A 126,297-nucleotide genomic window follows, 5' to 3' on the forward strand; every position below is an offset into this window, starting at 1 on the left:
ATGATTTTCAAAACATCTGTCTCTAGTTTATACAACTTTAAACAAATGCATACACAAGAAAGACCCAATAGTTATGGAGAAGCACATACAGAGTTCCTTGGGAGACCGAGAATTTCTCCTAGCTCTCATCATGCTGACCAAAAAATATATCTTTCTAGGCATTCCCAGGAATATCTTATATATGCTCATAAATCCACTTAAATTTTGTATAGTTTTTCTACTCCAGATGCTTTGAGAATTTCACAGGCCTAAAGCCAGCATTTCTCTCTACAAAATGGAGAACGTGAACCACTCATCACTCTGTGTCACCCTTTGTCTCATGGGTTTGGGAGATGTGAATGGGTCATATAAGTGGAAATTCTGATGTGGATTTATACAGAATAATGGCAATGTCCCTAATCCTCTGGAAATCCCTGTTCCCTGGCATGACAGGAAGGTGAAGTCTCAGAGATTATAATCTTCCATTCTCCTTTTTTCCTTCATACCTTTTCTGCCTTGTTTGTTTACTCATTTTGCCATACTGCACTGCTCAGCTTGTGCTTTACCACATGGGCCATACCTTTAGTCCTGCTTTTTGGTGGTTATGTTGGAGACAGAATCTTTTTTTGCCAGTTCTAGGCTTGAGTTCAGGGCCTGAGCACTGTCCTTGGACTTTCTCAAGGCTAGATCTCTGCCACTTGAGCCTCAGCACCATTTCTGGCTTTTTTTCTATGTGTGGTACCAAAGAATCGAACCTGGGGCTTCATGCATGCTAGCAAGCACTCTACCACTAGGCCAAACTCCCGGCCCTGGAGACAAAATCTTATGGACTATTCTGCTCAGGCTGTCCTAAACTGAAATACTGTAGATCTCTGCCTCCTGAGTAGCCAAAATTACAGGAATGAGCTACTCCACCTTATCTTTAATTCACAGCCTTGATATTAGAAGTTAAGCTAGCAGCATCCATTCACCTAGGAGCTTGTGAGAAACCTAGACTCTCAATCTCTGCCAATTTTGTCAGAATCTGAACTTTAATAACAGGATCCTCATATTAATCCTAAATATGTTAAATTCAGGAAAGTACTAATTTGTAGAACAGAAATTGCAGGTGTCCCATTTACATCATTTCACAACCATGTTCACTTTGGGCTGGGTAGCTCCAGGAAGTAAAGCTCCGGTCTTGCTCCTTTCCTCTCTTTGTCCTCATTCTCCACCTTGTTTAATGCAGTTCTTAACAGCCTTTGACTACTTTGCCAATCCTTTCCCATTTTCTGTAACCCTTTCATGTGACCCTTGCTGCCCTACCCCACCCCTAGCCCCACTGGTGAAAACTGCACAGGCTTCTGGGCTCTGTTTACTCTCCACACGAACTTGAAATACACTCCATGGATTGGCAGTGGCTGCCTGATGAGCTCTGTCCACCCTACCTCTTCTCATGCCAGATGTAATCATTCCCAGTGCAGAGGTTTATGACTTGTTTCTTGTAATTCCAAGGTTGCGGTCAAGATGCCCTGGTGTTGAGTTGGCAGGACTAATAGAGTATTTAAATATTTTCTCATTTGCTCTTTTAGGCCACTTCTTCCATGTTGATTTATATCACTTGTATGAGAATATGAGTGGTGAAATCATGAAGATCACAGCTATGGAGTTATTCATTAAATTTTTATACCAAGTCACTGCACCAAGCAGTTTATATAAATTTGAAATCTACTTGGAGAGAGGCAGACCCCTGGAGTTAGACCTCCAACTCTTCTTGTAGATAGTTGGTTATGCATTGGGAATAAGCTTTTGCTTCCTAGATATGGCAAGAAATGGCACTGGAAATCTAAAATGGGCAAAGATGACTTTTGTTGAAAATATGGAAAAACTGGAACTCTTGTGCATTGCTACCAGGAGTGTGCAATGAGCACTAACACTTTACAAAAGAGTTTAGTAGCTCTTGTTCATCTTTATGAATTCATTAACAGAAGCTAGTACACTGGTGATTGTTACAATTCATGATGTATTACTACTCTGACAAAGACAAATACAGAAAAGCTTCGAGTGGCAACTTTCAGGTGCTTCTAGACTCCTAGAACTAGAAAAATAAAAGTTCATTGCCTGTAGTTGTGTGTTACAGGTCTGTATTAAACTTATTTGGAGGCTCAGACAGTATAAGCTTACAGACAGTTGGCTATAGATTTTGAGAGTCCAAACTCAGCACTTTAAACTAAGCACTATACGTTTTAAATATGTGTTATTTATACACAATAGAATTCTATGCTGCCATCAGAAAGAACAACATCACCCAATTTGTAAGGAAATGGAAAGACTTGGAAAAAATCATATTAAATGAAATAAGCCCGACTCAAAGGAACTTAGGCTCAATGGTTTCCCTCATTTGTTATAATTGGTATAAACCTTGGACTCTCCTAGCAGAGGTTTACAATAGAGCAAAACCTAGATACATAAGGCCATATAGGATGAGGTAAACAAGAGCCATATAACGTGTGATTGTTGTTCTTAATGTACTATGTTATTTCTCATCTTTTTTGCTGTCCTTTGGTTATCTCATATTATTACAGTATCTTACCTTGTTATCTGGTATATTATATATATATATGTTTATTTGAAATAGGATAAAGGAAGGGGGAAAACAATATGAGGGGAGAGGTGGAGGGAGAGAAATGGGGACAAAAACATGAGAAGGGGTATCAATGTTTGTGAAGTAATGCACCTTCTATCTGGCGAATATAATGTAACCCTTCTATTGATTACAATTTTTAAAAAAAAACTTAGCCCATGAGTTCAATTCCCAAAACCAATAAAACAAATGAAGCTTATCCAGCCCACAGTGAGGAAAAATGAAACACTGATTAGAAAATAGTTGAAGAAACAAAGAAATCCCTTCCTTGGGAACATTTAAGTCAATAGTCTTGGGGGAAACAGATTTTGTACCTAGCACTTAGAAAGATTTTGTTGCCATAACTGAAGAAAGGGATCTTCTAGAATCTAGTGGGCCAAGGCCAGGAATGCTCTAGACATCCTATAATGCATGGAATGGCCCCAAAAGGAAGAGTTATCTGACCCCAAATGTCAATACTACTGAGAATATGAAGCCTTGTTATAAGGTACTTATTTAAGGCAATAAAATGGTGTCCTTTGAAAATTAACGACCTTGAAGGGAATAGTCTATTTTAAACAGTATAATTTATTTCCATAATTAAGCTTTCATATGTTTTGTCATTTCTATCTACACTCCTATTTCATAAGGAAATTGTTCCTGTGTTCATTTTCCTGGCCTGAAATCTTGGGTGAGGCTGTTTTGTCCGTCTGTTTTCTCTGGCACAGTCCTGTCTACCAACTCTCTTTATGAGCTTGACTATAGCTTTCCAGGGAGACAAAGGCCATTATTACCTCACATTTGTCCCTGTTCCAAAATCCAACCCCTGGCCAAGGCTCCCAGGTCAGGCAGGGCAGGCAGGTCTCTGATTCCATCCACTTGTTCATCCCAAGCCCTGCCAGGAATTCACTAAGGCCAAGGAGGATTTTCTGTTCCTTTCCTTCTGTCTTTCCAGCAGTGAACCTTGTAGTATCTCCAGTTTTCCTCCGACTCCTTTAGACAACTGGTAGAACCCTTACTGCTGACTGCCAATCAAGCTTGCCCCATACAGGATCTGAATTTCACTCTTCCTTTTAAACTTCATCACTCTAGAAAGACTCAGAAAGCACTAGCTTTTTGACAACATATAGCTCCTTCCAGGCATAGCTGCTTTCAACACAGGAGTATGTCTTGGCTCCAAGAAGTGAAGTATCCAAAGTGGGATATGGGACATGATAGCTCAAGAAGCTCACCTCCCTTCTTCCCCTTTGGCTTTTGTAAGATTTCTTTCTTAGATGGAGTACAGGGAGTTTCCAGTGCCCATTAGAGCAGGAATATTTTCAGAGCTCTGGGTTACAAGCTGCTTGCTGCTGGAGCATTCATGAAACCCACGACTTCAGCCTCAATAAAGAGAATCCTTTCCATATACTCCAGCTCTTCAGTTGTCCGAAAAGACAGAAGGTCCCCAGCCTTTGGAGATGTGGAGCCTGATAGAGTTCTTTGAGCAGCAGAATCTTGGGGAATCCTGGCTTGCAGTCATCTAGTCCACATCTTCCTTACTCAAAGTTCTCCAGCAGATATTTTCCACTGTCAGGATTCTTTTGAATGGTATCTATAGTATCTTTCATTCTTTCTAGCATGGGAGCACTCCAGTTGTAACAGCTCACATCTTTCCTCCAAGTTCTTATTCTGTTCTTTCATCATTAAGATGATTATTTCTTAAAGGCAAAACAAAACTTTAAATTCTGTTGTTGGGCAATGCAAAAATATTTTCATATGTGTGTATAAATATATGCTCATATTTGAAGGATATATATATGAAGGATGTAAGTCAGTATACAATAGATATACCTGCACACCTAATTTTATCACAGCACTATTACACAACAGCCAAGCTGTGGGATCAACTTAGGTGCTCTTCAACTAATGAATGGATAAAGAAAATGTGGCATGTATGCATAATAAAATCCTATTCATCCATAAAGAAGAATAAAATGATGTTATTTTCAAGAAAACGGAACTAGACATCATCTCATTAAGTGAAATAAGCCAAACTTGGAAAGATCAATATCATATGTTTCTTCTCACATTCAGAATTTAGATATATATATGATATATAGAGAGACATACATGTCTCTCTCTCTCTCTCTCTACATATATATATATATATATATATCATGGAATGTAGAACAGGAGAGATGATCTAGGGAGAAGCAATGAGAAGGAAAGAAGAATGAGTGAATATGAAAATTCAAAGCCCTTTTTCAACCCCCAAAAGAAAGATGAAGAAAGAAGATGGAGGTGGAAAAATAGAAAAGAAGAGGAAGAGGAGGAGGAGCAGGAAAAGAAGGAGGGAGGGGGAGGAGTAGGAAGTAGGGAAGGAGAAGGAGAGAGGAGGAAGAAGACAGAAAGAGGGAGGGGGAAGAGGAAGGAAAATAACATACTGAAGCCTATTGAAAATTGTTTATTAAAGGAGGATAAAAATAAAAGGAGGGGCCAGGAGTTTGGCCTAGTGGTTAAAGTGCTTGCCTAGCATGCACGCAGACCCGGGTTCAATTCCTTGGTACCACATACATAGCAAAAAGCCGGAAGTAGTGCTGAGGCTCAAGTGGTAGAACTCTAGCCTTGAGAAAGTCCAAGGACAGTGCTCAGGCCCTGAGCTCAAGCCCAGGACTGGCAAAAAATAAATAAAAAAATAAAAGGAGAGGGTGAATTTGATCAAAGTACATTATAGTTTTGTATGGAAATGTAATAAAAAATCTCTAGTACATTAATATGTACAAATAAACAGTTTGAGAAATGTCTTGAAGATCCATAGAGAACACAATCTAGGTAAGAAACAAAATATAATTAAACCTAGGGGCCAAAAGTAATGGCTCATGTCAGCAATCCTAGCTACTTAGGAGTTAAATATTAAGAAAATCACAGTTCAACTTCAGTCCACTCATCTGAATCAACACCTGGACACAGTGGCGCACATCTGTCATTGCATCTGCACTGGAAATATAAATAGGAGTATCACAGTCCAGGTTGACCCAGACCAAAAAAAATGTAAAATCTAATTTTTTAAGTAAATTAAATTAAAGGGGCTGATGGCTCAAGTAAGCGGTAAAGCCCTTATTTGGCAAGCATCAGACTCTGAGTTCAAATGTCACTACACCTCCAGTAATAATAATAACAATAACAATAAATGGCTAAAAAGCACTATCATTGATAATTATCATTCAATGCTATAAAATCTCATAGGAGTCTACCTGTGCAAATGGGAGTAAATGCTATATTGAGTACCTGTCATCTAACCTCAGAAATAAAATTATTTGGAGTGGAGGGGGATTAAACTCAGGTCTCATGCTTACTACACAGGTTCTCAACCACTTTCAGCCATGATCCAGTTCTTTGCCCTTAGATTGTTTTACACTTCTGCCAGAGTCAGTTTCAAGCACCAGTTCTCCTCTTTCCACTTCCAGAATAGCTAGCATGCACCACTGCATCTACATCTATATAATATTTCCAGGTGAAAATACTTGCTTGTCTCACTGATACCACTAGTGCAAAGGGTGGTTTTATTTCTACTTGTATGAATGACTTCAAAGGTCAGTGTTGCTTTAGTGTACATTGATTAAATAGGAAATCAACATTTTGAAGTAATTTTTTATTTTATAAAAAGATAAAATTGGGCCTGGAATGTGGCATAATAGTAGATGCTTGCACAAAGCCCTGGGTTCTATTTCTTGGTAGCAAATACACAGGAGAAAAAACAACAGAAGTGGTGCTATAGCTTACATGGTAGAACACTAACCTTGAGAAAGCTCAAGAACAGTGCCCAGGCCCTGAGTTCAAGCCCCCGGACTGGCCAAAAAATAAAAGAAAAAGATAAAAGATAAAATTAAATTGAGAAAATGTAAATTTTTCACTGCTGATTTGACCAGAATTATTAAACGTCAAGTGAGTTTCAGTGGAGTTTTCCAAGACTACCTATAGTTTTCTAACACTATGCCTGCCTTCAGGTCATCCTGGCTTTGTACATAATAATTTGTTTTTATTCAAAACAGTTGCAAAAGATTGACATGATAATCTAATATGCTCCAGCAGATGTCATGAAGAATATTTAGGGTCTTGATTTGCTATTATCTCTGCTTATCCTCATTCCATTATATTGCTTTCAATAGATTAATTTCAATAAATCCAGTTTACCACTCTGTCCATTCTCTCACACTCACAAATGATTCTATCACATAGAGCACAAGGTTTGCTTTGCAGAATGCATGTATGCATGCATATGTGAATGTCAGATTATAATATGATCTGTAAGTAGGTTCTGCATTCTCTGGACATATGAGAGAGGAAGCATAGCTATGTCTTACAACAGCAGGCAAGAGTAGAAGATCTTCACAGAAAAAAAGATATTAATATTAAAACAGAGCCATGAAATCAAAGTAGGTTTGTTTTCCTGCTTATTAGCTTGCTTTTACTTGACTCCCCAAGCAGAAGGCGCCACATAAGCCAAAATGTAGAACAACATGAAGGTCTGAGTGTGCGTTATTTGTAAGGTGGGATGTGAAGCTGGAGCAACATCCCAGAAGGGTTTTAAATATGTGTGACCTGAATGGATTTGTGTTTTGGGAAGACTGTTCTGGCCAGATAGTGTGGACATTGGAACAGAGCCTGGAAAGACTCCTGAACGTGCAGTTTAAGCCAAGGTGCCTCATTTCCATTTTCTTTTCTACCTCACAAAGGCTTCAGGACAGCTGGCTCTTGAATACTTACATTTGTAAATGTACTGAACCATTAGAGGAAGCTGTAGAGAATACATGAATGTCTTTGTAACCTGGAGAAGAAAAACAAGAAAAGGGCAAATCTGAGAGGGGAACCAAAAGGAGGCTGCTGTAGTTCAGAGATTGGATTTAATTTGTACTCACAGGTGTTGATTTATCACAAACAAAATTCTCTCAACTATGACTAGGTTTACACCTAACTTTCTCAAGCCTGTTCCATGTTCTAAGAAATATGCTATCTCTCAACCTTGACCCTGGCTCCAGCTCCACTCCCAGGGAAGATGCAAAGTTTTCCTAACTTTCAGGAACCAAAAGGAAAACTGTCTCGACTTGGCATAGCTTCTCTAACCAGGCTTTGTGCCTAATAACTTACATTCTAACAATTCTATCATGCATGAAATTCAGATGGGACTTGCAAAGAAATCTTACGACCTGATGCAGTCCCTAAATTATATCTTGGAATATGAATTAAAATACCTCATCAAGACTCAAAAGTCTTAGCTATTTAAAAACAGCTTTTTTAAGTTATTGATTTAATGATTGTTTTCCACTAAGTTTTCACAAATGTACTTTAACTAACTGGAGACTATGTGATAGATTTCTAGACCAATTCCTTAAGAAGTAAGACTGGGAGATTTTATTCTATACCTCAAGATGTCTGGCAGAAGAATAGCTTGTCAAAGGCTATCACTTGCAGTCCTGGAAAATTCTATTTGCCTTTCTCTCAGGCGCAAAGAAAAAAATTGCAATGGAAAGTCTGAGCCTTAGCCCTCTGATATGCAGGAATTAAATAAAAAATATGCTGGGATATGATAAAATATATAGGATTCTAAATATTTATATACAGTGAGAACAAAAGAGGATACTGAGGAGAAAAATACAAAGGAGTAATGTCTAAGTGCCTCTCCATATTTGTATAAAATAATATATATTTTGAAATGAACTCCAAGATAAGGAAACAAGAGACCTCTCATGTTTTTTTTTAGTTTTTAGCTTTTGATGAGTCTGTTTTCTTTACCTTATATATGGTATATTCAAGTGCATAGCTCCAGAAGCATTCAGGGAGGATGCAGAACTGGAGAGAAAAAGGGTGAAAAAGTACAGTAGTGGAGCTCACTGGACACTGAAGAAAGTGGATGGAGATAGAAAGTAGGGACCAGGAGAGAGTGAGGAAACAGAAGACACTGTAAAAAGGAAATGTACTCATTACCTGATGTAATGAGTACCTAATATACTCATATAATTGTAATCCCTCTGTATATCACCTCTATTATAATAAAGTAAATTAATAATTTTAACAAAAAGAAAAATCTAAGCATTAGAAAGTGACATATCACAGTGAATGATGTTGTTAAACAAGATTCTGCACCAAGAAAATTTCAAGTGCTGATGATAGCCAAGTATGTGTTTCCAGAATCAACTCTTGGCCGCCCTTCATTCTTTTTTTTTAATGTTATTTTATTACCAGGGCGATGTCTAGAGAGGTTACAGTTACATTCATAAGGTAGTGAGTACATTACTTCTTGAACATTGTTGCCCCTTCCCATGTTTTACACCCACTTTCCCTCCCCCAGACCCCTTCCAAGTTGTAGAGTTCATTTCCACCATTTTCTCGTGTGAATATTGCTGCTACTCTGATTCAGCCTTTGTCCTTTGTCTCATCATCTTGTCTTTCACTTTACCTTCCCTAATTCACATAAACAAATAAATGTATATGCAGTACACCAGGTACCAAAGTCAGATACAACAACAGCAGAGGATAAACCATAAGGGACAGAAGAAAGAAAGAGAGAAAAAAACAAATGAGAAAAGAAATAACTTCACATAAAACATTGAAAACATTAACTACAAGGATAAATCTCTTGTTTCCCTATCTTGGAGTTCATTTTGCTTAGCCTTGTCCTATATGGCCATATGCACATAGCTTTTTAGCTATTGTGCTCCTCTGCTAGGAAAATCCTAGATACACACTAGTTATTGCAAATGAAGGAAACCATGGAGCCTACATTCCTTTGGGTCTGGCTTACTTCACTTTATATGATTTTTTTCCAAATCTTTCCATTTTCTTACAAATGGGACAATGTCATCCTTTCTGGTGGCATATAGAATTCCATTGTGTATGTACACCACATCTTCTTGATCCATTCATCTACTGAGGAGCAGCTGGGTTGGTTCAGTATCTTAGCTATGGTAAATAGCTACCGTGAACATGATTATGCTGGTAGATTTAGTATGGCTGTGTTTGTGAACATTTGTCTCCCTTTGTTCTTATCATTTCCTTTCCCAAGGCTTAGGAAAAGATGTCTGAAATTTCTCAGTAAATAGAGATCTATTTTAACTATCTTGGCTACCACTAATCCACTTTAAAAAACAGTGTAGTGATTTTATTGTATATGAGAGCACACGATATGGATCTCTCTACAAAGAGATGAAAACCCACTTATTAACCAGCAGATTGTTTATATGTAACAGTTACTCTTACTAAGTGCTTTGTTGTCTCACAATGCTCACTTTTACATTATATGCAAACTTTAAAAAACACATTTTAGCTTAGGAATTTCATTCTAATGTTCCAATTTCATTACATTTTAAAAATTTTATTAAGATAAATCTGCCATTTTTAACAACCAGTTTATAAATTTTTCCATCTTTTCTTATAATTTCAAGATATAATTATTTAATATTTATATAATTATTCATGTAATATTTAATGAGAATTAGTGCTTAGTCAAATGCCCAGTGTGCTGAGTTTCAGTCTTAACCCTGATAATAATGCCAGAAAAACCTTAGAAGGTCAATTAACCCTTCTCATGTTCATATTCCTTGGTGTGCCTCAAAGGGGCAAGATTTTTCTGAGCCATCTGCTCTGTAAGACTGCTGTGAGTTTAAAACAGGAACCACATCCATGAATGCAAACTAAAACCCACCATGAGAAAGGAGTCTCAAAGTTTCCATAAGATATCTCATATCAAACATCAAGGGTTTGATATGCTTAGTTTCCTTTTATTATGATCCATAAATTTGACCTTCACATATTTCACATTCCTAGAGTTAATTTCAAAATAATCTACCACTGCTTCCTTTGCTTTCTACAATATTCCTAGCCAATTATAAAGATGGTAATGCTCTCACCAGGCAACCAAAGACTTAAGTGCCACTGCTCCATATTAAAATCTATTTAAATAATAAATTTTATGGTAACTGATCATCATGTAAACCATTTCAGATCAAAGAGATTTGTCAACATGTCTTCAAACACTGTTTACTGCTGTCTGATGATTCTGCCACAAATATGTATAAAACAACCACTGTGGAGGGTGCTAGCTACAAAGATTCACCCAGCCTCCAAAAGGCAGCAGAAAGTGTGGTAAAAAAGAAAACTGAAGAACATACTTAAAGTCAATGAATTTAAGGAAGATCGTATTTTAAAGTTGTATTTTATGCAGTCCACATTTAATCATTAAAACTAGCAATAATTTTCAAAATTCATTTTCTGTGTAGAGACTAAGTTGATTGGACAAAAGACCCATCAGAGTTCTCTTTTAATCAAGATCTTTTGCAATATCCAGAATACAAGAAAAAATTTGAAGAGAAATCAGACAAGTAGTAAGACCCCAATCAGCTGACAGAATCTAAACTTTTCTTGAATGGAGCCTGTATAACAATTATGCACTGATGTATGGACTGTCCCAAAGAAATGTCTATGGAGTTGGCTTCACATCTCCAAGTGCCAAAAACATCAACTGCACTAGGTCTTAAGTATTGGGGAGTAGAAAGATTTTTTTTCTAAAAATCTGAGGTTCGTTTTCATCTATTGTATTGCTTATAAATGAAAATTCTGCCATGCAAAATGAAAGAGACAGTATAGAGAATATGAGCTTACCTGAGGTAAGAATGTAGATTTGGAAAGTGGGTAGACAAAGAATACATCTTCTTCAAGTGCTGCTGAGAAGAGATTAGCCTGTCTTCATTTCCAACAGCAAGGAGGAATAATATTCCCTATAAAAACCACTCGATAATATTCCCTATAAAAATCACTAAAATCACTGGAAATAATAATTTGTTATTTTGTCTACTTATTTCTACTTTATTTTAAGCTTATTTTATATTAAATATTTTAGTTTAAATATCCATTTGACAAAAGCTGACTATGCTCAAGGTGCACATGATGATTTTGTATGCATGATCATCTGCATATACATGAATATATATATACTCATGTATTTCAATGTTGCAAAACAAATACTATAATCAGTCAGGCACTGGTAACTCACACCTGTAATCCTAGCTATTTAGGAGGCTGAGATCAGAGGATCATGGTTCAAAGCCAGCCTGGGTACAGAAGTCCTTGAGACTCTTATCTCCAATTAACCACCAGAAAACTGGAAGTGGCACTGAGGTTCAAGTGGTAGAGCATAGCCTTGAGTTGAAGAGCTCAGGGACAGCACCCAGGCCCAGAGTTCAAGCCCCATGACAAATAAACAAATAAACAAAATACTACAATCAAATTTATTAATGAAATTCACCTATTTTTTTTCTTTTTCCAGTCGTGGGGTTGAACTCAGGGTCTGAGTACTGCCCTTAGGCTTTCTCAAAGCCAAAGCTCTACCACTTAAGCCACAGAACCACTTTCAGATTTTTCTATGTATGTGATATGGAGAAATCGAACCGGGGTTTTCATGAATGCTAAGCAAGCACTCTACAACTAGTCCAAGCTCCTATATTGTTTTCTTTTTTTAAGAAGAACACAGCTAAGTGACATCAATATAAAGAATCTTTAAGGAAAAGAGATAACTTGAGAATCAGCTAAGTGAAACCATAGAAGGACTTGAAGAAAGCATGAATCAACTCCACCTTAATTATAGAAGTTTTGTTAGAAGTTATAGAAGTTTTATTAAATAAAAATTCAGAAGTAAAAGGTTGAGACAAAATATGGGTAACAAGTATCACAAATAAGTGACTAACATTTCTTTTTTTGCTATTCCCTTTTTTAGTCACAAATCAATCTCTTATTATTATTATCTGGTTTACAATGAATAAAATATGGACTGTGTTTTGATGCAGTGAACACACAAAATTTTAAAACTGATTATAAAAGATACCAGAAAAACAACTGTATTACTTTTGGAAGATTGCCTAATTTGTAATAACTATGAATCCTGCTGTTTTCCTATCCATTTAGCAATCACAGAAAAATGGTAAATTTCACACCAAATACTAGCTGTTTTTCTATTATTGGAAGGACCATTTCCTGTCTGCAAGTTGAGGTTGTTGGTTATCATAGCTTTCTGGGAACGGATATGTTGTTCAGAGGTCCAGCTTATATATCAGGAGGCATTGTATTATTCTACCTTCATTCTTTTTTTTTAATTTGAGGGGAAAAGGCTGGGATGTAGATCAGTGGCAAAGCACTTGCCTAGTAAGTGCAACATTCTGGGTTCAATCCTGAGTACCAAAACAGAAGACAAAAAATGAGAGAAAAATAGATATAAACCAGATATATGGCTTAAAATAAATGGAAAGATATTTAGCCTCACTCTAAATAAGAGAAAAGCAAACAACTTTGCTGCAATTTACTTCTTACCCAAAATATTGGTAAACATGCAAAAGTGTGACAACACACTGTTAGTGGGGCTATGGGGAAGAAACAGGCAATTTCAGATGTTGCTGGTAGAACTGAAAAGTGGAGAAAATCTCATACAAACAGGAATCTAACACAATCTGAGAAAACTACACAGGTGCTTATACTTCAGCCTAGAAATTCTTCTTTTAGAAATTTATCAACAATACAAAAAATTAGCAAGGAAAAAAGTTATTAAAGGCAGCATCATTTGTAATTGAAAACTGTTAGAAACCACCTATATGGCCAAGCATCTACAGGAAACTGGGTTACTCACATCTGACACATACACAAAATGGAGTATTATATAGCTTACAAAAAGAAAAGAATAAAGGGGGTAACCTATGAACTGTTATGAGAGATTACTAGGATATATTAGGTGAAAACAGCAAAGAAGTAAAAATTCTTTAAAATATTTCTAAAATATGCATGGTACACGCATATGCATGTTTCTGTTTGTATGTGTATGTGTACTGGCATACATCGTCCATTGAAACAACTAAGAAACAAAGACACCCCAGTAGCAATAGCATATTCCAGCACTCAGTATTTGGTAACTGAAAGCATTCTCCACTATAAGAAACCAGAGTTTTATCAGAAATGTTAAGTTCCATGGCAGGTATAATATAAACCTAGAGCAATTGGTAAGCCAGAAAGTCAGAAAGTGCTGAAAAATATTATAATAAAAATCATGTCACAGCTGGAACACTGGTGGTTCATACCTGTAATCCTAGCTACTTAGGAAGCTGAGATCTGGGGACTACCATCCAAAGACAGCCTGGGCAGAAAAGTCCCTAAGACTCTTCTCTCCAATTACCCACAGAAAAACACAAGTGGAGTTGTGGCTCAATGTGGTAGTGCTAGCCTCAAGCAAAAATGCTCAAAGACAGCCCCTAGGCCCTGAGTTCAAGCCCCACTACTGATCAGAAAACAAAATCAAGTCACAAAAACATAGAAACAAGTTTGAAAGATTCACATTAGCCAAATGAAGGACAAATTGATAAACTACAGTCATTCTAAACCATTTAAAAAATTAATGGTTTTACAGGTTTGTACATGAAGGGTCCTCCAAAAGGTTCATATGTTGCAAGCTTGATGGATCCAATCATTTAGATTGGATCATAAGGGTACTAACTTCATCAATGGGCTAATTCATTATGAATGCATACTAATGGATTTATTAGGAGTGGAGCCTAGTTGGAGAAAGTAGGCCACCATGTATGTGTCATTGATGGGCATATTTTACCCTGACCTATCCCCACACACATACCTACCCTACTTCCCTCTGACTGGATAAAACACATCTACTTTGAGGGAAATCTGCTTTATTCAAGGTCTACTTATCAGAAACCATGTTCATTAAAGATTCAGAATAACATTTGACCAAATGTATGAGCACTTCTGTCCCAGACAACATGACAAAATAAATGAACCAACACATACATCAAAGTACAACCATGTTTATTGAAGCATGTTCACCATAGCCAAGGAATGGAATCAGTCCAGATGCTCTTCAATGTACAAACTGATCAAGAAAATGTGGACTATATAAACAATGGAATTTTACTCATCCATTAGAAAGGATAATGCTACATCGTGTACAAAGAAATAGAAGGACTTGGAGAAAATCATGTTAAGTGAAGTCAGGCAGAGAGAGACAAAGGACACATGTTTTTATAAATATATAAGTAAATACTTATAAATATACAAGTAAACTTTGGGGTGGTATACAGATATATACAACTGTATTAACTGAAATATGGTAAATTCAGGGTATAATTCCTTTTGAAAATTTAACTTACAGTCCAACAAAATAAAAATCAGAAAAGGGGACTTGAAAGGAGGGGTCAAGGGGAGAGGGATAGACTAATGAGAAAGAAAGTGGGGAGAATGCAATCCTAAAATTTAATGCACATCCTACAAAATTAAGAAAATGAGAAAAAGGGTATGGTTGGGAGGGACGAGGGAGAATGATGAAATGGGTGCCATTGATCAAGATGTATTGCATTCCTAAAATGCTTTATTGAATGACAACTTTTTTGTACAACTACTTAAGATAATAAAAGAAACATTTTATTTTGAAAAGGAAATAAAACAATGTATGATATTTAAACATAATTCTAGCACTTTGGAGGCACAGGCAGTGAATTAAAATTCCAGGCCAGAGTGGGATATAAAGTAAGACCTCTCTCTCTCTCTCTCTCTCTCTCTCTCTCTCTCTCTCTCTCTCTCTCTCTCTCTCTCTCTCTCTCTCTCTCTCCTCCTCCTCCTCCTTCTCCTCCTCCTCCTCTCCTCCTCTCTCTCCCTCCCCACCGTGTGTGTGTGTCTGTGTGTGTATGTGTTTAATGACCTGCCTTACACTAACAAGGCCCCCAGAACAAATTTTGTCTGTTGCTTCTTTTGATGACATCACGCATCCACTGTTCCAAGCTAGTAAGTCATCCTTGTTTCCACACTCATTTTCATTTTCTATTCTATGGGTCAATAAACCTATTGAAAGTTTCCATTTTCTTCTTCCTGTTTCCATCTAGTTCTCAAGAACTTCTCTCTCCCATCCAGTCATTCCTAATCTAATCCATCTGCCACATAGCTGTCATGTTCGTCTTCCTAAGCCATTTCTTTATGTGGTATTATGAATATGGCCTTGCTTTCCTGAGGAACAAAGGTCAACGAACTTCATGTAACTCACCCAGCCTTATTTTCCATTGTACCTTCTCAAAATCTCTGCCTAAAGAGTAAAAGTAACTTCTAATGCTTTCCTTACATTACTTTTCTACCCTCATTGGCCCTTGCTTCTTATCCCTTTCAAATAAAAACTCTACGTGGTTTACAGTGCTCAGAGCAAGGAAAATCATCAAAAGAAAGTAAAGGTTTTGTCTGTTCCCATAATAATGCTAGCTCCATCAACATTTGCCAATGGCTAGCCTTTCTGCACACATGAATCTGAACAAATGGCTAGGCTCAATTTATAAGTACACCTTGTCCTACAATATCAAGCCAAAAAGGGTAATAGTATTTTATCAAACAAAAATGTCCTATGACCTAAAAAGTTAAAAAAAAAGAATAAATAAAAACTAGTATTTACAGCCATCATCCAAATTCCTCCTCATTTTAACTAATGTTACTACCACTTAGAACAATGGAAAATTTCTTATAAAAATTTATATACATGGGGCTGGGAGTTTGGCCTAGTGGTAGAGTGCTTGCCTAGCATGCACGAAGACCCAGGTTCGATTCCTTGGTACCACATACATAGAAAAAAGCCAGAAGTGGTGCTAAGGCTCAAGTGGTAGAGCTCTAGCCTTGAGAAAGTCCAAGGACAGTGCTCAGGCCCTGAGCTCAAGCCCAGGACTGGCAAAAAAAATTATATACATACATATATATGTGTATATTTCTATATTTATGTGCATATACAGAAATTTTTATACCTGAAATATCTTTGGAGTCCTGAAATCAAACTTCTAAGACATATTAAACTGGTTGCATTTATAGAATATAGTATATATAGTATATTTATTATATGGTATTTATAATTGGATATAAACATATTAAACATCAATATAAGTATATAAAATAGATACATGAATACAATCCATGAGCAATGGCTTAACTCCCTTACAATTGCAGATAGTAAATATCTCATCTGCTTACTCAAATAGAGTACTGAATGGTGGTCCATACCATCTCTCTCCTTTCCCATGGTCTATCCAAATTCCACCAAGCTCCCCACTGGTTAGAGATATTCTCCCCTCCTCTCTGCCACCATTCCCAGACTAAGGAACACTCACAAGTTTTCTCTTACTATTTAATCTCCCAATTTATCCAGTATTCACTTGATTTCTTCTCCTTTTGTATGATTTAGTCATCAAGCACAAACCAAGGATGACCTTCTTTTCTTCTGTCTTCCTTCCATGTTACAGAAAATATGGAAGCTCCACTTGAGTGGGCAAAGAAGGGCCAAACAAACAGACCAGGAATGAAACTGAATGAAATTTCGAAAGCATCTAATTCTGAAAATTATTTCAAAATTGCAATGCAGATTTGAGATACTAATGACTTGGTCAAGATGGGTGGCAATCTAACAATCACTCCACTTACAGCAAAGATTTTATCTTTCCTTAATTTCATTGAAGAAATTGTGATATATAAAATATCAAATTAAAAAATAACCTACCAGCACAAGCATGTTCACTGCATCATTATTTACCATAGCTAAGATATGGAACCAACCCAGATGCCCCTCAGTAAATGAATGGATAAAGAAGACATGCTATATATACACATTGCATTCTATGCTGCCATTTGAAAGAATGACATTGCCCTATTTGTAGGAAAATGGAAAGATTTGGAACAAATCATATTAAGTGAAGTAAGCCAGACACAAAGGAACACAGGCTCCATGGTTTCCCTCATTTGTAACAATTAGTATACATCTAGGATTTTCTTAGCAAAGGAGTACAATAGCTCAAAACTTATGAGGCTGGGAGTTTGGCCTAGTGGTAGAGTGCTTGCCTAGCATGCACAAAGTCCCAGGTTCGATTCCTTGGTACCACATACATAGAAAAAGCCAGAAGTGGTGCTGAGGCTTAAGTGGTAGAGCTCTAGCCTTGAGAAAGTCCAAGGACAGTGCTTAGACCCTGAGTTCAAGCCCAGGATGGACAATAAAAAGTTATGTGCATATGGTCATATAGGAAGAATTAGCTAAGCAAAAGAAACCCCAGGATAGGGAAATAAGAGATGTACCCTGTGGTTGATGTCTTTAATGTACTCTGAGACATTATTTCTTTACTCCTTTTTTCTTTTTTTCCCTCTCTCTTTCTTTCTTCTATCCCTGTATTTGACCTATATCTATCCCTGTACCTGCTGTATTGCATATACATTTATTTGTCTATTTGATTCGGGGAAGGGAAGGAGGAAAACAAGATGATGAGACAAAGGACAAAGAGTGAACTAGAGTAACAACAATATTCACAAAACAAAATGTTGGAAATGAACTCTACAACTTGGGAGAGGGTCAGGGGAAGGAAGTGGGTGTAAAACATGGGAAGCGGTAACAATGTTCAAGAAGTAATGTACTGATGGTTGGCTCATACGATATGTAGGACAGGCTATGGTGCTCAATTGTCTGACTTTTTAAAAAAGTGTATTTTAGATGTGAAACATATCTACAATTAGTTGACTTTAAATAAAGCTGAATATTTCCCCCTGAAAAAAGAAGTAATGTACTCACTACCTTATGAATATAACTGTAACCCCTTTTTATGTTACCCTTATAATAAAATAAATTAAATTAAAATTTAACAAAGAAAAATAAGTATAAAATCACTTTAGAGATGAACATAATATTCAGTGCCAACATATGTCAGAAATTATAGATGATAAATTGGCCAGGTTCCAAGTTCAAATCACCACTTGGAAAGAGCAAAGAAAATATCATAATCTTATACCTAGAATATGCAAATTCTAAAAGACAAAGTAGAATAGACCTGCCACAGGCTGAGGAAAAGGGTATATTTCTAATGGGTGAAAAGTATCAGTTAGCAAAGATGGGAAGAACCTGCAAGTGTTGAGTGGGGATGACGTCAATAGAGTATATTGTATGCATTCATGTAATGTGCATGCACATTTTATAATTAATGTAAGCTAATAGAAAATCTTAATAAAACAAAGTATCAGAACTGAGTAAAGAGCTTTCAATGCAATCAAACCTCAATCTCTTTGCAGGGAGGGCCAGACATTAGAAAACTAAATTCCACTGAATTGACAGCTCTAAGTAAATACACTTTCCCTTCAGATCCTTAAGTACTCCACTTCAAAGGAAGAAGACTTTATTGAAAATAAAAACTTATTTTCCTACAGAAAACTTGCTGGTAGATGGAGCTGGGAACCAAGAGAAACTTGCCTGTCAGAATTCATTCCAAGGGCTTGGAAAACAGGCAAGCTGTGGACAAACTACCCTTTTCCTATATCTACTATTTGTGACTGTGGCTCATATATACCCTTGCAAATCAAATATTTTTAAGAAACTGAGGCTGTGTTCTCTGTAAAACTGTGCAAACCCATAGTTTAATTTTTTATTTCATAGAAAATTGACTTTGGTAGCCAGGTGCAGAGGCTCACGCCTATAATCCTAGCTACTCAGGAGGCTGAGATCTGAGGATCAAGGTTCAAAGCCAACCCGAGCACTAAAAACCCTGAGACTCTTATTTCCAATTAACTTAGAAAACTGGAAGTGGTGCTGTGGTTCAAGGAGTAGGATAGTAGCCTTGAGCTGAAGAGTTCAGGGACAGCACCGAGGCCCAGAGTCCAAGCCCCATGACTGAAAAAAAAAAAAAAAAAGACTTTCCTCTGCTGCTGATCTCAGTTCCTGGTGTGTAAAATGAGGGACTTAAAACAAATGACCTCTATGTACCCTTCCAGAATCAATATCATTCTTGCTCACAATGAGAGTATCCAGCTATTGAAAAGGAAGCATGCTACACTGGAAGTCTGTATTTCTGGAACAAGGGCTGACTGGGACCTTAGTCAGTCCAAAATTCTCCCTTACCCAATGGTCCCTGGGTCAGTCTTGTTCCTGTGAGTAGCTTGCTGCCTTAGTAGTACACAACCGTAATTCCAGTACTCAGTAGGAATGAGGCAGGAGAATTTGAATTTGAAGCCAGCCTAGACGATATAGCAAATTCAAGGACAGTCTGGGCTGCATAATGAGATGCTATCTAAATACAAACAAAACAATAATGCAAGAAACTTAGAAGTAGATAGCCTGAATTTGATATAGTGACCTCAGGCCTCACAATGTCAATCTCAAGAGATTTCATTTTTCTGTTCTATTATCTTTAATGAATAGTGTTTATATTCATGGTAAATTAATGGTCCAAATTGGTTGCTAGAGCTCCAGCCAATATATCCACATTGAGAAAGTATAATGAGAAGAGGCAGTAGAGTATCTGTCCCCCTATGAGAAGTACTTTTGTTATTGGTTTTGTTTCATTTTGCTTTGCTTTTTGGAAGCTCTACTGAGCAGTTATTTGTATTTCATTGGTCAGAGCTTGGTGACTTTTTCACAAGAAGTTGTTATTTATTTGTTGTTTATTGTTTGCACCATATTAGGGCTTGAACTGAAGTCCTGGGTGTTGTGCCTGAGCTTTTTTGCTCAAGGATATGCCACTAGATCTACAGGTCTACTCCCAGCCTTTCATTTATTTATTTATTTTTTTTTTCCGGTCCCTGGGGCTTGAACTCAGAGCCTAGGCACTGTCCTTGGACACTTAGTTGCTCAAAGCTAGCACTCTGCCATTTAAACCACAGTACTACTTCTGGCTTTTTCTGTGTATGTGGTACCGCACAATCCAATCCAGGGCTTCATGCATTTTAGGCAAGCAAGCACTCTACCACTAGGCTACCCTCCTGGCCCTATTTTCTTTTTTAAATTTATTACCTTTAAATGGTTGAGGAGTTGCCATTTAACCAATGTCACTTCTTTTAGCATTCTCACTCATCCATCCCAACCCATCCTTTCTGCTTTACTTAATCTTTTTGGTAGCTAATTGGAGATTAGAGTCTCACAGACTTTCTAGCCTATTCTGGCTAGTTAATTGGAGTTAGGAGTCTCACAGACTTTCCCCTCTGTGCTGGCTTTGAACCAGGATCCTCAGATCTCAACCTCCTTAGTAGCTAGGATTACAGACATGAGCCATAGGAATCGAGCTAAAAATACTAATTTTTTGAAAAGTAACAGATTTAACTCTGATCTATTCTTTTGTTCTCTTTTATAGAGTAGTCTTCTTCTCCCACATACAAGTCCTGTATCACCCTTAACATAATAGACAGCCAATTTTTCAATCAGAAACCATTATTAGGATCAAAGAGAAACATATTTCTAGTTGGATGGTATGTTACTTATATCATAAAACAACATATAGTGATGAGTATTCAACTAAAATTAAACAATATTCTCCTAAGTTCTCAAAACCTCAAATGCCTCCAAATCCAAGGAGTTGGAGTGGGGAGAGGGGATTTGAATTTTTTTCTCCCAGGCTATTTTTCTCAAGTACTAGCGGAAGTGCTAATGAGACACAGGCCTCCTTGCCATCCAGTGACAAATGTAATAGGTCACATGAAACCACAGAAAATGAATCTATTTAAAAATGTCAGATACAACACTAAAGAAAAACTCAGCCTTGTACTTTTTCCTCTTGATCATGGTCTAATAGAGACAATTCAGAAATGATTTCTTCTGAACTGGGTGATATTCATGATTGAAATAGTGTTGCTAATGATAACAATGTGTAGAATTATTACATGGAAAGCACTAATAATGTAAATCAGATGGTCCTTAGTTGCAGCTCCTCTGTGGATGGCTTTTTCCCTAGGCATGTCTGATTCCTTGGAGATTAGCCTACTAAAACTCAGATTTGTAAGACCATAAAGAAAATTTGGCTTTCTAAGAACAAAATCAAAAAATTAACTTAAGACTGTTCTTCCATATAAAATAGCAACTATGTAACATAGAGAGTATTTTAAAAACACTATTTTAAAACATTTTTGACATCTGATATATTTTTCCTAGAACTATGAGTTCTATTGTTAAAACAATTATAAAGTTATGAGTATTCACTAAATAAAATGCACAGTAAGTACATTGTTAAAGCTCATTATGTAATGTCAAAACATGATACTCACTTTTAAGATGTTTTTTTGCAGTGCTAGGGATCAAACTCAATGTTTTGTACACACTAAGGAAACAGTCTACTACTGCGCTACATCCCCACCCCCAGCCCAGTGGTCTTTACGTCTTACTTGATTTCTTGATTGTACTTTCAATAAAAAGTTTCCTTGCATGAATAATATTTTTAATTAATTTCAATCTTGTCACCACAATTATAGGTTATTTCTACTGGTTTTAAGGAGTAATAAAAATCAGATTCTTAAAGTCTCAAACAAGACTGAGTCTTTTTTTCATATGACTGCATTTCTAAACCATGTCCTAAAATTGATAGAACAGGATTGGAACAGGAGAACTTTTCTGACTAAACAGTTGGCATCAAACAAGTCATGACTATATACACAACTGAGCTATAAGATCAAAGATACAACTATAATTTTTATAATTTAATAGCAAAAACTACATTTGAGTCCCATTCAAGAACTTATACATTATTGTTCAAAAGATTTCACTATATCATACTTAGGTGCACACTGTATTTAATACTTAACAGTATATGTAATGCATATTTGGGTATATTTTACTATATGTTCAATGTGTGCTGTACCAACTAGTTCTGCTAGCATTTGGTGCCAAAACCATCCTAAAATCTTATCAGTAAAATAAGCAAGGTTTACTTCTGCTTTATTCTGAGCCCTTCACTGCCTGTCTACACCCCTAACTCTGTCTTCTTCATTAGGGGACCCTGGACAATGCAACAGCTACAATCTAGAACATGCTCATCTTACTTGGTACAGAAGGAGGAATAGCATCATCCCACAAGGGACTCTGTAAACATTCCACTGGTGAGCATGGTATCAGTGATGCACAAAACACAATCTCTCATTGATAAGGGCAGAGATGTCCTAAAATATATTTACACCAAAATTAGCTACAATTACAAGGTGATTGGGAGGGGGTGGGGGAGGGAAATGGGGACAAAAACATGAGAAGGGGTAACATTGTGTGAGAAGTAATGTTCCTATTACCTGGCAAATGTAACTATAACCCCTCTATAAAATATCCTGACAAAAAATAAATAATTTTAAAATAGCTAAAATTATTGTCCCACAAAATTAACACAATTGGAAAATGCCATTTCTTTCTTTCTAATTTTTATTGTGAACATGATGTGCAGAGGAGTTACAGTCACATAAATCAGGTAATCAGTACATTTCTTTTTTTGCCAGAATTGGGCTTGAGCTCAGGGCCTGAACACTGTCCTTGGACTTAATCAAGGCTAGAGCTCTACCACTTGAGCCTCAGCATCACTCTGGCTTTTTTTCTATGTATGTGGTACTGAGGAATCGAACCTGGGTCTTCATGTGTGCTAGGCAAGCACTCTACCACCAGGCCAAACTCCCAGCCCAGTACATTTCTTTTTTTTAATATATATATATTTTTTATTGTAATTAATAAAAGGGTTACATGATATTTGCCATATAGAAGGTGCATTAATTCACATATATTGATACCCTTTCACATGTCTTGGTTCCCATTACCCTCCCCTCCACCCTCCCCACCCCCATCTTGGTTTTCCCCCCTTCCCTATCCAATTTCAAATAACCAAATACAAATAAATCCAATATATCAGATAACAAAGTGAGATACTGTAACAATATGAGCTAACCAAGGGACAGCAAAAGAAATGAGAGATAACATAGTACATTAAGGACATCAATCATTCATTATATGGCTTTTGTTTCAATGAGGCCATATAGTAGGAAGCTAATTGAAAATACATTTCTTTTTTAACAGTGCCACCCTCTCCCTCCTTTTCTTCCAGCTTTTTTCCCTCCTTACCTCCCTCCCATCCAAGCTATATAGTTCATTTTCAACACAGTGTCTAGTGAATGTTACTGTTGTATTAGTTCACCCTTGGAAAGCCCCATTTCTTGCACAATTATTTACTCATCATCACACCAGAAATACAGGATATAAACCACAAAAAAGAAGGAAAATTCATTGTTAGAAAATGTATATTTGTAAGTAAGAGTCAAGTTAGAAAAAAAAGAATCCCAACAATAACAAAAGAAAAGACTCACAAATAAAAAGTAAACTATAAAGATGCTTGTAGAACTACTATTTAAACACCATTCACTTTTAAAAAAAACCTGAAAATATATAAACATAAATGATTAGGACATCTGACCAAGTAGATAAGTGGTACAAAACTATGGGCAAATATACAAAAAATGGAAATGAAAGTAGAATACAAATACAAAGGAAAATTAAAGATTCCTAAGTGAACACTTTGCTAAACTCTAAACAAACATACGAACGTTAGTTTAAAGATGATCATTAAAGAAATATATACTGCTGATAATTCCAATACTATTTAAGTTTTTTCAGAACATAAAAAATGTTAAATGACATCTATATTTTTAGGAACCAAGTATAATTTTAGTAATTAAAATCCCCCAAAGTAAACCACACTCTTGAAATCCAACTGCACAATGTCAGTACCAAGAAAATCCTATAGAAAATAGTGCCAAATAAAACATCACAACATATTAAAATAACACTATGAGTTTTATGTCTTTGAGAGGACCCTAAGAATAATATCTTTCATACTCAGCTGAGTTCTAGAAAAAATTAGAAGTCAAGTACATATTTATCCTCATTTTTGATAAAGGTTATATTAGGACCTATAGCTAGTATAAAGTCAATAGCACCAGAAGTGAACCCAGCATGAGCCAGACTTACCCATGTAGTTACACACATTCACACGCAGAGTTCTGCAAGGATGAGACTTGTCCAGGTTGTTTTTGTGTCTTGAAGTTCATCCCTCACACTCCCCACAGGAAGCAAGCTCTAAAAGGAAGAAAGCAGATGACTTAAGTAGTAATAGTTTAATGTTCTAAACTTTACCTATCTGGCAAGTCTGTTTTCCCTGGGGCAGAGTGTAGAAGGGAGTAAGAGTGGCCAAGAATGTTACACTAATTAAGGTCTTTCACCATGGAAAGAAACATTGAAAGTGGAAAATATATTCCAGCTTGTTGGGTTTTTCTTGTTTTCTTTCAAATTCATTCCGTTAATCATTCACCTATGGTTTAAATCCCTCAAGAGGCAGAACCATTGGGAGACCCTTCCTTCTACCCTGTAGGATGCTATTCTACTACACAAATAGATTTTATTTGGATATCCTTTGAGCATAGCTCATGAGAAAGATGAATGTTGCCCCCAGAAGATTATGAACTGACTCAGAAACCCCAAGGCAAAAAATCCAACTCCAAGGTGAATTTTTATTCTCCATTGCTATGGTTTCCCTCTGGTTTATCTTCCAATGCTTCACCCACTGGAGGCTTAGTCATCAATGTGGTGATGCTGAGAGATGCTGAATCGTTAAGAGGTGGAACCAAATGCAAGGTGATTAAATAATAGGAGTGCCATACCCTGGAAACAATTAACATAGTTCTTGCAGGACTCTGGTTGATTCTCAAAAACAATGCAGTAGGGCATTGGCTCTCATACAAGTAGCCATTTCTCTTCCTATTTTTCAGTTATGTTGTAATTGCCAGGTGGGTTCTCACCAGAGCCCAATGAACAGGGCCTCTCAATCTTGTAGTGTCGGTGTCCAAAACTGTGAGCTAAATAAACCTCTTTTCGTCATCAGATACTCATCCTCAGGCATTTATTACAGAAACAAAGTTGATTTATAAATACATTGAATTTTGTGTTAAATTTTGTTCCTATTGTGCAGCTTAAAATAGCCCAAACAGGAAAATCTACAATGATATTAAGTGATGTTAAGATACTCCAACAGTAAAATGCAAAGTAATCCTAACAGACCCAGGAGGATGTAGTCAGTAAAATCTATTTTGGAGAAATTAGAGAGTGTAAATGAAAGGATAATAAAGAATTGTTAATAATTTTGTGATAATGGCATTATTTTAAAGTCCTCTGTTAGAGTTATGTGGAAGTATTTTAGGTTAAAATAATATGTCTTTACCAAATCCACTAGCACAATGGTATTCATTGCAGCACTATTTACCATAGCAAAGATATGGAACCAACCTAGATGCTCCTCAGTTGATGAGTGGATCAACAAAATGTAGTATTTATACACAATGGAATTCTATGCTGCTGTCAGAAAGAATGGAATTGCCACATTTGTAAGGAAATGGAAAGACTTAGAAAAAATAATATTAAGTGAAGTAAGCCAGACTCAAAGGAACCTAGGCTCAATGGCTTCCCTCATTTATCATAATCAGGAGAAACCTTGAGCTCTCCTAGCAGAGATTTACAATAGAACAAAACCTAAATACATAAGGCCATATAGTATGACACTAAATGAAAGGACCTCCAGGATATAGAAACAAAAGCCATATGATGAATGATTGTTATCCTTAATGTACTATGTTATCTCTCATCTCTTTCACTGTCACTGGGTTATCTCATGTTGTTGCAGTATTTCACCTTTTTATCTGATATATTGTATATATGCTTATTTGGTTATTTGAAATCAGATAGGAAAGGGGGGAAAACAAGTTGATGGGTGGGGGTGGGAAGAGGGAAATGGGGACCAAGACATGAGAAAGGGTATCAATGTTTGTGAAGTAATGCATCTTCTATCTGGTGAATATAATGTAACATTTCTATTAAATACAATAAAAATTATAGGAAAATAATAATAATAATATGTCTTGCCAGTTGCTGGTGGTTCATACCTGGAATCTTAGTTACTCAGGAGACTGAGATCTGAGGATCAAAGTTGGAAAGTCAGCCAGCAGGAAGTCATGATACTCTTTTCTCCAATTAACCACCAAAAATCTATGAGTAGAATTGCTCAAGAGCTAGTCTTAAGCAAAAAAGTTCAGGGATAGTACCTGGACCCTGAGGTCAAGCCCAAGCACACACACACACACACACACACACACACACACACACACACACACACACAAATCTGAAATATGCTTTTAAATATTCCTGTAAACAAAACCTATCATAGAAGCCTAGTGAAAACATAGTAAATGCTAGATCACAGATACATACATTTGAAGTATCTTGAGAGCTCAAGACTCTTAATCAAGGGAAGAACTTACAAAAAAATGTTATTTGGCAACGCCCAGGACCAGAGTTCAAGTCCCACAACAGACAAAATAATGCTATTTGGGCTAAGTGAGGTATGGTTATTAAGAAAGGGACTACTGTTTTATGTAGAAAGCATAGGACTGCCAAGGCAGAGATGTTTCAGAAAAGTATTTTGAAATAGCTATTAAAAGAACATCTTGAGACTTCAGTAATAGCATTTAAGATAAAGGTGACATTAGTCTTTTTTTATTATTTTTTGTCTGTTATGGCACTTGAACTCTAGGCCTGGCTGTTATCCCTGTGCTCTTCAACTCAAGGCTACTTCCCTACCCCTTGAGCCACAATACCACTTCTGGTTTCCTAGTGATTCATTGAAGAGTCTCATGGAGTTTTTAGTACCTGGGCTGGCTTTGACCCACAATTCTCAGATCTCAGCCTTCTGAGTAGCTAGGATTATGAACATGAGCCACCACGCCCGGCTGACACTAGTCTTAATTGTAAGAGTTGAGAACAGTCCGTTTTTGTTCACTTGATAATGCTATTTCTAATCATTTTATATATATTATAAAATTAGCCTATTTATAATGTATCTCTCATTTATAATGTACCTCTCTTTTCTATGTGAATATTATCTTCCAGTGCAGGACTCAAGAATTTTCTTTGGTCAAGCCTTCCTCCCTCTTCTTTTTTTTTTCTTTTCTTTTTTTTTTATTGTAATTAGTAAAAGGGTTACATGATATTTGCCAGATAGAAGGTGCATTAATTCACACACATTGATACCCTTTCACATGTCTTGGTACCCGTTTCCCTCTCCCCCCACACCCCCCACCCGTCTTGGTTTTCCCCCCTTCCCTATCAAATTTCAAATATCCAAATACAAATAAATTCAATATATCAGATAACAAGAGAGATACTATACCAATATGAGATAACCAAGGGACAGCAAAGGAGATGAGAGACAACATACTACATTAAGGACAACAATCATTCATTATATGGCTTTTGTTTCACTATCCTGGAGGTCCTTTCAATTAGCTTCACTCTTCTTAAGCACATTCAGATTTCTGTTTTAGTTTGGTGGTACTGGGGTTTAAATTATGGCTCTTTCATTTGCTAGGCCAAGTGCTCTCCTACAACCATATCACCTAGCCCTTTAAATTTTATTTTTCAGGGCTAGGAGTTTAGCCTAGTGATAGAGTGCTTGCCTAGTGTGCACGAAGACCAGGGTTCAATCCCTCAGTACAACATACATAGAAAAAAGCCGGAAGTGGTGCTGTGGCTCAAGTGGTAGAGTTCTAGCCTTGAGGAAGCACAAAAACAATACTCAGGCCCTGAGCTCAAGCCCCAGGACTGGCAAAAACAATTTTATTCTTTGAACAGTGTCTCATAATTATGCCTGGGCTGGCCTGGACTCCAAGCCTCCTAATTAGGCTTACCATGTAGGTGGGGTAACAGACACATGCCACCATACCTGCGTTTTAATGGTGAGGATGGGGTCTCTCAGACTTTATCCTCCTAACATTTGTGTCCCTGGTAACTAGTATTATCACTGTGAACCACTGTACCCAGCTTGATTATGCTATTTAATGTGGTAACTGGTGAGATTGTTGAGAGTATCAATACAATCTTACAAGGGATAACCTTCTCTCCTGGGCTATATGTGTTCGTAAGCCTAGCACAATATTTCTGATTTTATATTACAGGAGCATGCTCCAAGCACTGGGAGAGGACTATCTGTGGACTAAGTCAAAGAATCCACTCAATCCTACATTCTTTGGAACTGGCACTCTAGTTTCACCATCTGAATGAATAAATAAGAGTGGAAAAGTACTTGACCATAATTCCCCGCTCTTCCTAAAATGTTATATAAAACAAAAATTCATGGCTCAGTAAGTTGGAATGCTTTAAAAATACTGAAATTCAACATTTCTTAAAATTTGGCATCAGCAGATCAATTTCAGTTAAGAACTCCTATAGATAATTATGACTAGAATGAAATCTGAGTAGATTTGAACTCTGTGCTGATGTGACTACAGTTCATTGAGAAGGAACAAGACTGAAAAGGCAGGCAAATGTGAGATTTTTTGGTCAGTTGTGGGACTTGAATTCTGGGCCTGGTTGCTGTCCCTGAGCTCTTCAGCTCAAGGCTAGTGCTCTATTCCTTGAGCCACAACACCACTTCTGGTTTTCTGGTGGTTAATTGGAGATGAGTCTCAAGGACTTTCAAGCCCAGGATGGCTTTGAACTATGATCCTCAGATCTCAGCCTCCTGAGTAGCTAGAATTACAGGCATGAGCCAGCTAATGTGAGATATTTTTAAGGCACTTCAAACTAAGAAAGCAAAAATGGAGAAGACATAGGTATGGTGATGTATGAATAGAATCCTAGCACTTGAGAAGCTGAAGCAAGAGCTAGTTTGAGGCCAGTCCAGTGCTACACAAGACCCTGTTTCAAAAGAAAAGAAAATACAAGAGAATACCATTCATGTTCAAAATGCAACTGGTCTGAGAATTTATTTAGCTACTATATTAGTCTCTTGCGGCTACTGCAACTAATTGCCATAAATTTGGTGTACTATGTCAGAATTTGAAAACTTTAGTTTCCAGATGAAACAAAAACCAAGACATTCACAGAGTAGTATCCTTCTGGGGATTCATTTTTCTTTTTTCCAGCAATTAATTAACTGTGCCTACTGTTCATGGCTCCACCCCCTACCTTCAAACGGGCAGTATATTATCTCCTAGTTGTACTCTCTGGTCATGTCCATCATGCTTCCTTCTCTCCATCAGCTACTAGTATCAGAATATTATATGTGATTCTGGCCCTTTTCCTTGATCTTATACTTTGAATAATCCAGGGTACTCTCCCCTACTCTAGATTATACATTCTTAACACATTAATCACATCTGTAATATTTTTGTGCCATGTAAATGTAGCACAGAACCAGCTCCAGAAGTTTTGAATAAGGACCTGAGAACACTTATCATTCAGTCAACCACATTTGGATATTTGGATGACATGGAAAAGCATAGTGGTCTCTAAAAAAAATTCACTTCTTATTTTACTGGGGAATATAAAGTCTCCATTAAAAAATAAAAAGGAATGGTTTGTTACAAGTCCTGTTGCAATATTATTAGCCCACAAAACCTCTATTGAATGTAGCAATTTGTTTCTGAGGAAGCCAATAAAATGAGAACATACTGTACATCAAATGGGTATTCATTTGTACCTAGGCCCAATTCCTACTTTGTTTTTAATTTATAGAGATAAGTGAACTACATCCCCCATATCCTTCTTAGCCTCACTCTACCCGACCCTGCCACTAAAAGCTTCTTTATGGTGTGGTCTGACTGAAAGGGAGTAATAGGGTAGAGCACTTATTAAAACATTTACAGGAAGAGCAATACTACATAAATTACCTTGAGTTTTACAGTAAAATTATTTCTCTAATGTATAAGTACACATATATGTGCAGGGACACTATATGTGTACTAATATTTTGTATAATTTTGAGTGGAAGGAACATCTAAATTCTGGTGGCAAATGCCTCCATGAAGACATTCAATCCACAAACAGACCATTAGCAAAAATCTCCACGTTTTATAGATGAAATTGTGGCTTTTAGGACCATCTCTCTGTTTGGTTTCTGCATTGTTAAATGACAGAATAAACAGTTTGGCTATAATATGGAAATTGAAAATGGCTTTGTCAATTCCTAGCTACTACCTGAAGTTTCCATAGATTTTTGGGTTTTTTGTTTTTTGTTGGTTTTTTTTTTTTTTTGCCAGTCCTGAAGCTTAAACTCAGGGCCTAGACACTATCCTTGGACACTTTTTGTTCAAGTGCTCTGCCACCGAGCCACAGTGCCACATTCGGCTTTTTCTGTGTATGCGGTTCTGGGGAATCGAACCCAGGGCTTCATACATGCTAGGTGAACTCACTAGGCCACTCTCCCAGCCTTCTCCTGCCCATAGGTTTTTAAAGATTAAAACAATATACTTTTATAAACTGAAAAGTATATCTTGATTTTAAATTTAGGCTTAAGATGAGACATTCTGCTTTCTTGATTTCTGATGTTTGTATGAAGAGCTAATGTGGATTCCAGAGATTCCACTGCCATTTTGTTGTAGCTCTGTCAAACAGTCGTGTTTAAAAGTATTTACATTCTAAGTTATACACCTTCTATCTAGTGAATATAATGTAACCCTTCTATTAATAATAAAAATATTCTTTAAAAAGTATATGCAAAAAAGTATTTACATTCTATTATAAATGAACAAATAAAATTCAAAACGAAAATTCAGTTAGGGTTAATAGAAAATCACAACTCAAACTTCACTAATATTTGTTAACTAGTGGTCTTATCTCTAACACATACATTGAAATTTTAGTTGCATTCTGTAGGCAAAGAGCATACTTTAATTTTTTCCTTTTTATTTCTTTGGTTTTTCTCTTTCTCTTATTATGTCTACATATCCTAATTTAAGAGCTTTCTTTTTTTTTGTGGGCTTTCTAAACCACAAATTTCTTTGCATAATTGGTCAGCAAAGAACCTTCCAGTGTTCTCAAACCACTTTAGTTCTGCTGTCACTGTAAATGTTACTATGGGCCCTTCAGCCCTTTTGCAAAGTATCCCCAACTATTCCTTCACATCTGCTAAAGCATCTCCATTAATTGTGGCAGTTTCTAGGAGTTGTCTTCAAGAGTCTCTGTGTAATTCATCTTGATCATAACACAAATGCAGTATTTCTCCTCCTTTTCTCTTCAATGATTCAAGGTTCTACCATAATTTCCACCCTGTAAGTGCTGCGTGCTTGACAACCCCCTAAAATTATACTATGTGCTGTGTTTCTCTCCTCTATAAGGCAGTATTCCCTTCTGATATATTCCATGACAACTTAATCTGTCAGTGATTCTCCAGGAAGGCTGTTTTGTAATTCTAAGTACAAGTGCCTATAAATCAGGATTATTATCTTCCAAGCGATTTTTCTCTTATACAAGAGTAGAGCCAGTCCAAGTATGTCCTAAGGACTACTACTACCAATAATAATATATGAGTGCTTGCTTAAAATGCATAGTTTAAGTTCTTCCCAAGACCTAGCAAATCATAACTCTGTTTGAACAAATCTTCCATGTGATTTTTTTTTTTTGGTCAGTTGTGGGGCTTGAAGTCAGGGCCTAGGCACTGTTCCTGAGTTTTCTGTTGTTGTTGTTGTTGTCGAAGGCTAGCACTCTACCACTTTTAGCCATAAGACCACTTCACATTTTCTGGCAGTTAATTGACGGTATGAGTGTCACAGACTGTTCTGAACAAGCTGGTTTTCAACCAGGATCCTCAGATATCAGCCTCCTAAGTAGCTTGGATTAGAGGTCTGAACCACCAGTGCCCAGCTTCCTCCCAGTGATTCTTACACACACTAAAATTTAAGAAGCTCTGAGAGATAATGCTAAAAAGCTGGCTTAATTGAAAAATTCCCCAAGCTTTCAAGTGAATGAACACATACACAAAGATTTTAACAGATTGTCTTTATTTACAGAGTGTAAAAGTACAATATACCATCCCCATCTTAATGGAAACAGAAAATGAGTACAGAAATAAACTAACACATGTTGTATTGCTCAATTTTCACTCTGTGACAAAAATACCTCAACAAAACAACCTACCAGAGAAAACACTCAATTTTTTCTCACTGTTTCAAAAGTTTAATTCAGGGTCCACCTGGCTTACAGGCTGTTGAGGCAGAACATCAGGGTGGGAAGGGAGTAAATGGTAGATGGAAGCTATTCGTGTCATGATGACTGAGGAGAGTGACACAGAAAGTGAGAAGCCAGAGATAAAATATATTTTTCAAAGGCACATATCAGTAACCTACTTCCTCCAACCCTGGCCTGCCTCCATTCAGATATGAACTCATCAATGGATTTGTCCAGTAATGTTAGGACTTTCCCAGTTCAATCATCTTCCTACCTCTAAACACTGATGCATAAAAGACCAAGCCTTTAATATATCAGCTTCTAGGACACATTTCATATCTACATAATATACATGAAAACTTCCTCACACATTTTATCTGGATTATGTGCCAGATAAATTCAGGTCTCTCAGCACACTCCTCTCAACCACTTGCATAAAAGCCTCCTGTAGCCTATGGATCAAAGAACTGATGCAACAGATAAATGGAGGGTCTCAGTTCCCAGATGTTTTTCAAATCTCATTTTCACTGTGTATAGAGGACAGAGTGCACTCCTACCCTTGGATTGGGAGATGAACATTTCTGAGTGAAGTCCTTTAAAATAGTTTCAGATCATCTTTGACATCTTCAGAACCAATTCTATATGTACAGAACACAAAAACAATGCTTATTTTCTAGGACTTTATAGTGTAGTCCTAGAGACAGAAAGTATGCTAATGGTGACACAGGAATATAAGAGAGGAGACCTGTGGATATCAAGAAAAGCCACTTGGAAGTGAGTCTTGTATCATGTGTTGAGAGTCCACTAATGGGAGAGAAGGTAGAATGGAAAGGCAAAGAATAACAGTAATCTAGGCAGAGAGAATAGTATATACAAAGGGATAACAACTTTATAAGGGAGAGCATGTGCACTCCAAAAATAGTAAGCAAAAGCTGGGGGTGGTGGCTCATGCCAGTCATCCTACCTACTCAGGAGGCAGAGATCTGCAGATCACCGTTCAAAGCCAGCCTGGGCACTAAAAAGTCCAAGACTCTTAATCACCCAAAACCAGAAGTGGCTGTGTGGATCAGAGGATAGGGCAGTGGCCTTGAGCTGAAGAACTCAGGGATAAGACCCAGGCCCACAGTTCAAGTCCCACAACTGACAAAAAAAAAATAGTAAGCAAAGGTAGACATGAAGAACAATTCAGAAGTAATGTCAAGTAGTTCATAGACATATAGATATACATATATACACATAATTGTGTTCATATACATGAACATACACAGTATACATTTACACACACACACACACACACACACACACACATCCAAACATGTAATAGGAGAACTTAGTTCTGCCAACTGACCTGGAGCAAGGTACTTAATTTATCTGTGCCTCATTTTATGGTATGGATACAGATAATACTGAGTGACTTACCAGTCTAAAAATATTCATTTTAGAATATAAAACTTTTTTAGTTGTTTCTAGCGCAAACAGACATAAACCATGTGAAACAATACATCACAGATGTGTAGGCAAGAACTGAAGTCAGTGAAAGCGATGTTTGTGGGAATTTTGCACACATATTGAATTATGTATCAGTGTGAAGGACAATAACTTGAACCTATCATGTAATGTCATAATGTAACCATGTGACACTTCAGTCACTTGTTAATCCCAACCTTCTTGAATTACTATAATAAAGAGGAGTCATTTCAGGAAAAACTCTTAACCCCATGAATGACTAAACTCATCAAGTGTTACCTGCTTCATTTAAGAAGTCGAAATGAGCAAAGAAAAGAAGTGACAGAGGTTTATTCATCTAATTCCCAGGCCTGGTTGGGTGTTGGTGTTTGGGGGATCCTGAAATACAAAAGGGGCAAAACTTGTTTTCCACGTATGAGTAGAAGCACTGAGGATTCGCCCATCTGACCAAAAAAGCAGCCACGTTTCACTAAGGCACGGCTTTGAACAGGGATGTGCTGATCATAGACGATCTGCCGGATGCTGAGGATACGAGAGTCACAACGTGCAGGGAACCAGATAACCTCTGTCTACAGGGGGCTTAAATGCGCTACGTTAAAACTCCCTCTGAAATTGTCACATTTAGCCAAGGCCACATAATAAAGCCAAGGTCAACCGAGAACCAACGGCGAGTGGGGGGGCGGGGGGTAGAAGGGGGCTGCACCAAAGATAAAACCCAGCGGACAACGAGTAAGAGACAGGGAAGGTTGTGTAGATGAAGGACCACAGCCGATAGGAGACAGGTACAATTCCAACAAGAGAAGAAGGAGGAGTAAAAACAAGCTCTACACACTCCGGGCGGGCGGTGTCCCGCTACACCGAGTACCTGATCCTGAGGTAAGAAGGTCCCCTTCCCCGACCTTCCGCCCTCCGGCCGCGCGTCCGAAAGGCGTCAACTTCCGCGAAGCGTGCGCGGCGCGCGGCGCGGGGCTATGACGTCGTAGGGGGGCGGGAGTTCCGGGGCCGAGTGAAGAAGCCTCGGGACGCGCTGGGAGAGGTAGCTGGCTGCCCAGTGGGCAGGCAGGTGAGGTACCGCTCCGCGCGTCGTGGGTGGCTGCCCAGGGAAGCGCGGTGTGTGGACTGGCACGCGGGGTCTCCTTTTTGTTTGCCTCCCCGCGGAGAGACTCGTGCCCTCGGGCTGCGGCGGGAATGCCCGCGCCGCCTCGCCTGAGGGTGTTCGGAGCCCCCCGGGCCGGCGCGGCCACCTCTGGAACACGACATGTCGGTGCGCTTCAGGTGCGGCCCGCCGGCGTCCTTTTCCACGATGCCCTCCCTGGGAGAGTCGGCCCAGCCCGCCAGACACTGGACGGAGCTGGGAGGGACCAGAATGTAGCCAGAGAAGCTCTGAGCCTCGGGCACCTCGCACACCCCCTATTTTATTTTATTTTATTCATTTACCGGTAAGACCCTGGTTGTTAACGCGCGTCCCTGGGAACTTTTTCCCCTTGCAAGGCAGGATTCAAGTTAAAACACCTCCTTCCATGGTTCCTTCATTTGTTTCGTCCCTCGGAAGGACACCTGTTCTGTGTCCTGAGTGCCAAAGGCCACCAGTTGATAGTCCACTGATACTATCAGTACTAAGCACACACCTTTATTTGGGGGGACGGGGAGGAGGGGAGAGAAAGTAGCCAAATAAACCTCCAAAACAGTTTTTCTTTTAAAGAAAAATCATGGGTTTTGTTCACGAAGATTTGTTTCCAGACTTCTTTCTGTCACTATATGTAGGAGTGCCTGATGGCTCTGTTGTGTCTTCCATTTCTCACATAAAGGTAATTGAATTTCTGCAGCCTCTTCCTGTAAGCTGTAAGGAATTCCACGTTTTGTATTTTGATAACAGAACCTTCAGACTGACTTTCTTTGTGAAAAAGATTGATTTCCCTTTCAGCATATTCTCTCTTGTAGTGTTACTATTGACATTTAGGATTAAGTGTATTCCAAGAAAAGAGAAATTTGCTATCTTTAAGTGTTTAATATGCCTTATTGTTTTTTTCCTACTAATAATATATATAGTTAAGCAAAGTAAGTGTTACTTGAACCACAAGCACTATGATATCAATTGATCTGATCACTGAGGTGATTGTTAAGGGTCTCAGGGGCAGATAGTGTGTTCAGTGAGGATATGCTTGACGGAGGGCCGACCCCCTGGAGGGAATCAAGTGAGATAGCTGCAGATAAATTTATAGATTATTTCTGAAATTTATATTCAAACCACAGTTGGCATGGTAAAATACCACTGAAAGCAAAACTCTGGGTAAGAGGCACTACTATACATTACAGATACATACAGATATTGTTTAAAAAACAAACAACTGGCTTCAGTTGTCAAATAGAATGTAAGAAATTTATAAGAGCAACTCACTATTTCTACTGATACCTTAACCCACTCCAATGTTATTCCATTATTATAGATAAACGTACTCAATCATAATTTTCCTTCTGCTGGGAGAATTTAGGGAAATTTTAGTTTCCCTTTTATGAGAATGTTTTCCTCCTTTTTTTTTTTTTTGCCAGTCCTGGGCCTTGAACTCAGGGCCTGGGCACTGTCCTTGGCCTTTCTCAAGGCTACCACTTGAGCCATAGCACCATTTCTGGCTTTTTTCTGTATATGTGGTACCAAGGACTAGAACCTTGGTCTCCATGCATGCTAAGCAAGCACTCTATCACTAGGCTAAACTCCCAGTCCCCCTTCATTTTTTAAAAGATGGTTTTTATCATACATGGTTTGTGCTTGGCAATTCTTTTCCATCAACATTTTTTTCTAGTCCGTGCCACTTTTTTCTAACCTGTGAAGTTTTTGGTTTTGGGGGTTTTTTTTTGCCAGTCCTAGGCTTAAGCTCACGGCCTGAGCACTGTCCTTGGGTTTTCTCAAGGCTAGAACTCTACCACTTTAGCCTCAGCACCACTTCAGGCTTTTTTTTAATGTATGTGGTATGGAGGAATCAAATCCAGGTCTTGGTGCATACTAGGCAAGCACTCTACCACTAGGCCAAACTCCTGGCCCTTAATCTATGAAGTTTCTAATGAGAAATCTGAGGATAACCAAATTATTTATTTCTCTCTGGCTGCTTTTAAAATTTTATTTTCTTTGATTTTGGTTTTCCAGAAGTTGACTACACTGTAACTTATGTTTCTTTGGATTTGGTTTACTCAACTTCTTGGATCTGTACTCAGCTTCTTGGATTTATCAAATTTAAGAAGATTACAGGCTTATTTCTTTAATTATATGATTTGATTATATGAATTTAGATTATTTGTATTGTTGTGTATGTCCCTCATGACTGCTTATTTTTAGTCTGCTTTCACCTTAATCAGATTGAGTAAATTACATGGATCTGTCCAGGTTTACTGATCCTATTCTCTCTCAATTCATTCATCTGCCCATACAATATTTTATTTCAGTTATTGTATCTTTAATTCCTGCTCTTGCCCTCAATTCTTGTTTAGGTCCTTTGGTAGCTTTTAAACTCCGATAATTTTAATATTTTTTATAATCTTCTTTAAAAAAATGATTTTAATTCCTTCCAAAACTATCACATTTCATATGCCTTAAACATTTTCTCAAACAATTCTGAGTTAGTGAGATATTAATGGAGAGTTTAGTAGAATCACCACTAATAAAATATGGTCAAATTTTGTTTTTGTTTTTTTTTATTTGTTTGGGGTTTTTTGTTGGTTGGTTAGGGTTTTTGTTGTTGTTGTTGTTGTTGTTGTTGTTTTGTCAGTTGTGGGGCTTAAACTGAGGACCTGGGCTCTGGCCTTGAGCCTCTTTGTGTTCAAAGCTAGCACTCTACCACTTGAGCCAGTTTTTGAGTAGTTAATTGGAGGTAAGAGTCTCAAGGAAACTTTACTACCCAATCTGGCTTTAAACTGAGATCCTCAGATCTCAGCCTCCTAAGTAGTTAGGATTACAAGCATGAACCACCAGTGCCCAGCCAAATTAGTTTCTTATAGGCTGTTTATTATGTCTGTGTTTATTGTGTGTGTGTGTATGTGTGTGTAATTGCAAAGTCAGCCAAGTTTGTATTTGATAATATCAATATATAAAATTTCCAACATTTGAGGAGCTCTTAGAAACTTTAGTCATCTTCTGTGTATGGTAAATAATACAAGTTATTATTAGTGTTAGTACTTTAACTTTGAAAAATTATCTTATCCCTTTTTCCAGTTTAATGTATAATTGAAGATTCTGGACATTCTTGCACAAGCTTTAAAACTTTATTCATCTCTATTTCTTACATGGTTGAAGCAGAATTCTGAGTAGCTACAATAAAGTACAGACAATTTGGATGCTGAAGCTGAATAGATATCTTTATAATTCTACTTCAGATACTTTTGTTCATTTGTTCAGCCTTATTGTTTGCATCAACTGATTATATTACAAAGACTATAATATGTACATACTTACATTATAAATTTTATAATAAAAGACAAAATAAGTATTGTAGAATTGACCCCAATTGGAGAAAAGACTACATAGAGTTACAAAAGCTCCAGTACTTTACAGGCATAAGTGAATGGGCAGGCTTATGTAAATAAGCCTGAGGCTGAAGGTGGGGCCATCACACCTTCACAATATATAACTGAAATGCATTGTTCTTTGTTAATCTGATGGTAAGGGACAATTCAATTACCTTGGAACTTTAGGTAAGGAAGAGTTTGGTTTCTTATGCTTCCATTTTTTTCTTTGCTGCTTTTATAACTATGGGGAAGTCAGAAACATGAGTGAAGCAAAATATGCTTTATAAATACATAGCTTAAATGAATGGTTCCAGTTCTGTTTTATTTGATGTGTTTTAGAATAATAATTCCTATTTTTATTTTCTAGTTTTTATAGACTGTGCTCAAATTCTCCTAAGGGTTGAGGCTTCTCAAAGTTATAAGATATTAGAAATAAGCATGAATGTGTTATGTGGTCATTGTCTTTGCACTTGGTGTTCTAATTTATCAATTTAACATTATGTATAAGAGCTCCATCTAAATTTCTTTCTAATGGTAAAAAGTGTCAGAAGACTGTACAAAATACTGTTCTTGATGATAATTTTGGAGACTAGGCTACAGTAACATTTTATTAATGTTTATTATTATCACCTTGAAATCCACATAAGAATGTGATATACTTTTCACTCATTTAGTTTACATATTTAAATTGAGTTATCTCCATTTTTTGAGTGAGGATTTTTCATATGTCTCAGCATTTTGTGTGTGTATGTGTGTATGCATGTGTGCACACGTGTGCGTGCATGTGTGCATACATGTGAGTGTACCAGTCATGGAGCTTGAACTCAGGGCTTAGGGCTCAAAGCTAGCACTCCTCCACTTGAGCCATAGCTCCACGTTTATTGGAGGTAAGAGTCTCAGAGACTTTTCTGCCCAGGCTAGCTTCAAACCACAGTTCAGCCTCCTAAGTAGCTAAAATAACAGGATTGAGCTACTGGCGCCCCACATTTTCTAAGCATTCCTAGTTAAGAAAAATTAAATAGGGACAGTTGTTGAACATAGAAGTTAGAATATTTATGCTTATTTCTTCTTCCTCCCTAAATTTACTAAAAATGAAGTAAAACTAAAAGGAATAAAAGAGAATGGAAAATTAACAGAGCATGAGACTAAAGAATGAAATCTCAGAAACATTGGAAAACAAATAGATAAATGGTAACCAAGTCAGCAGAGCGGCCTTGGTAAAACATGTTTGATCATTATACTGGCCACCAGTTTATTTAATTATTCCCCAATATTGAATCATTATATGAGTATAATGTTTTTAGATGATTTATCATGATATACTCAGCCATCCCTCCATTTAGGTTTACTTAATGTTTTTCAGCTCCTCTTTTGTAAAAAGCATTCCATGTATCAGTCTTAAAAGTTGTAGCCTTTGTATAATCAATTTCTCAACATTGGTAGTAGCCCACACTGTTAGGTTGCTTTCTAAAAGCTATTTTCATGAATAATGTGTGGAAGTTCTCACTTCAATGAATCTTAAACAACATTGTGTTTACCTTAAATATGAAGAGAGACAGTTGGTGCTTCCCATAAGCATCTTGGCTTTGGTACTGGGGCAAATATGGCATGAGATAAGCAACAAATTTTACCAAGTAAAGCTCAGCTGCACAGTATTTAACTATTGCCCACTTAGATAAAGACAAGTGCTAAAAGATTACAGAAAGAATAATTTTTTAACTTGGTTGCTCATAAAAGCTTTCATCCAGGAAGCAGAATTCAAGCTAAAACAAGGTGGGGAAGATATATAAAGAACACTTGGCATAGACAATTAAGTGGTATGTCATCTGGTTTGAAAATCAGGAGACAGAAGCCACACAGAAACAAATAGTTTCACACAAAGACATTCTTAAACTATGATAAAGAGAAAAGCTACATTACTGTGTAAAAAGAACTGTAAAAAGTATGCTAAGGCTAAAGGAAACTGCGTAAGTAATGATAAAATTGAAAGCAGGCAATCATGTAGATATGACAAGACAGATAAATGTTCTGGATTGCCTGTGCCAAAGTTGTAACCTCCAGTGAGTTAAGATTAATGGAAAGGTGTATAGAGACAAATCAGGTTACTAACATACATTTGAGACCTGGAGTTCATGCTCTCTGTTTGGAAGGCCTTAGGATTCAGATGAATTGAGACTTGAAAGGTAAGTTCAAGACTGAAATATGAGCCAAGTTAGGAGTAGAAGAGTATGAAGGGACTTTAAATGGAAGGACAAGGCAAACTAGAAAGGTCCATGGCATTGTGTAGTATTAAGAGGGTAAAAAGCTTGACAGGTATGTAAAGTGTTGACAAGAGTTTTTGTATGGAAGAAGATTCACTGTTGAAGGCTTCAGACACAAAGAGCGCAAAGGTATAGGTGAAGGAATTCTTTGAGTAATTTGGAGCTACATTTTTCATGATGTTAAATCCTGGAGAGGAGGGTGTTTTGCTTACTTATGCCATAATTTAATAGTGCAATGTTTTACTAATACACAAAAATATAATTCATAAGTAGTACATAATTCAATAATACATGAAAATATGTTTACAGTCTGGGACAGAAGAGAATTAATATAGAAATCAGTATAATGTGTTCATTGTTCTTTTGTCTCTTCTGGAGAAAATACAAGGTCAAGCCACAATCCTGGACTTTTCCCCCAAGCTTTCACTAGAGAAAGAAGTACTTATCCGTGGTCTTTGTCAATTTAGAATGGAGCAGGAGCTAATCTGATGAGGCTAGTCTGAGCCCCCATCTGGTCTCTTATTCCACTGAAGATGTGGATCACAACTTTTAAGTTGTATGTTTTAATTTCGTCTTTTTATTGTTACTGTAGAGTTGATATACAGAGGAGTTATAATTATATGAATGTGGTAATGAGTAATGAATACAATTCATTTTGAATCATGTCTCCCCTTCTGCCCTATCTCCTAGTTTTTCCCTCCTGTCCCCACCCATAAGATATCCAGATTTGCTCATCATTGTTCTACCTTTTATGTGCCCTCTCTTACCCTCCCATATACAGACTAACAAACAAGGCAAAGGGAAAAGAAAAAAAAACACAGCAACAATGGCAACTAAAAATGTCTCTTGTTTCCCTTTCTGGAAGTTCATTTCATAGAACATTATTTTATATGCTTCATCTGCACATAGCTATTGAGCCTTTGTCAGTCACTCCTATGCATATTCTCCTTTGGCCTCAGTATGTAAATGTCTAGAGTCCTATATAATCTCTCACGTCCCAGTGCGTGTATATATATTTTAAGCACTCAGTGTGTTTACATGTAGGTTTATAGGCACTTTCTAGTTACCACTAGTGAGGGAAGCAGTGCAGCATACAGTCTGTTTCTTCCACTCTGGCTTATTTCACTTAATGTAATTTTTTCCATGTCTTTCATTTCCTTACAAATGTTGCAATATTATTCTTTCTGATAAGAATTCCATTGTGTGTGTGTGTGTATATATATATATATATATTACATTTTCTCTTTTTTTTTTTTTTTTTGCTAGTCCTAGGGCTTAAACTCAGGGACTGAGCACTGTCCTTGGGCTTTCTCAAGCCTACAGCTTCACCACTTGAGCCACAGCACCACTTCTGGCTTTTTCCTGTGTATGTGGTACAGAGGAATTGAACCCTGGCCTTTGTGCATGCTAGGCAAGCACTCTACCACTAGGCCAAACTCCCAGCCCTATGCCACGTTTTCTTGACCCATTCACCCACTGAAGAACATCTGGGTTGATTCTATATCTTAGCTATGGTAAATAATGTTGTGATGAACCTGATTGTGGTGGTTAATTCATCTTTTGATCCTATAGTCTTGAATATCTGAATATTCTTTTTATCTTATGTATGCCCTGTAGTATTTCCTTTTAGATGTTATGAAAATTGCCTTTATTCAGTATTGTCTTTGACTCAAGATTTTATATTTTACTTACCTTTATATTGCTTTTTAAAAATTCTTTATTTAGAAATGGACTCAGAAACCAAGGAAGAAATCCCTTTGTTTGAGGAATTTGTTCTCTGTGGTGGAGTTGAAACCCAGGTTCTGAAATGTGGACCCTGGACTGACCTTTGTAATGAGCAAAGTATCGATAGACCTAAACTGCTTATTGTCATTATTCCTGGTAAGTATAAAAATCTGAATTACATAAATTCTCCTAAATGGTCCTAATTTTAAAGTTATTATTAAGAGTTAACTATAAAAAATTAGAAAGGAAATAAAATTACTCAACCCATTGGTAAAACCATGTTTAATATTTTTGTGGCTTGACCATTTTTGTTATTCTATACATTTTTGTCTTCTATATAATTCTATCGGGTATATTGTTGTCTTTTATATGTAAGTATATAATTTTACAAGGCAGGTGACGATAGTACACTATCTTCAGTTTTGTAATTTCTTTTTTTCTATTTCTTTTGTATTTACAACTTTCAATCATTTTTCTAAAACTTCTTCCTTATATGTTTATTCTTGAATTTTTATTTTTTTACCAATTAACTATTAAAGATGGATAGTTGATTGGTTGCAATCATTTAAAATGCTTTTTACATTTTGAATTTGATTATGTTTACTTATAATCCAGTCCACTGGGAGATCTTATTCCATGAACTCCTAAATTGAAACCTTAGTTATTTTCATTTGTGTTTTCAATCTTTTTCTTATTGATTTGGCATAAGCCTTTATTTTAATAGAGTAAAACTGTGTTATCTCTGTCATACATAGCAAGAATCTTGGTTTGTCTTCCATTTCATTTACAGTCCTTACTTGGTTGTACAGAAGTTTTCATTCTTATGAAGCTCATCAGAATTATTAGTCTCCTCCTTCAAGACATCTGGGTTTAATGACTTTCTTGGAAAATCCCTCCCTTACCCTAAGATTATAAAACAATTTTACCCTGTATTTTTGTGTTTTTACACTTTTATTTATAATCTTAAAGTCTGGCACTTCCAAAATATAAGAGCAGAAACTGAAGAAGCCTTCTTAATAAATGGCTTACTAATTGGCCCTTAAGAATTTACTACATAATCTTTTCCCCTACTGGTCTGCAATGCTAGTATTATCATAAAACAGATGTTTCCTTAGCTGGGAGTCTGTTGCTGTATCCTCTGTTCCCTCATGCATTCTTCATGTTTTCAGTAGCTTCAGCTTTATGATACCTTTACTCATTACTTAATTCTTGACCTTGTTAACTTTCATTCTTTTCCAGAATACTTTTTTCTTCCCTTCTTGAAGCCTCATAATATGTTTCAGGTTAATTAGGGAGAAAAAAATAGGCTAATATAAGGTGAAATACTAAAGAAGCAGACAATCTACTCCTCCCCAGGTCTGTTACAAATGAATAAATAAATAAACAACCACCTTCTCTGCTTTGATTTGATGTTTGGAGAGCTCTGCCTGCCCTCCTCCCTCTCTCTCAATAAGAGTAGAGAGAAATGTTAGGAGGGTGTTGGAGAAAACCTAATGTGAGGAGACTGGGAGTTTGGCCTAGTGGTAGAGTGCTTGCCTAGCATGCACAAAGATCCATGTTCAATCCCTCAGTACCACATACATAGAAAAAAGCCAGAAGTGGTGCTGTGGCTCAAGTGGTAGAGCCAGCCTTGAAAAGACCCAAGGACAGTGCTCAGGCCCTGAGCCCAGGCCCAGGACTGACAAAAAAAAAGAAAAAGAAAAGAAAAGAAAACCTAATATGAGGTGATAAACACTGATGCTGACAGAAGTATACAAGTTTGAGATTCATTTAGAGGCTAACCTCACAGAACTTGTTTGTGAGTTGGATGTGAAAAGCTAGGAGAAACCAAGAATGATTTCTAATATTATGGCTTAAGCACTTTATGATAGACAGTTACATTTCGTGGACTGAGAAGTAAGGAAAGCCTATTTGAAAGAATTGGAATACAAAGCCAAAACATATTTTTCCTAGGTTGTTATTACCAGATTTTTTGAAGCTTTCTACGACGATTTTTCAAATGAAAAATGCAATACCACTGTCAAATTATCATAAAACTTAATAGGAATAGTTTTTTTAAAAAAAAATAAGCATCTATTATGTGCCAGAAATTTTGTGAAGAGTTTTATAGGTTACAAGATGATTAGTTCATTTCACAGATCCTGTGAAGTAGTCATAAATATAATCCTTAATTTGCCCAGCAAGAAACCGCAACCCAGAGAGACTGAGTAACTTGCCTATGGCTGGTTGTCACAGAGATTAAGTATATACTAGCAGGATAAATCTAGAGTCAATGTTCTGCACATAAAGTCCTTAATTCACTTCCTACACAGAGTAAAGCCTCTAATAATTGGGGAGGAAAAATTAGAAAATCTATTCAAAACTATCTGAAATAATATAGACCAAATAGCATGAACCAAAGCAACTTCTCACGTATCATAATGCAATATATTCAACAATTCATATCTGAGTTGAAAACCAAGGAAGAAACAAGGAGTAAATCATTTGGATATTGTTGTGTTTATTATCTACAGTGACATTATTATTTTGAAATAATGCTTTTATTTGGAATATTTCTTTGTACTTTATATTAGTAAGTAAATTCAATCCTAAGGTGGCACAAACCAGAATGCTACACATGAATATCTGTATCTAAGAAATGAGTAACACAGACTTAACTTGGGAAGTGAGGAGAGTAAGAAAAAAATATAGCTATACTCAAGGTCAACAGAGGCATTGCTATTTCCTTATTTTTATCCTTATTGCTATTGAAAATTTGTACATAGGCTATTCTTGCCTAGGTCATGCAACTCTTTCCTGATAAGTAAAAAATTATGTCATTGTGTCCAGTCAATCATGATTATGGTCCATTCTCATAAGTTAGAGTAGTGTTAAAGTAAGGTCTGTCAAAGGTCGTATGGAGTTTATTTGCTCAATGAAGAAAATATTTCTCAGCAGTTTTCTGAAAGGAAGAATAGTCTGGTATTGCTTCTTGTTGTATGGGAAAATAGCTATCATACATTCAGAAAGTGGTACTACATGTAAAACCTGAATTTCCACCTAGGGAGTGTGAACACACTGTGGAAGAAAAAGAGGGCATTAGAGCTCTGTAACACAGCAGAACTGTCCTCAGGGCGGCCGCGGCTGCTGTTGCTGCTGCTGCTGCTGCTGCTGCTGCTGCTGCTGCTGCTGCTGCTGCTGCTGCTCCTGCTCCTCCTCCTCCTCCTCCTCCTCCTCCTCCTCCTCCTCCTTCTTCTTCTTCTACTCCTCCTTCTACTCTTCCTTCTTCTTCTCCTCCTCCTTCTACTCTTCCTCCTCCTCCTCCTTCTTCTTCTTCTTCTTCTTCTTCTTCTTCTTCTTCTTCTTCTTCTCCTCCTCCTCCTCCTCCTCCTCCTCCTCCTCCTCCTCCTTCTTCTTCTTCTTTTAAAGTAAATTCCACACTGGAAATTGTATTCCCAGACTTTGAGGTAGAGGACAGTGAGGAGAGATAAAAATATGTATTCTAGTCTATACTTCACCTTCTGTGACTTCATTGTATTTGTTAATCTAAGAACTTTGTTTCTTTTCTTAGGTAACCCAGGTTTTGCTTTCTTTTATGTACCATTTGCAAAAGCATTGCATACCTTGACTAATAGATGCTTTCCAGTTTGGATTATTTCTCATGCTGGACATGTCTTGCCCCACTCAAACAAAACGATACTTTCATCACCAGAAGGTATGTTACGTCTATTTCCTTTATTGTGAATAGGCATTCATATTTCTAGAAATACTACTAGTAACAGTAAGAGTTTTGCCAATGAAAATCCCTGCTTGAAGAGCTGATGATGCAACATTTTAGCATGCCAGTCTAAAGAGTAACCAGTTAAACCCACCATAAAGTTGAGAAGAAACTGGAATAACAGATGTTGTAAGTCACTGTAGGCTGATAAGGAAGAATTTCTTGGCTAAATAGCTTACAAAATGATAGGCTAGAATTGAGTAAATACAAGATTAAGGTGCAAATGATATTCATTGCAGCACTATTTACCATAGTGAAAATATGGAACCAACCCAGATGCCCCTCAGTAGATGATTGGATCAAGAAGATGTGGTATTTATACACAATGGAATTCTATACTGCCGCTTATACTGACATCACCCCATTTGTAAGGAAATGGAAAGGCTTGGAAAAAATCATATTAAGTGAAGTAAGCCAGACCCAAACGATCATAGGCTCAATGATTTACCTCATTTGTAATAATTAGTACACATCTAAGACTCGCCTAGCTCAATATCACAATAGCGCAAAACCTAGGTACATAAGATCATATAGGATGAGACTAAATGAAAGGAACTCTAAGATATGGAAACAAGAGCTTTATCTTGAGTGATTGTTGTTCTTAATGTACTATGTTATTTCTCTTCTCTTTTGTTGCCCTTCAGTTAATCTCATATTGTTACTGTATCTGACTTTGTTACCTGGTATATTGTATATACATTTATTGTTTATTTGAAATAGGAAAGGGGAGGGGGGAAAATAAGATGATTGGGAGGGGTGGGGGGAGGAAAATGGGGACAAAAACCTGAGAGGGGATATCAGTGTGTGAGAAGTAATGCACCTACTACCTGGCAAATGTAACTGTAACCCCTCTATACATTACCCTGACAATTAAAAAAATATATATATCAAGATGCAGGCCAGTTCACTATGTTGTGCCTACTTGCTGATTCCTAGATTCATTTTTCTGGCTATGTCCTCTTATAGTATTCCTCTTCTAGTGCCAGTCATGAGGACTTCCTTTTGTAATTTTCTCACCATAATTACTTTGTGAAAATTACATTTTCTTGCTGGTGGCTGGTTGCTCACTCCTGTAATCCTAGCTATCAGGAGGCTGAGATCTGAGGATCACAGTTCAAAGCCAGTCTGGACACTAAAATCTGTGAGACTTATCTCCAATTAACCACCAGAAAATCAGAAGTGGTACTGTGGCTCAAGTGGTAGAGCAATAGCCTTGAGCCAAAGAGCTCAGCACACAGGCCCAGAGTTCAAGCCCCATGACTGACCAAAAAAAAATAAAAAAAAATTCCATTAACCTTATTATAGTTGGGCTTTAGTTGGTTTGGGGTTGTGTAGGTTTTGATTTTGGGGGTGGACATAGATGCAGAGATTTAACATGCAGAAAGAGTAGCACAGAAAGAGTGAGAGTGAAGAAGTATGTGTTACTGCTGTGCATGGCTACTTTTAAGGGGAACCATGAAAGCTGAAGAAAAAGCTAGGATTCTATGGTAGACTGCTAGAAGGCTCTTAAACAGAAGAAATACTAATGTTAGCATGCAAATTATCTGCTTTTTACCTAGAATTATAACATGTTCACTCACCTGATAATTTTTAAAAAGACAGAAAATATATGAAAATTAAAATATAGGCAGAAATTCTTTATAGGCATCACATTCAATGTCCTTGTTTTCCTTGTTTTCTGAGGTGAGACAGGTGGTTTTACTTCCCTCTTGGATCCTGTTTCTTTTTCTTTTTTTTTTTTTTTTTGCCCATCCTGAACTTTGAACTCAGGGCCTGGGCAATGTCCTTGGACACTTTTGCTCAAGGCAGTATTCTGCCACTTGAGCTACAACACTACTTCTGGCTTTTTCTGAGTATGTGATACCCGGGAATTGAACCTAGAGCGTTGTGCATGCTAGGTGAGTACTCTGTCACTAGGCTATACTTCTGGCCCTAGATCCTGTTTCTTTTTTTTATTATTTCAATATATAGAGGGGTTATAGTTATATTCGCCAGATAGAGGGTGCATTGCTTCTCACACATTGACATCCCTTCTTATGTTTTTGTCCTCATTTCCTTCCCCCCCATTTCAAATAAACAAGTAAACATCTATATAATATATCAGATAACAAAGTGGGATACTGTAACAATATATGAGATTATTCTTAAAGGACTATTTTCGGTAAACATATTTGAATGTACAAAATCTGTATTCTGTGGATGAGCAATGCAATATACAAGACTGGTTTGGGTTATATTTTAGTTTAGCTATGTACTCTATCAAATGTAATTTTTTGTTTCAATTTTAGAATTTGAATTTGGTGACAATATGATTACATATGTGAAGTCTTCTAGGTGCCCTTTAAAGATTACTTTATTAATCTAATATTAACTTGGATTGGATAACTAATATCACTTTATCTAGTTCTAGATAGTTTTAAACTTATTTTTAAGTCCAGTGAATAACATTGTAAATTTTATTTTCAGACTGGGTTAGCTTTACTATATATTAAAAGGTTATTTTCTTATTACAAAATTTTAGCCAAGGGCCTGGAGTGTGACATAGAGACATTGTGCTTGACTAGCATGCAAGAAGCCCTGGATTTGATTCCTTGGTACCCCATATACAGAAAAGGCCAGATGTTATATAGATTAATATGTATCTATGACATACAACCCTCAGCTTAATTTTAATTATGTTCTAAAACCTATGTGCCAGTGATTGTATATAGAGAATCCCTTCTTTAAATACTTGTTTGTTAAACATGATATTTGAAATATAATGTAAAAATCAATGTAAATAAAAGCTTTAAAAAAAAACAGAAAAGAAAAGAAGTTGTGCTGTGGCTCAAGTGGCAGAGTTCTCTAGCTTTGATCAGAAGTACCCTAAGTTCAAGCCCTAGGACTAGCAAATAAAAAAAAAAGTACTCTTTGGGCCTGGAAATGTGGCTTAATGGTAGAGTACTTGCCTAGATGCATGAAATTCTGGCTTTGATTCCTTAGTATCACATAAACAGAAAAAGGAGGAAGTGGTGCTGTGGCTTACGAGGTAGAATGCTAGCCTTGAGCACGGACAGGCTCAGAGGTAGAGCCCAGACCCTGAGTTCAAGCCCCATGACTGGCAAAAAATAAAACAAAACAAAAAACAACTTTAGCCAACACAGAAAAGTATAGATAAGAAAAAATTTAAAATTAATGTGTTGTATAATTTAAAGATTGAAAAGAGATCATAATTTTATATTTTTAAGTTATGTTTAATTTTTTTTCAGCATTAAACAAATGTCAGTGTCTTGGCCCAGAGAGATGAGATTTCTCAATAATTTCTCAATGTCTTTCACACGTTGCATAATAGCTCACAGGTTTTGTTCAGGCTGAAATAATTATCTAAGAACTGTCCAGTATTTTTAGTGCTATTTTTCCCCTGTGGCACTGGCATGATGAAGTGCATATCTTAAGCCTTAGCAAAATAACTGCCTTTTGTGGGTTATAGGAACCATTTAGGACAGTGCTTGGCACATAATTTGTGCAACTTTAGTGTTAGCTCTTACTCTGATAGTGGTATAAACCAAATATTGACCTACTTTCCATACAACATTTCTTGTTGTAGAATGTCTTTTTCTTCAGTTAGCTGCTTTAAAATAGAGGTAAACTATTAGACCTATTAGTGATCATGAAAAATTCATTAGTTCCCTTCAAAAGAAACAAAAATCCAGAAATAATTCTAAGAAGGAATTTTCAAGGGATGACATTGTCCAAAAAGAAATGTACTTATTACCTGACTTATGTAACTGTATATTACCTTTATAATAACAATAAAAAATTAAAATTAAAAAATAACTGCCTTTTTATTCTAAGTGTATTCTTTCACATCTGTTTGTTTTTTACTACCTTCTCTGACATAGAGATTAAGCAGGTAATAAAATGAGATTAGTGAGCAGAATAAATAATACATGAGATTAATTTCTGTACTGCAAAGATATTTGAAAGTATGCAAATTATTAAATTTGTACCATAAATAATATGAAAGGAAAATTCTCATTCTCCCAAAGGATACAAAAAAGCATCTGACACAATTCAACACCCTTTTATATATGACAAGCCTACTGTTAACATAACCAGTGGTAAAAAATCGAAAGTTCTTCCTCTGTCAGGAATAAGACTATTGTGTCCATTCTCACTGCCTCTGTTTGATATAGTACTCAGAGTCCTAGTCAGAACAATTAGGAGAAGTAAAAGACATCTATGATAACTTAATCAATTATGTTTTCAGATAACAAAGCCTTGTTATGTATAGAAATCCTTACAGACTTCCAAAAACTAGAACAATGAAATAAAGTCAGTAATGTTGCAAGGTACAAAATCAATATGGAAAAAAAATCACTTGTATGTCTGTGCATTTACTATGACTCCTGTAAAGAAAAGAAAAAACAAAAACAATTCTCCAGGCACAGTGGCTCACACCTATAATCCTAACTGCTCTGGAGGCTGAGATCTGTGGATTGAGGTTCATAGCCAGCCCAGACAGTTAATCACTAGAAAAGGGGAAGTGTGGCTGTGATTCAAGGAATAGGGTAGTAGCCTTGAGCTGAAGAGCTCAGGGACAGCACCTAGGCCCAGAGTTCAAGCCCCATGACTCACAAAAAAAGGAAGAGAGAGAGAGAGAGAGAGAGAGAGAGAGAGAGAGAGAGAGAGAGAGAGAGAGAGAGAGAGAGAGAGAGAGAGAGAGAGAAGCAATTCAATTCACAATAGTACCAAAAAAAAAAAGCCCATATCATCTCACTTACTGTATATGGAATCCTAAAAGGTCTCCCTCAAAGAAATAGAGTTGTGTCGTGGTTTCTGAGGACCGAGGAGTAGAAGAAATGGAAATGTACTGAGTAATTGAAAAAAAAAAAAGCAGTTATCAGATAAGTGCTTGAGATCTGATTTTAGTATGATTTTAATTTGATTACAAATCAAGAAAACAAGAAATTGAGCCAGTAATTAATAACTTTCTAAATATGAAAGTACCAAGATCAGATGGTTTCATTGTTGAATTCTACCAACCATTTGATGAAAACATCCAGTGATTCCCACTAGATGCTTTATTGGAAAGGAACTATACAGCTTGGATGGGAGGGAGGTAAGAGGGGAAAATATTGGAAGAGTTTTGGGAATGTGGTTTAGTGGTAGAATGCTTGCCTAGAATTCATGAAGCTCTGGGTTCAATTCTTCAGTACCACATAAACAGAAGAAACTGGAAGTGGTACTGTGGCTCAAGTAGTAGAGCACTAGTCCTGAGCACAGAGCGACTCAGAGACAGAGCCCAGGCTGAGGTCAATCCCCAGGACTGGCAAAAAAAAAAAAAAAGGAAGAAAATGAGGGAGTGTGGGGTGTGACACTATTCTAAAAAGGAAATATACTCATTACCTGTCTTTGTAGCTGAAACACCTCTATATATCATCTTTACAATAAAAAATAACTAAATAAAAATGAATAATAATGAAAACATCTTACCAATTCTCTATAATCTCTTCCAGAAAAATAGAAGCAGAAGGAACAATTCCTAACCCAGGCCTTGAAACCAACATTTATCCTATTACCAAAATCAGATAAATATTTATAGCTAAAAAGAAAGGAAAACTATAGACTAATACCTCTTTTTAACATTGTATAGAACAAATTATATATCACAGTCAAATGAAATTTATTACAGGTGTGTAAAACTGGTTCATCATTTGAACATAATGTAATCAACCATCACATAAATATGTCAAAGAGGGAAAAAAATCATATGATAGCCTCAATTGCTATAGAAAATGCATTTAACAAAATCTAACACAGTTATGACCAAATGAAAAACCTCAGAAATCAAAGAGGAACTTACTCAATTTGACAAAGTCTCTAAAAAATCCACAGCTAACTTCATACCTAACAGTGAGAAAATAGATGCATACCTCCTAACTTTCACATTAGTCCCATTCAACATTGTACTGGAATGCCTGCCTAGGTTATAAGACCTATAGGTAAAAGATTATCAGGGAAAAAATAAAATTATCTTAGTTCACCAACAACATAGGAAATTGTCTGTATAGGAAATTCCAAATCACCATCACCAAAATTGGAATTAATAAGTGATTAAAAATGTACCACAGAATGTAAGATTAATGTACAAAAGTTAATTGCTCTCCTGTTTTGCAGCAGTGAAAAATTCTCATTTAATAAAATGCTTTCTATTTAAATAAGGGTATATTTTGAAAAAAATGAGTGAATATTGATTACCTACCTGTAAAATATTTTAAAAGGGGTAGTAAAGGGCTAGCAATGTGGCTTAGAGTACTTGCCTAGCATGCGTGAAGCCCCAGGTTTGATTCCTCAGTACCACATAAACAGAAAAAGCCAAAAGTGGTACTGTGCTTCAAGTGGTAAAGTACTCGCCTTGAGCAAAAGCAGCTCAGGGACAGTACCTAGTCCCTGAGTTCAAGCCTCAGGACTGGCAAAAAAAATAATAATAATAATAACAATAATAATAATAAATTTAAAAAATAAAAGGGATAGTGAAGTAAAACTGAATACACATGTTGTGTGTTGCCTTGATTAAAAATACCTATTTCACCAGGCACCATGTCTCACACCTGTAATCCTAGCTCCTCAGAATGCTGAGATCTGAGGATCAAGATTCAAAGCCAGCCTGGGCACTAAAATCTCATCTCCATTTAACCACCAGAAAACCGGAAGTGGCGCTGTGGCTCAAATGGTAGGGTGGTGGCCTACCCTCCCAGTGTCCCTAAAAAGCTCAGGGACAATGCCCTGGCCCAGAATTTAAGCCCCACAACTGGGGGGAAAAAAAAGAATAAAACCTATTTCAACAGTCACATTAAAATATTATGAACACGAATAAAATACATCAGATACACTGCTGTGAAATATTCTTTTTTTCTTGCTTCATGAAATATTTTATTTGTGCCATTACCATTGAAAGCCATTGACCAGTATTTTTATATATATTTTTATTGTAATTAATAGAAGGGTTACATGATATTTGCCAGATAGGAGGTACATTAATTCACATACATTGATCCCTTTCACATGTCTTGATCCCCAATTCCCTCCCCCCCACCCACACCCCTCATCTTGTTTTACCCCCTTCCCTATCCAATTTCAAATAACCAAATACAAATATATCCGATATATCAGGTAACAAAGTGAGATACTGTAACAATATGAGATAACCAAGGGACAGCAAAAAAGATGAGAGATAACATAGTACATTAAGGACAACAATCATTGATTATATGGCTTTTGTTTCAATATCCTAGAGGTCCTTTCATTTAGCGGCATACTATATGGCCTTACGTATCAAGGTTTTGCTCTATTGCAAATCTCTGCTAGGAGAGCCCAAGGTTTCTACTGATTATGACAAATGAGGGAAACCATTGAGCCTAACTTCCTTTGAGTCTGGCTTACTTCACTTAATAGGATTTGTTCTAAGTCTTTCCATTTCCTTACAAATGGGGCAATGTCGTTCTTTCTGACAGCAGCATAGAATTCCATTGTGTACAAATACCACATCTTGTTGATCCACTCATCAACTGAGGGACATCTAGGTTGGTTCCATATCTTTGCTATGGTAAATAGTGCTGCAATGAACATTGTTGTGCTAGTGGATTTAGTATGACCTTGTTTCTAGATGATTGGATAAATGCCAAGTAGTGGGATTGCTGGGTCATAGGGGAGCTCTATGTTTAATCTTTTGAGGCACTGCCATACTGCTTTCCATAGTGGTTGAATGAGTTTGCACTCCTACCAACAGTGTAGTAGTGATCCCTCCTGGCCACATCCCCTCCAGCATCTGTTATTAGTTTACCTGATCCTGGCCATTCTAACTGGAGTGAGGTGGAATCTTAGAGTTTTTTTGAGTTGCATTTCTTTTATGACCAGATATGTTGAACATTTCTTCATGTGTCTATAGGCCATTTTTGTTTCTTCTTCAGAGAAGACTCTCTTTAAGTCTTTGGCCCATCTTTTAATGGGATGATTGTTACTTTGGAGATTAGTTTTGGAGTGATTCAATTTTTTGAGCTGTTGATATATTTTAGATATGAGGCCTTTGTCCGTTGTTTGGTTGGTGAAGATTTTCTCCCACTCTGTAGGCTTCCTAATTAATTTACTAGCTATGTCCTTTGCCATACAAAAGCTCTGCAGTTTAATGCAGTCCCACTTATCCAGCCTTTCTCTGATTTGTTGTGTTTCTTGCATTGACAAGTATTTTAACAGAAAAATTCCTTTATTGATGTGATTAACCTTAATCTTCCTTCCATTGATTTATTCAGAAAATATGTTGAGCAACAATTAAGCACCGAGATTTACAATACATACTTCTGAGCTGTGAATGTGATCCTTTATTTGAGAATGAGATAACATTCTTTTCTTTTTTAATTTAATTTTATTGTCAAGTGATGTACAGAAAGATTATATTTACATGCATGAGGTAGTGAGTACATTTCTTGTTGGACATTGTTACTCCCACTTTTTCTCCCACTTTCCCTCCCCCCACCCCTACCCCAAGTTGTAGAGTTCATTTCCAACATATTGTCTTGTGCATATCACTGTTCCATTGGTTGAAATATTCTTAAGGGTACCATAGTGTTTCTTTTCTCAACAAATTTATATCTGTTTAAAATATGGTTGTGCAGTCCTTTTTTTCTTCATATTTGTTATTGTAATTAATAGAAGGCGCATATTATAGTTACCAGATAGAAGGTGCATTACTTCACATACATTGATACCTTTCTCATGTCTTGGTCCCCATTTCCCTCCCCCACCCCCACCCCTCATCTTGTTTTCCCCCTTCCCTATCCAATTTCAAATAACCAAATACACATATATACAATATATCAGATAACCAGGTGAAATACTGTAACAATATGCGATATCCAAGGTTCAGCAAAAGAGATGAGAGATAATGGTTGTGCAGTCTTGTTGTGTTTGCAAAATTGGGGCTAAAAGAATTGTTCTTAACTGGGGATAGATATCTCAGTGATAGAACTCTTGCAGAGTTCCAAAACCTGCCAGCTATACTGGCCTGTTGTCTGAACTCTGACAAAACAAGAGATAATTCAAGGACAAGAGAACAGAAAAGTAATGAGTGATGCAAGATACCCAGTGAAGTTAAATCCCTCTTCTTGTTGTGTGCTTAAGCTTCTTTTTTTAATTTTTTTTTTTTTTTGCCAGTCTTGGGGCTTGAACTCAAGGCCTGGAAACTGACCTTAGGCTTTCTCAAAGTAGTGCTCTACCACCTGAGCCACAGCACCACTGCTACCCTTTTCTGTTTATGTGGTACCAAGGAATTGAACCCAGGGATTCATGCATGCTAGGCATGTACTCTACCCCTTGTCCACACTTATGGCCCACTTAAGATTCTTAATGGTGAGTAACTAACAGATCTTATTCCTACATTATTACATCTCATCCTTGATGAGAAAGGATATCCATTGAAGAGACAGCTTCTCAATTATTACAATTTCAGCTATCATAGTAACTATTTGCACATGCAAAGAACAGAATGAGCAGAATATAAATAGCAACTTAAACAGACTAAAGAAGTCACCCTAGATCAGAGGTTCTCAGACCTCAGTATGCCTCAAGATTCACTACATGATTTATTAAAATATAAAAGGTCACCCTCTGAGTTATTGATTCAATAGATCTGTGGTGGGTACAGAATTGTCCAACAAGTTCCCAGATAATGTTCACATTGCCAGTCCTGGGATCACATTTTCAGAGCCATTGCCCTAGGTCTTCCCAACTTAGCACAAGTGAATAAAACAAGTTTTTTAAAAAAAATCTGTTGTATTTCTGGATTCCTGTGAATTGTTTTAAGTTCTTCTAACTACTTAAGTATGTTTATTGCCTTTTGGAGTGATCTTGAATATGCTCTTGAGTTAATGGCAGTAATTAGAGCCTGAATTCTTTGCTCTCTATGAAAACAGTGCCACCTAGAGGTATCATCCCTAAGGGCCCCTACAGTGCCAGCAGCAGCTGTAGTTTCTAGAAGGTCTAAAAGGATGTATCAAGGATTAAGGACAACCAGCTAGGTTATATGTGGTTCTAGTAATAGAAAGGAAGAGAATGAAACTGATAGAGGCTTTTTCTTGCCAAGAATGGGACTGACAGGAGAAATAGATGGAATGACAGATGAGCCCAAGACAAGAAGAAACAAACAGGAAAATCTCAGGACCCATAGTCACTAGAATTGGAAACAAGTTTCTAGGCGGGGAAAAAAAAACAAAAGGCAGAGCTAGAGAAGAAACCAGGAATCCAGCACATTCTTAGAACCCCAGAGAAGAGAATAGGAAGAACTAAGGAGCTGTTCAGATTCCAGATTTCTACATGATTTTTCTCAGTTGGTAAAGTCTGTGCAAAAATTCCAATCCACAGGAGGAGAAAATCAGAACTCTTGAAAGCTTCTGTTTCCCAGCATTTTAGATACTGAGTATTCAGCCTACATATTACTCTTTTTACTAGTTCTTAAAGTGAGAGCTTAGATTGTTGGTGGCAGAGTTTTCCTCTTTTAATTTATTTATTTAAATGTTTCTTCTATAAATGTTTCTTCTTTAGTACTTGAGCTGTGTCCCACAGATGTTGATACATATGTTATGTTGCTTCTAGACAGTATCTTTTATGTCTCTTGAGATCTTGCCTTTGCACTATGAGTTATTTAAAAGAATAGTATTCATATCTGATTTTTTGCAAGTTTTCCTCTTGCCTCTCTGTGATTGCTTTCTCGTTTGTTTTCTTTATTGGTGGAAAAACATACACTTAATGATTTCAACTCTTTTAAAGTTTGTTGCCTTTTCATTTGTGGTCCAGGATATGTCCTGTCTTGTTGAATGTTAATGAGTACTTTTACAAAGCTCAGTATCTTCTAAATAAATTCCTTTTCTAGCTGAAGTAGCCAGTGTCTATGAATTACATTTTATTTCTTATTTATTTATTTATTTATTTATTTATTTATTTATTTATTTATGCATGCCAGTCCCAGGGCTTGAGCTCAGGGCCTGAGCACTGTCCTTCGACTTTCTCAAGGTTAGAGCTCTGCCACTTCAGCCTCAGCACCACTTCTGGCTTCTTTCTATGTCTCTGGTACTGAGGAATCGAATCTGGGTCTTCGTGCATGCTAAGCAAGCATTCTACCAGTAGGCCAAACTCCCAGCCAGATGAATTACATTTTAAAACCCAAATTCCCCTTTTTAGTTGCATGTACTAGGAAGTGTCATAATAGCAGTTCCTCCCTATACCACAGAGCAGACCATGGCTGGGCCTTAGAGGCCTTCTCACATCCCACAGTCTAGACTCCTCAGTCAGTAGGATGGCATACATCCCCATTGATTAATGACAATCTTAATTTCTGTATTCATAACCAAAGATACCCACGTCTTCAAAATAGTATGTCCTACGGGTGATGTCTTGTTTTTCTTGTTTGCTAAGTAGTTTGCTATTCTTGCTGAATCTCTTCCATGTCCCTCATTTCTTCTCTTGGAGCCCTCAGCAGATCATTTGTGTTACTCACGTAGAAAGCCTGGTTTGATTATCCTTTGTATTACCATCTGATTGGAAAATGTTAATTAAATATTACTTTATGATATATGTAATTGGGGTTAGCAGGTTTCCTTTTCTGTTTTTAAGATAGCAGTTTTAAATAGAATGCCTATCATACTTTCAGAGATAGCAGAGGTATGCCAATGTTCAGATTCAGGGAACAAATTAAGCATTTAAGAATCTGGATCCAGATGAGTCAAGACTATGAGAATATACTTTCATGTCAGCTTAATAAACTCTAGGGAAAGTTATATAAGAGCTTTTGGACCAGTAAATTAAGCATGAGGAATTAAAGACCACAGTTATCATCTGCCTGTTATACTGAACCTTATTTAGCATGAACCCAAAAAGTCCCTGGTTGCTTCTGCATTCCAGTTGAGTAATAATGAAGTGAATAGTGATTTTACCTATAAAATAGGGGTAAAATGTGGGGCACTGGTGGCTCACACCTGTAATCCTAGCTACTCAGGAGGCGGAGATCTGAGGATCAAGGTTCAAAGCCAGCCTGAGTTACAAAAGTCTGTGAGACTCATATCTCTAATTAGCCACCAGAAAACCAGAAGTGGTGATGTGGCTCAAAGTAGTAGAGCACTGGCCTTGAGCTAAATAGCTCAGGGTTAGCGTCCAGGCCCAGAGTTCAAGCCCCATGACTCTAGCCCTTCCCCCACAATGGCTAAAATATCTTGGGAAAGAATATCAAAGCATTTCTTTTTTTTATCATTTTATAGCATATACAATTATATAACAATCCAAATTCAGTTATATACAATTGACTTAACAGTGCCATAATTAAACATTTTTGTTAACATAATATGAGATATTATAGTGAAATTCCATCTTTTTTATTCTATCTCCAGTTCCATCATAAATTTGGAGTAAATACTTCTACTCATTTTTGTATTTTAGTTATATATGTATGTTGAATAATACAATGTTATTATAGGGTTTTTATCTAAAGCATAAGGTGCCAGTAGCTCATCATACCTGTAATCCTAGCTACTCAGGAGCCTGAGATCTGAGAATCACAGTTCAAAGTCAGCTCAGTAGGAAAGCCCGTGAAACTTTTATCCACCACCAGAAAGCTATGATTCTGGTGGTAGAGCACTAGACTTGAACAAAAAAGCTCAGAGTCAGCACCTAAGCCTGATTTCTGAGTTCAAACAGGACTAGTGCCAAAAGAAAGAAAGAGTGAGTGAGTGACAGGGGGAGAGAGCTGTGGGGGGGGAGATAGATAAAGAGTAAACAATTTACTTGTTCTGCTCAGTGCATTCTTATAAATATGGTGTTCTGTTTTCAGCTTCTTTATTATGTAAATTACTTAATTAAAATCATTAGGAAGTTATAGCTTTGGAACAATAATAGGAGCAGGATGGAAGAGCTCAGTAACTAAGAAAATTCTACTATGAGATGTGAAGAGTTGCCATCTGCTAGTCTCATCAGATCTGTGGTGATAAAGGAATTATAAACACAGTATATGTGGAAATATGTAGGCAAACTTACATATTTGTATTGTTTGTATATAAACATTACATATATGTATGTGTCTACAGTAAGTTTAGTAAATAAAATATATATAGTACATTATTTAGGCATAGTACTTGTGCTTACATTCAGGTATTTCATTAAATTTATATGCACAGTAATGTGTGTGGTTACTTTCCTTGGGTAACTTAGAGAAAGGTACATCAGTTTTTATGAATACAGAAGAGTATTGCCTTTGAAAAAAAACTATGATCCAATAAAACTTTGATGTTTGTCTAAGCAAATTCTTGAGATACTTACTTCGGGATCTCATAAGAAAGACTATCACAGGTCAAGACTGTGCTAGTTAAAAAGAACAGTTTACATTTTAACTGAAGTCTTTATGTCTGAGGTCTCTAAAGAAATGAGCAACTTATTTAAACTAATGAAGCAATGTAATTTTTCTTAATTGTCTATTAACAACATGAATTAGTTCAAGCCAACAGTTCTTTTTTTATATTTTTATTGTAATTAATAAAAGGGTTACATGATATTTGCCAGATAGAAAGTGCATTAATTCACATATATTGATACCCTTTCACATGTCTTGGTCCCCATTACCCTCCCCTCCATCCCCCCATCTTGGTTTTCCCCCCTTCCCTATCCAATTTCAAATAACCAAATACAAATAAATCCAATATATCATATAACAAAGTGAGATACTGTAACAATATGAGATAACCAAGGGACAGCAAAAGAGATGAGAGATAGAAATGGGTACCAAGACATGTGAAAGGGTATCAATGTATGTGAATTAATGCACCTTCTATCTGGCAAATATCATGTAACCCTTTTACTAATTACAATAAAAAATTTTTTTAAAAAAGAGATGAGAGATAACATAGTACATTAAGGACAACAATCATTCATTATATGGCTTTTGTTTCAATATCCTGGAGGTCTTTTCAATTAGCTTCCTACTATATGGCCTTATGTATCAAGGTTTTTCTCTACTGCAGATCTCTGCTAGTAGAGCCCAAGGTTTCTACTGATTATGACAAATGAGGGGAACCATTGAGCCTAAGTTCCTTTGAGTTTGGCTTACTTCACTTAATATGATTTTTTTTCTAAGACTTTCCATTTCCTAACAAATGGGGCAATGTCATTCTTTCTGACAGCAGCATAGAATTCCATTGTGTACAAATACCACAACTTGTTGATCCACTCATCAACTGAGGGACATCTAGATTGGTTCCATATTTTTGCTATGGTGAATAATGCAGCAATGAACATTGTTGTGCTAGTGGATTTAGTATGCCCTAGTTTCTGGATGGTTGGGTAAATGCCAAGTAGTGGAATTGCTGGGTCATAGGGGAGCTCTATGTTTAATCTTTTGAGGCACTGCCATACTGCTTTACATAGTGGTTGAACGAATTTGCACTCCCACCAACAGTATAGTAGTGATCCCTCCTAAGCCAACAGTTCTTAATGTGTGGTCCTGAGACTTGACCTGTCAACGTCTCTTGAAATTTTGGTGACAAAAATTCTTAGGCCCGAACCCAAATCTACTTAGTCAGAAACTCGTGGTAGAGCTTAGAAATCTCTTAACAAGCCTTCTGGGGAATTGATTCCCTTTGCTAGTTTGAGAACCCAGCCTGAGCTAACAGTTGTTTGGAACAGTTCAAAGTTCCTGGGCATTGAGAACAAAGAGATCTATTTGTATTTGAATCGCATATCTCCCAGGTAATAGGTATGTGACTGTCAGTCTGTTATGAGTCTATGAATGTTGACATTTTCTACTATGATATTAAAATGATGATGAGGATTGGTTGACATAATTTGAGTGTCTAATACTTTAAGTATACTATAGACTGTTAATAGTAGTTACCCTTGATTGTGCCTTTTTAAAAATCTTTTACAGCTTAGTGGTTACTTCTAGTTTTTAAATGAAAGTATACTTATGTGTTTGCTTTCAGATCCAAATGCTCAAGAAATTAAGGACATCTATGGGTTGGACGGCCAAGTAGAACACAAACTGGCTTTTCTGAAAACTCACGTGCCAAAGGAAATGAAACTTGTGCTCATTGGCCATTCAATAGGCAGCTATTTTGCTCTTGAGATCTTGAAGCGAGCCCCTGAGCTCCCAGTAAGTATGCTTGATAGGTGACTGTGGGTCCCTGGCTATATTGTGCACAAATTCTCCTCCGCTTTCCTTATTCTTTTGTCTCTTGGCTAAGGATAGATTTTTTTAATGTAAGGATACTTGGCTGCCTGTATTCTTATCCCCTTATTGCTATGGATCCATGTGACTATATGTTTATGAAATTTCTATAATGTTTCAAAGAATAATGCTAAAGGTAGGGAGGGAGGAGAGCAATATTACACATGAATGTCTTTGATCTAGGGTTTTCTGATTCTGGTATTACATTTAACTTGTTATCATTTATGAAGGAATATTTAAGAACAGTCAAGACAAAAAAGGAATCTGCATTTATTAGGAAAGTATTTTAAGATATTCATGAAGAAAATAAAAAGTATCGCCATTCTTGTTAATAGCAGGCAAACAACTGTCCTTATAGAATAGTAAGTTTTTGTTAGTCATAAATGATCAATAGCTTAGCAGTCTTTGTAAAATATAAACTCATTCTTTCATTCACATTTTTTTTCTTTTTTGTAGTACTGAGAATTCACCTAAGGCCTTGTTCATGCTAGGCAAACACTCCACCACTGGGCTATGTCTATAGCTCCCACACAAATACTTACTGGTTAATTAAGTACCAGATATTAAGTGAGGTACTGAAGTCACAAAGATTGGTTTAAAGTGCTCAGAAAATGAAAGAAACTATCAAGAAACTTAAAGAAAAAGCCCATACTTTCACTAGCACATACCATTAAGTGGTCCACTGGATAGATACAGTTCACAAAATAATTCGTTTCTCTACTCAGACATATTAAGCACTGCCATATGTAGGTACTGCACTTTGTTTTGAGGGCATTCTAGAATAAAAAAATCTTGTAGCTAAAATACCTTGGAGTCTCCTGGAGGAGTCAGACTAACCATTGATTGTGATATCTGCTACCTTGTAAAAGTACTAGATGGGAGCATAGAGGAATGAAGTGTATTCTAGTTACCGGAAGGCAGGAGAGAAAGAGATCTTTTCACTTGACTCCATATGATAGAGTATCTCCACTAGTCTTGAAATCCTCTAAAAATTTGTTCCATTTCCAGCCAGGTTAACACATCCACTTATTCATAATAGCCCTTGGAAAAAATATATACCTGTAATCTTCTTGGCTGTGTTTTTTAATATTAGTGAAGATACTTTAATCAGAAAACCAGATTCATGTTTGCTTTTATCTTTTAGCTAACCTTTTTAACCTTTAGTTAATTCATAATTTTGTCCATGTCTTTAAAATCTCCTCTAGTCCTATATTACATGGTTACCATCTCTACAGTGTTCAACCCTACCTGTTTGCAGTTCTACTTGCATGGTTTCTATGACTGTTGGCTTTAGCCAGTGACATATGTTCAATTACTTGCTGCCAATTTTTATCTGTATAACTGGACAGTTTTTGAGCCTCTACCTTAGTTACCTCATCTGCAAATTGAGGATAACTATGCATTCTTCAGAAGATTTTTGTGAGGAATTATATAAAGCATTAAGAATGGTGACTAGACAAGGTTATGGACATGGTCTTAGAGATATAAACCTAACTACATAGACATAAAAACCTATGATGGGGGGCCCAGAGTTTGGCCTAGTGGTTAAAGTGCTTGCCTAGCATGCACGAAGGCCCAGTTCAATTCCTTGGTACCACATACATAGAAAAAAGCCGGAAGTGGTGCTGAGGCTCAAGTGGTAGAGCACTGTCCAAAGACAGTGCTCAGGCCCTGAGCTCAAGCCCAGGACTGGCAAAAAAAAAAAAATCTAAGATGGGCTATATACTCTATAGACAATGTTTTATTACATATGTAGCTATGACATACAATCCCTCAGTTTATGTTTTATTACATATATTAATATGTAGCTATGACATACAAACCCTCCGTTTAATTTTAATTATGTTCAAAAATCTATGTGCCAGTGATTGTATATAGAGATTCCCTTCTTGAATACTTGTTTGTTAAACATGACATTTGAAATATGATGTAAAAATCAATGTTAATAATTTTTTAATATAAAAAAGAATGGCACTTAGAACTGAAAAGTTACAAATAAGTTGTAATGAAAATGACACTAAAATCATTGACCCAGGTATTATGCTAACTACTGATAAACAGCTGTGTTGGTTATCTACTGTTGTGTGTCTGTTTATCCTAACTTTAGTAATATAGAATAAAACACTCTTAATTTCTCAGTTACTGATCAAAAATCTCATGCAGATTATCTGGGTCCCCTACTATAGGGTCTTTCACAGCATACTAATCAAGGTTTTATCCACTCTTGCAGTTTCATCAAAAACTTAACGTGAGGTGGCTCTGTTTCCAAAATCTGCACATGGTTTGCAGGAGTACTTAGACTCAGGCCTTGGTTCATCCCTGGCAGTTGAATTGTGTCCATCCTCGGTAACAGGTTAGCCTCTGGCTGCTGTATCCAAGCAAGCTTGGTAGAACTGCCAAAGAGAAGACTGTGGCAAGATGAAAGTCACAAGCTGTAACTTAATTACTAAAGTAACATTACATCACTTTTTTGTATCATTTTTGTTAGAACTAGAACACTTTATGAAGCCTACCCTTAAGGAGAGAGTATTACATAAAAGCATGATTTCTAGGAGGTGAAGAGCATTCTCAAAGCTGCCTACCCACTGCCGTGTAGCTCAGATTTCACTTAGGTGGTATGTAGTCATTCATGTGACATAATAATAACAATGGCAATACTAATATATTTATGTAAATTAAAATAATGGATTTATTCCCTAATGTAGGCAGTGACTTAGTTCAGTAACTATTATTACTTGTTTAGGTATTTTCAAAACCTTTTTTAAAAAGTTACTTGCACATTTGAAATCATAATAGTATCACTTTTCAGTAAGCATAAAGAAAAATGCTTTTGAGGTTATCACAGTTATTAACTTAATCATAGAAGTATCCTTTTTGTTTGTTTGTTTGTTTGTTTGCTCCAAATCTATTCTGTAAATGTGTAGTTTCTTTCCTGTGTATTTTAAAATAATGTTCAATATATTTGGCTTTTATTTTATTTTTTAAATTAGTTTTAGTTATAAAAAGGTTTTCAAGTCAATATATTTATAAATATATGTTTAAAATATATTTGAGGGCACCAGGTGCAGTGGCTCACGTCTGTAATCCTAGTTACTCAGGAGGCTGAGATCTGAGGATCGCAGTTCGAAGCCAGCCCCGGATGCTAAAGACCATGAGAGCCTTATCACCAATTAACCACTAGAAAACAGGAAGTGATGCTGTGGCTCAAGAGGTAGGGCTGTAGCCTTGAGCTGAAGAGCTCAGGGACAGCGCCCAGACCCAGAGTTCAAGCCCCATGACCAACAACAATATATAATATATGCATAAACATAAACATATACATGTTTATATGTGTTATATATATATATATATATGCACACATTTCTGAGGGGTCCAGAGCATGGCCTAGTGGTAGCACACTTGCCTAGCATGCACAAAGCCCTGGCTTCAATTCCCCAGAACCACATACACAGAAAAAACCTTAAGTGGCAGATAGCTAGCCTTGAACAAAAAGTATCCAAGGACAGTGCCCAGGCCCTGAGTTCAAGCCCCAGGACTGAAAGAAGTATATATATATCTTAATCTGTGCTGCCCCCTTCATTGTTGTTTTGAACCCTTCTCTCTCTTTGGGAGTATATTCACAATTTTAGGAAATAAATGTGATGTATCTTTTTTTAATTTTTGCCAGTGTTGGTACTTGAACTCAGGATCTGAGCACTCAGGGTATAACTAAGAGAGCACATGCTTAGCATGTGTGTTCAGTCCTCACTGTGAAAAAAGGAAAAAGAAAAATATTAACAGTAGTGAACGGGAAAGGGGAGATGAAATATGAGCTTAAACTAGTCTATTTGTGGAGATAGAATTCTTACTGTGATTATAGAGTTTTCAAAGAGACTTCTGAAACTATGTTTTATCTTCTTAAAAAGACAATGCTAGGAAAATATATGAGATAAATTGTTGATAAAGAATACATTTTTCAGGAAGAGAGAAATTCGTACAATTTTTCCCCATTATTCAAAAGCTTTATCTGCTTTCAATTAACTACACTGTTGAAATCTCCCCCCTTACTCCCCTCCCATTAAACACCTGTGCCAGTTAATATTGGTGGTGTGATCCCTGCTGAAGTGTTGAAATTTCAGTGACTCCGGGCTACTCTAAGACAAACCAAGGCCTGTATGCCTTAATTTAGGCTGACATGCTCCATTTAAGATGTGTTTGACAATCAACAGTTTGTATAAGCCAGAATGTTGCAATCCTTAATCATTTTGCCAAAAATAAGTTAGCTGTTATGTTTTATAACATATGAAGTGTGATAATAAGAAACTTGTGTTTCCATCTTGTCTTTTATTTTTACTGGAATTTTTGACTCCCATAAGATTTTGAAGACATATTTGTAGTTTGTTGGGCTTTCTTTTGGTTCACTTCTTTGCAGTATTTTTGTAACTAATTATAAGCAACTTTGACCTTAACTTGTTTTAAATGACACTGGATATGTCAGATGTATTGTCTATGTCAGATGTATTGTCTAACCTATATTTCAGTACACTGAAAAATAATTGCCTCTTCTAAAACTGTAATATGTATATACATATATAATTCTTTTTAAGCATGTCTGATATACAAACTATAGAAATTCCTCAAGTATTTTGATAGTAGTGTCCAGAATAGGTCATTTTAAAAGAAAATAGTTAATTGGAGACTAAGTAATAATTGTCATGACTTGTAATAATAAATGTAATTGTTTTTAGACTCATATCTTAGAAATGAGGTAGGCCATCGAGACAGTCTAGACCCATATTGTTTTACAAGTAAGAAGAGAAAGGTACCTTGGTTCTGTTTGTATCCAGAGTGAGGTGTTAATATGAGTATAAGAAAATGTACAAAAGGATCTGGTGGGAAGAGAAAGAATGAAAGGCAAAAAAAACAGGTGATAGACAAGTTGACAATACAGATGAGATATTTTCATCATCGCCAACCATGACACCCAGTGTTCATTTGAAATTTACAAAATTACATCAATCAGTGTTATTTAAAAATAGAACTATTCTCCAAAAAAAAAAATAGAACTATTCTCATGATACTGAAATTCCAGGAGCTAATTGCCTAGCCCATTTGTCAATCCCAGCTAAGTGGCAGAATTTATACACTGTGTTGTTTCTCAACTTCCCCACTATCTGCTTTCTGGTTGAATTCATTACAAAATTTTAAGATTACAGATGATTAATTGCAGGTGATTATAGATACTTTCAGAAACTGTTAGATCTGACTGGGTACCTGTGTCTCACATCTGTTATCCTAGCTGCCTAGAAGGCTGAGATGTAAGGATCACCCTTGAAAGACATCCTGAACAGAAGAAAAGTCCATGAGACTCTGATCCCCAATTAATCACCAAAAAGCCAGAAGTGAAGTTAGAGCTCAAGTGGGTGGTAGAGCACCGGCTTTGAGCAGAAAAGCTAAAGGACAATACCCAGGCCCTGAATATAAGCCACAGAAATGGCATCAAAACAGAAACCACTAAATCCAATTTGACCTAAATTTACAATTTCTACTGCTGTTTCTTTCCTTCAAATATAGAGGAGGGAACACTTTAAAGGGTGTTTGGAGAGAGTTGGAGACATGAATGTGTGTGTGCTACATAACATAGATGGCAGGGAGCTGGCATTGAGGTTTGGGCCAAAGGTAGAAAACAGAAAGCATTAGTTAACTTATTAATGCGCCTTCATAGATGAAAACCACAAAGGCAAAGTAATTAGCAACTACTCTGTCTTGTGAAAGACACCATTTCAGAAAATAACAAGCCTACTCTAAAAAAAAATTGGTATGAAATATGACAAATTGCTATCTGTCCAATGACTTAAGCATTTATTTAAATATGTACATATCTGTTTATGTTTGTGCCCACACATTACCTTTTCTGAATTACCTAGGGGAATACCTTGATGGAAACTAGACACGTGTAAAGTTTCAACTATTCAACTTCAGCAGTTTTTAGTTATCTGAATTTTTTAAGAATCTTGAAATTGCTTTCAAAGTGGAAAAAATATGTGGGCTTTTTCATCTTTTCATAACTCAAAACTATTTAATATATTTTCTCAAAGCCTGCACACACATAAAAAATCACCTTTGGGCTGAAACCAGGCATGGAAAATTTCACCACAAAAGGCTAATTTTTTTGGAAAGCTGAAAGAAAGTGAAAACATGTTTATAATAGAACATTTTTCATGCATTCAGATACTTAGTGTTTTATCTAATGCATTTCATCTGAAATATTTGAACACTTCTGGTTTAACCATGGAGCCATTTTAATGTTTGTATATCCATGATGTACTGTCAAATGGAAGACACTGTCCTCATCCTCCCAACCCTTGAAAGTTAATGAGCAATCTTTAAAGGGATGGGTATGGCAAGTGAGATGAAGTGACTAATGGCTAGAGAAAGCTTTATACCAATTAATACATTGTGTCACTGCCTCTCCCTGGTCAAAGAATAGATCATTAAAAGCCAAATAACTTGTTCCTTGTGTTTCCATGCTCATAGTACCTCAGCTCTGTTTTTATATTTCTGCAAATTGATATGTATTCCTTAGTGGAATAAAACTAGAAATCAACTGAAAAGAAACTAATCGAACTATTTTCAAAAGAAAATATTCAAACAAGTGGAAATGGAACAATGTATTGTTGAGTGACCACCAGGCAGGCCATTGAAGAAATAAGGGGTAAGGGAAATCAAAAAGTACCTAAAAATAATGAAAATGAAAACAAAACCTAACAGAAGCTTTGGGATACAATGATAGTAGTTCTGAGAGAAAAGTTTATAGATATGAGCACCTATATTTTTAAAACACGGATCTCAAATAAGGAACTAATGAGGTAGAAGAATTCTATTATAAAAACCGTAAACTCGGGCCGGGAGTTTGGCCTAGTGGTAGAGTGCCTGCCTAGCATGCACGAAGACCCGGGTTCGATTCCTCGGTACCACATACACAGGAAAAAGCCAGAAGTGGTGCTGAGGCTCAAGTGGTAGAGCTCTAGCCTTGAGAAATCCCAAGGACAGAGCTCAATCCCTGAGCTCAAGCCCAGGACTGGCAAAAAAAAAAAAAAAAAAAAAAATGTAAACGCTTGAAGAAATTGAAGAAAACATCAGAAGATTTAAAGATCTCTCATTTATGTAAGCAGAATTAGTGTGAAAATGGCCAAACTACTAAAAATAATCTACAGATTCAATGTATTCCTCATCAAAACCCCAGTAATACTGGGTGGTGGCTCATGCCTGTAATCCTAACTAACCAGGAGGCTGAGATCTGAGGATCAAGGGACAAAGGACCTGAGAATCTTATCTCCAATTAACCTCTAGAAAAATGGCAAGTGGGGCTTGAGCTGAAGCACTCAGGGACACAACACCCAGTTCAAGCCCCATGACCCACAAAAAAAAAAAGAAAAAAAATATTTTTTTTCACAAAAATGGAAAAATTAGGGCCAGGAGTTTGGCCTAGTGGTTTAGTGCTTTCCTAGCATACACAAAGACCCAGGTTTAATTCCTCAGTACCACGTACATAGAAAAGCCAGAAATGGTGCTGTGGCTCACGTGGCAGAGTGCTAGCCTTGAGGAAAAAACCCAAGAACAGTGCTCAGGCCCTGAGTTCAAGCCCCAGACATGGCAAGAGAGAGGAGGGAGGGAGGAGGGGAGGGAGAGGGAGAGAGAGAGAGAAATTAACCTTAAAAATTGAATAGACACACAAAAAAACCCCAAACAATGCTAAATTACAAACACAATGATGGAAGTGTCACTATACTAGACTTCAAATTGTACTACAGAGCTCTAGTATAAAAACCATATGATACTACCTCAAAAAACAAGCATGAAGATCAGTGAAACAGAAGAGCCAAAAATAATCCCTATACACTATTGGTGGGAATGTACACTGATAGAACCATTATGGAAGGCAGTTGGGAGACTCTTTAAAAAAAATCACTAAATTGCTGGGTGCGGTGGCTCACGCCTATAATCCTAGCTACTCAGGAGGCTGAGATCTCAGGATCATGGTTCAAAGCCAGCCCAGGCACTAAATTCTGTGAGACTCATCTCCAATTAACCTCTAGAAAATGGGAAGTGGTGCTATGGCTCAAGGGGTAGGGTAGTAGCCTTGAGTTGAAAAGCTCAGAGATAGTGCCCAGCCCAGAGTTCAAGCCCCATGTCTGACAAAAACAAAACAAAAAATTAAGTATAGAATTATCCCATGATCCAACAGTGCTGTTCACGGCACTAAAAGAATACAAGTCAGAATACACTGAAGACACTTGCATATCCATAGTCACTGCTGCCCTACTCATAAGAGCCAAATTATGGAAATGGTCCAGAAGCCCTTCCATGGATGAATGGATCAAGAAATTATGACATGTGTGTATGATACCTATGTGAGTATATACACAAGGGAATTTTACTGGTCTATCAAGAAAAGTATTATATCACTTGCAGGGAAATGGATGGACTTGGAAAAAACTGTGTCAAATCTGGAACAGAGAGACAAAAAACATATTTTTTCTCAAAGTAGATCAAACATCTTAACGTAAGACTTAAAGCTTTGAAACTACCACAGGAAAACTTAGGACAAACTTGAAGGTATAGGCATAGGCAATCATTTTCTAAACAAAGCTCAAACCACCCAGAAAATAAGAGCAGAGAACTGGCAAACAGGAGCTTGCCAACTAAAAGGATTCTGCACATCAAAGAAAACAATTGCCTAAATGAAGAGCTGCAGAAAAATAGACAGCGAAGGAACAAATAATCAATAAGCATGCAAATTAATTAGACAGTTCTCAGGAGACATACAAATGGCTAGTAAACACATAGGGGGGAAAAAAGTTCAATATCCTTAGTCATGAAGAAAGTGCAAATCAAAACTACATTGAGATTTCATTTTACTCCAATCAGTATGGCCATTATCAAGAAAACAAGCAAGAAAGTCCAATAAGAATTCAGGGGAAAAGGAACCCTCATATACTGATGGTGGAATTATAAACTGATATAACCTATATGGAAATTAATCTGTAGATTTCTTAAGAAGTTTAGTATAATGGTTCCTGTCAAGAAACAACGGTCGTGTTTGACAGTGAGAGTTGATACAGTTCAGTGGCAGAGTCTAGATAGCACAATGACAATGCAACTTCTAGAAGATCAAATTGAAGAGTGTTATTATGGTCGTAGAGTAGCACAAGTTTTTGTACAAAATGCTTCTGTGCATTCAAGGAGAGAGATTAGGAGTGTGACAGACTCTGGGGTGGCTTAGGTTCATGCCTGTATGTCATGTCCTCCGAGAGTGTATATAACTTGCTTTTCACCAGTAACTATGGTAGGGGACAGACAGGAGGTATGTGATTGTGTACATGTGACTCAGAAGATTATGGGCTGTCTTGCTGAAGTCATTCTCCCTTATGGGCTTTAAAATCATCCTGCCAGCCAGTTGCATCACCTCCATCCTATAATCCTAGCTACTTGGAAGCCAGAGATTAGAGATCATGGTTAGAGGCCAGCCTAGGCCAAAAAAAAATGTTTATGAGTCTTCATAATAACCAGTGTTTGGGCACATTATCTCAGCAACATAGGGAAGCACAAATAGGAAACTGACCCAAACATCAAAGTGAAGCTCTTGTCTTAAAAATAACCAACGCAGGTAGGGAGTTTGGCCTAGTGGTAGAGAGCTTACCTAGCGTGCACGGAGGCCCGGGTTTGATTCCTCGGTACCATATACATAGAAAAAAGCCGGAAGTGGTGTAAAGCTCCAACGGTAGAGCTCTAGCCTTGAGAAAGTCCAAAGACAGTGCTCAGGCCCTGAGCTCAAGCCCAGGACTGGCAAAAAAAATAAATAAGTAATAAATAAATAAATAAATAAATTACCAACCCAGAGAGACTGGTGAAGTGTCTCAAAATGGTAGAACACCTACCCAGCAAGTGTGGAGCCATAAGTTCAAACCCTAGTACTGTGGGGGGAGGGGGGGCGGGATTCAATCACACTGCCTTGTACCTGTTTATGTTGGGAAACCCATATGGCAAAGGATTGCAGCACCCACTAGAAGCTTGATCCAAGAGCAAAGAAAAAACTAAAGTTGGTTGTACTGCACTACAAAGAGTGGAACCCTGAAATCCTGACAGCAATCTTAGTGATACTGACTTCTTCCTCAGACAAGCCTCAGATGAAATCCAGCCCCAGCTGACACCTCCCATGCAGCCTGTGAGGCCTAAAGCGGAGGGCCCAGAAACTGAGATGGCAAATGCATGTTATTGTGAGCTACGAAAGTTTTAGTGATTCATTAGATGTCAGTAGATTCGGGTGGAAAGTAAAGGGTAAGGTGCTCTGCTTGGTTTCTCTGTAAGAAGATGCACACTTAAGACCAGTAGTGGCACTAAATCAGTATGCAAATTTTAGGCTAAGTGCGATGATTGCTGCCTGTAATCCCCAGGTAATCCATAGGCAGGGACAGGAAAATGACAGTCTGAGGACAACAAAAAGCAGTTAGAGAGCAAAGGAGCATAGGCTCAGTGGTTTCCCTCATTTGTCATAATTAGTTCAAACCTTGGGCTGTCCTAGCAGAGGATTACAACAGCTCAAAACCTAGATACATAAGGCCATATAGGATGAGGCTAAATGAAAAGACCTTCAGGATATGGAAACAAGAGCCATATAACGTGTGATTGTTGTTCTTAATGTACTATGTTATTTCTCATCTCTTTTGATGTCCCTTAATTATTCTCATATTGTTATAGTATCTTACCTTGTTATCTGCTATATTATATATACGTTTATTTGTTTTTTTGAAATAGGAATGGGAAGGGGGGAGAACAAGATTAGGGGAGAGGTGGGGAGGAAAATGGGGACAAAAACATGAGAAGGGGTATCAAGGTGTATGAAGTAATGCACCTTCTATCTGTTGAATATAACTGTAACCCTTCTATTAATTACAATTTAAAAAAAAAAAAAAAGGCAGTTAGCCAGAGAATGTAGTTCACGTCTTCAGGTCTGTAATCCCAGAGGCATCAGTAGGTAGGATCTTGGTTCACCAGCCTGGGCAAAAAAAGTAAGTAAATAAATACATACATACATATATACATACATACATACATACATACAGCAAAAATGGACGGAGGTATGACTCAAGTGATAGAATACTTGCGTGCACAAGGCCTTGAATTCAGTCCTCAATATAGAAAAGGAAAATAGTGGGCCGGGAGTTTGGCCTAGTGGTTAAAGTGCTTGCCTAGCATGCATGAAGACCCGGGTTCGATTCCTTGGTACCATATACATAGACAAAAGCTGGAAATGGTGCTGAGGCTCAAGTGGTAGAGTGCTAGCCTTGAGAAAGTCCAAGGACAGTGCTCAGGCCCTGAGCTCAAGCCCAGGACTGGCAAAAAAAATAAAATAAAATAAAATAAAAAATTTTAAAAAAAAGGAAAATAGTCAACATTTTTGGCAACAACGGCTTCTTCATCTTTTACCTCACCACTTTTACTTGTCTTTATACTCTTCTTAGGTAGGCCTTTGCCCTGCTTTACAATGTTTATTAACACTGACTTTCTTTCCCCTTCCCAAACAATTTAGATCAAGTACATCTTTGAAAGGCCTGCAAGGAGATAGTGATTTAATGTGATAACAATATCACGAGACGCTTAGCATCATTCATTCTACTTCAAGGTGGAAGTATGGCCACATTAAAACCTCACCCTACTAGGATAGGTTTTTAAGTCTGGGATGTGAGTGAGTGGCCTTTGCTATGGCAGAATACATTATTTGTAACTTTCCCAGCAATTGGGAAATATACCTTGCATCTTGCCACATGTAAGCTTTGTTCAAACTCACAGTGTCTTAGTGGATGGAGCATAACTGTCACAGGAGAGATAACTGGAAGCAGGAAAGTAGAGACAGATGGACAGCAGTCTGTGGAACGGCTTTTTTTGTTGGTATTGTTTAATCTAGCCTGAAGCTTTCTAGGTCTGTTTGTGGAGATGAAAATATGACTGATCTTTCAGGAAGGAAGAAGTTAACTAGTATGGTTATCCAGAATGTAAGAGGTTCTTTTATGCTCACTTTTTTCTTATGTGGAAAAATCTGTGAACAATATGCAATGTCAACCACAAAAAAAAAAAAAAAATCCCTGAAGTGGAGAAAGCCTAACAGGCACAAAACGAAAGATGCTTCACAAGAATAAAATGGGCACTAAAGTCCATGAAATTCTTTATCTCCAGTTAACCACTAGAAAACTGGAAGTAGCTGTGTGGCTCAAGGGGTAGGACTGTAGCCTTGAGTTGAAGAGCTCAGGGACGACACCCAGGCCCAGAGTTCAAGTCCCGTGACCGGGAAAAAAAAAAAAAAGAATAAAATGTGGTCACTTTGAGATGTCATGTCCCGGGCCAGCTCAGACTACTTGTATTCAGTTGGAAGTAGTAAAATTTTTAGGTATTGGGGAAGTATATTGATATATAAAGACTGAAGCCTGTAGTCTCACTGAAAGCCTAGAGCACTTCTCTTTTAATATTTTCAGAAACCTCTTTGGCTTCTAAGCCTCTTAGCTGCTGCTCACAAATCAGTAAATAAGTAGGAATAACCATTTATAATACTCCTCTCTAAGTTTCCTTTTTCCTATGGTATTTCTCTTCAGATTTCCTCTGCTCTTTAAGGAGATTTTTATCTTTTCCCTACTTTCCAGTGTTCTTTTTTTTTTTTTCTGTTTATGTGGTAATGAGGAGTCGAACCCAGGGCTTCATACATACTGGGCAAGCACTCTATCACTAAACCACATTCCCTGCCCCTTCCCAATGTTCTTGACAGGAAATAGCTCTGCAGCTTTAGTCCTCTCCCCTCTCCCTTTGTGCGTCATTACCAGCTGTTGCCTGGCTTCAAGTTCTGCCAGCCCTGACATTAAGACATTTGTCCATGTTGAACTTTTTACTTTATATGAGAGCTATTTTATTCTCAGGAAAGTTTTGGAATCTTCACTTTATCCTCAATATTATATTTTATGATATTAGACTGCTTATGCTTTTTTATCTGGAAACTGGTATACTTACTATGTAAGAATTCATATTCTCTTGGGTTTTTTTCTCTTGTTCTCATTATTTATGTTACATTTTTCAGAAATACTTTTGTTCATGTAGTTTATTTTCCATTGTACAGCTCATTTCTTTTTCTGTTCTATATGATGAGAAACATGGGGTATTTCTTCAGCTTTATCTTCTAATAATCTAATTAATTAAGCTAATTAATTTAATCCAATTAAACTTTTAATTTCAGCATTCATGCAAATCATTTCCAAGGAATTGCTTGTCCTTTTTTATAGTAACTTTTATTTTGTGTATCTGTCTTAGCAAAATTGGAGAGTTTGTCTTTATCTCCATTCTGAACTCATTTTTCCTGTTTTGATTATATTGATCTACTATAATCAAAACTTTCCTCTGATATTTCTTGTTGCTTTACGTATTGGAGCATGAAACATTAAAAGTGTAAAGAGACTTTGTGTAGGACTTGATTTTGTCATCAGCTAATAAGCTTCATTGCAGGATAATTTGACAGGTACCTTAACAATTTTATGTCTAGTATTCTCTGTGTACACTCTTCTGTATATTTTTTTTCTGGAACCATTAGGCTTCTCCTAGGGAGTCAGGAGGACTCTTCAGCCTTCTTTCCTGAGGGCAGTATCCTTGAAGCACATAGTCCACAGGGCTGATGTTGCATGTACAAGTGTCACATTCAGTGTTTTGGCTTTCTCTCACCTTCTTTTTTGTATGATTTACTTTCTCCCAGCCACTTTCACATCCTAATATGTATAGGCCCAGAACCTCTTTTCTTCCATTCCTATACAGAGTAAGTTGTCAGATAGTACTGAGGTTGCGGAGGAGTTGTGAGAGGTTACTAGATGAGGCAGGTATCCTGAGTAACTAGCTGCCTTTCAGCTAGTCTTGCATTAATTTAGACTGCTGTGCCATGACTGTTTACTGCACACCTATGAGGGGCTTGGACACATTTGTGAACAAAATGGGAAAACTATCATAGCTTTGCCAGATTTACAGTCTACAAAGAAGGGATGGAAATATGCATAAAAATAAAAATTAGTACTCTCAAAGGTGATATTGAGGGGCTGGGAGTGGGGCCTAGTGGTAGAGTGCTTGCCTAGCATTCTTGAAGCCCTGGGTTTGATTCCTAGTGGTAGAGCACTAGCCTTGAGAAAGCCCAAGGAGAGTGCCACAGCCCTGAGTTCAAGCTCCAAGACTGGCAAAAAAGAAAAGAAAATAAAAGAAAAGTGATATTGCCTTGATTTTTTTTTTTTTTTAAGTAGGAAAAAAAAGAGGAGAGCAAGGAATTGGAAGTGCCTTGGCTGAGGGATAGAGGGCAGTGGTGGACTGCAAGTTCTTAAAAAAAAAAAAAAAAAAAGACCATTTTTTTTCTGGAAATCATTTCAAATACAGTTGCAAGATTTGATGCTAGAAAGAGTGACTGAGCAATATGATTATGCACTGAACACACATAAATGGACATGTTAAATTATAACCCCCTCGTGATACTATTTGAAGACAAAAATAAAAGAAACTAAAATAGGCTGGGAACATAGCCTAGTGGTAGATTGCTTGCTTAGCAGGCATGAAACCCTGGGTTTGATAATTGGGCAAAGACATATGTTTATGGTCTGAAGAAAATTTTCCCTCTGAAATTGACTAAAGGATGGTAACTTTTAAAGCTGAGCACCTGTGGCTCATGCCTGTAATCCTAGCTACTCCGGATACTGAGATCTGAGGACTGTGGTTCGAAGCCAGCTGAGCAGGCAATGTCTATGAGACTTTTTATCTCCAGTTAACCACCAAAATATGATAAGATGAAGAAGAAGAAGCTAGAAGTAGAGATGTGGCTTATGTGGCACAGTGTCAATTTGGAGTGATAAAAGTACCCAATACTGAGTTCAAGCCCCAGGATCAGCTCTTGTGCATGCTTGTGTGTACACGCACATACACACAAATAAGAATGATAATTTTTGAAACATTAGGATATGCTCATATGTGGAACTTTTCAGGGTCATTCACCCTCATAAGATTGAGGGAGTGGATATGGTAGTTTGTTGTTATAGATGTCTCCTAGATTTATCGAGGATGGAAGTTGCTTGTTTCATGGTCTCTTTGCTTTGGAGTGATTTGTTTTCAAGGAAGAAAACATTTTTACCTCGGTAAAATCTGATACCCTGTATTTTATAGTGATATATAGGAAGACTAACTAAAAGCACTCATAGTATACTTTTGCTAACAGAATGTACATCTTCCATTACTAATTATAACTAGTAACTAATTATAATGAAACCTTTTCATAAAAGTTATATATATATAATGCTGAAAATAAAATATTTTTACCTTCAAAAAGACCAGTGGAGCTTAAATTCTTTCAGAAGCAGTTTGCTTTGATTTAATAGTTCCAAATGTAGTGTCTTATTTTAAACTTTTTCTGTATATATTTGAAAAATATCAATTCTGTTAATTGGAAATATTAGCCCTAATTACTAAACTATTCAAGACCAATTAGTTGAATAGATTGTTTTTTAGTTGCTAGCTAAAAATTGAAAGTAGCAGAAGTTCCTAATTCCATCATGTAGCATTTTCAAATACATGGGACATTTTGCTTTATTTTTACTAGTGAGCTAGTTTATTAGAAACCTAATAGTTTAATAGGCCAAGTAGTCTTGAAAGCTGATAATACCTTGAAGGCTGTCAGGAGTGCTGTCCAGTCATGTCAGAGGAGGTAAGAGCCCAGAAGCATTGTTCTTTTTCTAAGATTTGTAAAAGCTGAGACTTTAGATGTACATGGAGGCTGTTCAAGGACTCACAAAGTAAGGCAGGTTATTGCAAAGCTAGAGATTAGGCAACCTATGTCCCATAAAGCTCATGTATCTGGGAGAGGAATGCCTCCTCCAGGGATGTATGAGGAAAAAAAAATACATCTTTGCTTTTCCTGAGTTAAACAAGGCAGTAAATTCATGTCTGTTTCATTATCCAGCTACTTTCGAAATTTATTCAGTTTCCTCAGTTACTTGAACCTAACCTTTGCCTGTGTATTTCCAACTGCTTGTATTTTCAAGTTGCAGTCTGTCTCTTGAGGTCTTAGCTTCTCTAGTTGATGGATTTTTTTTTCTGTCAATAGAACTAGAAAACCACACCATATGCCTACTACTTGAGAAGCTAGCAATGTACTGAAAACTTTTTAAAAATATTTTATTATCGGGCTGGGAGTTTGGCTTAGTGGTAGAGTGTTTGCCTAGCATGCACGAAGATCCGGGTTCAATTCCTCAGTACCACATACATAGAAAAAAATGGAAGTGATGCTGAGGCTCAAGTGATAGAGCTCTAGGCTTGAGAAAGTTCAAGGACAGTGCTCAGACCCTGAGCTCAAGCCCAGGACTGGCAAAAAAAAAAAAATTATTATCAAGGTGATGTATAGAGGTATTACAGTTACATTCATAAGGTAGTAAGTATATTACTTCTTGAACATTGTTACCCTTTCCCATTATTTTTCTCTCACTTTCCTTCCCCCCTCCCAAGTTGTAAAGTTCATTTCCAACATATTTTCTTGTGAGTGTTGCTGTTACACTTGTTCATCCTTTGTCCTTTGTCTCATCATCTTGATTTTCCCCTTCCCTTCCCTGATTCAAATAAACAAATTCAAATATACAATATACCAGGTACCAAAGTCACATATAGCAACAGCAGGGAATAAAACAAAAGGGGAAGAAAAGTAGAGGGGAAAAGAAAAGGAGTAAAGAAATAACTTCTGGAAATGGTACTATGGTTCAAGGGGTAGAGTGTTAGCCTTGAGCTGAAGAGCTCAAGAACAGTGCCCAGGCCCAGAGTTCAAGCCCCACAACCAATAAGAAGGAGAGAGTGGGGGGGGAGAGGGGGAGGGGGAGGGGGAGAGAGGGAGAGGGGGAGAGAGGGAGAGAAGGCAGGGAAAGAAGGAAGGAAGGAAGGAAGGAAGGAAGGAAGGAAGGAAGGAAGGAAGGAAGGAAGGAAGGAAGGAGAAATAAAGTAAAAGAAAAAAATGACTTCTATGGCAGAAATCCCTTGCCAAGATTGTCTTCTAGGACCTATTTTCTGTTTGGTACCTCATGTACATTGTTATAAATATCTCTGCTAGTTCTAAGTTGCCTGAAAGCAGGAACTGTCCTTTTCACCACAATGTCTCCACTCCATACAGCATATGGCATGTTATAATTACCTAATGTATCTGCAGTGAATGAACAAGTGAACAAACCAATAGGCCTAATGTATCCATGATTCTTTCTCTTAGTCCTGACTCTACATTTGGGTCCTAAGTTTTAAAAGACTGAGGTTTCTAATTTAAAACAGTCCCGCTCCCATTGCTAAACAATTGGAGCTTTCTGGCTTCATAACAGAGACATAGTAGTATAGTTTCCAGTTTAGAGTACTTGCAACAGCAGTTTCTTGGTCAAAAGGCTATCTTTCACATTCAGTTTTGATTTGCTATTGGAAACATGAAAGGGACCTGATAAGCCAAAGGCTTTAATATTCAGTGTGAGAATTAGAATCACAGACATGAAGATTGGTTTGCTATTGTCACCACAAACTGTATCCTGAAGCTACCTCCTCAAAACATTAAAATGTATGGAGACTAATCTGCAAAGAGCCTGTGAGAATTATTTTCTGAGTGCATTTTGAATCAGAAACATTAAAACCTGAATTCCAAGAAATTTCAAGTAGAGGAAAAGATTATTACACACTCAAAGTAAAGTAAATGTGGGAGATATACAATGATAAAAAGCTTGAGAAGAATGAGACTTGAAAATGATTTTGAAACTAAATTTCAAATATTTGTATAATTGAGTTATAGAAAAATCTCCACAAGCATTCCTTATAATTAGCTACCTTGATATGTCACTTAAATCTACATAAAGTGGCTTTTGTTTTTTACTACAGGTAAAGTACAGACAAATCTTTTCCCCAGGTCTGAGTATAATTCATATGAATAAAAATGTTAGCTGTGGCTAGTTTCTTAAATACCATCTTAACCATACTGAAATGGCATAATTTTGTCTTAGTAATCTCTGGCTGGAAAGGCTTATGCTTTACTTCTTAGAATATGAAGGTATTTATTTCTCAAGCTAAATTAATTGAGGTACTTGTAAGTACTGACCCATGTGTGACAATAAAGAAGTCAATGTTTCAGCTGTAAGGAAGTAATTTCTCCAGACAATACGTATTACAAAAAAATATTAATTCATGTATAGCATGTTCAATAGTTTAAAATGACATGGTTAGTGGTAGAGTGCTTGCCTAGCATGCATGAAGCCCTGGGTTCAAGTCCTCCTACCACATACACAGAAAAAGCCAGAAGTGGTGCTGTGGCTCAAGGGATAGAGATCTAGCCTTGAGAAAGCCCACTGACAATGCCCAGGCCCTGAATTCAAGCCCCAGAATTGGCACCCAAAAAAAAAATGATGTGGCTTTATTTTTGGTGGGGCATGGGGACCTTGAACTCAGGACCTGGGCATTGTCCCTGCCCTCTGCAGCTTAAGGCTAGCACTCTACCTCTTGAGCCACAATGCCACTTCCAGTTTTCTGGTAGTTGATTGGAGATAAGAGTCTCACAGACTTTTTGTGTCTGGGCTGGCTTTGAACCACAATCCTCAGATCTCAGCCTCCTGAACCTAGAATTACTGGTTCTAAAAGTCACACATTGATAGCTTAGGTTCATCTTTGTCAGTAATTCTATTAGTATTACTCCATGTGCTTTCCTACTGTGGAACATACTCCTGTCTTTCTGACCTATGAAATTTAGATACAGAATATAGTATCTCAGACATGCTCTCAAAGATGAAAATGTGATGGCAGTTTATAAGCTCCATAGTTATGAAAATAACTTTAACCTATGTTCTAAGGACAGGGAAACCTGACCTATGGGAACAAGAGATAAATGAAACAGTGATTATTTCTAGATCTCCACTTTGGCTTTCTCATTGAAGGCAATTGGGTTTATATTTCACACTAAGATAGGCCTTAATAATGTTGGCAATTATATAAAAAGAAAAACTATGGACTGTGTAAGTGTTCTTGTAGAACAGGGAAACACACTGCCATTACTGCACCCAGTGGGCTGACCTAATAAACAAATAAGAGAGTGGTGTTGATGCTCTTCTTCTGAGAGTATAATATATACATGCTGTTCTTCGAGGCTTCACTTCATTGTAACATCGAGGCATTACTGTTGCTCTCCTAGGAAAATGGGTGCATCTATGATGAAGTTCATGAAGAACTTTTTAGATTTACTATCTTTAATGTTCAATTCCAGGCACCATGAAAAAATAAATAAATCCTACTTATGAAAATATTACATACAAACCACACTTGAGCATCAGACTCTTTACCTTGTGGTCATACCTCAAATTGTTTCTTAACTTACTTTCTAAAGAATGACTAATAATAATAATAATAAATTCAAGGAAAACAAACACCAGAATGCTGCCATTAATCCTTACAAATGTAGCCAATATGTAAAGTCCCAATGAGCATATTCACTTTCCTGTGCTGCTCCTACTTCATTATCAAAAGCTGACTGTGGTATATTTCAACTGAAAACATGAAATATGTGAAAATATTTTCCTAGAGCAGAATTATTTGGTCGGCCTGAAAGTTCTTTTTTTAATGAGACAGTAACATAAGAAAATGTTTTATCATATATACAGATTTGGAAACCTTCTCTGTGCAGCTGTGTTATAAAATTAGATATACTTCCTTGACCTGAGTGATATTTTTTTTGCTAGTCTGTTTCACTATAAAGAAATTTTTAAATCCTGTTTTTCTGACATACCTTTCCAAGTTTAGATTATACATTTATCAAAAGTATCATTATGATATCTAAGGAAAGTATACTTTAACTAACAGATAATAATTGCTCTCCTATTGCAAAAGAAGAAAACCTTTCCCATCAAACAAGTATTAGTTTGGGATCTTCTTATATTTGGGGGAGGCAATGAGGCTTTCCAGAGAAAATATTAGAACTTCCTTATTGTTTTGGTCCATTCCCATGATTGCAGAGTGCACTTTAATTCTCATTTTGTTATTGATATAGATCAACAAAATATATCCCATGGTTGCTCATGTATGTTTAGTTTCCCTTGCATGCAATTTTGTTTTAACATGGGTCACAGTAAGGGATCATTTATAAAAGTAATGGATTGCTTCCTGTTTCTGCCAGCTGATTTGATCAGTCTGAAGTTCCAATGTACTATGAGTTACATAACTAGTATGGAATCTTTGTGGTACTTTTAGTTTGATAGTAAGTGAATTAACCATTTATATTCCTAAGTCTTTGAGGACATTAACAAACATAAGGAAGTATCTCATCTTGGAGTGAATAAACTGGAAACTAAACTGAGTAATGCTTACCATACAAGACTAAAGAAATGATTGCGTTTCTTGGAAAGCAGATTTCCAAGATCGACCAAGAAAAGAAGCATTTATTTAACTTTCCCACTTAATACATTTGTAGTGTTTTTAATACATATGTCCATATTCATAAGCAACATAGTAGCATACCATTTAGTTTCATTTTCCTGATGAAGAATTTTGCTGCAGTATTTTCCCTAATCTATAGTAATAGCTCTAGGCTTTCTGTACATCTTTGCCAGGACTTAAATTTACTTTTTTATAATAGTCATCCTAGTTAGTGGGTTTGAGGTGATATGTCATGGAGTTTTTACATCTCATTGATAATTAATGATGTATATTTTTACTGTAATGTATGTTTTCTTATATGCCTGTTAGACTTGTTTAAGAAAGGCTTATCAGCCGGTACTGCAGTGACTCATAACTGTAATCCTACCTACTTTGGAGGCTGAGATCGGAGGATTAAGGTTCAAAGCCAGCCCAGGCACAAATGGACCTGAGACACTTATCTTGAATTAACTTCTAGAAAACGGAAATAGCGCCCAGGCTGAGTTCAAGCCCCATGACCCACAAAAAAAAAAAAAGAAATGCTTATCAGATCCTTTACCTAATTTTTAACCAAGTTATTTCTTTGCTTGCTTTTGAGAATTTTTAATTTCTTATGTATTTTTTATTAACCTCTCATCAGATGTATAATTTACAAATATTTTCTCACATTCTGTTGATGGTTCATTATATTCTTTTTACATTCTTTTTTTTTTTTTTTTTTTTTGGCTGGTTGTGGGACTTGAACTCTGGGGCCTGGGCTCTGTCCCTGAGCTCTTCAGCTCAAGGCTACCACCCTACCCCTTGAGCCACAGTGCCACTTCTGATTTTCTGGTGGTTGACTGAAGATAAGAATCACAGACTTCATTGCCAAGGCTGGATTTGAACCGCAATCCACAGATCTCAGCCTGCTGAATAGCTAGGATTACAGATGTGAGCCACCATGCCCAGCTACAATCTTCATTTTATTGATAATTTTCTGTGCTATACAGGAGTTTTGTAGTTTACTGCAATTCTATGATTTGCTTTTGTGGCTCGTGCTTTGGGTATCATATCTAAAGAAAGTCATTGCGTACATTTCAGCAAGCTTTTCTCTTATGTTTTCTCACATTTTCTATTTAATCTAAAATACAAATTTCACAATTTTATTATTTTAAAACAATTTCTTCTTGCCTCTCGCCATTTTTATGTAAAGATATAACTAAAAATAATACAAAATATATTCATCTCAATAGATATAGAAAAAGAATATAGAGGCTGGGAGTTTGGCCTTGTGGTAGAGTGCTTGCCTAGCATGCATGAAGACCCAGGCTCAAGTCCTTAGTACCACATGCATAGAAAAAGCCAGAAGTGATGCTATGGCTCAAGTGATAGAGCCCTAGCTCTGAGAAAGCCCAAGGACAGTGCTTGGGACCTGATTTCAAGCCCCAGAAATGGCAAAAAAAAAAAAAAAATCTGAAAATTCAACATTCTTTCAGGCTGAGATCTGAGGATCTTTGTTCACTATCAACTCCAGGCATTGAGACTCTTATATCCAGCAAAAGACGAAAGTGGACCTGTGGCTCAGCTGATAGAGTGCTAGCCTTGACTGGCTCAGGAACAGTACCCAGGCCTTGAGTTCAAGCCCCAGGACTGACAGAAGGAAGGAAGGGAGGAGGGGCTAGAGTGGAGAGAAGGAAGGGGGGAGGGAGGGAGGGAGGGAGGAAGACAAAGGAAGGAAGGAAGGAAGGAAGGAAGGAAGGAAGGAAGGAAGGAAGGAAGGAAGGAAGGAAGGGGGAGAGGGAAGGAGGGAAAGGAAATTTAGAAGGCAAATGAATGTAAAAATTACAACTTCCAAATTCTTCCTCTCTTTCTCCTACTTTCTGTTGTCTGTCTCTCTGCCTCTCTCTGTGTGTCTCTATGTCTCTCTCTCTCTCTCTCTCTCTCTCTCTCATACACAAACTGAAGCAAGAAAATTGAATTGTGAGTTTAAGATCATTCTGGGCTACATTTGAATTCAAGGACAACATGAACTAAAAAGCAAGGGAGCAAGGGAAGAGAAGAAGAAAAGAAACACTAGAGAAAGAAAATAAAACTTTTCTTAATCTGTATTGGAAAGGTGATGAGCAAGGAGGTTACAGTTGCATAAGTAAGGTAATGAGTACATTTGTTTTTACACACTTTTATCCCATCTCTCATTTTCATTTTCTCCCTTTTACCTTCCCTACTCCCCTACCCCCAAGTTGTAAGGTTCATATCCAACATAGTGTCAAGTGAGTATCATTGTTGCGTTAGTCCATTCTTTGTTCTGCTGTTTCTGTGATTCCCTTTACCTTCCACAGATCTGTTTATCCTATATTCAGAACACAAGGTTCAGAAAACTAAAAGAAAAGAAAAAAAATAACTACATACAGGACATAATAAGAACCTCTTGTTTCCATACCTTGGACTTCATGTTAATATACTTCATTATATATGGTCCTATGCACTTAGCAATTGGGTTATTGAGCGCCCCTTTTAAGAATATCATAGACATATTCTACTTCTTACAAATGAGGGAAACCATGCAATCTACTTCCTTTATGTTACTTGACTAATTCAGGTGGTGATGATACTGAAAATTTTTCTTCTAATATTAAGAGGAAGAACTGCTAGTATTTAGTATTTTACTTAAGGTTTGGGCCAATTCAGTAAGTTAGAAAAAGAAAAGGCACAAGAATTTTTTTTTGCTAGTCCTAGGGCTTGAACTCAGGGCCTGAGCACCATCCTTAGGCTTTCCTCAAGGCCAGTGCTCTACCACTTGAGCCACAACACCACTTCCAGCTTTTTTCTATGTATGTGATACCGAGGAATCGAACCCAGGTCTTCGTGCATGCTAAGCAAGCACTCTACCACTAGGCCAAACTCCCAGCCTAGTAGTAGACACATGATTTTTGAAGAAAGAACACGGTGTCACTATATATTGGTAATGGGGGCATATACTTAGAAAATACAAAGGAATCTACAGACAATTTCCTAGAACTAATAAGAGACTTCAATAAGTTACTGTACACAAAATCAATATGCAAATATGTATTTTATGTATAGAAAATAAATTTTTAATACTCATATACAATGGAATTCTTTGCTGCCATCAGAAAGAATGACATCACTCCGTTCATAAGGAAATGAAAAGACTTGGAAAAAAATCATATTAAATGAAGTAAGCCAGATCCAAAGGAACATAGGCTCAATGGTTTTCCCTCATTTGTAATAATTAGTACACATCTAGGGCTCTCCTACCAGAGGATTACAATAGCTCAAATCCTATGCACATAAGGTCATATAGGATGAGACTAAATGAAAGGAACTCTAAGATATGGAAACAAGAGCTTTGTCTTGTGTGATTGTTGTTCTTAGTGCACTGTTTTCTTTTTCTTTTTCTTTTTTTTTTGCCCTTATGGTTAATCTCATGTGTTTACTGTATCTGACTTTGTAACCTGGTATGTTGTATATACGTTTATTTGTTTATTTGAAATAGGGAAGGGAAAGGGGGAAAACAAGATGATTGGGAGGGGGTGCAAGAAGGGAAGCGGACAAAAACATGGAAGTAATGCACCTACTACCTGGCAAATTTAACTGTAACCCCTCTGTACATTATCCCAACAATAAAATTTTTTAAAAAGAAAATAAATTTTTAAATATTCTTTATTATAACTTTAGAAATGATGAGTATCTGAACAAAAAAATGGAGCAGAGTGACTATAGGTTAAATGCACAAAATGTCTTATGGAGAAATTAGTGATTACAGTAAGGAAAAACCAGTTCTGTGTTCATAGACTAGTAGACTCAATATTATAAAAATGTAACCAAATGTTGTACAGTAAGAATCTCAACAAGATGTCTTTGGAATTTAAGTAGCTAATTGTAAAATATGTACACAGATGTAGAAAGCCAGAAATATCTAAGCATTTCTTTTTTTTTTTTTTTTTTTTTGGTCATTCATGGGGCTTGAACTCTGGGCCTGGGCTCTTCAGCTCAATGCTACCACCCTACCCCTTGAGCCACAGCACCACTTCCAGCTTTCTAGTGGTTAATTGGAGGTAAGAGTCTCCCAAGCCAGGTGTGGTGGCTCATGCCTATAATCCTAGCTACTCAGGAGGATGAGATCTGAGGATCTCGGTTCAAAGCCAGCCCAGGCACTAAAGTCCATGAGACTCTTATTTCTAATTAATCTCCAGAAAACCAGAAGTGGTGCTGTGGCTCAAGGGGTAGGGCCATGGCCTTGAGCTGAAAAGCTCAGGGACAGCACCTAGGCCCAGAGTTCAAGCCCTACGACCAACAACAACAACAACAAAAAAGGTCTCACAGACTTTAGAACCTGGAACTGGCTTTGAACTATGATCCTCAGAGCTCAGCCTCTCAGTAGCTAGGATGACAGGTCTGAGCCAGGGGTCCCTGGTTTATCTAAGCATTCTTGAAGATGAAGTAAATGGGATTTAACTTACCCTACCAAATCTATCTCAAATTATATTATGAAGTTTTAATTAATAAGACATTGAACTGTTGGTGCAGAATTAGAAAAGTAGACCAGTAGGACACATTAGAAAGCCCCAACATGGGTCCATTCACACATGCACAGGATCTACAAGAGAAGTGTCACTTCAGAAAAGCAGAGAAAGGGCAGCCTATGCAGTTAATCATGCTAGAGCGATTGGATTTCCACATGGGAAAAAAATTAAATTGCACCCATATTTCACTTCATACATTGAAATTGGCTTTGGGTAGATCATGGACCTAAATGTGAAAGCCAAAACCACAGCACTTTTCCAGAGATTTCTAAGGAATATTATTGGCTGCCCGTGATCCTGAGGTGCCTGCAAAGTGTGGCCTACCAGGCTTTCCCATCTTGTTCATGGAGCTCCAGGTGGGCCTAAGCCAAGCTGAAAAGTTAGCTTTTTATCATTTTTGGTGTACTTTTTTCTGCTCTTAATGTGTTCTCAACATTCTCAGCAGATTGCTGAATCTGAAATAGTATATTCCTTTGTGAGGCTAGAAGTGGGGAAAGATGATGAAAAGACATAAAAGATTCTGATCTCATGTCCTCTTCTGTCTGTGTTTGAATGCTTTGATCTGGAGTTCACACTGAAAATGGCATCTAGAATGGATGATTCCTTCTATCAATGTCTTTGTCCAACCAAACTTCAGATAGGCCCATAACTTTCTGAGACTCTTTATAAGCTTTTTTTGTATAAGCCCATGGCAGTACAAGCAACTGGCTGTGAGTGATGAGTCTAGAGCCTATTATTCCCAACATTCAATACCCCTTACTATCTGCATTACAACTGGCAACTGATGTCATAAAAAGCCTTTGTAAAGACAGTCAAGTTCATCCAATGCCCCTGCTTCTGCTCTACACTTGAGAAAATGTGAGAAAAAGAGAATCTCATTTTTATATGGTATGCCATTATTCAAAAAGCACATTAGAAGCATTTGCAATCTGTTGAAAATTCATCATTTTAAAACTATCTGAAAACATCGTTGCTCTCTCCCCACAAAGAATACTTTCTAGAAATCATCAAAGCCATATAGGTGTCTTAAGAACATGTATGCTCTCATTTACCTGACAGGAGAAGAACCAATGGAGGTCAAATTATAGTCATGAAAAAAGAAACAACTAAAATACTTGTTAATTTTAAGAGAAAAGGAAAAATATAGGAAATGGCCGAGCACTCAGCCTGGAGATATGAGTAAGAAAAAATAAAAAGATAAAACAAAGAATAAAAAAGGCTTCTCGGCCGGGAGCATAGCCTAGTGGTAAAGTGCTCACCTAGCATGCATGAAGCCCTAGATTCAGTTCCTCAGTACCACATTCACAGGAAAAGCCAGAAGTGGCACACTATGGCTCAAGTGGAAGAGCACTAGGCTTGAGCAAAACGTGTCCAAGGACAATGCCTAGGCCCTGAGTTCAAGCCCTAGGACTGGGGAAAAAAAAGAGAAAAGAAAAAAATTTTTTACAGTTTTCACCCAACATGAGGTTCTCTACTAAGGAGACCTGAAAGTGGAAATTGCAGGGAATGTCTGATCAACTGTGACATTTGGGAAGCGTCAGTATGCAGATTACTATGGGAAAAGGCTGTTTGTTCTCAAGTGATGAAATAAAAACACTACCCATATGCACAGGATCTACCAGAAGCCAAACAAATGTTAAAGCATGTCTGATATCAAAGAACAGACTCACAGCTGATATTAACACAGCAAGAAGCTTAAACCTACATTGTAGATAAGAGATAGCATTATCTAAGCTATTTTTACCAAAAAAAAAAATATATTTTTGAATGGAAAAGGTAATGGCTTTATGATTTAGTGTTAGGAAGCAATTTCTTTTTTATTGAAAGATTTTATTAACCCTGATTTTTTACATCGTATTTCAAATGTCAAGTTCCCCAAACAAGTATTCAAGAATGGAATCTCGCTGGGCACTGTGGCTCACACCTGTAATCCTAGCTACTCTGGAGGCTGAGATCTGAGGATCAAGATTCAAAGCCAGAGCAGGCACAAAAGGACCTGAGACTCTTATCTCCAATTAACCTCCAAAGAACAGAAAATGGGGCTTGGCGAAAGGGTAGGGTGGTAGCCTTATGCTGAAGAGCTCAGAGACAAGGCCCAGACCCAGAGGTAGGGCAGTAACCTTAAATTGAAGCACTCAGGGACAGTGCCCAGGCTGAGTTCAAGCCCAATGACCTCCCCTCAAAAAAATGGAATCTCTATATGCAATCACTGACACATAAATTTAAGATCAAAATTAAAATTAAACTGAGAGTTTGTATGTCATATATATCAATCTAATGTATCAATATGTCTATAGACTATATCACACCATAGATTTATATGTCTATGCAGTTATATTTATATCTCCAAGTTCATGTCAATGACCTTGAATACCTGAGTACTGAGTCATCTCTCTTGTACTATTTGGATCTTATATCCACATATCAAGGAGACCATGCACTTTTTGTTCCTTTGGTCTTGGCTTATCTCACTCAACATGATTCACTCTAGTTTAATCCACCTCCCAGCGAATGCCATTATTTTACATTATCTGGTGGCTGTGTAGAATTCCACTGTATATATGTGCCACATTTTTGTACCCATTCATTTGTAGTGGGGCATCTGGGTTGTTTCCATGGCTTGGCTATTACGAATAGTGCAATGTTGAATATGGCTGTGCAGGTGTCCTTATCATATCCTGGGCTATGATGTTCGGGGTAGATGCCTAGGAGTGGTATGGGTGGATGGTAGGGAAGATCTATTTTTAGTTTTTTCAGGAACCTCCAAACTGCCTTCCAGAGTGGTTTTACTAGTTTACATTCCTACCAGCAGTGCAGTAGAGTTCCTCTTTCTCCACATCCCCAACAGCATTTGTTGTTGTTTCTTGAATTTCCTGTAGATATTGGATATTAAGCATTTGTCTGATGTATTATTGGTAAATATCTTGTCCCAGTTGGTTGGCCATCTTTCTACTTTAGCAGCTATATATTTGTGCAGAAACTTTTTAGGGGGTCCCATTTGTCGAGTCTTTCTCCAAACTGTTGTGACCCTAGGACTCTGTTCAAGGAGTTTTTGCAGTGTGCCTATGAGTTCCAGTGTCTTTCCTACTCTGTCATGTAGCAGTTTCAGAGCTTCAAGTCTGATATTGAGGTCTTTGATCCATTTTGAGTTAATGTTCATACATAGCAACAGGCTGAGATCAATTTTTAGTTTTCTGCATTTGCCTACCCAGTTTTCCCAGCACCAAAAATTGAAGAGGCTGTGTTTATTCCATTGTATTTCTGGCTCCTTTGTCAAATGTGAGTATAGGTGTATAGTTTTATTTCTGGAACTTCTATTCTGTTCCATTGATCTTCTGGTCTATTTTTGTGGCTGTTTTTGTTATTATGGCTCTAAAGTAGAGTTTAAAGTCTGATATTGTAGTACCACCTACATTGCTCTTTTTGCCTAGAATTGCTTTGGCTATTCTAGGTCTTTTGTTGTTCCATATGAACCTTTGGATTATGACCTTTATTTCAGAAAAGAATGTCCTTGGGATTTTGATGGGGATTGCATTGAAATAGTATATAAATTTTGGCTGTATGGCCATTTTCACAATGTTGAGTCTCCCTATCCATGAGCATAGGTTGTCTTTCCATTTCCTGGTATCCTCATTGATTTCTTTCTTCAGGCTTTTATAGTTTTCATTGAATAATTCTTTTACATCCTTGGTTAGGTTAATGCCTGAGTATTTTATTCTTTGGAGGATCATTTTTTTTAATTTCTCCTCTTGTTTGTGTATTGTTGGCATACAGAAAGTCTACTGACTTTTGAAGGTTGTTTTTGTATCCTGCCTAGAACTTTGCCAGAGTTCTAGGAGTTTGGGAGTGGAATTTATTGAGTCGTTCAGATGTAGAATTATATCATCTACAAATAGGGATAATTTAATTTCTTCTTTCCCTATGTGGATCCCTTTGATGTCCTTCTCTCTTGCCTTATTGCTCTGGCTAAGGGTTCCAGTACTATATTGACGAGAAGTACAGAGAGTGGGCATCCCTGTCTTGTTCCTGATTTTAAGATAAATGGTTCTAGTTTTTTTCCATTTGTTATGATACTGGCTGTAGGCTTGTCATATATGGCTTTAATTGTTTTAAAGAATGTACCTCCTATTCCTATTTTCTCTAGTGCTTTCAACATGAATTAATGATATATTTTGTCAAATTCCTTCTCAGCATCCAGAGAAGTTATCATATGATTCTTAAACTTAGCTCTATTAATATGATGTATTATATTAATTGATTAGTGAATGTTAAATGAACCTTCCATCTATGGGATGAAGCCTACATGGTGATAGTGTATATTTTTTTAAATTTGTCTTTGGATTCTGTTGGCTAGTATTTTATTGAGGCGCTTTGTGTCTGTGTTCATCAAAGAGATTGGTCTATAGTTCTCTTCTTTTGTTGGGTTCTTCCCTGGTTTGGGGATGAGTGAGAAAGCAATTTCTTTTAAAACAGCAAGTAATACCTGTAAAAGACTGATCCAATTGACATCCCATCTTAACAGGTAGCAAGCTCATCAGACAAAAACCCAACAACTCTTCTAGGACTCATGGGAAAGAAGATACAAGGCAAACCAGTGCTTCCAAATAATATAGAGACGGGGAGGATTCAAGAAGTCACAGCTAGCAGAGCATAGATACACAAGTGGTAAACTGGCAGGAACCCAAGAGAGAAAAAAAAATGCAAGCTATAACTAACAAATTTCTAGAGGCTCACTATGGAAAACTCTGGAATTTAAAAATTCTGGGGAATTCAGTATTATAGGAACTACGTTTACATTACACTAGCATTTACCTCCAGGAGCCCAATTGGGTTTTCATGATAAATATTGAGGGGGAAAATGCCCCTTTTGCGGGGGAAGTGGGGGAATAAGCAAGAAAAAGGAACTGTTTTGTAGTCTTCTTGTCAAGAACTGCTCTCAGAACAGACTGGTTATTCAGCTTTTACCCTGTTGATACAGAATCAGAGACCAGCTGACTTGAGGAACGAGAAATATTCAACTCTAGTCAATTTTAACCTTGGAGAAAGAAAATATCCAATCCATCCAACTCTAGCCCATCTTATCTCACTTGAAAAGGGATAAAAAAAAACACTGAGAAATACTTGTGAGTTCATAATGTAGAGGCACAGGCTTTATAAGAACTCTAACAGGACTAATGCTCCCTTAATGATGGCACACTAGTTTTACCTAGTACATCTTGTCTAGCTACCAAGAAAAAACTCACACAGCATACCTAAAAGCAGAAGCCATAACTGGGTTTCACAGTAGCATCAATTAATACTACATTGTCAGAAGGATGCATGAGGGGACAGAAAAGAGAACATTCTTCTCTGTTTTTCACTTATGCAAATTGATGTGCTCATTGACTGTATATACATGCATGTAAGCACAGATAAGAATGATTCACTCATTTCCTATGCTATAATTTTTTGATGTTATTGATCTGTTCCACTTATATTATTAATAGATTAAACATATAATTTAATGTTTATTTTAACTTTTCTCATCCCCAAAGAAGTTATTTGTATATATTAACTTCAAAAATAATGATATGCATGGTCTGAGATTGTGGCTTAGTGGTAAAGTGCTGGCACCAAATAATAATAATGGTAATAATAATGCTAACATAGTAAATAATGTCAGACTTTAGATGGTTTTGCTGGTGCTCTTTCTTCTGCCAATTTGTTAAACATTTTCCTATGTGGGTTGAAATATTCGGTTTCCTTATATCTAGTTTTCACTTCATTAAGATCAAACCATTGTTGGAAATATCATTTGATCCTGTTAAAGGATGACTCTTGCTGGTAAGATTAAGGAAAAGAATAGCATTTCAGAAGTGACCCAAGTATCATTGGGAAAAGCAAAGGTGGGTTGGTGATAGTGTTTCATATGACTCTGTTTGCTCCTAGTATCATCCATAGTTAAATTGGAATAATTTCTAAAATAGTACATTAGTTCTATTTTCAGCAGTCCTTCAGCAAATCATAATTTTCTGTCATAATCTAATCTGGTTCTTCTCAATCCTAAAATTTAGCTCCAATATATCAAGAATCTTCTTTATGTCCTATGGCATGAGAGGGTGCAGGTCTATAGTCATATTTTAAAACCCAGGTGTCAATAGAACATAGAATAATGAAAAAGTAATGGGATATCCCCTAAGAAAACATCTCATTGAAGTTTCTTTCTTTTTTCTTTTTTTTTTAATTTTTTATTGTAATTAGTAAAAGGGTTACATGATATTTGCCAGATAGAAGGTGCATTAATTCACATACATTGATACCCTTTCACATGTCTTGGTACCCATTATCCTACCCCCTGACCCCCCACTGAAGTTTCTTTCTTTATTGTAGGTCTTTCACACCTTTCTGCTGTTCCCAACAATTGAACGAATGTCTGAGTCACCAAATGGCAAGTTTGCCACTCCATTATTGTGCTGGCTTCGATATATATTCTATGTTCCTGGCTACTTAGTACTTAAATTATGTCCTGAGATGATCAGGACCTTGTTTATCAAAATGACCCTTCATCTAATGAACATGAAGAGTGAGTTATTGCCACAAGGTATATTACATCCGTTCTGCCTTGGTAAGTAAAAGATGATAAATTTAGAACTTTACTGTTTTTTTTAATTTTTTTTTGCCAGTCCTGGGGCTTGAACTCAGGGCCTGAGCTTGGGTTTTCTCAAGGCTAGTGCTCTACCATTTGAGCCACAGCACCATTTCCAGCTTTTTTTCTATGTATGTGGTACCGAGGAATCAAACCCAGGTCTTCATGCATGCTAGGCAAGCACTCTACCACTAGGCCAAACTCCTGGCCTCTCTGAAATCTTTCTATATAATTATGTAAAGATATAAAAATAAAGTTCTAGGCCAGGAGTTTGGCCTGGCAGTAGAGTGCTTGCCTAGGATGCATGAAGATCCAGGTTTGATTCCTCACTACCATTTATACTGAAAAGGCCAGAAGTGCTGCTGTAGCTGAAGTGGTAGAGTAAAGCCCAAGGGCAGTGCTTGGGCCCTGAGTTCATGTCCCAAGACTGGCCAAATAAAAACAAACAAAAAGCCAGGTGTGGTGGCTCACACCTGTAATCTCAGCTACTCAGGAGGCTGAGGATCAAGGTTCAAAGCCAGCCTGAGCATTAAAGTCCGAGAGATGCTTATCTCCAATTAACCACCTGAAAACTGGAAGTGCACTGAGGCTCAAGGGCTAAGATGGTAGCCTTGAGCTGAAGAGCTCAGGGACAGTGCCCAGGCCCAGAGTTGAAGTCCCATGACCAACAACAAAAAAAGATCTCAGGTTAATGTATTATTTTATGTGTATAATGCATCTTAATCAGTTTCATCCCTTCCATCCTTCTTCAGCCTTCCATCTGTCTCATCCCCACCCATCAAATTATATAAGGAAATAGAAACAGAATAAGCTCAGACACTTTTCCTCCCAAAAGTTTAAGACTAAAAATAAAGAAAATTAGAAATTGAGTGAAAAGTAGGCAGAAAAGCCTCTTCAAGCTTTATTTTAACCTTATGCTTCTGATTTTCCACTGTATTGAAAACCTGGAGATAAGCATTCAGTGGATCATGCACAGCGTGTGTGGCAGCCATACAGATCCAAGCTGTGTCCTATTAGTTCACATCTTTGCAAAAACAGCCTGAGAAAATCAGGCCCATTATTCTTCTTTAAGTAATTGTGGGAGGAGTCTGTATTAAAAATAAATAGACAATCCTCAGGATAATATATTTTAACACTGATCTGGGTGCTTTGCTGAATATATTTTCTGAATGTGCAAAGAAACATTTTTGGCATTTTATTTTTGTGTCCCCCCAAAATTGCTTTAAGAATGTAATCTAGGGCCGGGAGCATGGCCTAGTGGTAGAGTGCTTGCCTAGTATGCATGAAGCCCTGAGTTCAATTCCTTGGTACCACATACACTGAAAAAGCTAGAAGTGGTACTGTGGCTCAATTGGTAGAGTGTTAGCCTTGAGGAAAGCCCAAGGACAGTGCTCAGGCCTTGAGTCCAAGCCCCAGGACTGGCAAAACAAAAACAAAAAAGAATGTAATCTAGTCAGGTGTAGATGGCTTACGCCTGTAATCCTAGCTACTCAGGAAGTTGAGATCTGAGGATCACAGTTCAGAGCCAGCCCAGACACTAGTCTGTGAGACCCTTATCTCCAATGAGCTACCAGAAAACCAGAAGTGGTGCTGTGGCTCAAATGGTAGAATACTACCCTTGAGCTGAAGAGCTCAGGAACAACACCCAGGCCCAGAATTCAAGCCCCATGACCAAAACAAAAAAAAAGAAAGAAAGAATGTAATCTGTATTTTTAGATAACATTTATTTAGCCTGCATCCATAGGCTTTTACAATAAGATAGTCCTAGTTTCTTAACCTATGAAAATAAGGATAATAATGCCCCAAAATATTATTGCAGAATTAGATTCAGTAATATATGCTAGTATTTTATTTGTAACAGACCTCCAATACCCTGTAAGCATAGCTGATGGCACTGTTCCTAGCTTTTACTTATGATCTCCAAAGGAACTAAGATTTAGGATTGCTAGAGTTCCTATTTTACAGATGGAGAGACTTAATTGTTAAATTACATGATCAACCCAAAGTCAGATAATAGCGTTCTAACTCAAGCAAACTGTCACCTTTAACGATAGCTGCTCCGTGATCATTTTATCCTATTTGCTGGTAAAAGTAGGACTTCTAAATAAAGTTTAGCATCATTACCCATCTTAAGAATACCACAAGATAATGTTCATAGTACATATAAAATTAAGTCACAGGCCAGGAGCATGGCCTAGTGGTAGAATGCTTGCCTAGGATGCACAAAGTCCTGGTTCGATTCCTTGGTACCACATACACAGAAAAGGCTAGAAGTGGTGCTGCAGTTCAAGTAAGTGATAGAGTGCTAGCCTTGAGAAAGCCCAAGGTCAGTGCTCGGGTCCTGAGTTCAAGCCCCAGGACTAGCAAAAATGTTAAATTAAATAAGTTATAGAGGTAAATATGGTAAAGATTTTTTTCCAAATGTGGTTATCACAAATATAAGACTCCATGTAGTTTTTCGATTCATGATTTATTTTTCCTCTCCATTATCTCAACTCCTATTTTTTTATTATAGCCTTAGCATAGTGGTAGAAAAATATGAGATAGAATGAAGGGGAAGCAAGGTGTTCAGACAGTCATAGAAATTGTTGCAGGAGGCAGAGCACAGAAGGATTGCTATCCAAGTGCTTTAAGCCCAGGCAGATTACTTCCCATGACCCTATCTCAAAATTAGCCATTTTTTAAAGAATCTTGGAATCTTGGCTCAAGTGGAAAAGTATAGCCCAGCATAGTGTCAGGCACTGAGCTCAAACTCCAAAAGAAACAAGAGGAGGGAGGGAGAGAGAGAAAGAGAGAAAGAAAGAAAGAAGAAGAAGGAAAGAAGGGAGAGAAGGAGATTTTGTATTGGTAATGATAAAGATACAAATCTGAGATTTAGGTTTACATAGAGAATCAGAACAGGGGGAAGGGGCAGAAGCTATATATAACTAAGCAGTTGCAATTCAGATGTGGCCTGGTCAATTTTGATTTCTCAGCTCTGGCTCTGTAAGGGTTTCTGGAGATGCTGTTACCATTGTCATCACTTAAGGGGAACAAGATGATTTGATGGGGTGTCTGTCCTGTGGGCTCCTGCTGTGCCTTGGGAATAGTTTTATGTCCTTGTCATAAAGATGTTAATCCAAGCCAGGGGCAGTGGCTCATGCCTGTAATCCTAGCTGCTCAGGAGGCTGAGATCTGAGGATCAAGGTTCAAAGCCAGCCCAGGCACAAAAGGATTTGAGACTCTTATCTCCAGTTAACCTCTAGAGAACCGGAAGTGGAGCTTGGCTCAAGGGTAAGGTGGTAGCCTTGAGCTGAAGAGCTCAGGGACAATGCCCAGGCCCAGTTGAAGCCCCATGACCCACCAAAAAAAAAAAAAAGATGTTATTCCCAGAATACAAGATGGCTACAGGAGGAAAAAACTCAACAAAAGAGACACATGTAGAAGGAAAGCAGAAATGTGAGGTTTGTAGCCTGCTCTGCTTGTAGTTAACTGGTAGGCCTGAATAAGAAGCTTGTTCTTTTTATGCAAAAGCAACTTCTATGTACCTGTGACAACTGTATGTAAACTTTCTACTTACATTTCAATAAGGCTGTTTTAATTTTCCTTACAGCTTCCCTCTTTGACATTTTCTTTGTATCTTACCAGAAGGATTTTTTTTTTTTTTTGCCAGTCCTGGGCTTGAGCTCTGGGCCTGAGCACTGTCCTTGGACTTTCTCAAGGCTAGAGCTCTGCCACTTGAGCCTCAGCACCACTTCTGGCTTTTTTCTATGTATGTGGTACCCAGGAATCGAACCCGGGTCTTCATGCATGCTAGGCAAGCACTTTAACCACTAGGCCAAACTCCCGGCCCCAGGAGGATTTTAAAAAGTGCTCTCCATTAAAGGCTTTTATTTTTCCTAGAAATTATGCTTTAAGGAATATGAAATAAATGTAAATTTGTATGAAAAATGTAAATTTCCCATTTCTCCTAAATAGTTAAGACTCTGAATAGTCTATATTAAACAAGCATAAGAAGACTATATAAATGGAGGGGAATAAAAAGATAGGCTATGTAAAGACCTTGAGACCTAAGGCTCAACACAGTCATAAGATCTCTAGTTTTTCTTTTTTTCTTGCATACATCCTAGACAGGATTCTAGCAACCCGAAATACCACAGACAAAGAAATCATCATCTGTCTTCAGCCAAAGGTTCAGAACAGGGGAGGAAACTAATCAAATCTCTACCCTTCATAGTTCTTAGTTGTAACAGACTCTTGCAACAAAAGACAAATTAATAAGAGAAAAATATAAACTGACCAACATGAACATCTGATAACACATAGATTATATACACTTAGATTCACAGAGAAATGAGTTCATTTCCAAGAGATGGCCTTGAGTTCAGGCTGAAATATTCACCTGGAATAAACCAAAGGGTACAGGGAATTACAGGAAAGGCAAGAAAGCAAAGGAAAGCTTTGTTGTATAGGTTGAAGTTGTTGCCTTTCTGTTGACAGAGCCTTTCTGTGACCCAGAGTCTTTTTCCTGGCACAAACAGGAGATGAGGTAACAAATGGCAGTTTCTTATAGATGAGACTATCCCTTGCAGGGGGGGAGGGGAACCTCTCTACCTCCGACTTCCAGGATTTCTTAAAATAATACTGTTTCTTAAAATAATACTTTTGTCAAGAGGATGAAAAGATTACACTGTGATCTACTTACTACGTTTTCTAAAAGCAAACAAGTCCATTAGTAATCAGCCAGTAGTCATACCTAGGAGACAAAGAACATCAATCAGGACATCATTCCATGAAAATAATAATAATAACAATAATAATAATAGTCCATAGCTAGAAATGCTTTTTGTTTTTATTCAACTTTTAAGACAATTATAGATGCGCTTGTACATTTTTTTCAGACAAAGGCCATGATAGAACTAAAGCCTTACACTCACTCATACCTTAAAGGTTCAGTTGATAAAATCAGATTTTGCCATGCCTAGCAGTAATGAGGCACACCCTCTATCTGCTACGTTTCTGTCTTGATGAATGGATAAGTAAAACTTTCACTACTACCCAGCAGAAATGGAGCCACCACCATTCCCTGCCTCTGATATCAGTAAAGGTCGTTCTGGGAGAAGTAACAAGTGATTCCTTCCCATCTTAGTCTAGAAGGTAACAAGAACAGTCTAGCAGGAAGTTGGAATTATTACCATGTCAGGCAATTACAAGGAGAACCTCCACTCTTCGAGTGATATCAGAAGCCAAATAGGAAAACCAGTCTCCTGATTTACCAGTAAGGGAACAGCATTTCACCTGTCCCCACTTTCCCAGCTGAAGCAGTATCAGAAAATGAAGAGCAAAAACAAAAAGTTTAAATAAGATAAGGGGTTCAATAAATACTTGAGCATCCTTATTTTTATCCCTGCTCAAAGAAGGCTTATATTAATACAAAAATCTATTTGAGTTCCATAGTAGCTTTAACTTATAATAGCACCAAAGTGGAAATAACCCATATATTGTTCAGTGGATGAATGCTTAAACTGTGGTAGTGTCATACCATAGAATACTATTCAGATAAAAACAAACTACCACCACCCACAACAAAAAAATAGAAACAAAAGGTTCTGTTCGAGGCAAAAAAAAAAAACCACTATTCAGAAATAAAAAGGAATATACTATTAATACACACAAAACATGGGTGGGTCCCTAGAGAGTTATGCTTAGTGAGGGGAAAAAGTAAAAATTTACATAGTATGTAGCATGCCCTATACATAGAATTCTTGGAAATGATAATATGATATAAACAGAGAACAAATTTGTGGTTGTCAAGACTTAAGAATGAAAAAGAAATATATGTATTTATAAGTGGGCAATGAGAGATCTTCAAGCTGCTCATAGTGGTGCATGCCTATAATCCCAGCAGTCAGGAATCTGAGACAAGAAAATTAAGAATTTAAGGCCAGCCTGAGCTATATAATGGACTTGGTCTCAGACTGACAGAAAGACAGATCTTTGCAACAGCTGAATTACTCTAACCTCACTGTGTCCGTGTAATATTATTCTGTAGTTTTGTAAGATGTTACCATTTGGAGAAACTAAGGTTGCACACCCATTTCTCTGAATCTCTTGTACTTTACAAGTGCTTCTATAAATTGTCTTAAAAGTTAAATAAAAAAGAAAAGCACTTTCCAGCTAAGGACTTTTTTTTTCTTCCATAGGATAGGTGTCCACTATATGCTTACTACCTGAATTAGATGTTCTTTGTCTCAAACATCCTAGTCAGTTTGTCCTACCTGTCCCATCTGGATCCTCTGTCACACCCTACCTTTTCTTACAGCAACCATCACAACTACCTTTGCCCAACCATGTCCTGGGCGTCCCTAAGTGACTGCTACCTTGCTTAGTACTAGTGATGAAGGTCCAGTTAAGAGAGAACATTGCTTAGGAAAGACCTCACCCTTGTAGTGATGAGCAGGCTCTCCCAGAGACTTTCCTTCTGTGAATGGTGAAGGCAGCCAGTATTTATAAACCACAAAAGTCAGTAGCATGGTTTTCAGGGGACCTGAGGATAAGTGTTGTTAGGAGAAAAGAAGAGCAAGTCGGAATTTATTCCCAGTGGTCCTGTTGGGTCCAGCAGGATTTTCTTCCCATAGACCTGCTGTTTCTCTGTGACCTGGCATCCCGACGATGACCTTTAGCTTGCCAGCGTAACTCCTGATAGGCCTTGCAGTTTTTGCACATTATGTAATGTCTGCACTTCAGTAGACATCTTGAGGAAACAAATGGAGGAAATTTGCAACTCCAAATAGTGGATATAAGTCCTGCCTTATCTAGATAGAAACGTTTTCAGTATCCTTTATGCACTCATTTTTGTTGTTGCTGTTGTTATAAGGTCTGAAAACTTTAAGAACCAAACTATTCACATATTTCTAGTGGCAAAGATGGCCCATCCTTTCTTGTAGGCTAGAGTTCTGTGGAGCTAATAATCTTCTCCAGTACAAGTAAGTAAAACATTTCCTATCCAGCATTCAGAAAAGAGTTTCCCTAGTTCAGTTACCAGAGAATTCATCAGAATAAATGCTATAACTAATTTTTTAAATGTTATTTTAAACAACATGGATTTTCCCCTCTGAAATTTCAATTCTGGAATATTTGCTACTACATATTTTCATTAGAATAGATGTTATTCCACTTTATGAGAAATAGACTTTCTGAGACAGCTAAATTGGATTTTCTGATCAAAGGTAAAAGAAAATATATTTTAGCTTAGCAGTATCACGGGTCAAATAATTAACTTTTTAAAATATTCGAAGGTCTTTTCATCCAACTAAATGGGTGTTTTAGTTCCTTTCAGTTACCTAACTAGAAAAACATAGCACAGAGATATACAGTTACGTTACTTCTTATAAATTTTAACAATTGTTCCTATACTTAATGTGGAAATAACATTTTTAAACATTTACAATAATACAAAATGTACTGAACTATTTTGTAACCTAACAACATAGTCTTCACTAAAAAAGTCACAAATTTCTTCTCAGAATGTTTTACCCAGTTCCAGAATAATTTTTTTAGTAAGAACCCAAACTCCCATGTTACCTATTCACTCATTAAGTGAGCAGCTTGTGAAATCTGTTTATGAAAACCAACTTCAGCGTTTAATGATTTATAGGAACTCAGCCTAAAAGTCAGGAATAAGGAAACAATTGTTTTGTCCATATTTAGATTTAAGGCCAAAGGTGACTAGACATGGAGCTTGCCTAAAATTAAATAGCCCTATGAATATCTTACTATTATTTTTCTAAATAAAATTTTCTTATTTTTATTTTTATGATTTCCACTAGTATATCTTTGTACAAGTAAAGATTTCACAGTGGCATTTCCATACTATATACTCCACCAAACTTACCTCTTCTAGCTCTCCCTCATCTGCCCTGCTCGCCTTTCCTGTTGACACAATTTCAACAGGTTTCATTGTTTTAGATTCATCATTCTATTTCTATTTTTCATGTATATAAAGTACTTTAATCATATCCACTTTCCTTTAACTTGTTGACCCGCTCTATTCCCTCTTGTATCTTCCCCCCAATGTAGCCTGTTTTCCTCAGGTTCATTTTCTTTTTTCATTTTATTTTTAGAGTATTTAATTGAACAAAGGCGTTTCATCATGATAATATATTCAGATAATATTCACACATGCATATATTATAATTTAGTCAGATTACACTCATCTGTTTCTCTTTCCCCATCCCCCTCCATTGTTTAATAGCATTTAGCAAGTTCCTTATTTAAACTTCATACATAGGTGCTGTGTATGTTGATATGTGCTTATGTTTTTACATTATCTTTTACATTTTTTTAATTATATAATGTCTTGAGTTTTTGTTTGCTTGCTTGCTTGCTGTTTTCTGCTCTGTAATGAACACACTGTAGTTTGGGGTAAGGTATATGCCTGCAGACTCAAAGGAGTATCTGATATCCAGAGGCCGAGCTTGTAGAGAAGCATAAGAAATTACATGAATAGGGCCAGGAGTTTGGCCTAGTGGTAGAGTGCTTGCCTAGCATACACGAAGACCCAGGTTCGATTCCTTGGTGCCACATACTTAGAAAAAGCCAGAAGTGGCTCAAGTGGTAGAGCTCTAGCCTTGAGAAAAATCCAAGGACAGTGCTCAGGCCCTGAGCTTAAGCCCAAGACTGGCAAAAAAAAAAAAAAAAAAAGAAGAAGAAAAGAAATTACATGAATAATAAACATTTTCCCAAATTGAAAAGAAATTTGAGAATGAAGGAACTTCTTTTCTGTGTTTGTTTTCTACTTTGTTAATAGCCACATTTGGCACCACTGGAAAAGATGGAAAACAACCTGGAAAAAATAGTATGGAATTACTAAACAGTTTTCCCTTATTCAGCATTTCTGAGTCTACTTCATCTGGCTTAATCTTCAGACTCCTCCTTTCTGCATTCTCACCTTGCTCTCACAGTTGGTCTGTCAGTTTTAATCTCTGCATCTTGGCTGCTGCTCATATTTCCAGTCTCATTATATGTCCTTAACCCTGAACTTAGCTACGGTGCCGCTCTGCCTGACTCAAGCATTCCTAGCTTCACTACAGCCAACAAATTTTGCCACCCTCTGAGATAAGTAGAAAATGTTTGAGAAAGGTACTTAGAAAAATCTCTTTTACAGTCAGCTGCTACTTCTGCCTTCTCCCAAGGAAGTTGGAGATGTGTATAGATGTGTCATAGTGCTACCCTCCTCCCACCCTCAATATCAGAATCTTATGGAAGGTAAACACCATATCCCCACACATACCCAGAAAATGTAAAGGACGTATTTCCACCTTTGACTGCTGGGATTGAGTTTGACTGTTGTTAAAGAAAACTAAATCACAGTGGCCAAAACAGATAGAGATCTGTTTTTCTCTTGCACCAAGAAATCTTAGCTGGAGGCAGTCCCAACTGAAATAAACAACAGCCCCACTAGGCCTTCAAAGAAGTGAGTTCTTTCCACATTTCCACCTCCTTATCCCTAGTATCTAGGCTTCCTTCTGCTCAGTATCTCCTGGTCACATGATTATTCCTGCAACTTTATGCCTTCTGTAAAACACAGAAAGAAAAAGAAAAAGAAAGGGAAGGAAGGAAGGAAGGAAGGAAGGAAGGAAGGAAGGAAGGAAGGAAGGAAGGGAACGAGGAGGGAAGGAAGGAGGGAGGGAGAGAAAAAAAAACCCAAGAGGCTTGTTCCTTTACCTTATTGGGAAAGAAAAGACTCACACATGATTGTAACCCCATCACTCAGAAGCTAAGGAAAGAGCATTTTGAGTTTGAAGTCAACCTGGGATGCATAGTGATATGCGCCTTAAAATCAACAACAACAGCAAGGAAGAGAGGGAAGAAGGAGGGAGAGATTCTCTCCTAGAATATTCCTACAAACTAAAAGTTAGGAAGTCATGTATTTTGTCTTCTTGTATCTAAGTAGAGGCAGTCAAGGGAACCAGGGGGTTTTGTTATTGGCTTTTGGAGAAGTACATCATATCTACTATGTCTCCAGTTCAAGACAGTGAATAATCACCTCCCCGCATCTCATTACGGGAGGTAACTTCAGTCTCTAACTGAAATCCACCAAAATAAAAATACCACAGCCTCATTCCTCCAGAATGTCACTGGACTTCATAGGCCCTGGCATGATAACCTCAGATTAGGGTCTATAGTTCCTTTCCTAATTGCTGCTGTTCTTAAAGCATGTCTAGATATACCTGTTCGTACTAGAGCCCATCTCCATTCCCATAATTATTAGTGTACTTGTTTAACTTTAAAGTTCATTCAAAATAAAACTTTTCTTATAGTGCTAGAAATCAAATTTAGGGCCTTGTACATGCTACACAAGAATTCTACCATCCTCGGGGCCGGGAGTTTGGCCTAGTGGTTAAGTGCTTGCCTAGCATGCACGAAGACCCGGGTTCGATTCCTCGGTACCACATACATAGAAAAAAGCCAGAAGTGGTGCTGAGGCTCAAGTGGTAGTGCTCTAGCCTTGAGAAAGTCCAAGGACAGTGCTCAGGCCCTGAGCTCAAGGCCAGGACTGGCAAAAAAAAAAAAAAAAGAATTCTACCATCCTCAGCCAAAATAAAAACGTTACTCTTTTACTGCTGTTAGTCTTCCTTAGCCACTCTTCCATCGTGTAAATATACCAAACTCTTTTTCTATCCACCAAATCTTGAAAAGAATACTTTTTTAAAAGAGATAATACTTTAATTAGAAAGCTGGTTTATTTTATGCATATAGCATCTGTCATCCCTTTTAAAGAAGTTTAAAGTGAGGGCCGGGAGTTTGGCCTAGTGGTTAAAGTGCTTGCCTAGCATGCATGAAGACCCAGGTTCGATTCCTCGGTACCACATACATAGAAAAAAGCCAGAAGTGGTGCTGAGGCTCAAGTGATAGAGCTCTAGCCTTGAGAAAGTCCAAGGACAGTGCTCAGGCCCTGAGCTAAAGCCCAGGACTGGCAAAAAAAAAAAAAAAGTTTAAAGTGACTAGAAATAATCTCTACCAGAAAAAAAAAATAACTACATTTTTCACTGCAGTATACATACCTATATATTGTAGATTGCCTATCTGCACAATTCACCTGTTCTAATTAAACTATTCCCATCTATAGAAATTCCCTTTGCTTCAACACCATTGGTCTTTTCTACCAATATGAAGGCAAAACAGAAAAACAGAGCATTCAACTTGTCGATGATAATAGTTTGGCTTTCTATCCCTAAGTTTTGCTGTAAGATGTTATTTATACATCTCCTTATAATCTTGTGTTGTATTACTTTGATAACTAGACATTATTAATTAATGTAATTATTGCTTACATTGTCCCTGATGCTATGACTAGTGTTGATGGAAACAAGTTTCTGGTTGATCTCAACAGAAACTTTTATAGTTGCCCTCTTTCCTGTAGTTTATACTTATACACTGATACCCTCTAGGTTGGCTTGTCAGGTGACAGTGTGTTTCAGCCTCTAGGTTTTGAGGTGGTTTTTTTGTGGGTCTTGGAGCTTGAACTCTGGGCCTGAGTGCTGTTCTTGAGCTCTTCAGCTCAAGGCTACCATCCTACCCTTGAGCCAAGCCCCACTTCCCATTTTCTTGAGGTTAATTGGAGATTAGAGTCTCAGGTCCTTTTTTTGTGCTTGGGCTGGCTTTGAACCTTGATCCTCAGATCTCAGCCTCCTGAGTAGCTAGGGTTACAGGCATGAGCCATCATGCCTGGCCCAGCCTCTAGTTCTTGTATATCCGCTCGGGACCACTTCTCATCAAGCAGCAGGCTTTTCCTCCCTACATCTCTTCACTTGACCAAGCAACTGTCACTCTCAGGCCATCCCTGTTTATTTTAGCATTCCCTCCTTACAAATGCATGTTATGAACCAAGAACTAGCTCCAACACTGGAGAAAGTAATAAATGAAATAAAGTTACTTGCAGCACACTACAGGGGACAAATATGTCTAATGTATCATGGAAAGAATATGAAAACATTCACAGGGTGTGAGTGATACTTAGGAGAGATCAGTTCTACCTAGATAAGTAACAGAGAAGAATATATATGAGCTTGGATCTGAAGACAACTTGGGATTTTTCTAGGCTGACAAAATGGCATCAGAATAGACAATGGAAGTGACCAGAGGGCAGCCTTCTGACATTGATTATGTACTGTTTGTGGGAAATACCAATAGTAACATTTGAACTGTGAGATGAAGGCCTTTATGGAGCTTCCAACTTTAATACTCACCTTTCAGCTGTCCTGAACTTTTCAGCTCCTCTACTGTAATTTGAGATCCTATCACAACATCCATACATTAAATAGGTGTTAGAAGACTAACTTCTAGTAGCAAATGACATAGTAGAAAATGAATTTTAGACTCCTCTAAAGAGTTTTTTTTTTATACCTGTGTTTAGATTTTAGTGAAGGAAAATAAGTAGTTAGCAATCTTTTAACTCATTCCCTTTCCTTCATGTTTTTATTTCCATTACTCCTCGTACTAAGCATTTCCTTCACTATGGTCCTTGAAACTCTGAATTCTGTTGTGTTTCCAGGAATGCTGTTGACATTTGTTGCCAAGAGAAATGTGTTTTCCACTTAGGAAATTACACTTCTGTTTGGTATTATTATTTCTGACCATTCAATTGCATTATGAACATTTTTGAGGAATGACAGAGATGACTTCTTCAGAGAAATTACTGGAAAAAGAACTAGTATTTTTTATATTTTAATATATACTTAGAAAGAAATTAACAGGACAAAATAAGTAAGAATAAGAATAAAGTTAGTACATTCCCCAATAAAGAATTTGTTTCCACATGAGAAGGGGTATCAATGTGTGTGAAGTAATGATCCTTCTATCTGGTGAATATAGCTGTAACCCCTCTATTAATTACAATAAAAAAATTATATGAAAAAAAAAGAATTTGTTTCCAAAAATATAAAACTCCTTGTAAATCATTTGAATTTTTAAGGGTTTTTTTTCTAGGAAGGGGTAACAATGTTTGACAGGAAATGTACTTACTACCTATGTATATAACTAATTCATCTATGTATCACCTCATAATAAAATTAAATTTTACATATTTTTTCTAATTTAAGGATGACAGAACAATGCTTAAAACATAAATGTATACTTATATGAGCTATCACAAAGCAAACTTCCATAAATACCACCCCACCATGAAGTCACCAGTACCCAGATCCCAGAGGCCTCCTGGTGCCTCTGTTGACCTGAACTCCATCCTCCCAAATGTAACTACTACCTTGACATTTAGTTACATTATTTAGTTTTGCCTGATTTTGAACTTTGCCTTATTCGAATCACCTAGTGTACGTTCTCTTATGTCTGGCTTCTTTCACAAATAGTGTTTGCAGTGTGCCTCCATGTGCTTTAGTTCTTTTCGTTTTCATTACTCTACACTTTCATTATTCAGTAATTCATTTCCCTTTTCTCAGAGATCACTGTCTTTATATTGCCCAATATCTAGTATCTCAAAAACATTGGTTTTTATATATTTTATCACATTTTTTAGTTGTTTTTATAAAGGATGGCAAATCTTGTCCTTCTTATTCCATTTTACTTAGAAGTAGAACTGTGAAATTACTTCCATTTGAAACCAAAATTTAGGTGTTTCCATCTCTGAGAACATGTTGTTTCATAGAAACCTATTGTATATGTAAATTCATAAAGATTTTTTACAAGCAGCCTAAGGTCAAAGTGTTTCCAGTAACAAGGACTGAAGTATTTCCTATAAAACTTTATTCACAAATGCCAAATACAGTGTATGGAACATCACATTTAATTCTGTAAAACTATATACGTCAAAATATATCAATGTGGGGCACCCCAGAAAGCATCTCATAGGGCTGCCATGCATCAGTTAGACCTGCCCACAGCACACCAGGTATCAAATTGCACATAGTTATCTTCTGTGATAAATGAGGACTTACTGAAGTTGAAGGGTGTCTGATGTTAGCATTCACTACTAGTTATCTAGTGGGTAGGTGAGCTATAGGCCTCCGTTACTGTAGAAATTTCCTTCCAAATCCCCATCTCCACTCCCTAAGAGAAACAAGCATCAAATTCCACATGGTTGACATGTTCTAGCTTCTGCAACATCATCCTCCTGTAGGTTCTGGACTGTCTATAATGACATCTTTATAGAAAGGTTACATAAAGGTATGTTGCTTCAGCAGTCATTTTGTTTCTGATACAAGAAACAAAAAATTGAACATACTTGATTATAGAAGCTCTGCAAAGGGAAAAATAAATCTGTTTACAGTGACAGAGTAATGCTTTGTCAGTAGTCGATGATCCATGTTTTGTGTTGATTTTTTTTGTGTGGGTCATGGGGCTTGAACTCTGAACCTGGGTGCTGTCCCTGAGCTCTTCAGCTCAAGGCTACCATCCTCCCTGGGCCTGGGCATTGTCCCTGAGCTCTTCAGCTCAAGGCTACCATCCTCTCTGGGCCTGGACATTGTCCCTGAGCTCTTCAGTTCAAGGCTACCACCCTACCCCTGGAGCCCCACTTCCCCTTGACTAGTGATTATTTGGAGATAAGTCTCAAGGTCTTTAGTGCCGGGACTGGCTTTGAAATGCAGTCCTCAGATCTCAGCCTCCTGGGTAGCTAGGATTACAGGCGTGAGCCACCACACCTGGCTTGTGTTGAATTTTAAGTGCTCTGAGTTGCAATAGAGAAGATTCTACCTAAAAGTGTACTGATGAGGAATGCCACTGAGCATTTCTTTCTTGTAGGAGAAAGCACTTGTGCTTTCACTCCATAAAGGAAGAGCTAACAACAATGTTCAAGAAGTAATGTACTCACTACCTTACAAATGTAACTGTAACCCCCCCATACATCACCCTGATAATAAAATTTAAATAAAAAAAGAAAATGGAAAAATCACAGGAAAATATTCTCTGAAAATGCAATTTTGACAGCCAAAGTAAAAATTCCATAGAATATTAGAAGAGACAGTTGAAGAAATCTAGAAAGTAACACAAACAGAAGAGGGCTGCCAGGAGTTTGGCCTAGTGGTAGAGTACTTGCCTAGCATGCACGAAGGCCCTGGGTTCGATTCCTCAGTACCAGATACATAGAAAAAAGCCAGAAGTGGTGCTGAGGCTCAAGTGGTAGAGCTCTAGCCTTGAGAAAGTCCAGGGACAGTGCTCAGGCCCTGAGCTCAAGCCCAGGACTGGCAAAAAAAAAGGGGGGGGGGCGGGCGGGAGTTTGGCCTAGTAGTAGAGTGCTTGCCTAGCATGCACGAAGACCCAGGTTCAATTCCTAGGTACCACATATATAGAAAAAAAGCCAGGAGTAGTGCTGAGGTTCAAGTGGTAGAGCTCTAGGCTTGAGAAAGTCCAAGGACAGTGCTCAGACCCTGAGCTCAAACCCAGGACTGGTTAAAAAAAAAAAGTGAAGAGAAAGAGATGGAGCTTATAGAAAAACATATGAACAGCCGTATGAATCTTGGAGGCCTAATATCCTGCTAGTAGAAGTTCCAGCCAGAAAAGGCAGAGAAAATAGGACACGGAATTGTCAAAGAACTAATGAGAAAAAAAAAACTTCAGAAATGAATCTGATGCGTCCAGGAATAAGTAACCCACTAAGTGTCTAGCCCCATTATGATTTAAAAAAAAAATTCCTGTGAGTTCATATTCCTGTGGAAATTTCAGAATACCAGAGCTGAGATGAAGATACTAAGAAGAGTTCTTGAGCTTGAGACTAAGGGAATGAGAGGGTGGAGAGAATTTGAGGAAAGTAGTTATATTCCTAAAATATCAGAATTGTAACCACAAACCTTGGATGCTAGATTGTAGAGGGTTGGCCAGCTTAAACTTCTATACATAGCCAACCTATAAGTTAATGTGAAAAAATTAGATATGTAAACATTTATAAAATCTAAGTACTATACTTAACTGGGAAATGTGCTTCAGTAAAGAAATAAACCAGAGAAAGTCTTGAATCTGCAAAGCATCTAGTCCAGAAAGGCCTAAGGGTGACAGCTATGTAGCAGGCTTAGTGAACTATCAGTCTAAAGTGGTCTTCAAAGAATGGAAGGCTCTACAGGGAGAGTGTGGGATGGACAAAGAATTGGGTCTATTTGGATATTAGGGAAGGAATATGATGGAAATCTGGGAAAACTGATTGACGGTTGAAAAAAATGGGAATTTTTTTGCATGACCAGTGAAATAATTATAGAAAGACAAAAGCATGTACAAAAAGAATACCTGACAAATGTAACTGTAACCCCTCTATACATTATCCTGACAATAAAAATAAATAAATATAAAAAAGAAGGAGGAGGAGGAAGTGGTGCGGAGGCTCAAGTAGTAGGGAGGTAGCATTGAACTGAAGAGCTCAGGGATAACATCCAAGCCCAGAGTTCAAGTCCCAAAACCAACAAAAAGAAAAAAAGAGGAGGAGGAGAAAAAGAGAGGAAAAAAAAGGGAGGGAGAGGGGGAGGGAAGAATAAAAGGAAGGACAAGTAAATCCCCCGAGATTCTACTTGCCACAAATAATCATTGTGGTCATTTTGTTCTCCAGTTTTTCATATATATCCCAATCACACACTTTCTACAACAGGACCACATGGTGTTTCTTGTATTCTACCTTTTATAATATTCTTAAATATGTATTTGACATTCTATATTCATCACCATTCAGAAATTTAGTGGATGAACTATAATATTAAATAAATTCCTGTTGCTTTAATCCATTCAGTTATTATAAATACCTTATATTTTGATATAGGAAAACAAAGATACTTTTTTTTTTTGCTAGTCCTGGGACTTGACTCAGCCTTGGACACATTTTGCTCAAGGTTAGCATTCTGCCACTCAAATCACAGTACCACTTCCAGCTTTTTCTGTATATATTGTACCAAGGAATCAAACCCAGGTCTTGGTGCATGCTAGGCAAGCACCCCTACTAGGCTACGCTCCCAGCCCAGAAAACAATGATATTCTGCCTTTGGAAGTCTTAGAGCTTTGTATTGCACTACCTTATTGTATGGCTGTGACTAAATGCCCTGTCTCAACTTAAGAAAGTAGGCCAAGAAAACAGAATATATATTTCTAGTATACTTTCCTTTAAGAAGTCATTAAAGACACAGTCACCAAAGCAACAAAGAGAACCGTGGGCAAGCACCTCTATGAGAGGGAGTAACAGACTAGGTCCTGCCAGCCATACTAGCGTTCTCCCTCCCAAGTCATCCTTGGCTGCATGGGCTTCTACATTCCGCAGACACAGAAAGTGTCTCTGCCCTGCCCTTCCTGTCTGAAATGTTTCTTCCCCCAGGGTTAACATGGCCCAACCTCCCCTTTTCATTATAATCTAGTTCAACCATCCCTTATCAAAGAGGCACTCCAGTATACTTTCCATGAAATAGATGCCAAAGTTCTACACAGTCTATCTCCTTAGCTTCTTTTAGTCTCATCATGTATTATATATTTGTTTGTATTTGCCCATCCCCAACATTAAAAAATGTAATATAATTAAAACAGTAAAAATTCAGCAAGATCTGCTCTTGTTTCCAGGTGTCATGCACATTATCTGGTGTATTTGTCTCTTATGGCCTTATAATATCTCATATCAGATAGCACTTGACCTATAGAAAACATGGGGTATGTGAGTTTTCAAAAATTGATTTCGTGTTTGTGTTTGTTCTGCACATTCTAAGTGTCTGGCTTTTTGTTTGCTAAATGTAGCTAATGCTGCCTACCTTGGAGCCCAAGAGATGATGCAGGTGGTGAAGAGAGATGACGAAACCATAAAGGAAAATTTATCCAAGGTAATCACTTAAATACTACAAGCAATTAATTATATACATGGACATTTTACTAAGGATGAAGAGCTGGAATTGATTAGATTCTATATGAATTCAAGGACTTTCAGTTTATACAGAGTTCTTGTAGTTCAAATTAATGTTATCCTTGAAAGTTACATAAAGTAAGTAAAGCAGATTGATTAAATATATTTTGTCAACTATTTTATTGACCTTGTTTTCAGAATTAATTTTCTATTTTGACAATGCATAGTAGTGAGAATTAAAATTATTTGTAGAATAAATGAGATTATGTTGAAACATGAATAAAACAATGGGAAATAATCAACATTATACATCATGTGGTGACTGGTAAGTTTCATCTTTTTACTTTTTTTTTTTCTCATCAGTCATGAGGCTTGAACTCTGGGCCTGGGTGCTGTCCCTGAGCTCTTCAGCTCAAGGCCACTGCCCTATCCCTTGAACCACAATACCACTTCCAGTTTTCTAGTGGTTAATTGGAGATAAGAGTCACATAGACTTTAGTTATCTCACTGGCTTTGAACCAAAATCCTCAGATCTCAGCCTCCTGAGTAGCTAGGATTACAGGCGTAAGCCACCACACCCAGCCCCATCTTTCTTACTCTTAAGACACTGGAGTAAGACTATCTTGCTCTAAAGCACACAAAAAGATAAACAATTTTCTGAGCTGGGCGCCAGTGGCTCCTAGCTACTCAAGAGCCTGAGATCTGAGGATAAAAGGTCAAAACCAGCCTAGGCAGGAAAGTCTGTGAAGCTCTTATTTTCGCTGTAACTCCTGTCTGTGGACAGATGTGAGGGAGAGGAGAAAGGAAAGGAAGAGGAGAAGAGAGAGGAGGAGAAAGAATTAACTAAAAGGGAAAATATTTATGCCACGTGCATGTTGAAATGATATTTTAGACATATTAGGTTAAATAATTACAAGAGTGATTTCACCTTTTCCTCTGTAGTGTTTATCATAGTTACTAAAATTCTGTTTGTTTTTTGTTTTGATTTTTTTTGTTGTTATTGGCTGTGGGGCTTGAACTTATGGCCTGGGCGCTGTCCCTGAACTTATGCTCAAGGCTAATGTTCTACCACTTTGAGTCATAGCTCCACTTCTGATCCTCAGATCCCAGGCTCCTGAGCAGCTAAGATTACCACCAATTACTAGAAATTTTTTAAACTTGTATATGTTGCCTTGCTGAGTGCTGGTGGAAGGAAACTATATTTATTTCCTTGAAAATATTTTCAACATACTGAAAACATTCAGCAAGAAAGACTAACAAATGGCAATCTCTGTGGGCATTATGTTCCCTAAAGAACAGTTGTCTAATGATAGATAGATCTAAAACCAGAAGGAAGCCCTCATTAATGGAATAGAGAAGGTTAGGGGCCACAGGAGAAACTTCCCTCCAACATGCTCATCTACTTCTAAACATTGAGGCATGTGAAAATGCAAGAAAATAGAATTTTACTTCCCAGTTAAGTTCATCCGTTTCAAAAATATATTTTAAGTTTTCCAGGGTGGAAGTTCATAAAAACAATTCAACTCCCAGTTTATAACAAGACTGGCAGATATTCACTTCCAAAATTCACACTTGCCAAAATAACTAGCCCCATCACGGGTTAGAGCCTGTCTTACCACCTGGGGAAGCCAGCTGCTGTAAAATCCTCATCATTTCTAGATCCTGGTGTGTGTTATGCTCAGAAAGAGGTCAAAGAAAGGTGCTAACTTATTCCTGTGCTAAGTTAAATCCATATGCAAGTTTAATCATTCCCAGATAGAGGTTTGTTCGTACTGTGTCAGGACTGTAAGTTTACTGGAACTTTTATGGAGAAATATGGGGGTATAATGGTAGGTGGCAGACATTTCAAGGTTAGTATTAACACACAGTCACGGGAATGAACTTTTCCAACTCCAGGGAATAATTTTGTTTCTAAGACAACATTAAACATACTTACAGAATTTGAGGAAACAAGACATTGTTTAGTTTAATAGTCCACAACTACCTTGAATTTTATTGATCATGTTTTCTACCAGCTAAATTTGAGCTTCCACTCAAATAATACAGTTGTAGTTCCTAAATGAAATTGGGTATAAAGAGACAGGAAGTTTATTGCAGTTTTTGGTTTCTATAATAAAAAAGCGGAAACTTGCTGTAATTTAATATTGATAAAAAGTTTAATCAACATAATATAACCCTAGTCTGCTTGAGAAAATAAGGAAAGTCAACAGAGCACGTAGTTAGTTCTGAGACAGAGCATTGACTCTTGCCTTCAAAATACTCGTGAAAAGTGGTCAAACTAGAAAAACAATTCCTGAGATTAGAAATGTACTTATTTCAGATATTCCAGTCAGGGCATTTTATAGCATTTCCATCTAAACAAAGATACTCTGAAACTTCACATTTATCCGAGGCTTTTCAATGTGAAGAGTTATTGGGCCTCATATTATTGCAAAATTTATTTCACATATCTGTTATTCAACTTAAAGCGGTTGTGAAAAATATTTACTTGTGTCTTCTAGCCAAGACACAATTGTCTAATTCTTCTATACCTATTGTTTTAAACATCTTGTATGTGATTGACCTCTCTCTCTTTTTTTTTTTTTTTTCCAATCCTGGGGCTCTGTCCTTGGACACTTTTGCTCAAGTCCAATGCTCTGCCACGTAAGCTACAGTACCACTTCCAGCTTTTTCTGAGTATGTGGTACCAGGCAATCAAACCTAGGGCTTTGTGCATGCTAAGCAAGCACTCTACCACTAGGCTACATTCCTGGGCCCACCCATAATTTTTATAAGTGACAAATATATTACTAATACTGGGGATTATTATCTATATTTATAACTAAGGAATCATTAGATTAAAATTAAAAGTAAATACAAATATAGACATTTCTTAAATTTGCATAATCTACCTTTACCCATGAACCTTCATGGGCCTGCATAGGTAATGAAGCCCTGTATTCAGGGAAAGAGAAAAGGCCTAATAGCTCAGTGTGATGGCTTGGGCACTAGCCTGAGAGAAACCATGATATCTATACTAAAAAGATTTAGTTGTTGGAAGTCATTGGAAGACTTTAGCAAAAAGATAACAGTTGGGATATGGTTCAAAATACTTGACTATGATATAACAGAGCCACTAGCCAATCAGAATATCAACCAGCTGCAAACATTCAGTTCAGAGGCACCTGTACATATCAGTTACCTTAGGAATGTGGTGGTGAGATGAACAAATCGCAGAGATTGCTTTGGGAGAAATATGTAGCAGGATTTTGGATTGAAATGAAATTGTAAGTATAGGCAAACCATTTATAAGGTTTTTACAAAAAAAAAAAAGAAGAAGAAGAAGGCCAAAACAAGATGGAGAAATCTAGGATTATTTCTCTGTCTCTGGATTGGTGACATGGAAAAGAGAATTAGCCTGAAGGTTTAGAAGGTGGCTGAGTAAGTAGTTCATCTTGGTGCTTGCATTTGAGATACCTGTGGGGCATCCAGGTATATACATGCCTGCAGATCATTCAGTATATGGTTGTGAAGCTTAAGAGAGTATGTGTTCCGTTTTCATTTTGACATGAGAGGCCTGTAGCTGAAGCCAGGAGCATGGATGGTGGCACTACACTGACGCATAGCAGTATAGGAAAGAAGACATTTAAAGATCAGCCCCTGGGGAACCCAAAAGGGTTGTCGGGGGCGGGGGGAGCTAATGAATAAGAATAGGAATGGAAGTTATAGATGAGAACCAGGATAGAATAAACCAAGGGAAGAAAATTGACTTCACCACTCCAGATCCAGTTTGTCTGGGAGCCTCTGGAGTCTGCCCCACTTTAGAAGGCACCTGGTGTATCTGCAGCAGTGGGGAGGACATTGTTCTAAACTATAGAGGAGACATGTCTCAGTCATACAAAAGTGAATTCGTATTTGGTTATAAACTTGAAGTTTTCATTTAAAATTCTAAACTGCCATGAACATCTTTGGCCCAAACTTACAGAAACAGCTGTTCTAAGCCACTTCCAGACTGAATCTGAGTATCTCTGTCAGTACACAAGAGTCCGAAATTGTTCACGTGAAGTACAGCATTTGGGTGAAAGTGGGCAGCAGTGAATGGCCTACCTGTGGGGTAGTGTCGCCTCTACCTCAGAGGACCAGGCCCCATCTGGGTGTGCCTTGGAAAAGAGGCAACATGTCCGCAGGAGCAGGAGTCCTGTGCCCTGGCTCTTTCCTCATCCTCTTCTTAGCTTGCTTTAGCCAGAAGTGCATGCTGTTTTCAGGAACAACCCTCATGTTGTTGCTTGCAGAATAGGCATGCAAATCCTTCTGACATGCACATGTCCTGCTTGGTGAAGCATAGGAAGTGCTCCCTGGACCAACAAACCAGGGCCGTCTTTCTGTAAGCCTGGATCTGAAACGGATTGTGTTTAATTTGAAGCTGATCCAGAATGTCATAATCATCCTGGAAACACATTTGTTTTTATCTCAACCGCTTTGACCTTAAGAGCTTCATCTGAGGGGAATGCACTAGTGTACCATCAAGTTTTCCAGTGGAGCCTGTTAAGAATGGGGTGAATGTTGCATAGCAGAGTCCTTGGGACCACAACCTGAATTTAGACTCCAGCTCTGCTGATGACTTAGTTATGTGACCTTACTTAATTTACTGAGCCCTGCTGCTCTTCCTTTTTAAATAATTCAATACTAGTATCTATTTCTATACCATTGCTTCAGAAGGATAATATGGCAGCCCATACTTCGTAATTCAGGCCTGCCAGGAGTGTCAAGCATGTAGTTAGCATTCAATAAATGTTCATAGGCTGTAAACTTAATTATATCCCACATGTGCCTCTGATAACTTTTTTTTAAAAAAGACATGCTTCCCTAACTTTTCCTCTCCCTTCCTATATGTTCCCTTCCTATATGTTTTTACTGTGTAATAAAATAATTAAGCCAGGCATGGTGGCTCATGCCTGTAATCCCAGCCACTCAGAAGGCTGAGATATGAGGATCCTGGTTCCAAGCCAGGCCCAGGCACCAAAGAATGTGAAACTCTTACCTCCAGCTAACCACTAGAAAATGGGAAATGGGGCTGTGCAGCTCAAGGGTAGGGTAGTAACCTTGAGCTAAAGAGCTCAGGGACGGTACCCAGGCCCAGAGTTCAAGCCCTATGACCAACAAAAATAATAATAATTATCAAATAATTAGTGACATTAAGTATGTGGCCAAGAGATTCAGGAATATCCCATACCATTTTTCACCCCTAGGAACAAATGGAACTACCACTACTAAGAAAAAACAGTAGTACTTAATTGTGACCAGGACTTGGGCTCTGCATCCAAGTGCAGAAATGCTGATGAGCTAGGCTCCGACCTCTCTCCATTAAGTGTAATCATCCCAGGTTCCTCCATGTTCCTGAGTCAGTTGACCAGGAAGGAACAGAAATGCAGTAAGAAAGTTGGCTTGCAGTGCCTCACACTTGGCCACCTCTCCAGAGGACAGTAGTTCAGCTCCACACTAGAAAGATGAAGTTAGTCACTAGAGAGCTTTGTGATTTCCATGACAGAAGGGAGTCAGTGCTGCCCTTCTACCAGTTAGTTAGCCTTGGAGGACGCAGAGAGCCCTACTGTGCCCTACATCTTGGGATGCGTAGTTGTTCAAAACACCAAGAGTGGGCCAGGCAAGGAAGCCATTCCCACTGCTCCCCAGGTGCCTGCAAAAGGAAACGGGATTCCATGTGTGGAAGTATTGCGTTTTCACCTCTGTCCTCTTTGGATATTTCAGTTTCCTATTTTCTTAAGAATACTATTAAGCCAGAAAAAGATGAAGGGTAGAAACAAAACAAGGTAAGTTGAAATGTAAATGTCCCAATTCACCTCTCTTTCTTTAACAATTCTGACAGACTTTCTCAGGTTGCTCAGAAAAATTTCACTGAAATTTCAATGCTTTATAGCCATTTGTATATTCACAGGAATAAGCCATTTAAACAACTTAAAGCAAATGCCTACAGGCTTCTCTTAGCATCACAAGATCAAAGTTTTAAGTGTCTCGAACTCTGGTGAGAATGAAATAGTAGACGCTGTCATCCAGCTTGTTCTAGATTCACCACAGAATTGGTGATCCATCGGAGGACTTATAAAGGTACCGTAGGTAGAAACTGGAAGGTGAGGAAGGCAGGAAGAAAGCAGACAGTGAAATCTAACTGGGCAATAGAGGGCTGCTTTCATTTGGATCTTGAATATCCCAGAGGTTGTGTTAGGGCTTGGCCCCAGCTTGATGCTTTTAGAAGGTGGCAGACCTTTTAGAAGGGGCCTGGTGTGGTTCTTAAGTTATCTGAGCTGTGCTGTCAAAGGGGACTGTGAGAATCCAGATTCTTTCTGCCTCAGTTCTCAGCTTCCATGAGGTGAGTAGATCCTCATTCTCCTATTTTGATGTGCTACCTCAACCCTGCCCAGGGCAACAAAACCAGAGGATCATAGACTGGAACCTCTGAAACTAAGAGCAAGAGCTGTAAGTCAGCTATCTCAGGCATTTGTTAAAGACGAATGCAAAGGCTCCCATGTATGGAAATTAATTCATCGCTGGGCAAAACCACTAGCTGCTTTGTATCTAAACATTTGCTTCTTTCACAAACAGACATACAGAAAACATGGTTGGGGGGAGTTATTCTGGAAAAGGAAAGCAAAAGTGGAGAAGGTAGGAATGGTGTTGTTTTCTTTGACCTCTGAGTTGAATAAAGGAGAGAATAGAGGAGATGTGTTCACCAGTGCCGGTTCCTGCATAATGAACTTGAGTCAGTTCACAGATGACTACCATAATAACATCATAACCCAAAGGCATTATGAAAAGCCTTTTTACTATGACCGTGGCACCCCCTGCAAAAAAACACATACTGCTGTGCTCAGGCAACAGAGACTGTATTATGAAACAAAGGGCCAAAGGAATACAGTTTATATTGAACATGGCTAGAGAATTAAAACCCAAGGAACTGTTAAAATTTGGTTTATCCCTAAGTATAACAAAAGAAAAAATACACACACACACACACACACACACACACACACACACTTCTTTAACTATGAGAAACACTCATTTTATAAGACTCGTCATTTCTGTAATGACCATTGTCTACTGGCCTATTGAAAAGAGATCATTCAGATGGAGATTTTCTGTGCGTACCTTTTTCTTTGTAACTAATATTTTAAGATGTTGAAATAATTTTGTCTCTTTGCTGTTAGCCAAATCATGCTATGCCTTTCTAATATTTCTTATTCTATTAGTCATAAAACCTCTATTAGTCATGCAGAAAAGCCAACAACTCAAAGTATGTATTCAAAGAAGCTTTGCTGGCCCCCTGAGACTAGAACTCTGTTTTCCTCTTGGGGTTTCCACAGTACTTTGTCCACATCTCTGCCTGTTGTTTGGGGAACAGTTGTTTCAGGCCTGGTCCTTGACCTGAAAATTTCTCTGCCTGGGTAGAAGTACAAAATTGGAGAGAGCTTTAAATGAAGGGAGTTGAGTTTGTTCTTGTTGGTAATTGTTGCAGTTAGTATCTATATACAGTCCATTCTTCAGGTTTTGTTTTGGTAACGTTGACTGCCCCACTCTTGGGGTGGGCAGGTGGAGCCAGGCATAGATGCCACCTTCAAAGCACTGCAGTCCATTGCTGTCGCCCCTGTGTCCAGAGAGAAAATTGGAGCCTGATAGGATGTTCTTGCCTTGTCTTTCAGCTTACCTTCTACTATGGCACAGTGGATGGTTGGTGTCCAGTAAAGTACTATGAAGACATCAAGAAAGATTTTCCAGAAGGAGATATTCGACTCTGTGAGAAAAAAATACCTCATGCTTTTATCCTCGATTTTAGCCAGGAAGTAGCTGTCATAATTTGTGACTGGCTAAAGGATAATTTGTCCAAAATATAAATACTGACACAGGAACAAACACCTACAGCTAGTATATGAAGCAGTAGGTGTCCTCCGCTTACGATGTAAATGTTTGATTTTAATGTTTGATGTTGGAAAAGGTGAGCACTTCTCGGCTTAAAACCTAGTAGCTCCTAGCCGCTCGGTTCTTTTGTTGAAGTGAATATAGTTGATCGATCATTTAAAGGCTACAACACATTTCCCACACTCAGAGAGCACACACAGTAATCTAGATGACTTCTCTGCACAAGATAACTCCAATGACACAATATAATGGATTTTAGTCCTTGAAAAACCAAAAAAAGGAAAGAGAGAGAGAGAGAGAGAAGACTAAATGTAGGTGGCTTTGAGTTTCCTTGTGGAATACTTTCCTAGAGGAAACCATGAAATACCTACTAGAAAATGGGAAAGAGATGAGTGTCTCTGAAGTGCACAGTCCCATGTGTGAAGGGCATGTGACCATGACGAGGACATACTCATGTTCCCATCGCAGGACGTGGACTTAGGTTGCCTTTAAAGACGATGAAAATCAGCCCAGACTAACTGTGTGTAGTCTTGGCTGGAATTCTCCGTTTGACGTCATGCTTCTCCTGGTTTGACCAATAGTCAAGTATGCCAGACATTACTCTGGTCACCTACCCAATTCTGGACCCCAACTCTGCCTCCTGCTCCAGGACAACCAATACGCAGGCTCCTTAACCCCCCCAACCCCCTCCAGAGCCGGGAAGGAGGCATGGGGCTGTCCAGAACCAGACGTAACACAGCCCACCATGCCATTGCTGTGTCTGTGATTCTTGCAGTGAAGCTCAATTGAAGACTAGACACAAGCCAAGTACATAGTATACTAGCCATTAATGCCAATGTTCTTACCTACTTCTGAAAAGGTCTTGATAAATAACTTCTGGGTAGATGTTTTAAATTGCTGAGTTAGAATAGTCATATAAATTGATTCTCCATTTGCATTAACATTGTTTAAAATCATTTCACAAATGACATGTGAATTTGCCCTTCCCGGACACTTTAAGTCTAGTAGAGAGCCGCCTGTTTCTGACTAGGGAAGGGCCAATGGTGCTACCTCCCTCACTGACTCAATTCCGAGACCTTCCAGGCCAACAAATCCCCCTGGCTGCAGTGTGCAGTGACCATTGCCTGTCAGTCAGAAGCATTCCATCCCCCCCTGAAGGAAGAGCTCTTGTGCATCCTCATTCCTTCCCCCCAACCAAAAGCCCCCTGATGAACCATTCCACTCTGATAATGTGCAGTGCCCCAGTGTTCAGCATGTCTTCATATCAAAGCTCTTGCCTTCTCAGAACGGAGAAGCCACACTTCAAGAGTGTTAGGAGTGTTGTTGTTCCTGGGAAAGAATCACGAGATACTCAGGCCACAGCTCCAGAGCTGCACGAATCTTTGGTGTCCTTCTAGGAGGTTGGGGAAGCTAGCATTGGAAACTGGGACCCACCTCCCAGAGCCTTGCAGACGCAAGTGGCTCCATAGCATGAAATTGATGCATATAAACAAGTACTGATCATCAGATCTCTCAGAAGCAAGAGTGATATCCACTGCCTTTCTTTCCGAAGTTAGTTTAACACATTACTCTGTACTTTCAAAGTCTGCTTTATCTTTTGTTTTTGAGAACTTCACAGGTTTTGGCTCCTAATTCCTTTTCTCATCTAAACACCTAATTAATTTTCAAAATAAATGTTTTATCAATTTCTGTGTATTGTGAGCAGTTTCTCTGAATCACTCGGTTATTAGAAAAACCACTTACTGCTTCTTTAAGCAGGGAAGAATCTTATTTTAGGAGATGAAAAAAATTTTAGCATTAAGAATTTCACTATGTGGGGGGGGGAGGGAAAAGGGTACCAAGACATGTGAAAGGGTATCAATGTACGTGAATTAATGCACCTTCTATCTGACAAATATCATGTAACCCTTTTACTAATTACAATAAAAAAAATGCAAAAAAAAAAAAGAATTTCACTAAGGAGCTCTACTAGCAGAGATCTGCAATAGAGCAAAACCTTGATACATAAGGCCATATAGTATGAAGCTAATTGAAAGGACCTCCAGGATATTGAAACAAAAGCCATATAACAAATGATTGTTGTCCTTAATGTACTATGTTATCTCTCATCTCCTTTGCTGTCCCTTGAGTATCTCATATTGTTACAGTATCTCACTTTGTTATCTGATATATTGGATTTATTTGTATTTGGTTATCTGAAATTTGTCAGGGAAGAGGGGAAAACCAAGATGGGGGGGGAGGGTAATGGGGACCAAGACATGTGAAAGGGTATCAATGTATGTGAATTAATGCACCTTCTATCTGGGAAATATCATGTAACCCTTTTATTAATTACAATAAAAAAAAAGAATTTCACCAAGGAAAGCCAGGTGCTGATGGCTCGTACCTGCATTCCTAGGTACTCAGGAGATTGAGACCTGCAAGATTGAGGGTCAAAGCCAGCTTAGTCTGTGAGACTCTATCTCCAGTTAACCACCAGATTTGATTGGTCTTGGCTCAAGGAATGACTCAAGTAATGGAGCACCTACAAGCCTTGAGCAAGAAAACCAGGCAAAGGCTCAAGACCCTGACTTCAAGACCTAGTACCAGCAAAGACACACATAAGAATTATACCTAAGAGCTAAATGCAGTGGCTCATGCCTTTAATACCAATTTTGGAGGCTGAGATCAGATTGATCATTGTTAGAAGCCAGCCCCAGCAAAAAGTTAATGGTTCAACCAACAAGCTTATAACTGTAATTCTAGCTATGCAGTAGGCATGGGATTTGCAGTCGTGGCTGGGTCTACACAAAAACATAGAACCTATCTGAAAAATAAGCAGAAAGCGTCTGGAGGTATTGCTCAAGTGTTATAGTACTCACCTACTAATGTAAGGCCCTGAGTTCAAATCCTTTTCCTGAAAAGAAAAATTACACAGAGGACCAAAGTTGATAAGATAGTAGATAGTTGAGATGCCTTTTCTAGAAAGTTTGGCCTCAGTTTTCAGATGGATGGATGTTCCTTGTGCATGATTTCTTCTGGAAGAGCTGTCCAGTGGTGGGTGAAAAGCATGGGTGGGATCCTTGCACCATGCCCAGTGTGCTTCCTAGTCTGCTTTGAGCCCCTGGGGCACTCCAGAGCTGATCTCCAGAAGCCAGCCCTGGAGCTTGAGGAACTGGCATTGAAGGCTGCCAGAGCCCTCCTTCCTCTGCTTCTCCACTGAAGGGGGTTTCCATCACTTTCCAAGTGACGAGGACTCCTTCCTGTGCCCCTACAGATAGATGTAGCTAAGGGATCAGCACGTGGACTGTAGCTGAGGGGCATGGTCTGGGTCTGGCCTCTGCCAGCAAGGTTGCTGTCAGTGGAAGTGATACCTGGTAAGGCTGTAGGGATGTCACTCAAAGCAAGCGCTGATTGTCATAGTTCTACATAGAATGCCCCTAGAGGCATAGAGAAGAATAAGCCCCATTCAAGACTCTTCTACAGGCACAGATTTCGCATGGGCTACCAATCCAGGAAGGCTCTGATTGTGTTACCATACAGATCACTACCAAGGTGCCAGGCCTCACAGCTGGCGGGTGGCAGAGCTGGTATTCCAATTCAGGTTTCTTCACCAGAGCCATGCCTCCTCCCCTTCCATCTTGCATCATGACCCATCCTGTGGTCCTGGAGAGGCTCCAAAGGCAGCTACAGCTATTGGTTGCCATAATTAGACATTCATTTTAAAAGTCTGACCGCTATAACCCACCATTTTAGAGATAAAAACATACATCCAGCATCAGGTTGAAAAGAGGAAGCCCTCATGCTGGGTGGGCGTCTGTCGAGGCTGCAGTCATAACCACCAAGCACTTTTGCCATGCCACTAGCCATCTGGTACCCCGCTGAGAGGTGCTGGATCCAGCAAGTGTGGGGGGTCAGTCATGGGGCTTGAACTCTGGGCCTAAGTACTGTCCCTGAGCTCTTCAGTTCAAGGCTAACGCTCTACCACTTTGAGCCACAGCTCCACTTCGTTTTCTGGTAGTTAATTGGAGATAAGAGTCATGGACTTTTGTGCCCATACTGACTTTTCACTGTAGTCCTCAGATCTCAGCCTTCTGAGTAGCTAGGATCACTGGCAGGAGCCACTGGCGCCCAGCTTGTGCTGTGCTCTTAACCCCTAGAAATCGCTGCTTCAGAGTCCATTATGCCTATGCTCTACTCCACAAGCTGAACCTTGGCTCAAAGTTCCAACTGTTTCTCTTCCCATAGCCTGCCCTCCCTCATCTCAGTTCCTGGGTTCTGGCCACCCTCTACTACAATCTCTGTTGAAATTCTCACCATCACTAAAGGAACAGCACCTTTCCTCATTGTTTCCTCTCTCTGCCTAACACCAATAACATTTCTTGTCATTCAAAGAGAGTTATAGAAAACAGACTTGTGTCTTGGCCTTTTCTTTCTTTGCAATGCTTACAAAATAAGGCATTCTAGAAGAATATAATATAAATTTGGTTATCTTAATTAATCCATCTACCCTACCTAATAGGCAAGGACTCAGGAAATGCCAGTTCTCATCAGGCATTGGTGGTTCATACCTATAATCTTAGCAACACCGGGAGGCTGAGATCTGAGGATCATGGTACAAAGCTAGCCAAGTCAGGAAAGTTTGTGATACTCTCATCTCTAACTTACCATCAAAATGCCAGAAGTAGAGCTGTGTTCCAAATGGTAGAACACCAGACTTGAATGCAAATGCTCAGGGACAGTGCCCAGGCTCTGAGTTCAAGCTCCAGGACTGGCACAAGAAAAGAAGTGCCAGTTCTCCCAATGAGTCAGAAGAGACATTCTAGGACATCTTCACCCTCAAATTGTGTGTATCCATGGAAGTGTTAGATATGGACATGTTTGTCTCACAAATGTTTCCCCATCACAACTATATCTCATAGATTCAAGGACATCAACTGCTTGCTTCTTGGCATCCAAGAATTGCAGGAAAACAAGACCACAACACCTCACGGCCTGTTGGTCTGGTATGCCTGCAACTGTTAGTTCCATTCTATCATTAGAAAAGCTCTGGGGTTTGGCAACTGCTGAATATGTGGCTTATTATTTGTTGAGAACTACTAACCCCAGCACGGCCTCCCAAGTGGGAATTACGGCAACAATACACAGGACTGCTTAGGGATCCTCTCATTTGGTGTTGCATTCCTCAGACCTTCTGGCAAATGGGGCCTGTGCTGACCTCTCTGCATTGAGGTGGATTTGCTTTCTGGGTAAGTCTATGGGAAAATTCCGCTTCTTGGGCTGGGAATGTGACCCCATGACTGGGCTTCCATTACAGCCAGGGGGAGGCGGGTGCACCTGCAGGGCTCCCTCCCTCCAAGAGGGCCTAGCTCCCCCTCCCTGCAAATCCACCCTGCTTATGATTCCCGGAACATCTGGGCTTCCTCCTACTGGCCACTGCTGAAGGGCCACGCACCTGCATGTCATTAGGACGTGCAGACACCCCCAGGCAGCCCCAGGGCTGATGCCTGAGCGCTGGCAACACATCCCAATAGACAAGTTTCTCTCCAGATCTCTGCTCCTTCAGAGCTTGTGAGTGCAGGTCCCTAAGCACAGATCCGTATACATCCATGCCCGTGTGCTACCCCACCCTCAGTGGATTGGTACTTAGTCCTGCTTGAGAATGATGAGCATCACAGAAAGAGCATGGCAGCTGAGGGGGGGAGCAAGCCAGGCAGTGGTAGCTACTTAGCATCAGTCACTGCTCAGCCTTTTAGATTGCTCTTTTTAGTGTGAGAAAAGTTAGAGACGTTGGTTTTTGTTGGGTGGGGGCTTAAATTGAAGGCCTGGGCACTGTCCTAGAGCTCTTTTTCTCAAGGCTAGCACTCTACCACAGCTCCACTTCCACTTTTCGAATGGTTAATTGGAGCTAAGGTCTTATAGGAATGTTCTACCCAGGCCAGCTTGGAACTGTGATCCTCAGATCACCAAAGCCACCAATGCCCCGTGATACAATTTTTTTTTTTTTGCCAGTCCTAGGCTTGAGCTCAGGGCGTGAGCACTGTCCATGGACTTTCTCAAGGCTAGAGCTCTACCACTTGAGCCTCAGCACCACTTCCGGCTTTTTTCTATGTATGTGGTACTGAGGAATTGAACCCGGGTCTTCGTGCATGGTAGGCAAGCACTCTACCAATAGGCCAAACTCCAGCCCATGATACAATTTTAAACACCATCCCTGATGTTGCTTTCTTTCTGGAACTCCTTCTTCCCTACTGAATATATAAAGGCTCTGCTCATGATGCTGTGGTAGGCTATATGGAGACTGATAAACAGGAACATAGAAAATCTGCTGTAAACAAAGCTTGGCAAGACTTTACACTTTTCTATCATAGGTCCCACAGCCTACACACTTGAACCTGCCAAATGAGTTCATTAAACGAGGAACGTGAAGACTTGGGAAAAGTTATATTAAGTGAAGTAAGGCAGACCCAAAGGAGCATAGGCTCCATGACTTCCCTTATCTGTAATAATTAGTATACATCTAGGACACTCCTAGTAGATGATCACAACAGCTCAAAAGCTATGTACATATAGCCATATAGGATGAGGCTAAGTGAAATGAACTCTAGGGTATAGAAACAAGAGGTTTATCTTTGTGACTGTTGTTCTTAATGTACCATGTGAAGCTATTTTCTTTTTTTCCCCTATGGTTTACCTCATGTTGTAACTACATCTGACTTTGCTACCTGGTATATTATATAAACATATATTTGAAATAGGGAAGGGAAAGGGAAAGATGATCGGGAGGTGGTGGGGGAGGGAAAGTGGGAGAAAAATATGGGAAAGAGTATCAATGTTCAAGAAGTAATATACCCATAACCTGTAACCCATAACTGTAACCTCTCTATACATCACCCCGACAATAAAATACAACAGGAGGAGGAAGAGGAGGAGGATGAGACCACAACGACGACGACGACGAAGACGACGATGATGAACGGAAGGAAGACTGAGGAGGGAAAGCTGCTTCTCACCACTGCAGCTCCTCCACTAATCATCTCCCAGAATGGGTGAGGAGATGACTCTTCTCCATCTGCAGAGAAGTCAGGTCTAACTGGAGCGGTGGGCCTGTGTTTACCCCTGCTGGAGAAGGATAAGGAAGCATCGAGGGGATGTCACCAAGCATCTGAGATCTTCGACTGGGCAAAAATGGCTTGTCAAACTTGCCATAAGACCCAGGTGATTTCTCTGAAATGTGCCACTGTTTTGCAGAGAAATCTACTCCCATGAGATGTGAGGCCTTGTGACTTTAGAGCCCTGGTTGTAAGGACTGCGGGGTGCGGGGAGCAGCTCACATTTTCTGCAGTGAGCTAGGTTTACAGCAGTCTCTGGTGTAACCCCAACATCTTTCCATTGCACTGTGTTGGGAATGAATATTCCCTCTTTACAATTATAGTAGTCATTTCCTCAAATCAGAATATTTTCCACTGCATTTTGGCCTCTTCTCCCCTGAGTCCAAGCCTGATTCCTCACCTTCCTGTGCAGTGACCTCATGCAGTGTCCTGTGGCAGTCACAGGGACCCAGGATACAGCAGGCACACGTCTGCGGCTTCCCCCCCCCCCCCGCCCCGCCAATTCCTGCACTTCCTGCACTCTACACCTGAGAGCCTGTGTTTCAAGACACAGTGGTCAGC

The 126,297-nt window shown here is 37.9% G+C and overlaps 1 protein-coding gene and 1 long non-coding RNA gene across 4 annotated transcripts; one reads left to right on the forward strand and one right to left on the reverse strand.

Annotated features, from left to right (window-relative positions):
- Positions 1 to 5,257: 5,257 nt before the first annotated feature.
- Positions 5,258 to 34,785, reverse strand: LOC150061045 (uncharacterized). The gene is made up of 6 exons (XR_016536184.1): positions 34,720 to 34,785; positions 24,366 to 24,473; positions 11,219 to 11,334; positions 7,328 to 7,388; positions 6,360 to 6,409; positions 5,258 to 5,388 (listed from the first exon to the last, which is right to left on the reverse strand). It is a non-coding gene; the product is annotated as an uncharacterized LOC150061045 (long non-coding RNA).
- A 65-nt stretch (positions 34,786 to 34,850) lies between these two features.
- Positions 34,851 to 118,933, forward strand: Ldah (lipid droplet associated hydrolase). 3 transcript variants are annotated; one of them, XM_090337385.1, is made up of 7 exons: positions 34,851 to 34,917; positions 42,338 to 42,493; positions 45,888 to 46,031; positions 61,091 to 61,260; positions 92,685 to 92,919; positions 110,635 to 110,717; positions 118,429 to 118,933. In XM_090337385.1, exons 2-7 carry the CDS (start codon positions 42,340 to 42,342, stop codon positions 118,618 to 118,620), a joined length of 978 nt encoding a protein of 325 aa, XP_090193511.1. In that variant the 5' UTR covers positions 34,851 to 34,917; positions 42,338 to 42,339; the 3' UTR covers positions 118,621 to 118,933. The 3 variants fall into 3 exon arrangements, with proteins under 3 accessions (XP_090193511.1, XP_090193512.1, XP_090193513.1); XM_090337386.1 differs by lacking the exon at positions 34,851 to 34,917 and adding an exon at positions 34,977 to 35,129; XM_090337387.1 differs by lacking the exon at positions 34,851 to 34,917 and adding an exon at positions 35,273 to 35,293.
- The last annotated feature ends 7,364 nt before the right edge of the window (positions 118,934 to 126,297 follow it).

Source organism: Megascapheus bottae, chromosome 7, assembly GCF_031878675.1.
Source record: "Megascapheus bottae isolate mThoBot1 chromosome 7, mThoBot2.hap1, whole genome shotgun sequence".
NCBI classification, from domain to species: Eukaryota; Metazoa; Chordata; class Mammalia; order Rodentia; family Geomyidae; genus Megascapheus; species Megascapheus bottae.

Bases quoted from the DNA above. Each gene is read 5' to 3' on its own strand.
- Ldah (XM_090337385.1), top strand. From the start codon at position 42,340: ATGGACTCAGAAACCAAGGAAGAAATCCCTTTGTTTGAGGAATTTGTT. The intron at 46,032-61,090 runs GTATGTTACGTC...GTTTGCTTTCAG, and splicing joins GATACTTTCATCACCAGAAG to ATCCAAATGCTCAAGAAATT. The intron at 92,920-110,634 runs GTAAGTAAAAGA...TGCTAAATGTAG, and splicing joins ATTACATCCGTTCTGCCTTG to CTAATGCTGCCTACCTTGGA.